Source organism: Toxorhynchites rutilus, chromosome 3, assembly GCF_029784135.1.
Source record: "Toxorhynchites rutilus septentrionalis strain SRP chromosome 3, ASM2978413v1, whole genome shotgun sequence".
Lineage (NCBI taxonomy): Eukaryota > Metazoa > Arthropoda > Insecta > Diptera > Culicidae > Toxorhynchites > Toxorhynchites rutilus.
The window spans coordinates 330,988,344-331,132,522 of record NC_073746.1 but is presented as its reverse complement, the minus strand read 5'-3'; the positions used below and the strand labels follow the sequence as shown (position 1 = coordinate 331,132,522).

At 39.3% G+C, this 144,179-nt stretch overlaps 3 protein-coding genes across 9 annotated transcripts in view; all 3 read right to left on the bottom strand.

Annotated features, from left to right (window-relative positions):
* The window catches only part of LOC129776392 (tyrosine-protein phosphatase 69D), an 18,894-nt gene extending 9,919 nt beyond the window's left edge, over positions 1-8,975 (bottom strand). Inside the window, exons 1-8 of one of the 2 annotated variants that reach the window (XM_055782016.1) lie at positions 8,571-8,975; positions 7,888-7,996; positions 5,974-7,835; positions 5,674-5,907; positions 5,354-5,612; positions 4,709-5,306; positions 4,330-4,650; positions 4,120-4,272 (exon numbers count right to left, since the gene is read on the bottom strand). In XM_055782016.1, the coding sequence (XP_055637991.1) occupies positions 4,120-4,272; positions 4,330-4,650; positions 4,709-5,306; positions 5,354-5,612; positions 5,674-5,907; positions 5,974-7,835; positions 7,888-7,996; positions 8,571-8,664 (3,630 nt within the window). In that variant the 5' untranslated portion in view covers positions 8,665-8,975. The remainder of the gene's footprint in view (positions 1-4,119; positions 4,273-4,329; positions 4,651-4,708; positions 5,307-5,353; positions 5,613-5,673; positions 5,908-5,973; positions 7,836-7,887; positions 7,997-8,570) is intronic. The other variant, XM_055782017.1, reaches the window with a different exon arrangement.
* An 18,396-nt stretch (positions 8,976-27,371) lies between these two features.
* Positions 27,372-30,978, bottom strand: LOC129779244 (uncharacterized). Of its 3 annotated transcripts, XM_055786612.1 has the most exons (3): positions 29,677-30,978; positions 28,414-28,703; positions 27,372-28,356 (listed from the first exon to the last, which is right to left on the bottom strand). In XM_055786612.1, exons 1-3 carry the CDS (start codon positions 30,022-30,024, stop codon positions 28,248-28,250), a joined length of 747 nt encoding a protein of 248 aa, XP_055642587.1. In that variant the 5' UTR covers positions 30,025-30,978; the 3' UTR covers positions 27,372-28,247. The 3 variants fall into 3 exon arrangements, 2 of the variants coding, with proteins under 2 accessions (XP_055642587.1, XP_055642586.1); XR_008743605.1 differs by having other exon boundaries at positions 27,372-28,703; positions 28,760-30,978; XM_055786611.1 differs by having other exon boundaries at positions 27,372-28,703.
* Positions 30,979-41,617: 10,639 nt separating this feature from the next.
* Positions 41,618-111,003, bottom strand: LOC129780455 (upstream stimulatory factor 2-like). Of its 4 annotated transcripts, none has more exons than XM_055788751.1 (6): positions 110,372-111,002; positions 109,827-109,864; positions 109,700-109,747; positions 100,737-100,856; positions 100,423-100,544; positions 41,618-56,922 (listed from the first exon to the last, which is right to left on the bottom strand). In XM_055788751.1, exons 1-6 carry the CDS (start codon positions 110,413-110,415, stop codon positions 56,539-56,541), a joined length of 756 nt encoding a protein of 251 aa, XP_055644726.1. In that variant the 5' UTR covers positions 110,416-111,002; the 3' UTR covers positions 41,618-56,538. The 4 variants fall into 4 exon arrangements, with proteins under 4 accessions (XP_055644726.1, XP_055644725.1, XP_055644727.1 ...); XM_055788750.1 differs by having other exon boundaries at positions 41,618-56,925; positions 110,372-111,001; XM_055788752.1 differs by lacking the exon at positions 110,372-111,002 and adding an exon at positions 110,033-110,140 and having other exon boundaries at positions 41,618-56,925.
* Between the last annotated feature and the right edge of the window lie 33,176 nt (positions 111,004-144,179).

Here is a 144,179-nt window from a genome sequence, read left to right as displayed (position 1 = left end):
GTCGGCTCAACCGTTGGAATGGTGTCCGTGCCGCTCTCGATGAACTTGACGTCGCGGCTCACATGGATTTTCCGTGTGGCTGTGTCGAGGAAACGATAGGCTTTGTGTTCGTTTGAATAGCCAACAAAAATCAATTTCTGTGCGGTGACATCCAGCTTCTTTCTCTTTGCATTCGGAATGTGGACCCACGCTGTGCAACCGAAGATTCTCAGGTGGTCGACCTTGGGTTTTACACCGTTCCAAAGCTCGTATGGTGTAAAGTCGACTGGTTTCGTAGGCAACACGTTTTGAAGATACACGGCCGTGTTGATCGCCTCCGCCCAGTATCGCTGATCCAGTTGTGCATCGAATAGCATGCACCGTACCATTTCGATAAGCGAGCGGTTCTTCCGCTCCGCAATCCCGTTCTGTTGCGGACTGTAGCCGGCGGTGTACTGGACTGAGATCCCTTCGCGCTTGTAGAAAGACCGCAACTGCATTCCGCTGTACTCACCGCCTTGATCCGAGCGTATGGCCTTGGGCGTCCGCCCGAAAAAAGTTTTGGCAAACGCAACGTACTCTTCAATTTTGACTGCGACCTCCGACTTCTCCCTCAATAGGTAGAGTACACAATAGCGACTGTGGTCATCAATCATGGTCATAAAATATCGATAACCACTGATCGATGGCACCTCCACCGGACCGCAAACGTCCGTATGCACCAGATCCATGGGCGCCTTTGATCTGGATTTGGATTCGCTCGGAAAAGGAGTGCGAGGAGTTTTGCCTTTCAAACAGCATGCACAGTTTTCGTCCACAGCGCATTCGTAAATCGTTAAACCATCCGCCAGATCAGCTTGCTGTAAACGTTCGATAGCCTTCGGGTCCCGATGACCGAATCTCCGATGCCAGACGTGCTTGCAATCTTTATTGTGGTGACCGCCCGCCACCATTACAGTATCTTCCGGTTGCTTGATTTGGTACAGGCCTTCCTTAAGGTGTGCCACGGCGACGACAACCTCTCTATGTAGAATACTACAACCAGCGACATCGAAAACGACCGTGGCTTGCTTCTGGACGAGTGCCGGTACGGACAACAGGTTCATAGATAGACTAGGAGTGTATAAGGCAAAACTTAATGTAACTTCCCGACGAAAACCTTGTTCATCTGCGCACTCGATGACACAGGAACGACCGCTTGCTTGCCGTCTGCCAGGTTAACAAATTTAACTTCACTTTCACGCAGCTCTCGGAATAACTTTCGATCAGCGACGGTATGTCGCGTTGCGCCGGAATCTACAATCCATGGTTTGGTTCTACTGCTTTCTATTGCTCCTCCTGCAGCTAGGGCAAAGGACACGGATTCCTTCTTGTTGGAGGGTTTCTCAGCACTTTTGGACCCCTTCTCCGAGTCACGAACCAACTTCCGGCATTTGTTCTGCTTGTGTCCCGGCTTCTTGCAGTAGTGACAAACGATTTGTTTTTTCTTCTTACCGTCGTGAATGACTTTCAATGCCGAACTCGAACTGGAACCTTGCCGTTTCGCCGCTTCGTCGAACAGCTTCCGCTTGACCAACTCCAATGTTAGTTCGTCGTCGGAACGACTTTCGAGGGCTGTGGTTAAAGTGTCGAATGAGCTAGGGAGACTCCTTAGGATCATCGCAACCGTAAGGTTTTCTGCCAGTTTCTGGCCAGCATTGGCCAGACGGGAGAATAACTCCTCCATCTCGAACAAAAACTCCGCCATATCTTCGCCGTCGACGAAACGTTTGTCGCAAATACATTTTAGGAGCGACACCTTCGACGTTAAACTGGTTTTCTGGTGGTGGTTTTGAAGCGCCGTCCAGACGGCTTTGGCCGTCGTCGATCCGCGAATCAGACCGTGTTGGTTATCTTCGACTAGTAGTCCGATGGTGGCCCTTGCCTTGGCGTCACCTGCATCCCACGTTGCTTGTGTCACCGTTTCCGGTTTCACTCCCGGCTCCACGTAGTACCAAAGATCCTCCCGCACGAGCAGCAACTCGATCTTGAAGCGCCAGGTTGGATAGTTGGATTTCAACACAAATTCGTTAAACTCCGTATTATTTTCAACGTCACGGTTCATGGATGTTTTACCCAGCCATCAGATGGAAAGCTTGGGTCGTGAGCCTACTTATTTCTATAACAATGGGTCTTATCAACTTGACTTCATTTTATCCAATAGTGTTTCTCGAGTTCTAAGATTCAACTAAATAGAAATCCCGGTTTTATCGAACCATGATCTCATCTTTGCATCACTGGATTACAATACCGTAACTGAATGTAATAATGTTATTTATCGTGATTTCAATCGCATAGGTGTTGATGGTCTTAAGGCGGCATTCCATCTATTCAACATGCTGCATGCTACAAGTCAATGGTAAATATCAATGGATATGATACTTGCGCTATTTTTTTTATTTCGTTTCCACTTCAGCCAGTACACAGAAGTATGCGAACGCACACTGCTCCATCATATCTGTTCTGATGTTTTTGGTTTTATGATCAAACATTCTGTTGTTCCATTACTGTGGTGAGTTTTGATAATCATCAATAAATGACATGAATGCTCACATATTGTCGTGCTACACACGCCGCTATTGGATAAGGACAACTCTAAAAGAGTAAAAAGAGACTCTCCAACCAGTAAGATTCCAGGTTCTTAGAACCATTGACTTGTAGCATGTAGCATGTTGAATAGATGGAATTCCGCCTTTAGAACGACCTTAAGTGAGTTCGATTGGGATTATTTTTATACCGACCTGAACACAGCACTAAAACAGCTATGCTCAAAATATTCGACGACACAGGGTTGATTATGGACGAAAGTAAACCAGTGTTTCGAACCTACTGGATTTTTCCAAGGCGTTCGATACAATATCGCACAGTATTTTATGCAGCAAACTAGCAAACAAGTTTGGGTTTTCAGGCAATGCTGTCGAATTGATCAGCTAATACTTAAGTAATCGTTTTCAAACTGTGGAATAATTCCACATTTTAATTCCGCTGTACCACTTGTTGAAATATGGTAATTCATCCTTTGTCAGAGGCGTTGCGATTTGGAATTCACTACCGAATGATTTAACTTTAGAAAGATTAGATTCAGAATTCAGGAGAGGGTTGTCCGAACACATTCGTGAAAATTAAATTAAAAAAAAATCGAAAAAATTATAAAAATGTCCAAGGTATGTGACACTAATTCTACCATATATAATGCATTGTAACATTTGAAAAGGTATTGCTTTAAGTTGCAAAATAAACAATAATAATAAAAATAATAATAATAACGCAGTTTGGCCATCATATCGATATCGATGTTAGCGCCACGATAGGTTCTGACGTCGATAATGCCGAGAATGGCTGACCATCGATCAGAACGCGGTCGATTTGTGTTTCCGTTTGCTGAGGTGTTCTCAAGATGTAACGATGTTGGAGGCCGTGCTGGAAGAAAGTGCTACATATGGCCATGCTCTTGGAGGCATCGAAGCCGATAAATCTTAGGCCGTTTTCATTGGTGCCGGACCAACCTGAGCATTCAAATCATGACGATTCTGACGTCGTGTTTTGAACAGCGATCGTATTCTCGCTCTAGCTGCGCGTAGAATTTTTCTTTCATCTATGCTGTCAGATGGGAGCTGTGGACGTTAATGATACTGCTATTGAAGGGGCCTCGCATCCTCATTCTGCACATTCCTTTGTTTATGCACCAAGCCCCCTGTGTTACCGGAGTACCATCGTACATTGGACATTCTTCCGTGGAATGGTCTGTCGTTGCATAGCTAGACTTGAATACGGCCTGATAATATCCCACAAATCGACAGCCTAAATGATAAATGACGAAAGAGATCTGAAAAAATATTTGCACCATCCACCTTTCAAGCAGCTCGTATTCGTTCGTCGAAGTATCTTTTTCTGAATCTACATATTTCTACAACACGAGCACTTCCAAATCCCGGCTTGGTGTCAATTCCATCCAACCTTGCAGTCAGACTACTTTAACGGCGATAAGCAGAAAAATGCTCATTCTGTTTGCTCTTTGTGAAATAACCTGATTTTCTACATATATCTAGATACTCGACACCCAACCCTGAAAACACTTCAATAAGAACAGTCCGCACTTACCTGATATTGCGCTTCCAGCTTGCAAATCTCTGGATTTTCGGTCGATGGCTGCTTCAAGTTTTCCACTGTGGCCGCTAGCGATTTTTGATCGATTTCTGTGTCGCCAAAATAGGCCAGCTCGGTCAGGGCTCGGTATAAAAATATGTATTGTTTCTAAAATTATCATCAAATTAAAAACAACACACATTCAACAATCAAATCGAATTCTACCAAGGACTGTACGAGGAAATTTCTTTGATATCGCATATCACAAATAGAGTTGAAGATGGACACCTGGCCTTCCTCGTTCAACTGCTGCGTCAGAGTATCGAGCGCCACGAAGGTTCCGGTTCTGCCCACGCCCGCACTGCAGTGCACAAGAATGGGACCACGCTGCAGTGAGTATTCGGAATTGATGCGTTTGATGAATTTGGTAATCCCTTGGGGGTGTTCGGGTGCCATGAAGTCCTTCCATGTTAGGTAGTGATACTGGGAGATGTGTCGCGTTTCCTCCATCTCATCACCCGACGAATTGACGATTCGTTTGGTGACCTTCCGTGGAAAAAAAAGTTTAATTTTTGCCGAATGAAAAATGTTTGGGATGTCTTACCTTTATATTTCTAATGATGTAATCGGCATAATAACTATCGGACGAAAAAGTGATCAGCAGATCACCGTACTGTGTCGAGTCGTTGATGTTCTCTGGCCAGTATTTGGCGCACTTGGTCTTATTGTACTCCTCCAAATTCGTCAACATAACAATAATCTCCAAGTGTTGCTCCCAAATCATGCGCCAAAAGTCGTTGATTGTGTTATCCATCGGACCCTGTGCGCAAATGAACTTCTTGCGTTCCTTATAGCCGATAACAAAGTTCGCGTTGATGTAGTCCGATCCGCACAAACCATTCATGGTGGACAATTTGACACGAGTTTGATCGTATGATTTAATATCTGGATAGCGATTTTTGTGAATGTTTTCCTTCAGGTCTGAGTTCTTCGTCGTCCGATCTGCAAACTTGTCTGGCAGCAGTTCGAACTCGTGCTGGAAACCGTAATCTGAGTCTTTGTGCTTATCGAAATATGCCTTCGGCAGATCTTCCTTCGATATCGGTGCAACCACCGGCGGTTTGGCACAGTTCGATCCGAGCAGGTGTCTATGGTGAGCGTTTACGTTGCGACCATGGCAGAGAGCTCGTCTACAAACGAATCTAGACAATGATTGGCTACCCGGAAGATACGCGTAACGTTTTCTTACCTCAATGAATCCCCTAAACTGATGGCCTCACCTTCTTGTGCAATATTTTTGCTGAAGTGTTTGTGCAGTAGACAAAGAGTCAATAATACTAGTAAAACTATCAATATCAGTCCACATAAGATTTGTATAACTATGTTAAGTATGAATGAAAGGTCTCTTCCGCTCAGATCGCTTGCCAAAGGGGCACCGGCGTTCATCTCTTGGAAGTACTCGCTGAAGGTGGAAATATAACGTGGTCCTTGGTCGTTGTTAATTTTCACTAATAACAATTAAAAAAAAACAGTTGCAACTCGATGCAAAATAATAGAACACGATCTTACCTACGACCTCCACGAAACCTGTATAATTACTAGACGGATCCAGGATACCATCGTAAACCGTTTCGAATTGGCTTCCACTACTCTCATAGTAACTGTAAGTGGCTGTTTCGCGTTTCTCGTGACTAGAAACTTTCAGCTCATCCTCAACTGGCACAGCTTCGTTACCGGTCCTCGCCGGATTGGCGATGTTGGCAGTGCTGTTTTGTCCACCATCCTCTTCCTCTTTATTAATGGCTACAAAAGTAAAATGAGACATGATTAATATCTTTCATCAAACCTAAAATTAGTTTTGTATCATACCACTAGGTTTATCATGTTGGGCAAATCTCGTTTTATGCAAACACTGCGCACATGAAGCGGAATCGTGATACTCGTTGTTTTTACCGTCACCCAGAAAAACTTCCGAGCTGTAATTCAAACTGGAGAACACCTCCGCAAGATACGTTCCGCCACGGGTGTTGTTGATAGAGTGAACATCAGCGTAGCTCGTCACTGGCAGACTCTCCGGCTCCGGGAGGGATCCATTTTTGTGATTCAACCTTGTCAGATAGATTTTGTAGCAACAAATGGGTCCATTACGTTCCGATACTCGCGGCAAAAAGAGTTTAAAGATCCATTGATTATCCTCAGTGCGCAGTTTGCCCCACATCAGACGACCGATGTTGTCCGGAGCAGTCGCGGGCATCGTGCAGACTGCACTTGCGATAACTCCTGGACGTTTCGTTCGTGTTACAGCTGCAACTCGAACAGTGTAATTGGTATTCGGGGGAATACCATCGTATTCGGTTCGAGTGAACTGCGGTTGGACATTTTTGATCTTAGGTCCCCATGTCTCGTTCTTCAGTGTACCATGTTCGCTGCGATACTGGGACAATCCATCGAGGATTACCTGATATGAGACAATTTTCCCGTTTGCTTTTTTCGGTGGATCCCAATAGACGCGAACCGCGTTTCGGCGTGAAATATTGTAATGGGAACAGCTTATATTAAGATTTAGTGGTTCCGACGACATACCATCGCTAGTGGTACCATTCACTTCCTCCGACCAGTTGCCACAAACTTTGGCAAGTTCACTACAAGCTCTCACTCGAAAACTATACTCCGTAGCTGTGTCCAGATTGTCAAACATATACGGAAGGTTGCGACTGTTTTGCGGATAATACGTTTCCCATTTGGATGAGTTTTCCCCCGCCACTGAAACCGTGAGATCGTAGTATTGGATGTATTCCAGCAGATCACCGGGTGGGGGCGCCCATCCAATCGTAATGGTTGAGTGCGTATTTCCTTTCACCTCAACAATCGGGGTAAAGCTCGGATCGGTTTCCAGTGTCCGCACTTTAACGGCAGGTGATGCCGGACCGCTCCCCAAACTATTCTGTGCGGTCAATTTGATCTCATAATCCGTCGCAGGTTCGAAATTTTCCAATACGAATGATGTATTCTTGCCATCGATCCTGTAAGCGTAATAGGTAAATGTCGAGTCACCTTTCTTCATGAACTGCGGCATGTAGTGCTTTACTGGGTCGTTTCCATCATTCACGGTCCAATTCAGATAGATCTTGTTGGCGCCAACCGCCTTCACGTAGTCTATCGTTACTTGAGGTTTATCTAGCACAAGCAAAGCCATCGACTTCTTATCCGTTCCTGAATTTTCTTCTATCATTGCCGAAGGACCTACATTGCAAGAATACGTTCCGTTGTGTGTCTTGCTCACATCCGCAATTGTCAGCGTCACATTCACGTGGGTCTCATTCAGTGCCCGAACAGTGGTGTTCTTCAAAAAGTTGTTCTCGGTGGTATCATCTTCTTTGAACCATTGTATCGAATTCTTAAAATATTCCAGTGGGTACATTTCTATCACGCAGTACAGCTCTACTTTCCTCTCCTGCTTGGTTTTCGTTCTATCCGGACTGGAGTTGGAAATCTTTGGTAAAATCACTTCACGTACCGAATAACTCGCGAGTGCGGCTCGTTCTGTGCCAGTGCACGAATAATTACCGGCATCCGCTTTCGAGAAATTGTGTATTGTTAGTGTGGAAATTGCGGCGAATAAGTTCGCCACCGTTGTCTCCGAATTGTCACTCGGAAGGTTGCCTTCCGAGCCATCAGAGAGCTTCGTAACATCATCTATGCTATCGACGATCATGAAAGATATTTTGGCGCTACAAATAGACAATTATTGATTTTGTTTGGCAGGACAGAATGATGACTCACCTGCTGTCGGTAAGGTTTTTCCCATCCTTCTGCCACATCGGGTTCTCAGCTCCAGTAAACCTGCACGATAGAGTGTCATTTTTGCCGGTCAGTACGTATCGCGGTTCAGCTGAAACAAATCAATAAAAACTGAGTCATTATGGAGTAGAGCATGTCAAAGAGGTGAATCCAAATGATTGGGAGCATAATACGCAAGGATACAGCCGTTCGCACAATTCGCACACTGAATCACTTCCCGAGTTAATTGGGACAAGTGCTCATATTCAAATTGATAACAAGTGGGTTGCCTTTATTATCCTCAACTGAAGCAATTTTTAATTAAATTCAACCCGCCAGAGTCCGTCAAAAGATTATGAAGGGGAATTATTACCATCATTAAGACCTCGCATACATTGAAGCGCAATGCTCCGTGCCAAAGCCTGCCAGTCTGGAGTCATCGCTATCCTATGTACACACAACAAGCGCATTAATGCAAATGTATATACAAAAATGAAGTGGCCGCGATTGAGCGAGTATGCGATAGAAAGAGAAGAATCACGATGTTGATGTTGTGGGAGGAGTGCGGAAAACAATATAGAAAGGATGAAAAATGGGATTCCGATAGCGGGTCATAGCGAAAATTGTATCACGAATCCCACCGCACAATTAACTTCACTTCACACCGGATCCATTGGGGGACATACCTGCACTACCGGTAGATCCGATTTCCGATATTTTATTGCACAAAATGTATATACAAACAACCAGAAAGCACAAGTGGGCTTGGTTCTTCCACATTGCTCTCCCTCTTGTAGCAAGTGTGTAGGATCCTTTCGACCGACCGTCTTTTCGCAGAGAACCCCTTGCTCTTGCCAGTTCTTCTATGACGTTTTGCACCGATAGCGAAACGGAAAAATGCCGGTAACGCTAGTTCACACCATTCTCGCACATATCTCGCAACGAATCTACACAGTTTTACTCATGCTGAATCGAGTTTGATTTGATTATTTTGCGATAAAATAATGGAAAACAAAAACGAAGGAGGTTTATTGAAAAGAATAATGGACACTCTCTCGCACTCCTATAGTCTTTTTTCTTATTTCTACTGCCGTCCGTACTTCTAAGCGAGCCCTGTCGGAAAGTGTGTTTATGTTTGAGAACCTTCGATTTGACATTTTCCAATCTGTTCACAATTTGATTTGAGTGCACCGAGTGCACAGGGATAGTTGCGCATAGAGATGTCAGGTAATTTTTCAAATGTTACTGAATGGCAAGAAAAATGGTTTAATGGATCATGTCTTCATAATCGGGAGTCTTCGAGGCCAAATTGGTTGCATATGCGCTTACTAGCAGAACATTGTGAGTTTAAAAACGAGCACCCTAAATTGACCATTTTGTGCGTTATTATAGAACAACTACGTACACGTTATTCACAATATTGTTCCGCCAATAAACCCGAATCATAGCTGCAGCTCTCACCTGATGTTTGCCAAGCCCTGCTTCACCTGGCTCAACCACATCACTCAGTTTTCTTCTTGAATGGCGTTAACGTTCCCTGTGGAACTTTTGCCGTCTCAACGTATGTATTAACTAGCGTCATTTATTCATACTTAGTTGAGATTTCTTAAGCCAAATAACACGCCTTGAATGTATTCCGAGGGGCAAGCTCTAGAAAAATCCCCCGGCCAGAACGGGAATCGAACCCGAACACCCGGCATGATAATGTGAGACGCTAACCACTCGGTCACGGATGCACTATCACTTAGTGCTCTCCTCTGCTCCTCCCCACCGGTTTCGATGATATTATGATCTTTGCAGATCTGTTGTCCGGCAAACTTGCAGCATGCCCTGCCCATCGCACTCATCCAGCCTTGGTGGGTTCACCGTATAGTTGCTCTAGTTCGTGGTTCATTCTCCTTCTCCACATTCCGTTCTTCCGTGCACCGCCGTATATTGTTTTGAGCACTCGGCCTTCGAAAATGCCAATTGCTTGTGAGTTCTCTTCGAGCACCGTCCATGCTGTTTGCCCAAAGAGGACAGCCTGCCAAATCAAGGATTTGTACATGTTACACTTCGTACAGGGTCAAAATTTGATGGATCTTAGAGATTTGTGGAACCCATAGTAGGTACGATTTCTGTTGACTATGTTGACTGTTGACTATCCGCATGTTGAAGCCCGCTATCCGCGTAGCATCTTCCAGGGCCACATTGAAAAAGTCGATTTTATCATATGCGGGTCGACGAAGATGTGATGCGTACGGATTTAATACTCGCGGCACTTTCGGAAGATCTGCCACAAAGTAAAAATCTGGTCCGTTGGCGAGCAACCGAGCATAAATCTGATAACTTCCCACAAAACTACTAACTATTGGCGATAGACGGCAAAAGAGCAACTGAGATATTTTGTAGGCACCATTCAGGTGCTGCATTCTTCTTGTTCAGAAGCGCTTGGCACTTGTCTCCAAACCATTCGTTCCGTTGTCCACGTTGTTCGTACTCGATGGCGATCTCTGCTGTGCTGTTGATTGTTGCTCTCAGGGTGTTCCAGCATTCATCGAGAGGGGCATCAGCCAATTCGTCTATCCCCGGTAACACAGCTTCAAGTCGCTGCGAGTATGTTGCAGCAAGTTTCGGCTACTGCTAAGTGTTATTTTTCTTGCAATAATCCCTTACATAGAGAAACTATCGTTATTAAAGGCAAACATAATCGAAATGATAAAAATGAACGAACTACTTTCTTTTTATCAATTAATGCTAGCGTTCAAAATCTTAAGGACTGAACTGACATTTTGCAGGTACTGAAATTTCAGTATTATTGATTTCAAAACTCAATCATATTTCAATTTTTCCTCTTAGGTTTTCATGATTCTGAATTATATAATTTGAACTTTTTTCCTTCATCAAAACATTTAAACTGTTACATAAATTTTTAACGTAAAGTAACGTCGTAACGAAGATACGACGATGGTGGTGAGCTCATCTACTTTGGCATTGTGGTCATTGCGCTTACATATATTCAGTAAAGGTCACGTATGAAGACAGTTTCCTTTGTTTATTTTACAGTTTGTTGGAATGTCGAAAGGTCGTACTCTGAGCGGAGTGTGCTTTCAACCAACAGTATCTAGTTCTCCAAGTTTGGGTTGATTGTAGACTGACAAATCTTCCGACAACTTTTGTTTTTGTGATTTGTTTCAATTTCTCATGCAGTAGAACCCGCGGTATAGTCTGGTAAGGTCACCGCGAATAATGAAAATCGCGGATAACGCAATAATGGATCTGAAACGAAGTCCAAACACGAAAGAGGGATATTCCAGCATGAAAACATTGTTTCATCAGTACCTAAGACAATACATGACAACTGGCTTCTTACTCTTAGGCAAGGCGCAAATTGAGAAGCGTATAGCGCTCGTAAACGAACACGAGACCACCAACACGACTCATACGTGCCACAAACGTAGCGTGGTGGAGCGCATATTCAGTCGCAGTTTGGTGTAAATAACGTGCCACTCGCATACAATGTCTGATTCACACAGTTTTGTGCGATATATTTATTTACTAACACAATCACCCGACCGGTACGACCAGCACGAGAAACTGTGGTTCAGCCACAGCGTCACGCGAGTCGACACTCACGAGCGCTCCACAATCTCGCGTCATCTGGCCAATTTGCGCCGTTCTATCTGTTTTCATTAGCCATAAAAACAGGCGCTATATCGCGGCAAGTTACTCGCGCTATACGCGTCTCAACTTGCGCCTGGCCCTACTCTCCGACCAATGGCGAGCAACAGGGATGACGAACCACTCGAGATGTCAAGTTTACAAATTGACAAAAAGCTTCTGAAAACTATTTTTTCACGTCCCAAACATATCTTTTCGTATCATAAAATGAATAATTACATTTGGAGGAAAAAATTGTTGCGTAGTATAATATTATTGGAAACCCTTTAAAATTTCGAAATCGACCCCTCTATTGTCTAGTCTTGTCCTAGATCAGTACAGAAATCATCAAACTATACATCTATAAAGTACAGTTGTACACATATACACTAGTGGTCAGATAATGTGAAAGCCATGACCAAACCAAAAAAGCATGATCCTACAACTCACTGACAAATTTTGGGAAGGAATATAGATTTACTATGGAACACGCTTCCGCGAATAATCGTCTCTGCGGGAAAAATTCTCGCGTAACTTTTGAAAAGGTCCTATGTAACAAATGTAAACAAATCGAGTTAATGGATGCACGCTATTAGTCTTCAATCATTGAATGCATTACAAAAACAATCGTTCACGTATCTATTTTCTTCATCTTTTTATCGCCGATACAAAAAATATCCAATGTACAGATTCGGATTTTAAGCACCCGGCTGTTACTTCGGACGCCACTTTCCTCCGATGCCCGAAACGTCCGAAGTAACAAAGCAGTCAAAACAACACGAAGTCGTACTTCGGTCGTTTTGAGTTTTTGTTTCTTACAGTAGTTGTTATCGATTTCAGTTCAATTCAACGGGTGATAACAATAATAATCTGTCTTTAGAACTAAATGCTGATTTTTGGATTGTTGTTTAGTAGTTAGTTTCAAATTCTTATCGTGCAACGTAATATGTCCAATGTGCAAACGCGGGCAGTCAAAACGTCCAATGTAACATTTTTCGCTCCTTGGCTTCAACTTTAAACTCAAATCACGGAACAACAACTACGACTGGTTTTGGAGAGCTATTCTTGATCGCTAGTGACGAGAGGAGCGATAAAGATTGATAACTTTTAAGACAATTCGCGGAATAATGTTCGGGTCTTCAACTTCGTTTTTCTCGAGTTGACGAAAATGTTACATTGGACCTTTTCAAAAGTTACGCGAGAATTGATTTTGTGGACAATTGGTTAACTTTGAAACATTATAACCCTAAAACGAAAAAAACACCTCTCTCATTTTTGAATATGTTGTGTAAGAAAACTTTTTGAAGATTTTAAGAAAAAAAAAAATATAAAAAATATGGCGCTCTTGGTTTAGAGACCATGTATACTATAAAAAATATAATAACAAATAATACAATCACTAATTATAAAAACAAATCCCAATTTCATTGCAGGTGTAATATTTTTTCAAAGAAGACTAGTTCATTGGTTTTAATTTGATATGTGGATCATCTGAATCTAAGTGGTGCGGACTCAATCCACTTCATTCTCAAGCAAATCCATGCATGTTTTCAAGCGATTTCTTGCAATAAATTCTCAGACCACCGAGATGCCAGATTTACAAATATGTTTGTAAATTTACAGACATATCTGTAAAACATTCATCACATCTATTCATCACATCAAAAATATTTGACTCACCATATGACATTTTTCCATAGTTTTAATACAGAAAAGTTATTATATTTAGTATATATCAATACACATGACGTTAGACCAGCGATACTCAACCTGCGGCCCGGCAGTCCTTCTGGTTGGCCCATCTGGTGTGTATGAAGTTTGGAACTCATACACATAAGTACTTTTGCCTTGAAATCATTGCAGGCGAAAGAGAGGATACGGTTATTCACAATTAATGAAAAATTGCATTCTCTGCAGGTAAGGAAAAATCTTGAACGAAAATTGTCTCTGATAATTATTTTCTGTTCTAGATAAGACTGTTTTGCTGAAATGCAAGAAGATTTATTGAAAAATAGTTAAGTTAGGGTCAGGACTATGTCTTCTAAGTATTTAAACAACATCGAATAAAAATTTTCATTCTATTTTCAATAACTTACATTTGCTTTCGGGTCTGCTTATGACGAAATATGGGTTACTGTTCGATATTGTTACGACAGACATGGTTCATGGCCGTGTGGTGATCTAAAACTTGTATAGCCTTGCATGGCGGATGGAAAATATACACTGCATTTTTTTATAAATTTCATCAACGACAAGACCGCAAGCCTTGGTGGATGTCCAATGTATCAACGGTGAAATACTGTTTTTATAAAAATTAACAACGCGTATGTATGTGTATGTATGTGTAATGTATGTATGTGTAGATCGTTGAAACATTTAAACACACTTACAGCACATAAGTTATTAAGTGGTCCGAAAAATCATTTTTTCCACTTTTTCCCAAAAATGACAAATGAAAATTAATAACTTTTGAATCACTGAATCGATTTAGATGATCGACATATAAAATTGACCTAGCCTTTTATTAAAAAATATTTAACTTGCGAAAAAAATAATTATATTTTAGTAATTATTGATTGTAGTCGTTTTTTATTTTTTTATGACTTTGGACTAGAGGGCGCTATATTTTTTTATATTTTTTCTTGAAAGCTGAGGATTTTTTACACAACATATCTCGATATCAGGGTTGCTATTTTTTCGTTTTTTAGATATGATTTTTAAAAAAAATCATTTTTCCCCATTTGCCCAGAAATAACTTCCTGCAAAAAATCATAACATTTGAACTACTGAACCGATTTAGATGATCGATATATTAAATTGAAGCCAATAAGCAAAATTCACACTTGCGGGAAGATTGGATTCTAGTAGCATAGGTCTAGTTTAGTCACATATGAATATTGATCGAAGACTTAAAACATGTTAAATTTACAAAATTCTAACTTAAAAACTGTAATTATAGTATCTCTGATATCGAGATATGTTAGGTAAATAATGTTCAGCTTTCCATAAAAAATATAAAAAAATATAGCGCTCCTATCTTTAACCGAGAAAACTATGAAAAACTAACTCAATCAATAATTACAAAAACAAAATTAAATTTTTTCGCAAAAGTAATATTTTTTCAAAGAAAAATAACTCGTAAGCTTCAATTTGATATGTCGATGATATTAATCGGTCCAATAGTTCGAAAGTTATGACTTTTTGTAGGGGGAAAATGGGGAAAAATTGTTTTTCGAACCATCGATTAGTTTTGAAAAATCATATTTCAAAAACGAAAAAAATAGCATCTCTGATATCGAGATATTTTATGTAAAAAATTCTCAGCTTTCAATCCATATTAAAAATAGGATCCATATTATATGCAAGTTAAATATTTCTCAATTAAAGCTCATTGGCTTAAATTTGATATGTCGATCATCTAAGCGATCATCTTGAGTGGTTCGAAAGTTATAATTTTTGAAAAAAGTCATTTTGGGAAAAAGTGGAAAAAAATGATTTTTGGGATCACCCTAAAATGGAAATGGGCACCCTAATGACAAATTTAAAAAAATACGAGTTTAACGTTTTGCGATAAAGAACAAAATTACCACTTTTGACGAAGATCTGAGAACCACTATATTAGTTTGGCATGGAATGGCTGTATATATACAGAATACAATCTTACGTGCATCGTACAAAGTATTAATGAATATGTGAAAATTAACGTTAAAAGACATTTCTATAGATCTGCACACTTTTACAGACTTTTCCACATTTTTAACAGACATTCACATGTTTTTACAGACTTTTTTTAAAAATCATCTGGCAGCTCTTCCTTCCACTTTTTATCGAATATTTCCAAATCGCAGGAGTAAACATTTACGTGACTCTGACTTTGTTTGTTTTTATTACGTTCGGAAAAACGTTATGACAAAGAGAGGGGACATTAAAAATGCGTTGCTCAGTGAAAGGCTGAGATGCTAATTCAGAGATGCAATGGTTAATTAAACAATTGACGGAAAAATGTAGTTCGTTCATTTTATAATTTTACTTATTTTTACCCTTGACAACAATACCTCTTTTATAGTGTTGATTATCATAAGAAAAATAACACTCCTGATCGTTGGATCTCTTTTGACATTTCAATTGGATCTTTTTTGACAGCCGTTTTGATTCAGTCCGCACTACCTAGATCTGAATCGGTTCAGTAGTTCGAAAGTTATTCATTTTAAAAAAGTGATTTTTGGAAAAAAAAAAGCGGAAAAAATTTATTTTTTGGACCACCCTAAAATGGAAATGGTCACTCTAATTTAAAAAAAAGAAAATGTGGGTCTAATGTTTTGCGATAAAAAAACAAATTACCACTTTTGAAATCTGAGAACCACTATATCGGTTTGGCATGGAATGGATGTGTATATACTATCATTTTTCTGAGTGTACCGCTCCGTGAATGCGCTGCATCAAGGCGCGTAGAAGTATATCCTAAGGTGGGCCAACTTGCTAAAACCACTCTTCAGCCATCTTGGAAGTCTACTGTGTTTTGTTTGTAAACAAAACACAATACGCTAGTGCCGAAGTTCGGTCCTGATCAGTCTGTCTCTTTCACGCTTCAAGGAAATAATTCCCCTTCTGCTTTCTTCCGTACTGTTTTCATATACCGCTCCACTAACCAACTTAGTGACGAAACGGCCTCACCTAGTACCATAGACCCGTCTTGCGCTGCATTTGAAATTGAAGAACTCACAGCCGAGTTTCTCACACAGTCATTTTAAAATACCAATTTTATGATACTACTCACTCGTTTAAAAACTTTGTAAGCAGTATCCAACTTCGCTCTCCAAGATATGCAGATATCGATTGGAAGATATCTACTTCGACGTAGCGTGTTTACATTATTTGTTAAATTTGCAATCATTTTTCTGATTTAACTTGTTTTTCACATTGTGTTTGTTGATATGTCTAATTACATGTCAGAATCGCCTCTAATGCGAAACTGAGTGGTGTCTTGGTATGTCGAATTAGAGGCAACTCTCTGTGCTTTACTTTGTCTGAATTGGCGAACGCTGTAAATTCGAACGAATTATTAAGCGGACCTTACACGGTCAACTTTATTGACAATATGATGACATTTGAGAGCATAATGACAGCTGAACATGGCCGACGACGCAGAAATCCGGATTTTCTGATTTTCGAGCATCAATATCGTGACATTTCATATGGATGCATGATGTTGACGTTTTACCTCACGGACTTCCAGACTGAGTTGCCAGATATGCAAGCGCACATTTAATTTTTGTTAGTCTTTTTTGCGATTGCAATTAAAAATTATAAACTACTGAAATTGTAGGAATCATAAATGGAAGCTTTTGGTTTGGAAAACCGATACTTTGAATAGCAAAATACGGTACTTTTCACGATACAAATCAAAACTTCAAAGTAAACTGACAATGTGATGGTGAGAGAGTGGATGAAACTTAACAACGTTTTAGGAATTTTTTAACGTTGAACTCGGTCATTCTTTGCGCTAGTGAACGGCTTGTGTATTTCTTCACACTCCGCTACAAAATTTGGAAAATGAGAAGATCTGGGAAAATCACAGATGAAAAAACATCATGTGTAAATTCAAGCTACAGTAGAATCCCGATTATCCGCGGAATAGTCGGGCAAACTCATCGCGATTAAAGAAAATCGCGGATGACCCATTAAAGGACAAAAAAATGCAAACACGAAAAGCGATGTTTCAACATAAAAACTATGTTCTATCAATACAGAAATCAATCAACTATCCATCTATAAGGTCGTGTACACCAGTGGCTAAATAATGTAAAAACCATGACCACAACAAAAGAGCATGGGCCTACCACTCACTAACAAATTCCGGAAAGGCCTATTGATTTACTATTGTAACGGAAGGTATCGAACGGAAAATATCGGAATGGTTTTTAAAACACGCGTTTACTTTTTGGAACAATATATTTTTCAACGTTTACTCGTTGGTAGTCGGCTTACAATTGGTTCGGGTTTTCCTTTTCCTCTCTCTGCAGAATCTAATGGGCACCTTACACGATCAAACTGATTGACAATAAGTGTCTTCTATATCGTGACAGCTAGGCTTTCGACATCCGATCTAACCTCAATCAATATTTTGCCACCTTACACGGTCAATATCGCCCTCAACCCGAGACAACGAAAATATCCGCGATGGCTAGTGGTGACATTCGAGTTTGGGATCCAAACTATTCTCCATCAGATTAGAAGGCTAAAAGGCAATTTTCAATTGGTAAAATTTGAATGAAAATATCTACTTGGTATTATTTAATTAGTTGAAGCGCGTAGTCCTAACTCCAACTTAACCTATTTTCTATGAATTTTCAGATATTCCTACTAAAATTTATTATTATTATATAACGTCAGTTTCAGATACAATTTTTGTATGGGATTTTCTCACCACCTGCAGAAAAAAAGTGATTTGCATTCACATAGAATACTAATTTGATTTGGAAAAGTTAATTTTCATTCATAATTTACACTTTAAAACTCGTTTTTCCTTCTCAAAAACACATCATAATACTCGCTTCACAAATACAGACTGATCCTTTCAGTTTCAGGGATGCCAAATTATTTTAGATTGTGAAAATATATGCAAATTATATTATCTGCAAGCAAATGTTTTTATTCGATAAATAAGACTATGACAGTAGAACCCCGATTATCTGTATCTGTATCTGTACCCCGATTATCTGTATCTGTATCTATTTCTGTATTGATAAAACATAGTTTCTATGTTTAAAAATCATCCCGACTATTCACGGATAATCGGGATTCTACTGTAACTTGAATTAACACGTGATGTTTTTTCACCTGTGATTTTCCCAGATCTTCTCATTCTCCAAATTTTATAGCGGAGTGTGAAGAAACACACAACTTAGACTAAAGTGGCTGCCCCGCTCGCTAGCGCAAAGAATGACCGAGTTCAATGTTAAAAACATTCCTAAGACGTTGTTAATTTTCATTCACTCTCTCACCATCACATTGTCAGTTAATTTGAGGTTTTGATTTGTATCGCGAAAAGTACTGTATTTTGCTATTTTAGGTACAGTAATTTACATTTAATGCGACATTTTTCTAATTGGACAGACCTGTATGCGACACGTTTAGTTAGACATTTTTGTAAACATCGAGTTCAGGCCCAAATTATGGCCCCACATTGACATTCGCCGCCAGACGTCGACGCTGTACCACTCTCATCTTCAATGTCCAATTACAGGTCAAATCGCGTCCAGTGCGACACTGAGTGGTTCTCCGGCATGTCGCATTAAATGTAAATTACTATATCAGCTTTCCAAACCAAAAGCTTTCATTTATGATTCCTACAATTTCAGAAGTTTATAAATTTTAATTGCAATCGCAAAAAAGACTAACAAACATTAAATGTCCGCTTGCAAATCTGGCAACTCAGTCTGAAAGTCCGTGAGGTAAAACGTCAACATCATGCATCCATATGAAATGTCACGATATTGATGCTCGAAAATCAGAAAATCCGGATTTCTGCGTTGTCGGCCATGTTCAGCTGTCATTATGCTCTCAGATGTCATCATATTGTCAATAAATTTGACCGTGTAAGGTCCGCTTAACTCATACTGTTCTCTCACACACAGAATCAGTCACTCTACAAAATGGTCACTCATGCATACAAGCACTCACTCAATTTAGACCAGAACAGTGTGGCCAATTCATCAATCATTACAACTCGGCCGTCCTGACATCTGATCATCCCGATCATAAAATCTTACATTTTTAATGTATTTTAATCAAGCCCCGGGCAAGGGGATATGATCCGCGAGTCAAGATGTGCTACAAATTTAGCTGTCATTGCCAAACCTATCAAATTACTCGGCGAACTCAAGGCAAATCTATGGAACAAGGTGCGCCCATTCGCTAACTAAAAAAAGAATTGTTTTTTGAAAAAAAAATTTATGTGAAATGTAATGATCATGATGATCACAAGGGTCTGAATGATAATATAAAACGTAGAACCCTAGGTTGATCACTTGAAATGTAGTATTATATTATAATGTAAACGCACGTAAACGTAAACGTCATATTTAACTCGAAACAATCGTTAAATTCGTGAAAATTTAAAGAAGGTAGTTTTGAAATCTTATAAATAGTATGTAGATTTTTAAGTTATTCGATTACTTAAAACACGTAGTCCTGACGCTTACTTAGCCATTTGGTTGTATATTTCCAAATATTTTACAACACAATAATCACAAAAACTCACCATTATAATATAAAATCAGCATCAAACACAATTTCAGTTTCATATTATTTCACAATTTTCGAGGAAACGTATTACTCTATTACATAGAATACATATTGAATACAGAAAAGTAAATTTTCATTCATTATTTTTTGTTCTAGAAGTGTGTTAATTTCGTCCTTAATTTCGTTTTCCAAATGGCGCAAATCATTATGGTGCCTTCAACGCAAAGACAATAAATGAAACGCTTGCAGCGTAAAACGTAATGAATATAATGAATATAGCAATGAGTATTTCATAAAGTATCAGTATATTCCACAAATTGTGCTCAATCGTCTTAATTTACTTTTGTGTATTTTTTAAATGGCTGCAGAAAACCACTTCACGTTTTGACCCACCTGGTAGTATGTTAAGTGCCTTGTTTTACACCAGCTTGAGAGTTTGGCAGTTCTCGCGAGTGACAGTGGTCGCAAATTGCATTTGCGACCCGGACATGTTTGACGCTGTCAAATCCTATGTGCTAGTATACGGATGCCCTCAGGCTGATTTTAATCGTGTTAGTAAGTGAGGCCAATATCCCGTGGCCTACTCGGGGTTAGTAGGTCACAACATATGTAAAACACACACAACATATATAAAGCAAAGCAAGTGCAACATTCCGTTCAGTGTTTGTATTCGTGCAACTCAATCACCATAATTATTGTAAGAATCACGCCAATCGGCCCAACGTTTCAATCTTGAAGCTTCAATTATACCATCGTATGGAATTTAAGAAATTTGTGCGTTTTCTATATCCCTAATTACATACCGATCATTGGGGAGAACTTTGTAGACTCGATAAGGTCCCTTGTATTTAGGAACAAACTTTTTGTTTGTACCAACGGTTGTATCGACGTTCCGAATCACTACAAATTCACCTACCGAATATGTTACCGCTTGCTTATGTTTCTTCTGAAAGAGTGCTGAGCTTTTCTCCTGTGAATCACAAATATTTGTTGCTGCCGTATTTCTCAATGACTCTAAGTCTCTACCAACATCGTTATCTTGCTTTTCTTCAAGAAACTCCGTAAGCCTGTCAACCTCGCGGCCTCGCTGATTTATCCCAAAGTGGAGCATACAAGGTGTTTGACGAGTTGTTGAATGGACAGAGTTATCAAGGGCATACTCAGCTTTCACGAGCATCTTTGACCAATCGGAGTGCTGAATTGGTTCAGATACCTTAGCCAGCATGGACTTGATAACTCTATTCACCCTTTCGACTTGCCCATTCGCTTGTGCTGACGCAGTGCCTACTTTAACGTGCTCAATATTGTGGTCCAGCAGGAAAGAACTGAATTCTAAAGACGTGAAACACGTCCCTCTATCACTGACAATACGTCTGGGTCGACTGTAATGTTCAAAATACTTTTCAAGACATGCACAAACTTCTTTAGTGCTGGTAGAATTGACCGCGTACAGCTTAACATGCTTCGTGAACGCGTCCACTACAGCAAGTATGTACTTCCTCTTCGAAATGACGGATGGTAACGGTCCAAAATGGTCAATATGCAGGGTATCGAAAGGGATAGGTTCTTTCGGAATACTGTGGAGGGTTTTGTGGTTACTAGTTGGTGAAACGGAGTACATGATGCACCGAATACAGTTTTGAATAAACTTTTCTACCTTCTCTCTCATGTTTGGAAACCAATAATGCATCTTAATCTGTTCAATGCATTTGGTAATGCCCATATGACCAATCTTCTCATGAGCATGGCGTATGACATTGGTCTCCATTTCCTTAGGGACGTAAAGCAGAATTTTGTCATCACCACTAGAACGATATACTAAACCATCTTCTAAGGCGAAACCGTTCACTGAACCATTTTCCAACTTTTCCCTGAGAGTAGTCACGTCGCTATCACGATTTTGTGTTATTTGCAACTGGAATGTTATATCTTCTGGATCGATGACGGAAACGACCTGTTCTGAATCCTCAGTAGACCGAATAGAGACGGCTCAACGCATCAACGTGGCTCATCAATTTACCACTTCTGTGTTGAATGGTATAATGAAAATTTTCCAGCTCCATTACCCAGCGAGCGATTCTTCTGTTCATGTTTGCTCGATTTACAGTCATCGTAACAGAATTACAATCCGTTACGATTCGGAACGGTATCCCTTCTAAGTAAATCCGAAATTTGCGAAGAGAATAGATGATGGCCAACGTCTCTAATTCGAAGCTATGATAACGAGACTCGGCTGGACTCGTTCGCTGTGAAAAGTATGCAACAGGATGATATCTACCATCTCCCTGCTTCTGCAACAGTATCCCTCCAAACCCATCTGCACTAGCGTCACAATGCAATTCGGTCTCTTTATCAGGGCTGTACAAAGCCAACACAGGAGCAGCTATCAAACTGTTCCGCAATGTGTTGAAAGACTGAACGCATTCTTCGTCAAAATTAAAATTTGCCTCAGGTTTTGTCAAAATTCTCAGTGGTTTTGATATAGACGAAAAGAAAGGAACAAACCGACGGAAGTACGAAAACAATCCAAGAACCTTCGACAGCTGTTTAGCATCCGTCGGTATAGGCATTGACTTAATAGTTTCTAAATGTGATCCATTTGGACGAATGCCCTTTTTGTTAACAGTGAACCCCAACAAATCAATTTCAGAGTAGCCAAACAAACATTTCTTGAATTTTACCTCCAATCTAAACACAGCAAGTTGTCTCATAACACGCTTCAGCAAATCAAGATGTTCCTCAATCGTATGCGTCGCTAGTGTTACATCATCTAGATACACTACTAATGAACCTTCTTTAATGAACGGTTCCAGAACTCTGTTTATGAAACACGGCAGGGGCGTTCCGCAATCCAAAGGGCATCTTCTGGTACTCGTATTGACCACCCGGAGTAACAAACGAAGTGTACGCAATGGAATCAGCAGCCATGTTGACCTGATGAAACCCGTTTTTCAGATCCAACACAGTAAAATACTGTTTACCCTCAAGGCGCTCCAAACAATCATCAATCAAGGGGATTGGATAACTATCGCGTACAGTAATTTTATTTAAAGCTCGATAGTCGACACACAACCGTTTCTCTCCTGACTTTTTTGGTCGCAATACAATGGGAAACGAATAGGGAGAATTACTAAGTCGAATAATACCTTCTGCAAGCAAGTTTTCCACAATGTTATCCACGTCTTTTCTATCGGAATATGATAATCGCCGGGGAGCAAAACTTATCGGAACGTCTGAAGTCAGTTTTAATCTCATCTCATAGTCATGTTCTCGAGCCGGAATACTAGAGTGGTCTAAATAATCATGTTGAATAACTTGCCTGAATTTTTCACGGATGTCGGGACTCAACTCGTGGTTGATGTTGTATGGTTCAGGTTGTTCGTTACTCATGTTGATGGAAAAAATGTCAGGGACGGGATGATCGCATGAATCATAATCACACGAATAAATGTGGGGACGACAATTCGAACACAATCTCAAGCTGACTGAATCGGGTCGAAAACCGGAATCATTTTTATAAAGATTATATACGCAATGTAGTAGTTCACCGGAAATTTTTATTTTGTTTCTTTCATGGAGTTCAACTTTGGGTTTAGTAAGATCGTTAACAGAACAATGATCATATAAAGTAATTCCAAAATTCTTCAGAAAGTCTCGTTCCAACAGTAAAGGATGGCAAATGAAATGATCTGGGACAGTGTACACCTTTATCGTTTTGGTTCGACTGCGAAATGTTACTCTAATAGGAATGATGCCGTATGTACACAAGGGGAATCCTCCTACACCTATGTAACCAGAATTCCTCTTCTCTGTAGGGATTAAAGGACCTGGGACTACCGATCTTTGTATCAAATTAATCGGACTTCCCGTGTCAAAAAGAGATGTGAATGTCTTACTTAGTTGCACTTTAGAATTAATTCGGAATATTGCACTTACTTTGTTAACCTCTGGTACAGCTCCACCGTTCGTCTCAAACGTAACTTCATCAACCGCAACTGGTTCACGGCGAGCTTCATGTACCAAAGCAACTTGTCGAGGCGCTGGAGCCGGCTTGGGACACTCCTTCAGTTTGTGTTGGTTCGAACCACACCGGAAACAGGATCCAATCTCCCGTTTTGGCTCCGGACAAACAGCAGAAAAATGTCCAACACCAGAGCAGTTGAAACATCGCACGTCGGAAGTTAAAGTTTTCGCTGTTGGTTTGATGATAGATTTTCCTTTCCCTTGTGTAGACGGAGAAACGAAATACATGTCCCGCAACTGTGAGTACCGATGGGCCAATTGTTTCAACTGTGCAATTGTCGTCGCTGGATAGAGCACCGCAATGTTAGTGGATCGATTGCGGAACCCATCCACAATCATCTCCACTGTCTGCCTTTCGTCGATGTTTGCTCGTGATGCGATTTCCTGCATTTTCAAAATGTAGCCCATAACCGTGGTTTTTGCAGCGCTGAAAGTCGTCTTCTTCATGATGTCGATAATCTCCGAGATTGAATGCAAATGACTAAAATTCTCCAGAAAACCAGCCCTGAATTCCTGGTAGGTTCCTGATCGGTCCACTCTAAGAAAAAGTTCACCTTCGGATCCAGGTTCCATCAGCCGACGAACACACATAAGCCGGAAGTCATCGTCACCGTGAACGGTATCACACGCTTGCTCGAAATCACGGATCCATTTATTTGCGTCGTACAATTCGCCACCACGGAAAGGCGGAATGCAATACTTAATGTCACGAAAATCTGGTGGCTTGCCCGGAGCAAAATTCGCCACATTCATCCCCGCTTCAATCGCTGCGATTTCACGGCGCAGATCCGCCATTAGTCTTCGTTTTTGTAATATACGTATTTCAACATTCAACTGCCGTTCTTCCTCGTTCTCTTCACCATTACCATCATTTTGTTCTGGATGAGGTAGTACGGCAGCAGCCCCGCTATTTTCGTCAGCATTATTTCTTTCTCTCAACATCACTGTATCATAAAGGCACCGCAGGTGCCGAACCGTAGCTGAAAGCGGAAATTCAATATGGCGATCCTGCAACCACGCCATCAGCTCAGTTTTGGACATACGATCTGGAGACGCCATTTCTCTTCTGAAACCGGAACGCTTGTTTTCTTCCCGAAAACCGGGTCTTCGAAACGATAGCGAAGGCTATCCCACTTCTGAGGATGTAACGGAAGGTATCGAACGGAAAATATCGGAATGGTTTTTAAAACACGCGTTTACTTTTTGGAACAATATATTTTTCAACGTTTACTCGTTGGTAGTCGGCTTACAATTGGTTCGGGTTTTCCTTTTCCTCTCTCTGCAGAATCTAACTCATACTGTTCTCTCACACACAGAATCAGTCACTCTACAAAATGGTCACTCATGCATACAAGCACTCACTCAATTTAGACCAGAACAGTGTGGCCAATTCATCAATCATTACACTATGGAACTCGCAGTCACGAATAATCCGCAGGGCGAATCACCCGCTCGCGGATAATCGGGGTTCTACTGTCATAGTCTCATTTATGGAATAAAAACATTTGCTTGCAGATAAAATAACTTGCATATATTATATTTTCGCAAACTAAAATAATCTGGCATCTCTGAAACTGAAAGGAACAGTCTGTATTTGTGAAACGAGTATTATGATGTATTTTTGAGAAGAAAAACCTAATTCTAAAATTAACTTTTACGAATCAAATTAGTATTCTATGTGAATGCAAATCACTTTTTTTCTGCAAGTGGTGAGAAAATCCCATACAAAAATTATATCTGAAATTGACGTTATATTATAATAATACATTTTAGTAAGAATATCTAAAAATACAGGGGAAATAGGTTAAGTTAAGGTTAGGACTACGCGCTTCAACTAATTAAATAATACCAAGTAGATATTTTCATTCAAATTTTACCAATTGAAAATTGCCTTTTAGCCTTCTAATCTGATAGAGAATAGTTTGGATCCCAAACTCAAATGTCGCCATTAGCCATCGCGGATATTTTCGTTGTCTCGGGTTGAGGGCGATATTGACCGTGTAAGGTGGAAAAATATTGATTGAGGTTAGATCAGATGTTGAGAGCCTAGCTGTCACGATATTGAAGACACTTATTGTCAATCCGGTTGATCGTGTAAGGTGCCCATTAGAAATTCTATCTATAAAACTATCGTCCTCCAGTGACAACTTATTATTTGTAATTATTTTGCACTCGTCAGTATTATCTATGAGAAAAATCAAACGCAACATGACTCGCCGACAAGAATGATTCTGCGTATTGTTTCCTTTACAATGCAAGCATTTAATCACTTGCGATATACTACCTCGCGATATTTTTCAAAGCATCTATTTACAATGACGCGTGATATCGGGCGATAATCTGTCATGATCTGTCTGTCAAACCTGCATCCCTTTAATCATACTGTCGTTCAAGGCGCCTAGAAGTATATCCTAAGGTGAGCCAACTTGCTAAAATCACTCTTCAGCCATCTTGAGAGTCTACTGTGTTTTGTTGGTAAACAAAGCACAATACGCCAGTGCCCAAGCTCGCTCATGATCAGTCTGTCTCTTTCACGCTTCAAGCAAATAATTTCCCTTCTGCTTTCTTCCGTACTGTTTTCATATACCGCTCCCCTAACCAACTTAGTGACGAAACGGCCTCACCTAGTACCATAGACCCGTCTTGCTGGCATTATTTGTTATGGGCAAGGTCTACTAGATTGGTGGAACAAAATCATATCGCTAAAAGTGTGAATGGAAGTATAAAATTCCCGATAATAATAATTCCTGATAATTAATAATTGAAAAACTAACAAATTCAATCGAATATTAACAAAAATGTGTAAAAATAATTATGATTATGCAGCAATACGCTTGCAATTGACGAATCTACGCAAAGCTGTTTCAGTTCATGCGACACCTACATTAGAGCTCAGAACCACAAAAGTGATGATGTTTGTATTTGCGTTCGTAATTCTTCGGATCGATTGACGTTTACTCGCAACCGAGTAAAGTGCGCTACACATACAGCGTCACCGTCACCGTCCCGTCAAATATTCTCTTGGACTTAAGTGCGATTCACATACAACATACACGTCACGTTCACGTCCCGTCACGTCACGATACGTCAATGATTCTACCATGAAATTCTCATGAAAACATTCACATACACCATCAACGTAACGACCCGTCAGCATACGTTCAACGAAAACGACCGGCAGGGTTTGTAGAAAAGAATAATTGACGGAGACGGACGGCTCGTTTGGTTTTTGTCTGGGCTTTATGTCTCGGCTTTTGATTTGGTTATACAGTAATTTACATCTACATCGACATTGCGCTAATTGAACAGATCTGTGATGCAACACGTTTAATTAGACATTTTTACCTCTAGTTGGACATTTTTGTAAACATTGAGTTCGGGGCCCAAATTATGGCCCCACATTGAAAGTCGCCACCAGTCGCAAATGCCCAATTACTGGTCAAAACCGACTCCAATGCGACACTGAGTGGTGCCTCAGCATATCGCTTTATAAGTAACTTACTGTATTTTTTATGCCAACATATCTCTTAAGGCCCATTTATACGTTGCTAGTAGCTGACTTGACAGTGAGCAGCTACTGACCCGGTGGACTCGCTTGACAATCGGTTGACTCGCCTTGTCTGTTCACACAGTGTGAGTTGTTGGCATGTAACTAGATACAACAGCACGGGTTTACCAGGGATGCCAGGTGATTTTTCAAATGTACATCAAATAATGAGAAACAGGAATCAGATCAGAATTTGACAGATAATTGATCCGAAATCGACATCTCTATTGGCAGTTTTTATCTCAGGTTTTCAGTTGCATTTATTATCACACAATTTGATCCCGAAATACACGCTAACCGTAGTTTATACCGTATACAATGTTGTCCAGCAAAACACGGCTGACTGTAGTTCGTACCGTGACAAAAGCGGTTACAAAAATACTTTGTGCTGAATTACTTCGAGCTGAAGGTACTATTCGGAAAAAGCAGAAAGGCAAAAGGATTTGGGCCAGGAATTGGATGCAAAAAAAAGGAGCAACAAATACAATACTGAACGAACTCTACGATAATGATCCCCGAGAGTACAGAGCAGTGTTGAGAGTAACACCAGAACAAGTGGAAACACTATTGGATTTAATTGCTCCAAAAATACAACGCCAAGATACACTTATGAGGGGTGCTATACCTGCAAGAGTGAAATTAGAAATTACTTTGGTGTACCTCTCCTCTGGAATATCGTTCAGATTATTGTCGATATTTTTTAGAATCTCGAAGGCATCCATAGCTAAGATAATTCCGGAAGTATGTGACGCTATAAATTTCAGTCTAAAAGATTTTATTAAAGTAAGTAGCTTTTTTTATTATCTAAGTTCTATTGTATGGAAAGTGATCCTTAAAAATAGTACAATATTGCATGACTTGGTTATAGTATTTGCGACTGTTGATTTGATTGTGAAGATGTAGGACGTTAGGGTGATCTTGGTGGAAAACCTACAGTCGCCTGTGATGTTTCAGTATATTCGTGATCAGAATATGTGTATTGCATTCTACTGACGCAGAGGGCATTCTTACGGTATCTAGAAAGAATTGCATGTATTTCATCTGTCGCATCAATTCTATCAATTGGGGATAACTGTCTGAGCTGCATTATAACATGTCTTCCAATTGCCTCACATTCATCTTCTGGTTCTCCCATACTCGAGGCAGACACTGTTAAATTATTATTCAGTTCCTTCAGTTCATTCACGGCCGCTTGTATTGTAGACTGCTCAGTTGACAATTTCTTCTTCGATCTTCTGTTCGATGGCTTCTTTGGTAGGATTTCATCAGCGTTGTTTTCATCAGTAGCATCGAGGTACTCCTCATCGATTATTGTAATTTCTTCAGCAAAATCGCTCCCAGATGTTGATGCATGAAATGGTTCCTGAAATTGAAAATATTTTATTTTATGACACTATTCTAATTGAAATCATAACTAACAATTATATTTTAATTTTTCAGATGCCGAATAAGGAAGAATGGCAAGATATAGGAGTAGGATTCCATTCAAGGTGGAACTTCCCAGGTTGCTATGGAGCTATTGATGGGAAGCACATCACAATTCAAGCACCACCTAATTGTGGTAGTGAATATTACAACTATAAGGGAACGAATAGCATAGTGTTAATGGCAATCGTGGATCACGATTATTGTTTTAGATATGTTGATATAGGCTCATACGGTCGTAACGCAGATGGTGGGATATTTCAAAAATGCTCTTTATATTCTCATCTAGAAAACAATATTCTATTGCCTGAAAATGGCGTTTTAGTAGGTGATGATGCGTTTCCATTAAAGCCGTATTTATTGAAGCCCTATAAAAATACACCGACTAAAGAAGAAAAGATTTTTAACTACAGATTGAGCAGAGCAAGGAGAATAGTTGAAAATGGATTTGGCATTTTAGCATCTCGTTTTCGTATTTTGGGAAAACCAATCCAGGTTAGAGAGGATACCGCAATGAAGATAGTTTTATGTGCATGTACTTTACACAACTGGTTGCGTATGTCTGCATCGAAAACGTATACTCCACCAGGAACAATTGACTATGAAGACATAATAAATTTTGAAATTAATTTAGGGCAGTGGAGGTCAGAGATTGAGGGTTTACGAAGCATTCAACGCTCACGGATGAATAATAGATCAAAGGCTATTGCAGAGAAAATGAGAGATAAATATAAACATTACTTTAATAGCGAGGGAGCGGTTACTTGGCAAAATAATATGATTTATTAATTAGAGAATACAGTATAATATAGTGTAGTATAGTTGCAGTATAGTATAATATCGAATCATTTAGTAATGTATATATATATTTAGTGTTATAGTGCATTATATAATAGAAGAAAATAACTTACTAGATTACTTATTGTTTGTTTTTCCTTCAGATGAATAATATTCATGATGTAATCCATGGCATCGAACCATTGGACGGAAGGTTTATATATCTCATCAGTACCACATCCGCTTCGTTTGCTTTTCTCAATTTTTAATTTCTCCTGGTTGTATGTAGAACGTAAATTTTTTATTTTTTTTGTAACTTCTTTCGTATCCGATAACCCCACTTCTGAACGAATGTATTCAAGCGAGGCTTTACGCAAATCTCTGTTTTTATAATTGGGATCCATACAGTTCCACAAAATGGTTTGTTCTTTATATAATTCCACAAAGTGTTCATTTTGTTCCGAATTCCATCTTTGCGTCATTTTTTTGCTTTTAACTGCTGCTGCTAACACGAAAAAACATGCAAACAAACAGAATGCACACGGACTACTATCTCTTCGTATTTCGCCTTGACAGCAGCTTCTTGTGCCGATTTGTGAAGTGAAAATGATAGTTGATTTACAGGTGGAATAAATACGCGTCAAAAATTGAAATTATGAATGAAAATGAACTTTTTCAAATCGAATATGTATTCTGTTTAATAGAACAATACTTTTTCTGCAAGTAGTGAGTGAATCTTGAACGAAAATTGTGTCTGATGATAACTTTATACTATAATGATAAGTTTTGGTGGAAATATAAAAAAAATATATAGGAAAATAGTTTATTGAGGATCAGGGTCACGTGCTTTAAATGGTCAAATAATGTATGTATGAAATTTTCATTCAAATTTTAACGGTTTAAAACTGCCTTCAAGTATACTAATCTGATAGAGAAATTTGCCTCACAAACACGGATGCCGCCATTTAATATAGATATTCTATCTTTGATTAGGGATGCCAGGTATCTTTCTCAAATATCCTTGCACGGCATATGGAATTATCATCTGATGTCTTCACTCATGGATGGCTTATGTTTTTGTTTTCAAGAAAACTATCTCAAAAAGAAAGAGTATAAAACAAAATAACAACGATTTTATTTAGAAACTATGTGGGTTTTATTTGTTTTCCAAGAATTTTCGAGTTTGTTAATATTTTGAAATATCTTCAAAATGGAGACATTTCTTTACGTTTGGCATCCCCGATTCGAGCGCTAAATGCTGTTTTTGACGTTTTTAGGGATGCGAGTGCGAGTAAAATCAAAAAACTTTGAAGTAGCTCGCACGCCGGATTACTCATGACACTAACTGGCATGATGTGTTCACACGGTGTGAGTAGCTGCACTGCAGTAACTGACTAGACCGACTCGTATGCTTACTCGCACCGTCTGAACCCGGCTTTAGCTCCGTTTTCGGAGTGAAAATCATTCGCGACTAGTTGAAAGAATTATTCTATTTATTATTATTATTACGTAAGGGTCGGACTACGGGGTTTAAGCATTTAAATAATTGAATTCAATGATTCTCATTGAATTTTTCAAAATTTAGAACTAATTCTAGGCATGCTGATTTGAAAGAGGGCATTGCAATTTAAAATTGTTGTAGGTGGCGACCCAAGAATAAAATAAATAATGTGCGATTCACATAGCACGTTACGGAGAAGAACGTCTACGTTCCGTCAATGTCTCCACCAATTCACACATGCAGTCAATGCTTCCACCAGCACCGTCACGTCAAGAGCCAAACGAATGATTCAATTAATTTTATTCATGGTGTCGTCACCTACAACAATTTTGAATTGCAATGCACTCTTTCAAATCAGCATGCCTAAAATCAGTTTCGAATTTTGGAAAATTCAATGGGAATCATTGAATTCAATTATTTAAATACTTAAACCCCGTAGTCCGACCCTTATTCAACAATAATAATAAATAGAATAATTCTCTCAACTAGTCGCGAATGATTTTCACTCCGAAATTTGGAGCTAAGCGATATGTTGGCATAAAAAGTACAGTAAGTTACTTATAATGCCACTCAGTGCATATACGACACTCAGTGTCGTATTGGAGTCGATTTTGATCAGTAATCGGCCATTCGCGACTGTTAGCGACTTTCAATGTGGGGCTCCGAATTCAATATTTACAAAAATGTCCAATTAGAGGTAAAAATGTCTAATTAAACGTGTTGCATCACAGATCGGTTAAATTAGCTTAATGACGATTTAAATGTAAATTACTGTACAACCAAATCAAAACAAAAGCCGAGACACAAAGGCCAGACAAAAACCGTCCGTCTCCGTCAATTATTCTTTTCTACAAATCCTGCCGGTCGTTTTCGTTGAACGTATGCTGACGGGTCGTTACGTTGCTGGTGTATGTGAATGTTTTCATGGGAATTGCATGGTAGAATCATTGACGTATCGTGACGTGACGGGACGTGAACGTGACGTGTATGTTGTATGTGAATCGCACTTAAATCATTCGTTTGGCATTTGACGTGACGGTGCTGGTGGAAGCATTGACTGCATGTGTGAATTGGTGGAGACGTTGACGGAACGTAGACGTTCTTCTCCGTAACGTGCTATGTGAATCGCACATTATTTTGCCGACGTCAAAGTTGCCGGTGATTGTGTATGTGAATGCTACCATACGATTCCCATGAGAGAATATTTGACATTTCATTCCTTCACGTTGACTTCACGGTGACGGGACGGTGTATGTGTAGCGCACTTAACTCACAACGTCTAAATTCGGCTTTAAGCTAAGTCCGAGGTGACACCGGATCGGAGTACGCACGAAAACTTGATTGTGCGATAACTGACGAAAAGAAATGTTCAATAGAAGCTGACGATTTCGAACGAAGCAAGTGGGAAGCAATGTAACCACACCAATACAACTCAATGTGGTTGTTTACATGTTGATTGCATGCGTTCGTGTAGTCACATATTCGTAAGAAGCTGCAGGCATTGTCACCGTGGCCTCACTCTCCCGTGCGTTGCGAACATGATGTAAATGTCAGAAGCAGTATAGAAGTGAACGATTTGATGCTACCACTGTTTCATCATTATAATCCTTCCTGTTTAAACGATGGGCAACCAGATGAGCAACAACGATAAATCGTTAAACGTAGTAAATGACATAAAGGTTAAGTAAATTAGTTTAAATTAGTCAATTACGAGATGCGGATTATACCTACTTACATGTTACGTTATGATTTATTTGTTGTTAGTAGATCTTTTTATGTAACATCTGCATCCAGGTTTAGTTTGATGAAAACAAATATTTGGTTCTAGGCAAGCCGTTGTGTCCTATCGGTTATGCGTACTTTGGCCTAATCGAATGACAATGCGTTAGCCATCGGTGTTCCTGACCATGACTGAAGGGGGATTATAGTATTTTAAAACCATAAATAAAAGCCAATTAAAACACATAAGTAGACGATCAATCAAGCGCAGTAGCACCAATTAGTCGTATCAGATTGGTGGCAAATGTGATAAGGCAGCTGCGAATGGTACTAGGCTAGAAATTTATTCTTCCATTAAACGTATTTGTCCCGTACTTGGTTTGCTGCAGGCGTAAAAGAGTTGGGTCACCTTTACTGTTCTGAGATAAGACACCCGGAGGCATTCTTGATCATGATGTGTCTTTTGTTGTAACGAATCACACGAAAGCTTTATTGTGCGTGATAACACGCATCGAATGGCGTTTGAACGATTTAGAACAGTGAAATACAACACGATGATAGTGTAGTAAAGCACTGGAGCAAAACATGAAAAAAAAAGAATGCCGAGGTCAATTTTGAGCTCTCAGTAAATATTGGCAATCCTCCAATTCAAACTCGAGCAGTTTTATGTTTGCTTGACTTGTATTATGATAAATTGGTTTTATTATCTTTGGTGTAAAAATGCATGCAATGCAAATGGTGAAATGGGGATTGTTATCACATTCAATATTCGAATTTTATTGCTCATATACTGGATCAAGGATCTGGCGATCGTTGTTATGTTAGATCAGCAAGATATCAACAAACAAAAAAGTGTTAGGATAATTAGTTATGATATATGTGGTTGTTGGCTGTGACTGTTCAATTTTACTGGAATTCGCATTAGCATTTCTAAGTCGATTGGACGGTGAAAACCCACTTTTATCCACAGGTATTCACCGCGGAGCACGTGGCGCGTTGTGTGTATGCTCGAATAGCATATGATGTATATGTAAGCAAGACATCAAGAAAGCTGCTAATATGATTTATAACTTACGAATGAACGCGCTGACAGAAATTGATAAGTTTTGTGAACAATAGATCTTCTTGATGGGGTTTCGATAGTGGACTCACTTAAGATGTACATGAGGAGATAAACTTACTTGCTAGGTGCACTGTTTAACCAATTGGTGGGAGTGATATCGAATCAAATACACGATTCATTTACCGGTTCAACCCCGCTTTTATCGATCAGTATCCAGCGATTACAAAACATTCATTTCGAACATGCTTGACACAGAAAAAGAAGACGGGATCCACACGAACGTCATGAAAATGTTACCCGTCGGAAGGGATTTGAACAAAATGATCTAATTAATCCAAAAAATAAATATGAAAAGACCGCGCCTAGACTTTGTCAGCGGCGGGTAATCTTCAACTATTTGTTATCGATATGCCCAACCGTGCCAAGTTTATCGGCCTTAGCTTGCCGATGTTTGGAGGACAAGACGGTATCTAAAGCCGAAGTGATGATATGACCAAGACATTGCGCTTGGCGCTTGCGTTTCAATTTATGGAATGGAAAGTTTATCGTTGCGTACATACAAGAAGGGTTCACTTTTCGTTCTCCTAAATCCTTCAGTTGGTCATACTGGTAATGTATGCGTTTTGCAAGTTGTAATTGTAACCTGTACCGAACACACCAGATCGCAGAAGAGTTATGATCCGCGCGTGTCGAATATTATTTTTAAAAGTGTCCATTGTTCTCCAAAGTTGATATGTCAGCCTAGGGTGTGGGACGTGTTGGGAATTGCTGAACGACGGCAGTTATGCCAAAAACAAAACTAAATGATGTTGTAATTTGGTTTCTTTATTGGCCGAATTGTTTACGGGTCGTTGGTTGGCTGGTGAGAGTGTTTATTGAATTTCACTTATAGCGAATTCGTTTTTGTTCAGTTTCAACCCCAGTGCCGCACTAACTGCTGTCAAAACGTTTTTTTATTCACTCAGTTTCGCACTCAGTGTCGCACTAGTTCGCCCCGAAAGCTGTTAGTTTCGCACTGAGATGTTTCACGGGTTGGCACTCGGGTTCACCAATACAACTATACTGAACTGTCAAGTTCCGAATATTGTTTTGGAAAATCTAAAAATAAAGACTATGAAAATGGAAAACCTGCTGCTTTTGCTTTTGTATTATTGGAATCGTAATCCAATTCGGATTCTGATTTTGAAGAGTAGAGTAGACGGCATTAAGCTACGTGTGCTTTCATTGGGAGGTGAAAATAATGATGGATATTCAGGTGGAATAAATTTCAAAATCAAAATTATGAATGAAAATTTACTTTAACGTATCGAATATTTATTTTATGTGATTAAATAAAAGTTTTTTTCCGATATCGCAGAATATTGAACGAAAACTGTGTCTAATGATGGTTTTATATTATAATAGTAATTATTTGTGGAACAAACAGGAAATGCATCGACAAATGGTTAAGTGAGTGTCAGAACTACATGTGTTAGGTAATCAAACAATATTGAGTAAAAATTTTCATTCAATCTTTTATATGCTTACACTGCACTTGGCCCTTCTGATCTGATGGAGAACAATTTACCTCCCAAGCACTAATATCACCACCAGACGTCGACACTGTACATTTGCCGTCGTAAATATAAACAAATCAGACTATATAACGCACACCAACAAACCACCGCATTCGTGAAACTGAAAACGTTTTTTTATTACAGAGTCAGTTTGGCACTGACTCAGTTTTAAAAACGAATTCGCTATTAAACGGGTTTCTCAGAGGACGTTCGGCGATTGACATTGTATTAACGCATATTGATGGTATCTGTTGTAGCAAATGGAGTACGCTGATAATGGAAATATTTATGAACACTGTCAAAATCTGGTCCGACGGACTTCGTTTGTTGATGACAGCTACAAATATCAATATAGAAATAAGGAGAATATCGAAAAGAAATATCAAACTTCAAAAATTCAAAAATAAAATGCGAATAGTATGTTGAAATTTTTGGTTAAACACGTTTTATTAATGCTTATAGTGTTGACAGACTATCGTGATGATCGTACCTTGGATTTGACACCTTCCATGAAATTCTGCACATTAGCCTTTGTGCGCTTCATGGATGCTGCAGACCAATTCTTTTTGAAGTCTGACTGATGTTCCGAGACACTGTACCGCCCTTCTCTAGTTTACCCTTGACCATTGCCCAGTAACATTCGATTGGTTGCACAGTTGGGGACAACTCGATGTGTTGATGTCTTTTTCGACGTACATGATGTTGCTTCCGCAAGCCTTTGGAGAGTAGATTTGGAGCAACGAGCCGTTCCCAGAACAAAGGAGGCCTTCTATAAAATGGAAGTAATCTCTTCTTCAGGCATTCGTCCGAATAACTTTGAGAATTTATTGTCTCTTTTGTGGGAAAAGTAGAAGGTCGCTAGCCTCATGTGCAAATGGCTTCCCAGACTAGCACCTTTTGGCCGAATTTTTCCATCGCAAACAGTCATATCCGTAGATGGTACATTCTCTCTAACTGATGTAGTATAAAACGGAGGCCCCGACAGCGTTCTGAAGTTCTCTTTGATATATGTCTCGTCGTTCACTGAAATGCAGTAGGTGGGATTATCCAGAATACATTCATGAAGCTTTAGAGCTCTCGTTTTGGCACAATGTTGCTGTCCCGGAGTTTGTTTGAGTCATGAGAACCTGGTTTATGTCCACGTTTTGTAAGATCCTCCAGGGAACACTCATTGCAAAACTTCTCAATTATTCGTTTCACACTCGCCGGGAAATCTCTGGGTTCTTTTCGCGATTTGGTTGTAAGAACCCTTCTTGGTCTACTATATGGGCAAAACTTTATTTTAAACTTCGAGTCATGACATCTTGAATCCTCTTTGCAAACGTAAGCAAGTGACTTGCTGTTTTGTTTTTACAAGTAAACAAAACATGCTGTAAAAACATGTACAAAAAAAGCGCACCCGTTTGTGAGTAATAACAAGTAGATGAATGAAAGACAGCGATCCATTACAAACGTCCAAAATAAGCTAATATATAAGGGATCGTGTTCCATCAGGACAATGTCACACCTCATGTTTTATCTGCATTATTCACCAGATATTGCATCTCTAGATTATCAGTTGTTCAGATCCTTGCAAATTAGTCTTCAGGACAAGAATGTTGCTTTTACACCTTCACCAGTTGTTCGACAAAAAATTAAAAATGTTCTGGGAGCAGGAATGTTCAAAGGATTGGAGTGCATAATTGAATGAATGTGGATTCTGACTATCAAAGTGATGTTTTCGACAAGAACATTTCGGTCGACCCTTTACATATCTTGAACACTTACTTTTCCGGTGGCAGCATAGAAGTCTAGATCTAGGACCTATTTGACTATTTGACATACGTTTCATCATACATTATCACACAGCCAAACATTGTCAACCATGTTAACAGATGCGCTCTTGATTTGGGCATGATGATAATCGGAAACCGCCTCGAACCGAAAAAGAATCTGTTTATTTTTTTTTTGCATTAAAGTTTATATGTGTGCAAAAGGGCAGTAGAACCTTTTGGGGGAGCAACTAGAAATCACATGAAGACATGAGTGGTCAACCCGAGACTACCCCGTTAGTGAAAGAATATAAGTAGCAGAACTACCCTACAATGGGAGGCATGAAGACTTTCAGTGAGTAAATGATAAGGTTTTTTTTAATTATGTTTCTATGTTCAGTGGGTGATATTAAAAAAAAGTACTGACGCACTCCAGTCTTGTAAATCCATTACATAAATACATATTACTTCGCAGTAACGCATTGAAACTCAAGATTGCGGGTCATATATTAATAATAAGCGTTACTCTAAAGATGCACAAGGCCCAAGTTATTAACACCGATATGTTTCACTTATTTTTTAAATATACCAAGGTAAAAATAGATAAATCTGTTATAATAATTACGGATCGGGACGACCGTACGATGAAACTGTAGAATAGAAGTGGATAATCGCGGATCCAGACGACCGCACAAACGAGTAAGGCAAGACACGGCCGTATGGCTACAAAAGAAAATGAAAAAAAAAATGCGAATCGGACGACCGCGCAGAACAAGTATGGCTCAAGACGACCGTATTGAAAAATGATATTGATAAGAGTGCGGATCGGGACGACCGTATGGAGAACTGAACTTGACTCGATATTTTGTTTTACCTATCATCAATTAGATCATACATCCCAAAAATGGTTCAAATGTTTTCTTTTAAGGAAAATATACTGAAACAAAATCGACATGCATTTGTTCTTCGTTTTTTTTATTCAATTCTTTTTTTTGGAGAAGCTCATGTTTGGCATACCCAGTTCTAGCAACACGGACATCGTCAGTGGACTGGCCATTCGGCACATTTTCCGCCATCTGATCAGCAGGTACTCACCGTTCGGCTTCGGACGATCTCCGATTATGCCGTGGACGCTCAGGTACACACAACCGGTACAATCTTCGGCTCTTGTTAAATCCTCACTGGTCTGCAAAACCTTCGGCCAATGTATCTGTAAAGAGTAAGTGCATGTATTGCGGCGACTAAGTAAAAGTCTGTCGACTTTTACTTAGTCGCCGCAATACATGTCGAAAGGAGGGATATGGAACAGGAATACTTTGAAGAAGCATCATTAAACGATGATATAGTGTTTTTGAGGAAGAGGTATAGAAGAAGCAGATGATGGTCCAGGGATTGCCCGGAAGGTTCGTGTCCTGATGTCTCAACGAGACACTGAGCAAGAATAGTTCTCGACACATGACACGTGAATTGGAAGATTTACTACAGATATCTAAACCACCACGGCGTTCGACGTCTCGTGGCTTCAATTCTTACGACACCCAATGTCCTATCTTTCGGATCATTTCCATTGCTTTTAAACGATCGGATATGGTTCGCTGAGCTACTCCAGGTGTATCTGCAAGTTCTTGTTGCTTTTGTGACAGATATTGATCGAGTAAAGCCTCCAATTCTGCATCTTCAAATTTTTTTTGGCGATCCGGAACGTTCTTCGTCTTCCAAGTCAAAATTATCACTTTAAAACTGTGCAAACCACGTCTGACACGTTCGCTCAGTTGGAGCATGGTCACCATAAACTTCCACCAAAATGCGATGAGTTTCAGCAACTTTTATTTTCATATTGAAGTAATGAAGTAACACTCCCCGGAAAAACACTCTCGTTGGTACGAAATTCGACATATTCGAAGTGGCAAAAAAACTATGTTGTTTACGCTTCAACTTTTTGACCTATACTGAAAAAGACGCACAATGACAGGAGCTTTCCAACGAATGTCTGGAAATTTGATTCACTGGAATCATAATCAAGTTGCGCCATCTGTTGTAAAACCGAAGAATCTTACCGGTATACCTAATATATAAATCTCGTGTCACGGTGTTTGTTACCAACCTCCTCCAAAGCGACACGACCGCTCTTGATGTTATATATTAACTAATTATCATTTAATTTGAGGGAGTTGATTCAGGATCGCTCTTCCTAAGACAATCCTGATTTATTGTTAATTTTTAATTTCGTTTTTACTGATTTTTGAAAAATTGGCAATGCTACCGACAATATTTCATGAAACGCAACTCCATCTGCAACTCGCTTTATAAACGCAACGAAAAAATGCCGTTTTTACAGGCATCTCGTTATAGGTGATAGAAAATGGACCATTTTCAAAAATATTCTGAAATAAAGGTTTTGCTGGCATTCACCCACAAAAGTAATGCCCTGTGTTTGGTGGGACAGGAAATGAATTCCAACAGGTGTTGCTCCGAGCTGGATGAATTCAAGACAGTGATTCAGGAAAACGTGCAGAATAAGTCAATATGATAGAGGTCGTTTTCCACCAGTACAATCCAGACCTCATGTCTTTTTGATAAACCGGCGAAAAAATTTGGCTTTTGTCTGCAATCTGTATTCACCAGATATTGCATCTTTAGATTATCACTTGTTAAGGTTCTTGCAAAATACTTTTGAGGGAAATAATTATGCAAAGGTGCAAAGCTTGATCAGTGTTTCGATCGTTGGATAGACAATGGGTAGACAATAAACCGTCCATTGATGGGGTAACTACTTTCTTGCATCAGAAATCATGTTTTCGTTCCTCTTTATATGAACGTGAAAATAGGATTGCGTACGCGGGTAACAATTTCGTTCCTAGGGGGGATGGAAATGTGGATTGAAGAAGCAGATTTGTATTCATTAGTCGCGTCAGTTAGAATAACCACTGACTGGACTAGTTCATCAGTCATCCTCGCTAGTCAATTCATTTTTTGTTGACGGCGACTGCCGAAGCAGTTCTACTCGAAGCGAAGCTACTGAGAGCACAATCGATCTTCTTTTTTCATCTTCGAAGATTTCGGGTCCTGCCCATATCCATAAGTTGGATATCTCTTCGAAGCTCATTGCTTAAGAAGCACGAAACGCATGCATTTTCGATTTTTAGGGTCAGCTGCCCTTGTCTTTCCACGACTTTATACCACAAACCGTGAATTTGGGATCATTTAACAGTTCTGCCAACTTGCAGGAGGATAGTCCGGGATTTTTATTACGAGACTGCAGAATCGATTCACGATGCGCTTGATCTGGTGATGCCATGATGTAAACACATTACCTATTTAATATGCTTATGGTACATAATCTCTAGCTAAGTTTGATGACAAAGTTTAAAAGAAAACATAATTCGTTGGGAAATGTATAATAAATTTGTGCTACAGTCAAATGTTGTCATTCAGACAATATATGATATGAAGAATGAGTGTTTTTACCGCCGCTCTTCGCGGGTCGATTTCGGATGCGGGAGTTCGAACAGAGAACAAAATATATGATTTTTTACTAAACATGTTTTATTTATTTATTAAATTTGTACCGGAAATACTCGAAACTGCGTTGCAGCTTCAAGATTCTTCGTAACTTACGTTTAATTACTGATTTGACTGGTACAACCTTCAGGTTCTTTTAACACTTTCGTCGCCCCGCCACCCAGTTACGGGTGACACTTTCCTCGTTCAAATTGAATAGGATTATTAAAGGAAATAGATAGAATAGGCACCTAAGTGTAACTCTAGGATATGTAGAAAAATAATAAAATTATAACCACATCAATATAATGTTTATACTATACTTTTTATTAATTTATAGTGGTTTGTACTGCAGCTTTTTGCGAAACCCATATAATATGACTTTGGCATGTGTTATTGTTGTCAGTTCATCTTTAAATTGAATAAAATATTGCTAAATCATGTAAAAGTTGTCTACAAACTAAGTTTGATCTTCATTTAATAATTTATCCACAAATTGGGCTCTGCAAGAAACGCTGAAAAGTCGCTTTGGGCGACGAACATGTTAATGCCTTGAGTCCCACCGCTGAACCTATTTTCTTTGCAAGAAACGCCAACGGAAAGCTACTGTTCAGCAACATAACGTCAACATTATCATCAATTCACACTTGAGACTACAACGTTGCGTCAAACCCCAACGAATATCAAAATACAACTCAAATTTTGATATTTGTCTATGACATCTGAAAATTCCTGAGCTCACCCGACACTCGACAAAAAAAAAGAGACATCGATTGCATCTGCTATAGCCAATAATAACATCTACAAACATGTTATACTTACCGGAACAACATTTGGCTGATGGCGTTATCGAAACCACCCCTCCCCCACCAAATCAGTTGTTGACGAACGTTCGTCACGCGCATTCGTCTGACTTCCGCTGGCGTGCAAACGAACAAACAAACAAAAAAAAAACGCAAACAAAAAATAAAACGCAATCCTCGGTTTGTTTTTAATCGTTATAATTTGTTTTGTATTTTTTCACAATATTATGATTCCATTCGCTTGCTCTCTCCGTGTAATCATCTTTGCAGCTACAATTAAACAACATTTGCTTTGCATGTTTGTTTTCTGAATAATTTGTTCAACTTGTTGTATTAAACTAATGCTTACCAGTTCCTTCGTTTCTAGCGTTTACTTGCGCACCGTTCATTTATCAATAAGATTTAATTATAGTTATCTTTACGATACAATTTTTGTGTTTTTTTTTGTGTATTGTGTATTCACTAAATTTCGATAGCTTGCGTTTTCCTATTCTTACAAATACCTTAACTTTGCTGAACGCGACGTTTTATTTCATCAACTTATGGAGTATGGGTACTTGTTTTTTTTTTGTTCTGTCGATCACACTTTTATTGTTTGATAAACACACTCATTATGCTGCGGGGGATAAGTAACTAAATCGAAGATCATAACGACTTGTATTTTTTATATATTTTGGATTCACAGGAAAAACACGGTACTTTGATTCGCCGTTTTGCTGAACAACATCGAGCCTAAGTTATTACCTCTTGCAATTGTCAATAATCGCACAATAATTTTGTTTTGTTCCAAATTGTTTTTTGTTTGTTTTGTTTGTATATATATAATATGGTTCGCTTTGTAAAATTCCAGCGTTAATATGTTCATGTCTTGATCATTTGATAAATATTCATACATTTCCACTTTCTTTTGTTCGTTTTAAGTATATTTTTATGTAATAGCAAAATTTTAGTAACCATTTGAGAATTTCAATGAAAACTTTAATTTAATTATTGTATCTGATTTCGTTTATTTTAGATTTTCAATAATATTATGCTTGTTAGAAGATGGTTCACAGTAGTATATGCTTTCGTTTTAAGTATATGCTTTACCTCGTTTGTTCTTGATTGGTATGATCCTCACTCAGCTTGTAACGTTTCCTAATTTATATTATTGCAATAGTAACTCGCGCTCCTTCCGCTTTCGTTTCACAACGTTTGTACATAGACCAATACTTTATATGTAATAATATACCAGTAAAATACTTACGATTAATAGTTAGTTATTCAATAAAATAATAACACTATTATTGCATTTATTCGCATATATATAGTTAGGTATTTTTTCTCTTTAGTCTTTGCTAAAATCTTTTATGTTTTCTTTCATATGCTTAGTCTATTTATCCTTTTTGTGTATATTCAATATATATATATTCAACAACAATATGTAGAAAAAACCTTGACAAGAATAATTCAAACAGAACAAAAATAAAAAGAGAAAACAACAACAATCTGAGCAGAAACAAATGTTTACAACGCTCTATTTTTGTTTCATTGACATTAAACTTCAATCGAAATCGTTGGGTGTAGAATTTGGAACATAAAGAATCAACGGAAAATACGTATAACATTTAAATTATGAAACGCTTGCGTTTCTCTCACTTTAAAGTATCCCGCTCTGTGGTTACAAGTCTCTCTTGTTGGCCGGGTTTGGCGAAGAAGGGTTAATCGTTTCTCCCCCAAAATAACGTTTCGGCTGTGTTTTTCAATTCTTAATAATATCTATAATATGCACCCGCAGGCATTTTCAACGATGAGTTCGCAGATATGTCATTTCGTAGTACTGTTTTATTATTTTCAATGTTCGTTTCGTGCCTATCGATTCCGCGCTTAAAGTGCGATTCACATACAACATCCACGTCACGTTCACGTTCCGTCCCGTCACGTTGCGTCAATTATTCTTCCAAGCAGTTCTTATGCAAACATTCACATACACCTGCAACGGCAACTTCGACTTGCCGTTGCTGGTGTATGTGAATGTTTCAATAGGAATTGCATGGAAGAATAATTGACGCAACGTGACGGGACGGAACGTGAACGTGACGTGGATGTTGTATGTGAATCGCACTTAAAGGAACAAGTGTGTGAAATAGTTTTGCTTCGTGTGGCCATCGGTGGAACAAAGTGTAGGCGATGGGCACCACTTTCGTAATCAGAACCCGGCGCATTTCCCGGAATTATCTGAAGCTCATCAGGCATCCAGCTGTCCATCAAATGCCCTTTCCGCGTTCGCAATCCCGACTTAATTCGAATTCGCATGACTCTGTCGGCATGTCGCTCATTTCTCATCGATAATGAAGCATAACTATCATGTGTCGTATTGTTTTGCGCCGCTATAGCGTCGTAGCGGGGGAGGTTCCACGAGGGCCGGCGTTCGCTGTTGTTTTTTTTTCAATAAATCAATCATCTCCCACTGCTGCCCACTGTGCTTGGTGCAGACAGGTGCTTTGATGGACAAAACGCGAGACCCATGTGCACACGTGTATCTCGTGCCGAGGTTGTTATTGCGATTGTTGAAACGATAGTAAATTGGCGGCTGATCAACAGCTTCTAAATATCATAGCTTCAACCGGGCGGTAAACAACTTAATACTCGGAGAGGGGGACTATGACGAATGCAAGACGAGGTACTTCCTGTGGCCCCTTTTCTTTGCGGAAATGTTCAAGCGGATCTTTGAAGCGCTCATACAAAATGGGAATTATCCAGTATTGCTTAACTTTCTTTATATTGTTGCGGAGATATGTGATTATTATTAATTCTATGGTTTGACAAATAAAAATCGTTACAGTTTTTTGTTCACATATTAGGTATTGATCTGTAATATTTTCAGTATCACATACGGATCAAGGGGGAGGGGGAGCGGGAATAATTACAAATGATAACGATATTTGATTGCAAAAATTTTGAATGATGAGTTGTGATGTCGATGGTTTTGACTCCGGCTCCGGTTGATCGGTTGCCAGCGATGGAGCAAAGCAATCCTCATCGAAATAGTACGATCAGACGGCAACAGTCCAGATTTTCTAAATCTATCGACAGCCACCGTTGTAGCAGCTTTGACGAACACAGTGCCCATCAGTTGAACCATCTCGTAAAGCCCAATAGTTCGTTCGGATTTGCTCCGTAAAGAAACCTCAGCGGCATTGGCGTAGTGGGTTTGTTTGGAAAATATACAAAAAATCGTTGAACAATATGTTGAAGATGTCAACTGTAATATATCCGAGCGGGTTGCAAGACAAACCCGGTTTTGCCAGGAGCGCTGTTTTTCATAGATGCATGCAGTCTGGTTCTGGGGAATATGCTGTCCTGCAGCGGACAAGCACATAACTACAGTTGTTGTTTTTCGTCGTTCAGCAGGATTGATACTCCCGCCTTGCTTTTTTCCTTTCCGAGGAAGCAATCTTCAGGTTCTTTGTTTGGCACCATAAAATATAAAAGCAATTATCTTTTAGAAGTTGAAGAATACACTTGAGGGGCTCAGAATGCAAGGGGTGTAAGTGACTTGATCGATTTCTCTTCATCAACTTTTTATTTAGTTAATAACTCAACTGCAAAAACGTTCCAGTTTAAGTTTGCTATATAATCCGATAGATGAGGTTCTGACCTATCTTCCACATTTTCAAATACAGCTGGGAATGTATTTGCAGCTAAGTTATGACCAAAAGAGAGAGTCGATGTAGAGAAATCGATCAAATCACTTACACCCCTTTCATTCTAAGCCCCTCACTTGTCGTTGACACAGCGATCTCACCTGTATTTTAAATTAATTTTTGTTTTCCAAAATGCAAACCAAACAAACCAAACAAAGTTGTTCACCTATGGCCTATTGAATCCAGTAGCACTCACTGCTGACGCAGCCTCAGGTTTGCGGAACAAAATATTCAGAAATGTTAGAAATTCTCCAAACCCCGAGCCAATTCAAATTGTCAATTCAAAAGCCTAACGATCAACATCGGTCATAGGGATCCCATAAAAATGGTTCCTTAAATCGAGTAGGCGACGGACTAACTCCTGCCGTTGGTTCAGAGTAAACATGATCCCAGTTTAAGTGAACAATCCAATGGAGATTTGGCCGATGAGCGTTAATTGAGTGTTAAAGAAGCTCTTGAAGAAGAACTGGAGGCACATCGAATCCACAGAAAGCTAATGGATTTGCTCGAAGAGCGAAACGTCAGCGGTTCATGATGACCATATAAGACGAAGAACCGTGTAGTAATAAAGTTCAGGGCTAGACTAGTAGCTCAGGACTACGCGCAGCATTTTGGTGTTGAATTTTATTCAATCATTGATATTTACCACGTTATATTAGAGAAATGTTTTGAAGAAGGCTTCTTCAACTACAAAGTAGCTTTTGTACAACACATGACGGACTACCGAAATGAGCATTTGCTGCAAGCCATTTGCTAAGCTAATGTTCGACTGTTTGACATTACATTTTGAGGTGGTCTAACGGAACAAATGGCTCGATGGATAATCATCGGTGCAAAGGACACGGGTTCGAATCTCGGCCAATTTGTTGATTTCAATTTTTTTCATAAGCTCATCAAGAGCTGAACCAGATTAATCGGGTAGTTGTAGGAGACTCTCACAAGCGTGTGATGATAATGATGATATTGAATTAGAGAGACTTTAAACATTTTAGTTCATTCGTCTCTAGCCTTGAGAAAGGCCCTTGGCATTACACCTCCACCCTCACTGCCTTGAGAAAGGTACTCGATACCTCGTTATCCAGCTCGTCCAGCAACGATGTTGTCCAGTCGGTGGCACAAGCGTGTGTCAAGCTACTTTTATTTATAGAAATTTGGTAAAAGAAAATAATGCAGTCAGACGAAGATAATGTTCTTTGATAGCGCAGTCTGAGCAAAGCTTAAAAAAAATCAAAATATGGTCGAATGAACGTTTCCACCAGACTTTGATGTTGAATAAAGGTTTTCTTTTTCATTGACTTTAAACTGCATTCATCGGGCCGTATTGGACATGATCATTATAGCTTAATGGAATCTTCTAATTTGCGTGAACAAAGGTAAAATAAAGGTTTTGATGACAAATTGTTCAGGTATCATAAATCGTAGAGCTAAACCAAATTATCATTAAAACGTCACACTGATGGGGAACTGTTAGTTGGGTGGACATTTTAGATACATGAAAGATGGACAGAAATGGCAACTCAATTATGTTCATATTCAGGCTGAATTACACTTCTCCAAAAAAAAAAAGTAGATCTCATGGATGTCGAGATTCTCACGTAGATGCAAGAGATCAGCAAGAGATTATTCTAAATAGTTTCAAGCAGAGATTGAAATGCTCGCCTATTTGAGAGAAAAAACATCCGTTTTCAGCCACAGCGAAAAATAGTTGAGAATATAGGAGACGAGAGAATGTTATACGTTCACTTCGATTCTCGCGAGAAACGCAATGCCGATTTTTATTTTTCGGCGAGTTATGATTGTCAAAAAATTGTTTCGTTTCCAGTGACATAATGTGATAATGTTTTTTCACTTCTTCAGTACAGCTGAAAACATTGCATGAATACATGTGGTAGCATTGACTTTCATGTTGAAGTGAACATAAGAATGTTAATATTTGTACAATTCAGACGCTGTCCAAACGCAGGTCGTTTAGACACTGTCTAAACAGGCTAACGTTAGTAAAATTAGTTTTGATTTTTCGCTTCATATTTTCAGTACTAAATGAGAGATGAAAAAGTATTCTCGTTGAACTTTAGAGATACAGACACCTCACATCTCTCTCTCTCTGAAAAAAACAATTTCGGTGAAAAGGAATAGACGAAAATTTCAACATTACACGATTCATCCAAGGCATCAATGTTTGGGATTGGCCTTTGTGCTGGGAGGCAGTTGAGAACAACCTTACAGGATTCTCTTATATCCTGGAGGTCCATTCCTGTCGAAACACTGGGACACTAAAGTATGACCCGAAAAAATGGTCATCAAAATTATCAGCGTCCTTACGCTTTTTGATTTCAGGTACCGAAGGTTCGAAAATGTCCACGCGTGTTCACGGTGTGGCAGTAGAGGTATAGACATTGTCCACGTGGACATATTGGATGACTATTGACGTAGGACTACGTCTAACCGGAAGATATAGGGGGTGAAATGGAAATCTAGGCACTGAACAAGTAGGAAAAAATGCAAGATTTGGAACGCTTATAACTCGAGCATTTCTCAATAGATCGCAAAGGTTTTTGCATCAATTGATAGGAAATATATCTACGCATCTATCATAACGAATAACATTTCATTTTTCTTGAGATAAATAATTGAATGATTGTGAAATATCAAGCATTGTCCAAATGCACTATGTGCCCATTTTTGATTGGTCCATTTTGTGCTCCTCAAATCGTACCGACCAAAACGGGCAACCAGAGCAGCAGCCAAATAGAATGAAGCACGATTGGAAAGGAAAAAGAAAAAAATGAACGAAACATTGGTCGCAGTCTCACACATGCGTAATTCTCGAGCCAGCCAGTCAGCTTAAAAATCCCCGCTCCGCTGCCGTAACGATCATTCTTTGTGTGGACACCGACTGGACAACATCGTTGCTGGACGAGCTGGACGGCGAGGGATCGAGTGCCTTTCTGAAGACAAGAGGGCGGAGGTGGTAGCGCTGGAGTAGAGTAGAGTAGAGTTTTCAAAGGGCCTTTCTCAAGGCTAGAGACGAATGAACTGAAAAAGTTTAAAGTCTCTATAATACAATACCTTCCTTCCTTCCGTAACGATCATTCTCATTCAAACGGTACACCACATCGGTTCGCATCACAACACATCAACAAACCAACTCAAGCAGCCATGTCTGGACATGGTAAAGGAGGAAAAGTGAAGGGAAAGGCAAAATCCCGCTCGAACCTGTTGATCTGGAGTTCCCCGCAAGGGTAGCTAGGCCGAGCACGTTAGTACCAGTGCACCAGTCCACCTAGCCGGCGTTATATAGTTTCGGCCGCCGAAGTGATCGAGTTGGCTGGTAAAGCTGCTCGCGACGATAAAAAAAACACATTCAGAGCAGAACACATCAAGACAACAACAGGCAGTTGCAGCGAGTGGCAAACGCAATCGCAAAACGGCATCAGGTAGCAGAAGAAAAAAGTTTGTTCTTTATACAAACTGCTTTGGTGGCAAATCCAGAACAAGGCGGCATCGAGGGCGTTCGAAATGGCTTTTTTCAAAACCACGAGTACTAAGTTTTCTAAATTGGAACCATTCCATAAAACAAGGCGCTTTTCAGGGCCATTAAACCTTCCAAAAAAGAGTTTAGGAAATACAGTTCAATGCTTTCTAAAACAATATCCAAAATAATAATAAAACACAAATTGATTTTTTCATAATTTGTTTGCCAGGATATGATGAGTATGTGAATTTGGCAGTTGTTCTGAGCATATTGATTTTCACCAATTCTTAAATTGCTTCTAGATTGAAAGTACAGTAATTTACACTTATCTCGACATTTAGCTAATTTGGCGGACCTGTAATGCGACATATTTAGTTGGACATTTTTGTAAACATAGAGTTCGGGGTCCAAATTATGACCCCACTTTGAAAATTGACACTGTACCACTGTCATCGCAAATGTTCAATTACTGGTTAAAATTACCTCCAATCCGATACTGAGTGGTGGTAATGCGACGTGCCATTGAATGTAATTTACTGTAAAATATGTCACAAGCTGGATGGGAAGAAATTTTCCAACTGTGAAAGCTGTGGCGAGTGGCAAACGCAATAGCTAAACAGGAAGGTTTAACCGAACAAGATGGGAATATCGAGTGATAACAAAAACACAACACCAAAGATTCTTTTCAGAACCATCAACATATTCATAAAGAGTAAACAGTAAACTAATCCATTTTTCAGGTAGATAGGTAGGTATTCACGTATGAGAAGAAAATAAAACAATATATTTAAAATATATATTTAACAAAAGCTGTCCCCTTAGTATAGTCCTACGTCACTCCGGTTATGTCCCCGACATTACCCACCCGTCTTTTTCAAAGAAAAAATTAAAATTTATATGAAAAATTAAATGATTGGACAAATGAAAGAGGACTGTCCAAAGAATATTTTTAGCAATATTAAAAATGTATGCCGCCGTTCCCTAAGGTGCGGTTTTCAATTTATCTGTCGCTCCTAATACAAAAGTCACGTCGTTTTTATCTCCCATGAACTCCCGAAAATGGATAGCTTTTGCAGAAATGGAAGACGCCCGACAATTTGTGCCTTTTTTGGAATATGCTTTTATTTCCAAAAAATTATGAAGAAAGACCATCGTTGAAATCTTTAATCACGATGATATTACAGGTTCATTGTTTGAACTGGTTTCTTTACAGATAACATATACTATCCAGATTAGTCCAGCAAACATTAAATCGTATAACTTTGCACATGCTAGATCACACATAACACGATTTTCTATGCCATTGATGGATTAAATCGTGTATCGGTATAACAGTTCTCCTAGTATCCCGATATCTTCTTCTTCTTCTTCAATGGCACTAACGTTCCTAGAGGAACTTCGCCGTCTCAACGTAGTATTACTTGCGTCATTTTTATTAGTACTTAGTTGAGATTTCTATGCCAAATAACACGCCTTGAATGCATTCTGAGTGGCAAGCTCTAGAATACGCGTGATCACAGTGCCAGTCGGAGGAAATTTCTTTGACGAAAAATTCCCCCGACCAGAACGGGAATCGAACCCGAACACCCGGCATGTTAGTTATGACGCTAACCTCTCGGCCAAGGGAGCACCAGAGCATCCCGATATGCAGTATTATATACGCACATTCTATTCATTTAATATTGCATTGTCGGGTCAAATGTCATATCAGTGTAAAAAGCATCGTATATCATTATATACGGCTTTATATGCGTATGAAATATGGCATATACGTATATCGCCTCCACTTTTGCGTGTATATGGCAGTTATATGCATCAAAATGTGTCTTGGATGCATGTATATCGATTCCAATTATGGCTATTTATAAGATTTAATGTTTGCTGGGGCGGATGTATCGTCGCTGCTTTGAAGAACTGTGTTCTGAACTTGGGCAACTCGAAATAGAATCTATTTTCCGATTACACTCAGTCACAGGCGATGGCATATTCATTGCATCAGAAATGTGAGGCCTACTTTGCAGACCTCGATAAAACGTATTTTTCAGATTGATTGAAGAAGTTGGAGCATCGCTGGGTCAAGTGTATCGAGCTAAGCGCTATGTTGAGAAATAAATTGCCATTTTTCCAAAATTTTTGGTTTTTTGTAGGCTAAGTACTTATCGGACTGCCCTCGTACATAAGGTAAGACAATTGTCCTCTCGCTAGCTGGAGCGAGACTGTGTATTTGTAATCGCGGCATATTTCTACTCAATGAGTTGAAAACGGAAAGATTTGTAGGGAATCGTAATGTATAGCATATCAAACAAATTCAAGAGAATTGTCGATTTGGTTGGTATGCAAATCATCAAAATCCGTTCGTAGCAAAAAATGGTTAATAACGTTGAAACTTTTTTATAAAAACGTGTCGTGTTTTCTGATAACTGTAATTTTTGACTGGATCATTCTTTTATACAAAATAATTGTAAATGCCACAAATGACTCAATGAAGCTTGGCAGTTCTACTTTGTTCTTACGATCTGGGGCCCCTTTAGAGGAACAAGAGAGAGAGTATTCATGATTTCATCATTTGCTCTTCAATCAGCACATCGAGCCTATGATGATGTTGTTGAAAAGTGTGTAAAAGTTTTCGAATGAATATACCGTATAGTAAAATGTTCCAAGTTCAGATATGAATTTCATTGGGGAAATCAAAGCAACCCAAATTGTAATTTGGAAGAAAGTGTGAAACGATAGAAATATCTTCCCAAAGAACAAAAAGAACAGAAAATAACCTTGTCTTCTAATAAAGCCAATTTTATTTTATATTTTCACAAAGCTTTCAATTGATTCAAGAGATACTATAGCTGAACAGGAACACGATTGAAAAAGGTGATTAAAAAACCGAGAGTGAAGATGAACCAGCCTTTTCTGTGATCGATAATATTTCGCAGTGAGCAAGATCTGTATGGATCGATGAACTAGATCACTAGAAATCTAAGCCTGCTGCCTACTCCATTTTTTCGGCAAATATTTTTTTTTTGAATAAAAAAATATATTCAATTATTCACTTCATCTTTTGTTAAATAATTGAAGGGGGATGGGTATAATCAATGTCGAAGCTTGTCTACGGAGGGGGAAAGGGTGCCAAAAGTCGTGCATTTTCTGTCCACGTGGTATATGGACAGTCCCTAAGGCGTGGTACACAAATTACGTAACGCTAAAAATGCGATTTTTGGAACCCTTCCCCCTCCCCTATGTAACAACACGAAATGCAAGACAAACACCTTCCCCCTTAAATTACGTAACTCTAATATGTTCACAAAATCAAAGTCGTTTGACAAATTTTCAGCTTTATTAAATAATGAGAATATTAACGTAAGAAAAATATCTGCCTAAGTCGGAATCAAATGTTAATACGGAAGTTTCTCATATGCAAGTAGTGACTTCGGAAGAACTTTCGACAAGTTCATAGAATTTCGAACAGAGACGGAAAATTAATGCTCACATCTGTTGGAATTGGTGTTTTCAAAACATCTAGTTTTTAGCTGAGAGGGACATGAGCTGGTATAAATTTATGTTGATTTACACAAACGTAACTACTACTTCGTTCAATGCAACAGTTCCTATCGTAACATTTCATTACTTGCAAAAGGTCTTGGGATGTCCGTACATGACGAGCACACCACTCGACTTAATGTCCTACTAATTCCGCTCCATTGATTTGGGAGTTTGCAGATTCAATATAGTCTGCTTTGACAGGATATCCATCGACATCAGCTAACAGTTCCCCTGCATAGTCAAAACGTTTTGTTTCCAGTTCCGGGTCCCTTGTTTTGAGTTTTTCATCCAAGTGAGATCTCTCACGATCATGAGGAAGTATTGAACCTGCTAATACCCGGGAAAGAGGGACAATCGACGTTCAACCCAGTTGAAAGCACTGCGTGTTGGAGCATCTGTAGCAACTAATATTGCATCAAGATTCAATTGATTCAAATGATAAATCGAAAATATCTATGACCGTTTTAAAAAGAGAGTTCTCGTCTGGTCCTCCAATGCTGGCTTGATTATTGTAAGGTACCGAACACACATTTCGAAAATCGAGCCCATGAGGAAATGCGTTCGAAGAACAGTGCCTTCTAGAACGAATAGCAACGTACATTGGACCACTGTAATGAACAACTTCAGCATGACCGAGGAGCTCTAGCTTTATTTTGCATCCTGCGATAACAGCCGGAATAAACGTTTGTTTGTCAGCCAAGACAAAATCATGATAATCTACCATTACCGCGAAATTCGAGATGCATTAATCGGTCCCTGCTTACTGCCCGTTACAACACGTACTTTATCATTTTGGCTCAGGAAATACACCTCTTTCGGTCTCAGAATTGAAGCTTGCTCCTCATGCATATATTGCCGCGTGAATTTATTTAGGAATAAAAATTTGTTACGTAACGATCACGGCTAGTGCACGGTCCCTCCTACCAGCAGCTTACAGTTTATTATTTCTGTGTTATTCGTACTTTTGGTGCGATGTACTACGTGAAGTAGATCTAGCGCAGAACTATTTGCAAATCAAAAGCTTATGGGTAACGTTGTGACCATACTCAGTGCTATGATATTTTTCCTTACTGCTGAAAGGAACAGTCGATGTCAATCATTAGACTGTTTTTTGCTTCGGTTACAGTTATAGTTCATCGTGAAGCGTCACATTCAAGAATTGCTTCCAGATACTTCAGTGATTAAAGTGATCATTAACTGTTTGCCTTTCTGTTGCATCTTGTGGAAGAGATTCATCAAAGTTGAAATTGATTTGAAATTTGCGGTAAATGATGAGGTAGGCATGCTTAAATGGGTTGGCTTTACTGTCGATTTGAAGTGACTAACTTTATTGACCTTGTTTTTTGATTTCTTGTTCGTTTTAGTATATTAATAAATATGTTTATATTCGATTTTCTAGTAAAAAACAAAGACTTGATAACAAGATATTGATAGAGGGGTGACACCCAAGACATCCGCCCAGGGTGTCATCCGGTCACGCTACGCCACTGGATGGAATCCAAAAAAAAAAGGAAAAAGAGAGTAGAAATTTATGAAGGAAACATTGTGACCCATTTAGGCTTTCGTGTGGTCAGTACGTAGGAAAAGTGCGCTTTTTAACGAACGCTTTGGACCGAAATCCGTGAGAATCACTACATATTTCGTAGCAAATAATTTTGATGAACGTAAACGTTAATATCAATGATATGCGTGAGGACAGTGCGCCGGTAGTGTCCCATAGCACAGTGGATGATAAATGATGTTACAATGTCGATGTGTAACAGTGTTTGAACGTGAGCTCTCAATAAACTCCAATCCAACGATTAGCCTTATAATCAATTGTTACAATTTACAAGCAATTAACGTCTATGACGCGGAAATATCCCACCACAATTCACCAACCAGTGAGTGGTACGACGCTTGGCTTATCATTCCTACTGGGACTCCAAGTTCTGTTGTTTCGACTGCGCCACGTTCGGTCATCCACGTCCACGTCCATCACAACCGAATTTCGAGGAAATGCTGGAAAAAACGTGACACCACTAGAATCCGCAGCGGCGACGAGCCGCGCCACCGACGCCAGCGAAATGATTAAGATGCACTTTGTGAAAATTTGCGATGCAGCGTGTAATTGTTTTACAGCTTCCACCGCGGGTGAGTCCCGGGGAACCAGTCAAGGTGTGATATGTTTGTACAGCTTGACATTTGCGCTAGTTCAGTGCGAATTGTCCGTCCCAAGTGAGCAAACGGGGAGAAGCAAGCGACGACACGATGAACGGTTGCGCAATTGCGGAATGATGATGAGTTCAACCGTATCGGCGCAGACAAAGTCTAATCCACACCAGGCGCCTCTCTGGGGCAACCTCGTCGAACGGAAACAAGCCCTCATTGTTTCGACGACGGTGAATTCTCGTCGATAGGAACCATTTTTTTTCTGTGTCGTAGAATTACGCTTGATAAGATAGTCGGTTTTTAATTTTCTAAAAATACCCTCCTGATTAGGAAGATTGTTCGTTTCGAAATATTTCCACTTAAGACTGTCGAACTCCGCTTTGTCGGATTGTGGTGGGATTTTCCAATTAGAAACCGACGTGCGTTGGTTAGCCGGACCTGGTTGAGCATACACCCTACACTGCAACTTCCGTGCTTCCGTCTGAAATAAGCGATAACAGGTGCTGCGTCAGTCGAGTCATGCGAATGAAACGTAAACTGCTAAACAGTGTACCCTTCCAATTATTCGGAATGAACTTCCATTTTCTAACGAAAAAGAAAAAAATACCAAAGATACGTCGTCATTCGATTATTGCCATTCTGAAGACGACCTGGACTGCCCGAGCTGAGGACAGAGTGAATGCTGATAAAATTTGTCTTGCACAACTAATTGAATTACGCTATTCGTGTGTGTACACAATTGAGATATACGACTATTTAACGTCCCATAATATGCAGGCGGGTGAGTGACATCTTTTATTTCCATGACTTATCAGTTGAAAGGCATGCGTCGTGATAACATAATTTTGGGACACAGTACGAGATAAATTGGAGACGACTGATCGTAAATTAGATTGTTGAAGTAGAATGGATCACTGACGGGTGAGGTCACAACACTTGTGACGTTTTTTTTTTTTTGACATTGGAAGATTTCCTATGAAACAGTGGAAAATGCCCTAAGTCGAGCAAATATTTTGTCATCGCAACAGCGCAGCTCATTCCATCGACGCTGTTGCTATCGTCGCTAGACTACATTCCATTGAGGATGAATCAATTAGCACCTGTTGTGATTGGGATGGAGAAACCGATCACGACCTGGAGCAGAACTCGTCAAAACGGCTCCATCGGATAGTCTAACAAATAATGGGACGATTACATTAGCACCTTTTCGCTATGTTGACAGCAAAACATGGCGAGCACCAGACGTGGCCAAATGTTGGCCACAGTGTTCTTCTTACCCGAGCAACCAAACCGCCGTTTGTCGTTAAGTGACATTGTACACATATTTCATATTCATTCTGAGCTCGCCCGCTTCGTTCAGATTAAACCTCCTAAACCATGCGCTTTGTGTTATCATCACGATAATTGAAGATGAATATACCGAGCGGATACACGGACGGGGACGAACCACCGGAGTTGGATTATTTTTTTCTACGGAGCCTTCAATTGAAAAAACGACAAGGCTGAACAAAAACTTCGTAAAGGCCATCGGCAGTGCCACACAAGGGCCTTGCAAATCTATTCCACGTTTCTCTGTCTTTTTTTGTTTTGTTTGTGCGGCTTAAGCTTGAGCTATTTTCATTCGAACTTTTTCTTCTTCTAGTAGGTACAACAAGTAGGTTCCGATGGAATAATCAACAATGCAATTAAAATATGTACACACGAACAGACCTATATTAAACTTAGGCAGGACTTTTATTGCGAAACAAAGCGAGGTGACAAGAACAGAAGATACGAATGAAAAGCCTAAGGAAAATGGAAAGGAATAAATAATGCTCTAATTCTACAAACAATATCGCGTAGTGTAGTGTTCTGTGGGTAGGTTTATGCTTACTTTCATCAATATACGGGGTTAACAATGTCTTTTTCACGTTGCTCGGCGTTTCGTTCCTCCGTTCTTGCATCTCTTATTTGTCTCGTTCATAGGTTGTCTTTTGTTTTTGCTTTTTTCATGTAGTGCAATGATTGTTTAACAAATAACTCTCTATATGTAAATTGATTGTTTAATAATTAAAGACGAATACTTACATTATTGATTCTGTATGTTTTCTTGCGCGTATGTGTATATATATAGATGTGTGTGTGTTTTCCGATCGCACAGCGTTCTTACACACTTCCGACTAATACTCTCTCGCTCGCTCTGGTACTCGCTCAACTTTTAATACCTAGCATTATTTAAACTATGATAACATGATAATGACTTTTTGATGATGGCTACGATTCTATTTTGACGTTGGTGGCGAGTGCAAACTGCAGCTCGGACTGCAACCGCTTGTTCTCCGCCAGCAGCTGGTTGATGCTTTCTTTGAGCTGCAGGTTCTCCAGCAGTATCTGATCCTTTTCGGCAAGGCACTCGGTAAGTTTGTCGCTGGTGTCCTTCAGCCGGGTGATATACTCGCAGGCCTTCGCTAGGATGCCGCCTTTCGAGAGGTTCTCGCCTTGGCCACCGTTCTGTTTGTTCTGCTGCGGATCCGTCGAGGGACTGTTCATATGCTCCGCGGGGATGATCTTGTTCAGCTCGTGGATCCAGTTGTTGATCTTGTCCCGCCGCCGTCGCTCGATCTCGTTGTGGTTCGCCCGCCGTCTGTCATCTCGTTGCTGCTTTTGTTTCGCAAGGGAGGAAAGAAACAGAAGAGAAAGTGTGCCGTCAGTAAAATTAGGGTAACACGGGGTGAGTTGGACCACCTCTTTATCTCGAAAAGTACGGCTCAACTTGGATTTTTTATAATGTCATCGCCTTCTATTGTTGAACCTTACGTACCTAAAGTAAAAAAACTTTGGTAAAATTTAACAGGTGGAGGAAAACGGTAGCATGAACACATCAAGCACTTTGATTGTCAGAAAATGTTAGTTTCGCGATCGTGGTTTAAGGTTTTTTCCGCTGATTAAACAAACTTTTCGTGTATTGTGCAGTAAAGTTCTGTTCACCTAAGGAGGGGGAATAATTTGATGCAGCGAAACAGTGGGCCTGATTCTCGAATACACTTCACGGTGGAAAAGAAAAGAACGGCACGCCATTGAACTACGTTTTACGAGTTAGTGAAGTGTCGAAGATAATAATGAGTTTAGAGGCAGAATGAGCACTTTAAAAAAAAATCAATGACAATTAACGTCTTCGTATCAAAATGGTATTCGATGTGAATGGAAAACTATGTTTTCTTCATGTGGTATAATAATCTCATACAAAAATTTTATCTGAAGATAATTTGATATTGGCCCTGATTCTCGAATACACTTCACGGTGGAAAAGAAAAGAACGGCACGCCATTGAACTACGTTTCACGAGTAAGTGAAGTGTCGAAGATAATGATGAGTTTTCAGGCAGAATGAGCACTTTTCAAATAAAAAATCATTAATGAAATTTAACTTCTTCGTATCAAACTGGTATTCAATGTGAGTGGGAAACTTTCTTCATGTGGTATAATAATCTCATACAAAAATTTCATCTGAAGATAATTTGATATTATAATGATAAGTTTAGTGGGCAACTAATCTCGTATCCAGATGTCGACACCGTACCGTTGCCATCGCGAATACGTTTCATTCCGTTTCCACCGTGAAGTGTATTCGTAGTGTATTCGAGAATCAGGCCCATTATAATGACAAGTTTTAGCGGGAAACTAATTTCATATACAGATGTCGACACCGTACCGTTTCCATCGCGGATACATTTCATTTAATTTCCACCGTGAAGTGTATTCGAGAATCAGGCCCAGTAAGTTTGATAACAATAAATGAAATTAATTGCATTTTAATTTTTGCATGCTGTGTGGGGTGACATGGACACGTATCTGTGTGGCGATTTGGTCCTACAGGTTTGAAGCTTTTCTTTGGTCTAATTGATTCCACATGCCGCTGAATTACAAAAAAAAAGAGGGGCAGACAACGTCGGAAGAAGTAGGAGCTTTAAAGAGCAATGCAGGCCATCAAGGACGGATTTTCTTTGACCAAGCATCGAAAGTGTTTGAAAATGCTCGAACAACAGTGAAAAAACCCATGCGGAATTCAAAATGTTCTCAATGCAATTTCTCTGGTCAGGAATCTGGCCAAGACACCTGGTATCGATCCCAGAACATTGTTACTGATTATTATATTATCTTGTATTACTTTACATAAACATAAGTATGTTCTTTTCGATGAAACACACACTGGACCAAATCACCCCGCATCAAATGTCCAAATCCTAAATGTCCAAAAATTATCTCTCTTATTTTATGATATATCAGCTAACCCGACAAACTTCGTCCCGCCCAAAATTTGTTTTTTGTTATCAATACCTTCAAACATTCACGTTTTCTAACTATGAGCATGTTCATGGGTCCAATCGCAGAACTGTTCATTGTTTGATTTTCTATTCGACCCCGTTGAATTTACCTTTTACTATAAAATTCCCAATATTTCTTACAAAACTCTTCATTATAATATCAGATTATTTTCAGACACAATTCTCGTTCAAGAGTTTTCGACCACTTGCAAATAATATGTTTCTCCGTTACATGGAATACACCCATACCTCGCTATACGGCCGCTCTTTATATGGCATTTCGCTATAACGGCCCTCTTCAATTCAGGCACGTTTTCGACTTACGGCCTAAAATGTTTCGTTATAACGGCAAAAAAAATTGAGGATTGGTTCAAAAATCACTTTTGTATAGAAGGGAAAAATAAATATTTGCGAGACAATGATTTAAGTAACATACAAATTATGTATGTATACATACACATATTCCATGTAACATGAAGTTGCTTCATTTTTGTTTATAGATTATTGGTGGTTTTTATGTATGTATGTTGTATGTATTGTATGTTTTATGTTTATGTCATGTATGTATTTTTGTATTTTTGATTTAAATGAATTTAATTTTTGATTAAAATGAAATAAAAATAAAAGGACAAAATGCATTCTGAATGATAAACCATGTTACATATTTAACAGATTTGGAACTGACCTGATTGAATTTGTATAAATTTGTATTTGTATCCTTATACGGCTTTTCGCTTTGCGGCCGAATTTCGTGGAACATATCTAGGCCGTAAAGCGAGGTATGGGTGTAAATGTTTTATATAGAAAATATGATAGAATAGAATAGGTCCTTAGAATAGATAGAAGATAGATAGAGGAAGATATAGGAGTGCGTTTCATCACATTAAAATCCATTTCCAGTTTCGAACAAAGATCAATTTCGCTAGCGCAAACATTAAATGGACTAACAGCACTTGTCACTATGTAATTGTAGAATATATGGGAATTTAATTTTCCGAATTTTCTATTTTTTTCTTCAGAGTTTTCCGAAAATTTTCAATTGTCATGTTTGGTTGGAATATTTTTGTTTGAAATATGTGTAATATTTTTATGGGACCCCCTCTCCATTACAGAGGAGGGAGGGGTGTCTTACCATTATAGAAACATTTCTCATACCCGGAAACCCTCAAATCCCAAATTATGCTTGATTAGTTCTCGAGTTATGCAGAAGTTTGTGTTTTGTTTATATGGCAGCACCCCTAAGAAAGGGGGGAGGAGTGTATTCACCATAGAAACGTTTCGTGCTCCGTAAAACCTTCACATGTCAAATTTGGCAAGTTTGTGTTTCATTTGTATGACAGCCCACCCTTAGTGAGCGGGAGGAGTGTCTAACCACCATAGTAACATTTAGTGCATCCTAAAACCTCCACATGCCGAATTTGGCTTCGTTTGCTAGAATAATTCTCGAGTAATTCAGAAATTTGTGTTTCATTTGTATGGCAGCCACCCCTTAGGGAAGGGGGTGGAGAGTCTAACCATCATAGAAACATTTATTGCACCGATAGTGACCGATAGAAAATGTTTGCCGAACCTCAAACGTAGGACCTACTTCAATAATTTCGTGGCCGAATCAGATTTGGAGCTGATCACCAAAATAAAGTGTTTGTTTCGCCAGACAGCAATAGTGAAGAAGAGAACATTCTAAATGTACGTAGACCAAGAAGAATTCTGATATCGTCTTCTTTGGATGACAATGACTGTCAACACACTAGAATTGCTGCTGATGGAACAATTTGGACAAAGAAAATGCTGGATCTACTCCAGGAAGGTTATTAATACAGAGCATTTTCAAAGCAGTGAGTGGACCCACAACTCATGAAACACGAAGCATAATAAAGGACTTTGTATGTAGTGTATGTAGTAATCAATCGTTGGAAGATGGATCGTACGAGGGTCACTATTTATATTTCGCGAATGGCAACACTGATGTCATGTGAGTCCATCTGACAGTTCCATCGTAAAGTTTGACATTTTTGACGATATATGTACTCAGAACATTTTGTCATACGGACGCTGAATCGTGAACATTTTCGTGCGATGATTTTTTACGACTTTCGACGTGGATTATCACAACAAGAGTGCGTCAATCAACTTAATTTGACTTTTGGCGATGAAGCTCCATCAAAAACCACTGTGTATCGCTGGTATAGTGAATTCAATCGTGGTCGTAGTTCGCTGTCCGACGAGTTTCGTGAAGGTCGTCCAAAATCGACTGTAGTGCCAGAAAACATCGATGCTGTGCATGAAATGATTAAGCAAGATCGTCATGTAACCTATTGTGAGATTGAGGCATCCCTAAGCATTAGTTCCACCAGCATATATGCGATTTTACATGAACACTTAGTTGTGCGAAAATTATGTTCACATTGGATCCCACATAATTTGACAATCGCTCAAAAAAAAGGCTCGTGTCGATTGGAATAAATGCTTTGAAAATTGGTTTAAGCACATGCAAAAGTGTATCGATCATCGTGGCGAGTACTTTGAAAAACAATAAAAATATATTCGCAGCTTAACTATTTGTTTTAGTTCCTATTCCCGAAATATAAATAGTGACCCTCGTATTAGAACTTGCACAACACTGAAGGCATTCCTAGTTTTTAGTGGAAAATGGGAACTATCTAAAGGCAATTTCTACGGATTTTGTAATTATATACGCACGTGGAACCCATTGAATTGAATTAGAAATTATTTATAGCTAATTGTATGGGGCTAGCGTTTTTTTTTTCAAAAACTGAGTAGAAACGAGTTGATGGATATTTTACAATTTATCCGCATCGATTAAAAAAGGAGAACGAAGTGGCGATTGTACGATTACAAACGATTAATAACTTCCTGAAAAGAGTTGTATATGCTTCACTAGTAGAATACAGTTATTTATGAAAAACGCAAATACAAAATGGCGGATTTCATATTTTCTCAAAACCCCATCAAATGAAAAGAATCAAGCCACAGTTATTTATGAAAAATGCAAATCCGATATGGCCGCCACCACAAGATAGCGCAATATTTTTTTTCAAAACCTCATGAATATGGGGATCAAAAAAAATTCTCGTCTAGTAGAACATAGCAGATAATGAAAAATCAAATTCCAAGATGGCCACAGTTCCCAGACAACGAATTACTTTTTAAATGCTTTCATTCAGCTTGACCTGTTTCTATGTATGTTTGAATGTTTGTAGGGTTGTCCCACATTAATAGAAAATTGACTCCGTTGTTGAACGATTGATCTGAAATTTGGAACATACATTTAATTCTACTGTCATTATACCTAGACCTAGATAAAACCGTTTAATAAATAAATGAATTAAATAACTTAATAATAATAATCATGCAAATCATAATTATGTTACGTTTACCGAGAGAAAAATTTTTTTATGACTCGATTATCCGGAGGATTCGATTCTCTCACTCCGGAAAAAAAATCAATACTCCGGATAATCGAGTCCGACTTGTACTAAAATATAAGTACACTAATTTTCTATAACATTTTTTTTCTTTCGAACACATTTTCTTCTTTCAAAACTAAAAAAAAGTCATCAAACACTTTTCCAGATTCAACATTTTTTTATTCGATATATATTACTAAATGACATTCTGGGAGGAAATGATTAAATTTGTCGAATACAGCTTTGAGTTGTCCGTGAAAATGAAAAATCATTTGGTCTTTCTGATTATTTTACCATCAATTGACCAGGAAATTTGCGTTGAATGTCGCGTTGCACCTCTTTCTATCATCAGCGAAGAGAATTAACAAGTGTGATCCCCCAACCCGGTAGGTGTCTAAATCTGAAAAAACACCCAACTGTTACCATCGGTGTGACGGATGTGGCATCTTAAGTAGCACAAGAAACACCTCGGCTCAATAAAAAGCGCGTTATCTAATCGATGTCGCATCAATCGCGACTCACGCCTGGGTCGCCGAGCGCGTTACCAGGCCAGCCTTCGATTCTTGAGTGCTCGTTCACCTTCACACATGTTAGCATGTGCGGGAAGCACCATTCGGTCAACTTCAACTTCAGAATTTATCCTTTTTCCCCGCCGGCATCGAAATGCACAATTCAGATCATTCTGATAAGAAGCGAGTGAACGCAACTAGAGAAAGATACGAAGGAGACAGTAGATGTGCAAAAGAAAGCGTGCATTCAAGTAGCGGCTGTCAACAACCTTCCAGTCAGGACTAACGAAACCAAACAACAACAAAAATAACTGGGGAAAGATACAATCGTTAAATAGCAGGTCAAGTGAGGTGACTTTTTATGATCGTCGGACAGCGAACATTCATCACGTTGTTCGTCGGGTTATGTTACACCCATAGAGACGACGAGGCCGGGGGTTTGCTAATACGACAATTGACAAACAGGTGGAAGCGTTTCAAATGGCGAAGCAATTTTCCAATCAAAGCGGGACAAAATCGATTAGTAATTATTGCATTCTTCCACTACCCACCCCTGGATTTAATCTATTCCATACACAGTTCCCAGAGAGCTTACGACGATTGCGTTGCGGCGACTGAGTCAGTGACTTCAGGACGAGTAAAATAATATGACGAGCGTGTCGCAAGCCAACAAGACTGACAGTCTGTCTCCCCATAGTCGTATGGCTGTGACGACGCCGCCGACGACGCCAATCACTTAATAGTGTGCGCGTCTTTAGCAAATAGCGTTTCTTCACACTTATTAGCAACACAAATTACTGCAAGGTTATCATAATTTTATTAAACCAATTACATCATTTATTGTTCACGCGCCTGCTGTCATTTGGCCATGCGCGGATCAGTCACGCTTGCTAGAATGAACCCCGAACCCCACCAATATTGGGTTGGGACAGACAGGGGATCTCGTGGCTCTCACGACCTAGTGCGATTTACGTTTCGTCATTCAAGTTACGGGTTCTGGTCGCGGATGTTTTCGCCGAAGAAAATTCCTCCGGTCAGTACACGTGTGCATTGGTACACGCGTATACTCGAATTTGTCACTCAGAAAACAATCGAGGCGTGATTTTTGGCATAGGAATCTCAACTAAGTGTACTAATTAGAATGACGCAATTAATGTTACGTTAAGACGGCGAAGCTTCTTTAGGAACATGAGTACAAACTAAGGAGAATGAGAAGACAAAAGTTCTGATGACGAAACATGAGCTCTTTTGTCCCTCGGTGTTTTTTGAGTCATGTTTGGCAAAGTTTGATTTTACCTGTTCATCGGTTTTGTGGTTGAAGAGATTCTGAGCGATATTTGAAAAGACTGTATTTTCGTGATAAATGAATACATGGAGATTCACACTATTTTGAATCTACAAATTTTTCGTTTTACAATATCCTATTTACAATCTACACACTTACAAACGAACAAAAAAAACTAATAGGACGAACCATATAATTCGCTAATACTCCTAGTATGGGCCAAAACTATCGGTAACGAAGTACTTCTCTAATTCTGACCAAAGTTCAATCGAGAAAGAAACCCGGTTAAACATATCAATATACAAATTTACAGGTGCGGCAATAATTGCGATCATGTACGTGCTTTATTCATGTGTTCAAAACTACCTAGGTCACAATTAAGTATTAGCATCTGCAGTGAATCAATTTGACATTTACATTTTAGCTGCTCAATGCTGCAAATTTGAATTTCGAATGCATAGCTGTTGTAACTCGACATACACAACACTATCTAAATACTTCTTCGCAGTAATCGGCATTCTGTTCGAAACATTTGCATTTAAAGGACATTCAATCTGCAGTAGTTAGCAGTAGAGTAGCTGTATAAAGGGTGTGTCACATCAAATTGCATCACGGAGAAAACGCTGTAGAAATTTAATTTTTAGGAATTATATCTTCAGGTTTCGCTTATAATCAGATAAGAGTGTATAGATCACGTTGGCCATGCTTCACTGTCAATTTTTCGTAAATTTGGAAAAATGTCGTCGAACGAAAAAGAACGTCGTGAATTAATCCTGTGCACTCATTTCGAGAATCCGGAGTTGTCACATCGGGACATCGGTAAGATGCTGGGAATCGTCCAATCCACGGTCAGCAGAGTACTAACATGATACTTCGAGAACCTAACCATCGACCGGAAGGTGAAGAACGGCAAAAATGGATGCTCCGTCAGTGAAAAAGATCACAAGCGCGTAGTTAAGCAGTTTAGACGTGATCCGAGAAGTTCGGTCCGGGATGTCGCCAATAAGCTGAATTTGTCAAGTTCATTCGTCCAGCGGACCAAGCAGCGGGAGGGCCTGCGTGCATACAAGGTTCAGAAGGCTCCTAACCGCGACGAAAGGCAAAACATGGTGGGGAAGGCGCGAGCCCGAAATGAAAAAACACCGAAATGCTGACGAAGCCGTATTGCCTGGTAATGGACGACGAAACCTACGTCAAAGCGGACTTTCGTCAGCTGCCGGGCCTGTTGTTCTTCTCCGCAGAGGACAAATTCAGTGTTCCGGAGGAGATTCGCAAGCAGAAACTATCCAAGTTTGCCAAAAAGTACATGGTGTGGCAAGCGATCTGCTCTTGCGGAAAGCGGAGCGCCCCCTTCGTGATGACCGGCACGGTAAACGGGCAGGTTTACCTTAAGGAGTGCCTACAGAAGCGCTTACTACCACTATTGAAGCAGCACAAGGGCCCGACCATCTTCTGGCCGGATCTCGCTTCGTGCCACTATTCAAAGGACGTGTTGGAGTGGTACGAAGCCAACGGGGTCACCTTCGTGCCAAAGGAAATGAACCCGCCCAACGCGCCGGAGCTTCGCCCAATAGAGAAATATTGGGCGATTATGAAGCAGGCCCTCCGGAAGAACCCAAAAGTTGCCAAATCGGAGGCGGACTTCAAGAGAAAATGGATTTCTGTTCAAAAAAACTACAACCTGACGTTGTACAGAACCTTATGGACGGGGTAAAGAGGAAGGTGCGAGCATACGGGCTTGGGCTCGAAGTATGAATAAAAAGAAAATGCCAAAAGTTGTTTAATAGTTTTTATTTTACTGTCTAAAATTTTCAAAAGGATCGGTCTACTGGGCGAATTTCTACAGCGTTTTTTCCGTGATGCAATTTGATGTGACACACCCTTTATTTTGCTGAAAGCGGTCTCAAATGGCATGTGCAGCAGATCAAATGTTGATGTTTTTCATCAACATGCGGTCATCATTTCGGGCCTTATTCCTCTATACACTTCGCGGTTGTCAACATCTGGAAACGAAATTAGTTTTCCACTAAAACTTATCATAATAATATAAAATTATCTTCAGATACAATTTTTGTAAGAGATTATTTTACCACATGAAAAAAACAAAGTTTTCCATTCACATTGAACACTAATTTGATACGAAGAAGTACATTTTCATTCATAATTTCTATTTGAAATGTGTTCATTCTGCCTGAAAACTCATTATTATTTGACGCTTCACTAATTCGTGAAACGAAGTTCAATGACGTGTCGTTCATTTCATTTTCACCGTGAAGTGTATACGGAAATTAGGCCCTTCATTGCTTGTTATCTCGAAGCTACGGCTTTTTATAAATAACTCAAACGTTTCGTTGAAACACTTCGCTTCGCAACTTTTTTTCTGCTGAGTGTGACTTGAGACATACGGAAATGGATAAAATTTTCGGATTTATATGAAAAAAGGTTTTTTTTATTCCCGACAAAAGATAAGCAAGTGAATAATAGAAATTGATTTTCAAAACGCTCCATATCATATTCTGAACTCACTTAGTACATTTCTGAAGTTTTATAAAAAAAAACATAGGGCCGAAATCCAAAAAGTAAATCTGGCTCCGTTAATGAACAAACACTGTATTTCATTTTAAATTGTAGTTTTCAGCAGAGTGAATCTGCTATTTTTGCTTGTTATTGACAAACGACTCTTTCGCTGCCCTTGTCCTAAGTCGCATTTTTACAATCGTAAACACACTCAAGATTCAGAATCCTTGTGCAAAATATTCGTTTTGAGGGCTATGTTTGACCAAACGGTCTATCCTCGGCTGCCCGGCTGCCGTAATCATCATGCTTGGTAATACTCCAGCAAACGCTATGAGTATATCTTTGGCTATTTCACCATTTTCTCATTTTAAATTGTTATTTAAATGGGTGTTTTAATTGTTATAAAAATTTAAGTGGGTAGTACTTTTCACCAGTCGTTTATCCACCAGGCACGGCGCGCTTTATGAACAGGTGGAATCATTTTTATGTATTATTTTGCGTATCATATGCATTAAAACAACTGACTAATTTTGGATGGCGATGAAAATAAAACTACCAAAGATAATTCAATGAAACAAATTTTCCTCAAATCCTAAGTTTATGAAGCCTAATATTGCATAATATTGCCTTCTATAATGCTTCGAAGCCAAACGGTTAGGAAACTACGCGACTTTGTTTTGTTCTTATTGTCAACTCCACCCCAGAACAAAGAAGTTGGACTTTGTGAGGCACATTGTGTCCGCCGGAAATAGCCGATACGGCATTTACAACATCACTATTTTTGTGGGATGTGTCCTCGGGAGAGACTGAGAGACTCTGAGAGACTTCACTACAGAACATGCTTTATGGTTTTATGGAACAATGCGTTTGGCTTCTGATATCGTTTGATGAAACAACAAGAATAATAAGTTCTAGCCTCTCCTGTATGTTCGAGATAATTTATCATTTTGCTGCATAAACAATCATTTGTACTATGACGAAACTGCACATAGAACACCGAACGAACCTTGCATGAAAGCATCATCAAACGTTAGATTGGGAAGAAGATCCAAACTACTTAATGCAACCTTTTTGGACCCGAGGTTCAAATCAGACCATTTAGGAGTTCTTGAAATGGGAACAGGGTGGTAGAAAATCTTATTCTAAGAGTAACAGCTTATCGCTGTCCAAAACATCGCAACTAAGCAAAAAGAGACGAAACCTTACACGAGAAGCTTATGACACCTTTTAAAATTGTTTCAACGAAAATAAAAATAGTAGTCAGCATCGCGTTCAGGAAAAAAAATTCCAATGCTAACGAAATCGTATGTCAACATTTCGAATCGATCACAATCACGTTACATTTGGTGACCATACTAAGGATTATCGCCAATTAACAAGAATTTATTAGAATTAATATTAATTCAATTTTGGAAAAAACTAATCAAACATTATTTTTGATTATGTAAAAATGATGTTAATGAGCTATTTTGTTATGGTTTATCTTGTGTTAATGTGTTTATTTTTTCCAATATCCGGTATCCGGTCGGATAACAAATATTGCCCGGATACCGAATAGTAACCGAATATCCGTTTAATCCCTCATATTTACACAAAAAAGGTAAATGAAATATCCTTCTTACATTTGTAAGAACTATAAGTGTCCTGTCGCGTCCCGCGTGTGGTTTGTGATTTACAACATCCTCTGGATCGCGGCGCCGTGGTGATATTGGATGACGAGACTATTTGACGCTGAACTACAACAACTGGAAGAGAACCGGGTACTCCACGTACCCCACCAAGGAGACAAGTGATGACGTCGAATATAACCCCCGAAGAAGGTCTTTCTGTGGCTGGCGACGAGCGAGAAGTGAATGCCCAAGCCACTGTTATTTCCTTCGGGCTTGTGGTGAACGAGGAGATATACAGTATGAAATGCCTGCCAGAAGTTGCTGCCTTCATCAAGAAGTATCACGCGAAGTAGGATTAAGCCAAGAAATTACTGGATGAGATGGGCCGGCTGAAGATAAACGTTATACGGAAGACCGCTGACCCTCACAACGTCCCCAAGCTGCGACCGATAAAAACTTTTTGGGTGATACTCAAACGGAGGATCTACTACAATAATTTCGTGGCTTAAACGGAGAACCAACTGATCCTCAAGCCACAAAAGAGCTGGAGAACATGCCGACATCTATTTTTTTCATCAACCGTGTCTAAGTTTTCGACCAACAGCCGTAAGGCCACCTGGCAGGATGTTGAAGCATAAAAGGCTCAATAAACGTAGGATTAAAGTAAAATTTGTACCATAGAATTATCTTCCGTTATTTTTTTCCATCACCATCCATGCAATTTTTTTTTTGTGCGATCATATGAAGTTTCTGGTCGCAGCCGCATACGATGTTGCCTTGGGAAACAACATTCGCCATCCGGCCTCCAATGCTGCGAAAAGTGATCGAAGATTAGAGTTTCCGATTAGACTTCTTCCGAGCCCGCCAAGGTAGCCATATGCCAACATTAAATTGGGAAAAAACTTAAAACAGGTTATATTCGATTTATTTCTATTGAAGGTTCTATGCCTCCAGAAAACACCCTGTACACATTACCTGAAATTGTTATCTTTGAAATTCAAGCCGATTTCTCAAGAGTTGAGCTAAAGAAAGTACATACTCATATTTAACGAAACACTCAATTCAGGTTGTTTACTCAATAAATTATTGCACCACAGAAAATGACACTTCTGTAATCAACATCAACCGTTTTTTTTCACGACATCTGACAGTTTCTCGAAGTTTGTTTGCATTCAATGTCATGCATAAGAAAAGAAAAAAAACCGGGAAAAAGTCAGGATCGCTTCATTTCTGCTGGAGAACAAGAAAACAATTGTATGATGAAGTTAGAAACAATTTATATAATCTTTTTCAAGTTTTTGAACACTAAAGACACAAAGAAATATGTAGAACCGAATAATGAAGAAGCGGGATCCATTAAGATTCCGTAGCGATTAAAAACAAAATACAATTTTTCTCAAATCGGTTGAGAAGAACACTTTATCTAATGAAAAATCAACGTTTCAAAATTGTAGCAGTTGTTGTTCCTGACATCAGTGTTGCCACACGTACAGGTTTATCCGGAAAGGTAAATTTTTTTTCGTTATTTTTAGATTTTCGTCAAAAAGTACAGATTGGTACAGATTTTTTCCGCGTGTGAAATTTCTTACATTAAAAGAAAGCAACAGTAAGGTACATGACGACTATAATGCTGCAGTATCGCTTGGTGCTGCTGATAATGAAGGATTTATGATGCAATAACTGATCACTTTCATAAGGACGAAATTCCAGGGTTTTACGATGAGAATATACAATATCTGGAGAATGAATTCCGTACCCTAAAGGTGAAAGTACTCCGTAAGGAAATCACAGTTTCAGAAAACGAGCATGTGCAGGATTGGTGGAAAAAAATTTGATGCTTAAAAAGCCTTGTTTGTATTGTTCTCACTACGCCTCACTCCTCGGCATTTTTTTTTCTGAATATAATCAAAGCGAAAATAAGCTTCGAAATTGGCTCAGCAACGATACGCTGAACACTATTTTAAGGCCAAAAGATTTTATCAAACATAGTGGCTTTGTATATGCATCATTAAACAGTCGAATGACTTAAGTACAGGGTTTTTCAAACTAAACGCTCACGCAAAAAAATCGAATAGCTCCTCATAATTTTTTTTCGCTCCGTCTATGGTAACCCCACTTCGGGACGATAATATTCGGCTACTCGTTCAGTCTGATCGGATGGTTTTTAGTGACAAGATGTACAACTACCAAGAAGGTGTATTTTTAGTGAAATCGTATTACTCGAGCAACCGAAGCCTTAATGGAACTTTGTCCTCTTATGGTAAGAATTTCAACTTTTCTCGTTGTCGATTACTTTCTCTGGGAGTACGTGAAGGATCATTACTATGTTAATAAGCCACAAAATTTGGAGGAACTTAAAGAAGAAATAACTCGGATTTTCAACAGCATCGAAGTCGTAATGTTAGAGTTTTGCATGAAGAATTTCAGTCACCGTTTAAAACGAGTTATAGAAAAAAGGGGTGGTCACATCGAAAATGTCCTAAAATAAGCTTTATTCTCGTTTTTTTTTCTAAATAAACATCGGTTCACTTTTGTAGAAGTTATTAAAAATTGTTGCGTGTAGTGTTTGTAATAAATAAATAAGTTTTTTAATTCTAATAAAATATATTTTTCTACAACGAATATTTCCGATGGTACAGATTCGGCATTTTTTCGCTCGAATACGCTTCACAAAAAATATTGTTTTGACGTTGGACTACGCATTTTATTTCTGTATCGGAGCATAAGTTCAAAGTTTCGAAAACGAGAGCGTTCCGTCTGAGGTGCAAGATTTTGAGCCTTGATACCTCTTTGCCGACCCAACAAAGTGGTGTGATAACCACTTCATTCGAAAGATAAAATGTCTACGAGAGATTTTTCCAAAAGTTGCTTCGAGAGCAAACTGTTGAAATCACAAAAAACCTATACATATGGGTATCTGCTTGGATTCCATCTCAGCCGTAATCGGTCAGCGGTTGGGTGCATGTCGTCCGCTGGCTCCGAAACCAAAGTTTGTCATTTGCTTTGTGTATAGCAAAGGTAGAATCAGCAAAAAGCAAAAAGATTCAGCAAATTGAATGACTATACAGGTAAACTTCGATATAACATACATTTCTCTTTCAAAATTGTACGTTATATCGAAGCAAAATAATGAACCCAGGAACACAGCTTATATTACTTTTTTATGTTGTTGTTTGGGTAAGGTAAATAAATAATGATGAAAAAGTTCAACTAAAAGATGAAGCCAACCTTTCTCATGATGTTTCCCTTCATACTACTCGATTCATTCAGAATCCGGAATCATAAAACCAGTTGTATCTAGAGATTGGTTAAAAGTACAGGCCACCTAATGACCTTTGTTGAACCTGTGAGATTGACGTGAAACTCTCAGTACCTATTTCGGAAAAATATTTTTACACATTGATCATGTGCACGTTATATCGAGGTAAAATGTACGTTATATCGAATGACGTTATATCGAGGGTACGCTATCACGAGGGTACGTTATATCGAAGTTTTCCTGTATGGGTGGTAGTATGGAAATCCAAACACTGTACATTAGGGTGGCAATGGATATATGGAAAAGAATATTTTTAATTTTTTTCATTAGGGCGCCCATTTACATTTTAGGGTGGTCCAAAAAATCAAAATTTTCCCCTTTTTCCAAAAATGACTTTTCTCACAAATTCATAACTTTTGAACTACTGAACCGATTACACTTGCTAAAATTCTGGATTTCGAATTTGTAATTATCGATTGTATTTGTTTTTTATAGCTTTCATGGTCCCGGGACCAAGGGCGCTATATTTTTTTTTGTATTTTTTCTTGAATGCTGAGGTTCTTTTTTCTGAATCTGAATATCAGAGAGGTGTCTGCTTTCGTTTTTGAGTAATGATTTTTCTAAATTAACATGTTTTCAGTTTTCGTTCAATATTCCCATGTGACTAGACTAAATCTATGCGACAAGAGTCGAATTTTTACGTAAGTGCGCTATTTTTTCAAAGAATACCAAACTGATATATCGACTATCTGAAGCAGGCAAGTAGTTTAAAATTTATGATTTTTTTGAAAAAGTCTTTTGTGGGAAAAGGGGAAAAATGATTTTTCGAACCGTCCTATAATTTTGAAAAATTATATAATAACTCGAGAACAAAAAATAACGCCCCTGTGATTTTTGGATATGTTATGTAAAAAATCCTCAGCCTTTAAGAAAAAATATTTAAAAAATATAGCGCCCTTGGTCCCGATACCATGAAATCTAAAAAAAATAAAATCAAAAATTACGAAAAAAAATCTAATTTCTTCGCATGGATTTTTGAAAAAAAGTCATTTTTGGGAAAATGGGGAAAATATTGATTTTTGAAACCTAATGAAAAAATAAAACAATATGGGTCTAATGTTTTGCAATAAAGAAATAAAGACCACTTTTCACGAAAATCTGAGAACCACTATATCGGTTTGGCATAGAATGGCTATATATTTTGTTTATTGGCCCAATGACCTGTGCAAAATTTCAGCTCAATCGGACATGATTTAGGGGTGCCTAGCACTCTAAGTTTTGATTTTTTGGCCACTTAGGCTAAGTCCCAAAAAGTCGATTTATGGTCAAAAATTTTTTTTCAATATAACACCAGATCTCGATAGTATGCATTTTAAGTCATTTGGCATCGAAAATATTTTTTCATGCCACAAACAATTTCAATACAATTAAGTCCAACGGTTCGATCCATTCTAAAGTGCTGTCCGAAGTAACAAAAAATAAACTGATTTTTGTTTGCTGGGAAATAGAGAGCTAGTGTGAATTAGTGATAGCTGTGTTCATCGGTTGAAAATTCATTGCTATAGTTGCCGCCAACAATTGATCGATTCCGAATTTTCTGTTGCCGTTCTGCGAAAGGTGCTACATGATATAATTTAACATTTGTGGATAATTTTTTTGTGTATGATGTTTTCGGAGTATTGGAAATGTAATTTTGGAAAACACTTGGATATTCGATAAATTATTTGAATTGACAGTCCTTGGTGTAGTCCTTCGTCTCTCCGGTTATGTACCGATATTTCTCTACGCGTAATGACCCTATGGTTATTATTGCAACATGTTTATCAGTTTATCCATCGATCTTTTCAATTTCAGGGAGAACAAAAGCATTTAAGAAATAAGCTATGACGAACCTAAACGCCTCAATTAAGCTGTCAACCACCAGCCCTTAGACGTCTAATTGGTATAGTTCCCTCACCGGCTGTCAAACGCTAGCAGGGCCTGCATCGAACGCAGGCGGTTTTCTCCTCCTACTTTGTCTTCTAAAAGGCATTCATACATAACATGGCACGCATATGCCCCCAACTTATTGGCGGCGCCCCTCGTCGCTTGCCCACTTCGATTACACGGTATAAACATTCAGAAATTGATCAGCTTCGTACTGAAACGCGTTCTACTATATTTTGTTAGCCGCGTGAACCTTGACATCGATTAAGGTAACGATTAAGCGTTGGTATGCATCGAGCTTTTGCAGGGAGAGAAGTAGTTGCGCTTCGAGCGAAAGACTAATTGCTGCGGTACGAGAAAGAAATGCACACTCGGACGCCTTAACGTGCGTCAGCACGGCTTAAGCCGCTTCGTGTGACTTTACCTGCGATTAAAACGGGTATTTTTGGCGACGATAGTAGCGTTTCTCTGACCGCCCGCTTCCTTCAGCTGATATATCCATCCACAAACACCCTGCATTGTTATTATGGATCAGTCAGTGTGCGTGGGTGCGTCGAGACCTACATTGCCAATGTGTCTGCTGCTTGTCTGCCTTGCAAATGAAGTCGCTTCAGCGTTCCAAACACGTAAACATTTCTCCTCGGCTGATTTTTTTTAGCCAGTTTTTCGCACATAAGAGGGTTCCGAAATCGGAACGAATTTAGCATGAATCTACGGAGCGAATGTCAAGTTAACATAAAAAAAACTTCGGCTAGTTTGCATTGAAGTAGTTGTTGTGAATTGGGTGATTAGGCACGCCGATTTATTATTGCACTAGTTTCCTCGCGAGATGCGTGGGCTGTGAATGGTAATAGAATTTATGTACGGTGTTTTGACGAACATAAACTTAAGTAATGTACCCTTCTATTTGTTGCTCATAATAGAAACAATTTCCGATCGTTTATGAGTTTCATTGATCTGACACATCTGAGTTCGCTGAGTTGCATCATCACAGCATGGAAGCATCATTTAGTAGTACCAAGGATATACTAAGGTTGGCCCTTTCCATTCCTCTTTTTTTGCATTCATTATGGTAGCATTGAAAAGCGCCAATAGAATGAAAACCAAAAAAAAAATTACGGTCGCTTTGCGTTGCCACCAAACGCCTGTCGGCAACAGCTAATCGGAACCGACCGTCTAACGCAATACCATGAATTCCGAGTCGAATTTGGTGCTGACCGTCAATGAGTTCCTCATTGCACAGGTTTTCGTTTGATTGATGCTTATCGATTCTAGAATATGATAGGTTGTGTATACGCATTCATCATTAAAACCCTGGGTCCGATACCGGTACCCATACCAAAACACGCGAATTGTCCTTGTAAAGTTGGGTTATAATTTTTGATTGTTATCAATTTGATAGATTTATATTCGGATGGAAAGAATAAGGATGATAGTACAGTATTGGACATAATAATTGCGATGATGCTGAACATGGTATGATAAGCAAAATTCAATTTTTAACGATAATGCTCATTTGCATTCATGATAATCTAAACTAATGTACAAGTAAGGCTAGCTCTGAGAGGTGTCAAGTTCGTACGATCGACATTGTCGAAGCCTCTTTGAGCGATTGGAGAATTAATTTATAACATTTGATTCAATTTAGTGAACTTATCCATTTTCCTCGTTTACATCTTTCCAATTAGTCTCCAGATGTCTCTAAAAGACAGCACACCAGTCAGTCAACTTTAGATCGAACTAACTGCTGACTCTCGTTGCAAAAGTGTCCCTCGATACGAATCTCAAACACCTGTTAGCATTTGTGTACAGAGCGTCAATTTATGAAAATTCTAACACAATTTTTGCTTATCGCGAACCAATCATGTTCATGAGTAGAACCGATAAATTGGCTCCGCTCGTTCTCCACTTATGACAGAGTAAATTTTTTTTCAGTTGCTCGGCTAGAAATGTAATGAAACGTTTTTCGCACACAGACACGCGGCCGCCTAATTGAAACCCTCATGCGAGTCTAAATTATAGGCTTTTCGTAGGTTCGATCGAAGTACACCTGCGCATGCCACCTGCGCGATCTACGTTCTGCGACATGTCCTCGATTCATCCCCTCGCGCCCGCTGCCCGCCGGGTCAGAGTCAGAGTGATATAACCTTTCGCACTTTTGTGCTCTCGATCGATCGTACCGGTGCTTCGCAGCGGTGACACGCTTTCGACAGTCGGAACTACATTTGGGGGTGGCTGGCTGGCTGGCTGGTCGGATCGGAAGGTGGATGCCGTGAGTTACAAGATCACTTCATCCGCTCCCCCCGGCAGCACGCAGCAATTGAGCCTTTTCGTCCCTGCAGTGCGTAACACATACACAACCGATCTCGTCGATATCTCGCCGACTCACGCCAACACAATTGCCGAGTACGTAATTAATTATGTTGAAATGCACTTATCCTGAGGTGCGAGTTCAGAATGAGACTGCAACTGCTGCAAGTGATCGATCGTATCGGCGGTGCAGCGTTTTTGGGGTTGGTCACCGGCTTAACTTTGAGCGCGTATGACATAGTCAGTGGTTTGTACATGAATCGAACCAAGGGAAACTGATGGCAACACGTACAACTGGGAACATTTAGGTGTATAGACGTTGATCAGACAGATCGCCTCTCCTCTCTTGCGGCCCAGCAGCGTACAGCAGCAAGCGAGAATTGATTGTAGAAGATTGTATTGCCACCGACGGGTCGGTCCGTCTGTCTGTCTGCCGGTGGCCATGTCAGTCCGTCTCGTACCACACTGAGACGATGGGATGGATGATGGGGCAGCAGAGAGTCGTGGTCAGATCGGGGTGTTGTGTGTTGGCTCTCCGTTTGCCACTCTTGCCACCCATTGGTCGTGTGTACCTCTGCGCACTAACCGGTTGCATTTGTTGTAATGGAAACTGGTTGTTTGAACTTGACGAATTTATTTCTTTTCAAGCTCAAAAGCGAATATGTTCAGGTTATTGCTGGGGTTAGATCTTTTTTTCTCTGTATCTCCGGTTTGCACATATATCGGAACCACTTAGATGCGTCGTGATTAGATGGAGGAGAGCAGGCGAGAAAAAAACGGTGGTAGTAAGACAAAATAGAAGCACTAATTAAGAGACAGCGTTAAGTTGAAGGTAGTCTCGTGAGGGGTGTTTTGCCTAGGTTGGCACTATTGGAACTATATATAAATAAATATATATATATATATATATATATATATATATATATATATATATATATTTATTTATATATAGTTCCAATATACAGGGTGGGCCATTTAAAGTGGAAGGATTTGTTTTTGCAATAGCAAAGTAAAGAAGTGGAATTTTCAAATTTTTTTTTTTTGAATTCATTTATTTTGGTCCAAGGAGATTTGTTCTAACTACTTTTTGATTATGATATCTCGTAAATGACCGCCTCTGGCCTTGACCGCAAAATGTGCCCTTTTTTCGGCATTTTCCATCACTTTGCCCAATGTTTCGGCCGATATGGCAGCAATTTCTTGTCGGATATTGTCTTTCAGCGCAGCCAGGGTCCTTGGTTTACCAGTGTATACCTTGGATTTTAAATATCCCCATAAAAAAAAAGTCAGGAGGCGTCAAATCAGGTGATCTCGGTGGCCAGTCATAATCGCCGTTTTTCGATATTAATCTTCCGGGGAACATTTCGCGCAATAATTTGGTCGTGGCAGCCGCTGTATGGCATGTAGCGCCGTCCTGTTGGAACCAGTAATTGTCCAATTCATTTTCACGAACAAATGGCAATAAAAAGATGCCTAACTCTTGCGAACGATGGCGACCTGATGTCGATGGAGTCTCTGCAACACTGGCTCGAACGGCATCAATATTCTCGTCGAAACGTCTTGGTCGTTGTCTGGACAGATGACTGGCATTACCAACACTACCAGACGATATAAATTTGGCATATAATCGACGTATAGTGTTGTCTCCAGGCGATGTTTTAACTTTATTTTTATTTTTCCACGCACGTTTAGTTAACACAATTGAGAAGTTATTTTGAATGTACAGCTGAACAATTTCAGCGCGTTGTTTAGGTGTGTATTGTTTCATTGTTAAAATTGTACTGAAATGACGCTTCCAACGCGGTATGACATTTGTTAATCTGACATCTCTGTCAAAAGTTATGGGGTTGCCAGATGCTTCCACTTTAAATGGCCCACCCTGTATATATATATATATATATATATATATATATATATATAAATGGATTTCTGTCTGACTGTCTGAATGAAACACAAATTTCTGCATTACTCGAGAATTTATCAACCAATTGAAACCAAAATATGTATGTGATGGTTTTAGGGTGCAATAAATGTTTTCACGGTGGTTAGATACTGCACTCCCTCTCTAAGGGGGAGCTGCCATACAAATGAAAGACAAATTTCCGCATGACTCGAAAACTAATCAAGAAAATACCAAATTTGGCATGCGAAGGTTCTAGGGGACACAAAACGTTTCTATTGCGAATAGCCACCCCTCCCGTCTCTCTGAGGGGGGAGGAGGGCTGCCATACAAATGAAGCATACATCTCCGCATAATTCAAGAACTAATCAAGCAAACGGAACTAAATTTGGCATGTGGAGGTTTTAGGATGCAATAAATATTTCTATGGCGGTTCGACATTCCTCCCCCTCTCTTTGGGTGGGCTGTCAGATTTTAAGGGGCACGAAACGTTTCTATGGTGAATAGACACTCCTCCCCCTTTTCTAAGGGGAGAAGAGGGGATGGGTCTATCTTTATTCTATCATATTTTCTGTATCAAACATTTATTCCATGTAACGGAGAAACATGTTATTAGCAAGTGATTGAAAAATCTTGAACGAGACTTGTGTCTGAAAATAATCTGATATTATAATGATCAATTATGGTACAAGTACTACGAATTTTTTAGTAAAACGTAAATTTAACGGGGTGGATGAGAAGATCAAACAATGAACAGTTCTGCGATTGAACTCATGAACTTGCGCTTAGTAAGAAAACGTGAATGTTTGAAAGTATTGATATACATCAGCAAGCCGTGGAATAAAGGTGACGTATAATTTTCATCAAAACGAATATTGCAGATTTTCTTCGTGATTTTTTTTTTCTTGTAGGTCATTTCAGTGTTTTGAAGACTATTTCTCGAAGAAGTTGTGAAGTTATTGGAGCCATTTGTTTAGCGAGTGGAATTCCCCGAAGAAGATATACGAATTTTGAATTTTCAAGTGTTTTTCGGTGTGTGTGAAGCTTCCCGCTGTATTGAACCTTGGTGCAGGATTTCTGAAGATTCCCTGCCTCTGGAAAATATAAAACAGCTAAGTTTTTGTTTTGTGTCACTTAATTAATTAATTAATTTTATTTTATTTTTTTTTTTATATATACAAAAATAATAGTTTTATTTTCTGTGAGTGTTAGGCATTTTATGCTCTCTCTGCTCTCATTTTTATTACACAATTCTATCTAAATGGAGGGGAACGAACCCTCCGATGTTGATATGAGCATCGTAGCTTCTCCTAGTAATTGTTTTTCTGAAGTTCGTCCTTCGAAGAAAAATAAAAAACAATCACAGTTAAATTCGACACAGCCAACAATTGATTCTGTTTCACTCAGTTCGGTTCAAAATCTAATTAATTCTCCTCAACATCCAATCATTGAGAATATTCCTCCCAAGAATCTTTCTCGAATACGACAATACCAGAACGTTTCGGGTTCATCGAAAAATCGTTGGGTGGTATTCTTCCGTCCCAAAGGGAAACCGTTAAGAGTGACCCAAATTTGTAAAGACTTGAAATCTAATTACTCAAGTGTCTTGGAGATTACAAAAGTTAATAAAGACAAACTTCGTGTTGTGCTCTCGGATTGTAAAGACGCTAACGCAGTTGTAAATAATTCTTTGTTCACTGCTGAATATCGAGTGTATATTCCGGCACACATTGTTGAAATCGATGGTGTGGTTTCGGAAAAATCTCTCCAACTAGCAGATTTCGAAAAAGCAGAGGGTATTTTTCATGATGTAAAACTTCCTCATGTGAAAATTTTAGAAGTTCGATCGCTGAATTCATTTATAATTGATGGCAACGAGAAGAAATATTTCCCATCTGGTTCTTTTAGAATCACCTTCGAGGGCACAGCTCTTCCAAATTATGTGCTTATTGATAAGCTTCGTCTTCCAGTTCGATTATTTACTCCCAAAATAATGTCATGCACTAATTGCAAACAGTTAGGTCACACTAAAACCTTCTGTTGCAATAAAATTAAATGTTCTAAGTGTGGAGTCGATCATGATGAAAGTATTTGCAACAAGGATGCTGATAAATGCATTCTTTGTGGAGGTGTTCCTCACACAGTTAAAGACTGTCCAAAATACAAATCCCGTTCAATTAAACTTAAACAGTCACTTAAAGATCGTTCTAAGCGATCCTTTGCTGATATACTCAAGGCAGCTCAGGTATCCGAGATTTCAGAAAATCGTTTCTCTGCTTTATCAGAGGATGATGAATCGGATACTACTTTCGATCCAATAATCGCGGGAAGAACCAGGAAGAGAAAAAATACTTCCTCCTCCAAGCCTGCTAAAAAAAGAGAATTATCCTCTAATCAACCAGAAGCTTCTTCTCATTTTTCTGCTCCTTCCAACAGTAACCCTCCTGGTTGGGGATCCTCTAACTATGACGTTCATTTCCCTGAATTGTCAAGTCATCCCAGATTTGCTTCTCGATCGGTTCCTGAACCCCAATCATTTTCAGGAGGTATTTGCTTTTCTTCAATTGTTAGATGGATCTTTGATATTTTCGGAATTTCAGATTCATTGAAATGTCTCATTTCTGCTTGGCTTCCTACTATCAGTCAGTTAGCTAAACAAATGGTTGCAAAGTGGCCCCTCCTCTCCTTCATTAATTTCGATGCCTAATTTATTGGATGAGTCAGAGAATTCTACTATTCTACAGTGGAATTGTAGAAGTCTTCTTCCAAAACTTGACCCTTTTCAAGCAAATGCTCCATTTTTTGAATTGCGATGTGTTTGCTCTATCTGAAACATGGCTTCGTTCGGACAATATATTAAACATCCATGATTTCAATATTATTCGTTTAGACCGTGATGATTCCTATGGAGGAGTTCTCATAGGTATTAGAAAATGTTATCCATTTTACAGGATTCCCCTGCCTTTAGTCACAGGAATTGAAATTCTTGCGTGTCAGGCACGCATCAAGGGTAGAGATTTGTGCATTGCTTCTATTTATATTCCACCAAGTACAATGCTTAATTATCGAAACCTTGTGAATATAATTGAGCTTCTTCCACAACCTCATCTTATTTTGGGAGATTTCAACTCACATGGCATTGGCTGGGGTGAATCTTTTGATGATCGAAGAGCTAATTCTATTTATGATCTTTGCGATGAATTCAACATGACAGTTTTAAATACAGGTGATATAACAAGAATTGCTCCTTCATCAGGCCGCGCAAGTCGCTTAGATTTATCCCTTTGTTCTTCCTCTTTATCATTAGATTGTCATTGGAAGGTTATCCAAGATCCACATGGAAGTGATCATTTGCCGATCACCGTTTCTATTTCAAATTATTCTAAATCGTCTGAAACTATAAATGTTCAGCATGATTTATCTAGAAACATTGATTGGAAGAGATATTCTTCAATTATTTCAGAATCAGTGGCATTAGTTAATGAGTTACCCCCGTTAGAAGAATATAATTTTCTAGCTGGTTTAATTCATGACAGTGCTATTGATGCCCAAACGAAACGTTTTCCTGGGAATTCGTTTCGCAGACGTTCTCCTAATCTGTGGTGGGATCAAGATTGTACAAATCTCTATAAAGAAAAATCGAATGCTTTCAAGAATTGGCGTAAATCAGGCTCCTGCGAACGTTACGACAATTACATTTATCTGGAGCGTAAATTCAAAAGCTTCATAAAAGCCAAAAAGAGAGGCTATTGGCGTAATTTTGTGAATGGGCTTTCCCGAGAGTCTTCCTTGAGCACTCTTTGGAGAGTTGCCAGACAAATGAGAAATTCAACTCATTCAAATGAACAAGTTGAATATTCTGAAAGGTGGATCTTTGACTTTGCCAAGAAGATATGTCCAGACTCAGCACCTGCTCCACCTCCCTTCTTGGAGACATCTGATGATATTGCGCCTCCGTTCAGTATGGCTGAATTTTCGTTTGCACTTCTGTCATGTAACAATTCGGCGCCGGGGTCAGATAGGATCAAATTCAACTTATTGAAAAATCTACCTGATAATGCGAAGAAACGTTTGTTAAAATTGTTCAATGTTTTTCTTGAGCAGAACGTTGTTCCGCATGAGTGGCGACAGATTAAAGTTATAGCTATTCTGAAACCTGGTAAACCTGCGTCTGATTATAATTCTTATAGACCAATTGCAATGCTCTCTTGCATTCGAAAATTATTAGAGAAAATGATTCTATGTCGCTTAGACAGCTGGATAGAATCCAACAACCTCCTCTCACCTTCGCAGTTCGGGTTTCGTAGAGGTAAAGGAACTAATGATTGTCTTGCTCTGCTTTCATCAGAGGTTGACATAGCCTTGTGTAGTAAGCAACAAATGGCATCAGTGTTCCTAGATATCAAGGGTGCGTTTGATTCAGTTTCCATTGAGGTTCTTTTTGAAAAACTTCATCTAAATGGGTTTTCTCCAAAATTAAATAGTTTTTTGTTTAACCTAATGCGTGAAAAACATATGAGTTTTTCCCATGGTTCTTCGTCAGTTTTACGGATTAGCTATATGGGCCTTCCTCAAGGCTCATGTCTTAGTCCAATCCGTTACAACTTTTATGTAAATGACATCGATGTTTGTTTATCAAGAAACTGTACTTTGAGACAATATGCAGATGATTGTGTAGTGTCGGTAACAGGCAAAGACAGTATTCATCTGTATAATCCCTTGCAGATTTCTCTTGATAATTTGGTTGAGTGGGCTTGTAAATTGGGTATTGAGTTTTCTTCTGAAAAGTCAGAAATGGTTGTGTTTTCAAGAAAACACCGTCCCGCACAATTGCAACTTAAACTTTTGGATAGAACAATTAGGCACTCGCCGTCATTCAAGTATTTAGGAGTTGTGTTTGATTCTAGAGGCACATGGGGTAAACACATAGGTTACTTGAAACAAAAATGTCAGAAACGAATAAATTTTCTCCGATCCATAACAGGGACTTGGTGGGGGGCGCATCCCGTCGATTTGATTAGGTTGTATAAAACAACCGTTCTATCTGTTATGGAGTATGGAAGTTTTTGCTTCAGGTCCGCTGCCCGTACTCATATTATGCAACTGGAAAGGATCCAATATCGCTGTTTGCGTATTGCTCTAGGATGTATGCAGTCAACACATACAATGAGCCTAGAAATTTTAGCTGGTATCCTTCCTCTTTCTGTGCGCTTTTTCGAGTTATCATTTCGTTTTTTGATACGTTGTGAAACACTCAATCCGATAGTGATAACAAACTTTGAAAAAATGCTAACCTTAGGCACTCAATCTAAGCGAATGTCGCTATATCTTGAATTTCTGACCCTGGAAAGCCCATCTGCTTTACTTGGTTTCCAGACCATTCCTTCAATTTTGTTCAATCCTTCTATTAATTTTGACTTGTCAATGAAAGTTTATGTGAGTGGTATTTCCAGTGATCTCCGCCGAATAGTCATGCCTGCAATTTTCTTGTCAAGATATAAACATATTGACTCAACCAAAATTTTTTTTACTGATGGATGTAGTCTTAATGGTTCCACAGGTTTTGGGGTATTTAATATTAACTTCTCCATATTCCGTAAGCTTAGTTTACCCTGTTCGGTGTTTGTTGCGGAATTGGCTGCAATATACACTGCATTACAACATATTCAGACCTTGTCCCCTGAACATTTTTACATTTTTTCTGATAGTCTCAGCTCTTTAGAGGCACTTCGTTCGGTAAGGTCTAGATATTTTTCGTATTTCTTGTCTGGAATCCAACATCTTTTAAGTGTTTTGATAAGTAGATCATTTAATATCACTTTTGTATGGATTCCCTCTCATTGTTCGATACCAGGAAATGAAAAAGCTGATCTTCTTGCTAAGAAGGGCGCTACGGAAGGACTGTTATTTCATAGGCCAATTACTTTTGATGAATATCTCCATTTTCCTCGTGAACGTGCACTTCAATGTTGGCAGACAAGTTGGAATGGTAGTGATAAAGGTCGGTGGCTGTATTCTATCATTCCTAAAGTTTCCCTCAAACCATGGTTCAAAGGATATAATTATTCTCGTGATTTCATTCGAGTAGTGTGCAGACTCATGTCTAATCATTATTCCTCGAATGCACATCTTTTTCGAATTAACATCAGTGATAGTAACCTATGTATTTGTGGAACAGGTTACCACGATATTGATCACATTGTATGGTATTGCTCTGAATTTCAAAATAAAAGGTTATCTTTAATAGAAAATTTTCGCAAAAAGGGAATGCCACTCAATGTTTCGATCCGTGACGTTCTGGCTACTCGTAATCTCGATGCAATTATGTTGATTTATTACTTCCTCAAATCCATACACTTTCAAGTATGAGTATGTGTGTATTTTTCTTTTATTTTTGATTATCGTTTACTTCTCCAACTTTTTTGTTTTTTGTTATGAATATTTTTATTATTTATCAATAATATATGGTTATTAACGTTTTCATTTTTCTTCAACTATTTTCCTCAGAACTCAAAAATACTCAGATGCACGCAATTGCTCGCAATCTTCAAGTAGGTGGTTTTCTCTATAAAAAATCCTCAAGAAGAAGTCTTAAATAATATTTCATAATGAATTGTTGTATAATTATTTATATTGTTCTATTTCTTGAAAAAATCATAGGGTTTTTATGCCTTTATGAGAAAGAACATTTGCATAGTTCTACTCACAGAGGCTTTTCCCTATACATAAACACGGCTCATTGATGCTTAACGTTGCTGAGCCAGTTGAAAATAAATTAAATTAAAAAAAAAAGAAAGTATTGATAACAAGAAACAAATTTTAGGAGGGACGAAGTTTGCCGGGTCAGCTAGTATGTTATATAATAAGCATACGAATATACATTTAGGAATTGATGTTTCCACTACAGGAATAATAGATATCCGTAGATCAATGTAACGATGAGATAGATAGATAAAAATAGATTTCTTTTTGAAAAATGTTGAAGGAAAAAGGAAAAAATTCGGAAAAGCTGAATTACAATATTTTTTAACAGCAATAAACAATTTGAAACGGGCGTCATTGCGAATTATAGATTGATTTTTGTTTTCTATTATAGAATGTTTAGACTTCGAAATTCATTCGACTCTAGCAGTGACAAATGACAATTAAAATATTGATGAATTTATTGTTCTGGGATTGAAGTCACGAACGTGAAAGTTCGAACGTATTCATTCCAGTCTTCGACAAAAAAGAGTCGTACTAAAATTCAAATATTAATCCCTAAGCACTTTGTAGTCATGTGAATTACGAAAACATCATTGAAACGTTGGCAACAAACATCGAAAAAACTAATTTATCCGTACAGAGTACGATGCGCAGTCTGTCGAAAAAAAAAAACAAATTGTATAGTTAATCGACTCGGTGCGTTGATTCGAAGCTTGACCAAATGTTCTGAACAGTCAAGATTGTCGAAGGAAGTCGAAAGTCAGCAGACTCTGAATAAATTGACGTCGTTTCTATAGTTTCGGTAAGTGAATAATTGTACAAGCGAACAATAGCAACAACGACATGGTCATTGGGGGTTCGTTATTTCCCCAACGACCAGCAGGGTTGCCATAATAATATCTGTATTTTTGGTCTCAAAAATCTTTCTATCTGTGTTTTTTCTCAGAAAATCTGTATTGAAATCTGTATCAACCCTTTGCGGTCGTTTGTCTACCTTCATCCACAACAACAAAGAAGTATACCTATATTATAATTTATGCAACAATGTACCAATTCACACTTTTCTAAACGAACGGTGCTAATATGAATAATAGATAACGGTACTCAGTATAAACAAAAGTTGTCATCCATGATTGAGGAAAGGATTAATGGAAAACTCCATGTATTGCGGCACTGTGTAGATGTAAAGAGCATTATTCTGTATGTTTGAACAAAAAGATAAAAAGCTAAAGACGTCAAACTAATTATTTTTGTAGTACCTGCAAAGGATATCACACGAAGAAGAATTATAGCAAATATTTTTTTAACATAGACATAAAACCATTGTTTAGTAAATACTTATCAGAAGTTTACAAAAAAAATAAAGGAATCTTGTTCATATTTCATAGTCTCACAAAGTTACTGATTTATCATGTAAAAAAATGCGACCAGTACGACCCAAATGTCGAAATTTAATACGACCGCAAAGGGTTAAACTTAAAGGTTCAATCTTGAATCATAATCTTAGCTTTAGTGTCATTGATTGGCATAGTTATTATGAATATGACGATGTTGATGGTATTTATGTAAAAATTCGTATTCACTGTGCTTTAGTAGGAAAAAGATAAACAGTGTTATTTATTTATTCTAAAGCTAGTTGATGACGCAGACTATTTTATCTTTTCGCCTTAGATAGAACACGAGACAGACAATACTACACGCTACATATGAATGCCAAAATGACTCTCATTCAGACTGAAAGCTGTATGAATGAAATTGGTGAGTAGAGAAAAAATATTATTGAGATCAGGCCAGAACTACTATTGTATCGTTATTTTGAAAAATCTGTAAATCTGGATTCTTGGTTTCAAAAAGTCTGAAAAATCTGTATAAATACAGATTATTCTGTAGATATGGTAACCCTGACGACCAGTGCATAAAGTCACGTGAGTCTCAATTCTAATGTCTAATTTCTCATTCGCTACTTACTCTATTCATGACTATATTTCTTGAAAGAAATCTGCACAATTAATTCACATTACTTATCATAGTTTGAAAATCAAGATAACAAAACTTCATCAAAACTCGCATTCACAGTCTTCAAAGGCCATGTTTTTTTTAAAAAATTCAGTTTACATCAAGGTTTCCAAAATCAATAAAAACAAAATTGTGTTTGTTTCCGGGTGTTTCCAGTATTTCCAATTGTACATTTAACAAATGATATTCCTGGATAAAACATCGTTTAAATTGTTCCTAGTGACATTTTTTTTTGCTTGTTTACAGTATGATCGAACAACTGGATGTGTTAATATTAAACAACTAACAATCTGGATGAAAATATAAAAACGGAAACTTTAATGGAGAAACATCCACTCTTTTAATTAAAATTTTTTATCGAGGTTAGCACGGCAAAAGGTGGAAGAATATTGATTCCATTGCGTTTGAAGGTGACGCTATCCTAGACCATCTGGCGAGCGCCTAGGAATACCTACGCGACCGGCGACCGGTAAAACGCGGACTACCGTTTGGCCATCTCTGGCATAAAACATTCAAAGACGGCCGAGAAGAGATGAACGATTTGCCACGCCAAGTACGACTATCCACCTCTTCAACTGCACAATGGACATTGTCAACATTGTTCAGGAAGTGCATTTAGGTGGAAATTAGCATCTAGAGCTCGGCAATTATTCTCTAGACAAAATTGTTACATATAATAGAGCGCTCATTTTCATGTTCTCAAAAATAGGGTGACCAAAATTTTCGATGAAATAAACTTTCTTATCTTTATAGATAAAAGTAAACATAGTTCGACAATGTTGTAGCTCCAGTTATTTTAGGCAACTTTGAAGAACAAAGTGTTTTTCTATTTCTTAAAATAACCGATATAGCATTTTTTTCTAAGCTGCGATAAGATCACCATGAAAAAATGAAAAAACTTTTAGAGCATACTAAGCCAAACATTTTGCTATGCAGAATTTGTCAGTATCTCAACTCTACTCAAAGTTATTGGTATTTCTTTCCGGAAAATAAACTCTCTTCATCTGTTTGTCGTGCTTTCTGGAGCAAATTCATAATGAAAATTGTAAAAATTGTTTATTGATGGCATTTGAAAGGACATATGTGACTCTACATAATGTGACTTTTTTTTTGTATTTGAGTGAATTAAATTTGAAATCATCAATAACTTTGAATAGGATTAAGATATTGACAAATTCTGCATAGCTTAATGTTTGTCTTGATAAGCTCTAAAAGTCGTCCTAAGACAATTTTGATATAGAGGTTTAAATATAAAGGTAACAGTAAAAATCTGGTTTTTTTCATGGTGACCCTAACGCAACATAGATAGAAAGTACTAAAAACAACTTTATGCAAGATCTTCATTCGCTAGACAAAATATGTCTTCGACAAAGTTATTCAATATGATGGAGCGCTGATTTCAATGTTTTCAAAAATAGAGTGACCAGCATTCTCGGTGAAATCAAAAATCTAACTTTCTTATCTTTGTACATAGAGATAAACATAGTTTGACAATGTTTGTGACAGGTCACCTGTTTGTTCAGGTTGTTTGAGGCTTTGTCTTCTCCATGGCATTACATGAATAAATTTGGTAGAACACCTTCATGCAGAGAGCTAGACAGAGAATATAAATAAATATATATTTGTGGTCGAATAAAAGCCATAAAAATAGTAAAATAATAAATAATCATTTAATTTTAAAAATATCTATCTAGAGATATATTAAAAAGACCCATACAACACAATACTAAACACTTATTCATCGCAATGGTTGGTACGACGGGACGGCAGTTATTTCAATCAACTTTGTTGAACAAAGTTCTTTTTCTATCTTTTAATAGAATCCATTTAGCGCTTTTCATTCTGAGTTGCATTAGGGTGACGGGTGCAGATGCAGATGACATAACTCTTATCTCCCAGGGCTCATGTTTAAGTTCCCTTTTGTACAACTTCTATGTAAGCGATATTGACAATTGCCTTACACAAAATTGCAACCTAAAACAACTTGCAGATGATGGAGTGGTGTCTGTCGTAGGATCAAACGAATAAGATCTGCAAGAACCCTTACAAGGTGGTTTTTTCTAGGAAGTATAGACCAGCAAAACCAAAGCTTCAACTTTTGGGTACACCGATCCCTCATGCTATGTCATTCAAGTATCTTGGCGTCTGGTTCGACTCCAAATGTACTTGGGGGGCCCATATTAGGTATCTGAGTAAAAAATACCAACAAAGAATAAACTTTCTCTGTACAATTACCGGCACCTGGTGGGGAGCCCATCCCGAAGATCTTATAATGTTGTATCGAACAACTATTCTCTCAGTGATGGAGTATGGCAGTTTCTGTTTTCAGTCAGCTGCCAAAACACACCTCATTAAACTCGAGCGAATTCAGTATCTTTGTCTCCGTATTGCGTTGGGATGTATGCCCTCAACGCATACCATGAGTCTCGAGGTTTTGGCAGGCGTACTCCCACTAAAAGATCGCTTCAATTTATTATCTCTTCGGTTCCTCATCCGATGTAAGGTCATGAACCCATTGGTGTTAAATCGAGTTAAATTTTCACTCTGGATTCATGAGTTCATATCATGAATTCATCTCCATACAGGTTGATCCTTCTTCGTATATTCCAAACCGTGTTTGTTTTCCTGACTACATCAATTCCTCTGTACATTTTGATCTGTTTATGAAGGAGAAAATCCATGGAATTCCAGATTATCATCGATCGGGGATCGTTCCTACGATCTTCAAAGCAAAGTATGGGCGTATCAATTGTGATAATGTGTACTTTACTGATGGGTCCTCTATGAATGAGTCCACAGGATTTGGAGTGTTCAACGAAATTTTAAGCACCTCCCACAGTCTTCAGAATCCTTAGAGACGAATGAACTCTCAGAGTTTAAAGTCTCTTTAATTCAATACCGTTACCGTTCAGAATCCTTGCTCAGTGTATATTGCTGAATTGGCAGCAATACATTGGGCGCTGGACAGCGTCGCCTCACGACCTGTTGAACACTATTACATTGTAACGGATAGTCTTAGCTCTGTCGAAGCTATCCGTTCAGTGAGGCCGGAAAAGCACTCGCCGTACTTCCTTGAGAGAATACGAGAAATTTTGAGTGCTTTATCCAGACGCTGTTATGCCATCACTTTTGTATGGGTCTCTTCACATTGCTCAATTTCGGGTAATGAGAGGGCTGACTCATTAGCAAAGATGGGTGCGATTGAAGGCGATATTTGTCAGCGTCAAATCGCCTTCAATGAATGTTATTCTTTAGTTCGTAAAAAATACCATCGCTAACTGGCAACGTAAGTGGAACGAAGATTTATTGGGTCGGTGGCATCACTCGATTATCCCTAAGGTAAGCCTCAAACCATGGTTCAAAAGTCTGGACTTGAGTCGGGACTTTATTCGCACCTTCTCCCGACTCATGTCCAATCACTGTTCGTTAGACGTGCTACTCTTTCGTTTTAATCTTGTCGATAGCAATTACCACGTTACCACGACATCGAACACGTTGTTTGGTCGTGCGAGGAGTATCTTGTTGTCAGATCGAATTTAGAAAACTTCGGGCTATAGAAAGGCAGCCCAATGTGCCGGTGAGAGATGTGTTGGCTAGCTTGGACCTTAATTACATGTCCCAAATATATGTCTTCCTTAAAGTTATCGATCTTCGTGTCTGATTGTCCTTATATCCTTATATTCTCCTTTTCCTTTTCCTTCGCGAGAAATCAAATTCCTTCTTACTAACAATAGAATAAGGTGAAATGTAAATGCATATTAGATATAAGATAGACTTAAGCATTGAGTGTGATGGATGTGAGTGTGAACGTTGTCAACATATCCTTATATCCCTTCCTTCTCCTGAAGAAAATATGTCACCTTGAGTAGACCGCGAGTAATCGGTTTTCTACATCACTAACATTTGAATTAAGGAAAAATGTTTATATATACTTCTTACAATACAGTGAGGAGTTTGGCTCCTTTAAACTTATGTAACTGAGTCTGTAAAAATAAACGATTAAGAAAAAAAGGGGTAACAGGTTTTTTTTTGTTTGATAACTTGTATATTACAAATCCTACATCGGACGACTTTTAGAGCTTTTGAAGCCAAATATTTTGCGATGCATAGTTTGACAATATCTTAATCCTACACTCAAGCTAGCGTTGACAGAGAACATATCATCTTCGGTAGAAAAGATGTTTTTTCGTGTCCTGAAACGTCAAATAAGCAAATAGAATCATCTGTCTCAAAAGCTTGAAAATGTTTGTATGTACATGGTCCACTCTATCATTTTCGTAGCCATGGCCGATTTTGCTTCAGCACTACGAAGGGATTTCTCTAGAGATAGGCAATAGGCAATAATCGAAGATGAACCAAAACACGTGTTAGAAAAGCAGTTGTCAAAAATTAACTGAACATTCAAAATAGCCGTACTTGTCAGCATGAATGTGAGACATGAGTTCCAACATAATGCCACAAAAAAAATCTAGAATCGAATATACGTAACCCGCGTAAATTCGAAAGTCGCGATACAGGATCTCGGCGTGTGGCTTGGTTTAGGTGAATTCACATGTCAACTCTAATAACAGACTTTTGGATTTAGCCTTCAAGAGTTCTCCGGATATAATCGAGGTATTTCAAAAGCCACTACCACTATTGCCCGTCGATTCACATCACCCTCCGTTCATTCTGCTGGTGGACGTACAGAGTTTGGTCAATTATCACCAAATTTACCCTGTTTCGGATGAATCTGACATAGACTTCCGATGATGCAATTTCGACTTGCTGAATGCCGCATTTCCGTCCATCGACTGGGAACAATTTCTGAACAGACAGTCTGTTGACGCAAATGTTCTCCTATTCTAAGACAAACTGACCGAAATTATTCGCTCAAATGTTCCGCGCCGTCGTCGTAACTTAGGCAACGTTAGTAAAAAACCTTGGTGGACAGCTGAGCTGCCAAACTTGCGAAACCGACTGAGGAAAGCACGTAAGCGATTCTTTGCTCTTAGATCAGATGTGAATAAAGAGTGGTTGCGTGGCATCGAGACATCGTACAATGAAGTACATTCCTCCACCTATTAACAATACATATCCAGAGTGGAATCAAATTTAAATCAAAATCCTTCGATGTTCTGGAGGTACGTTAAAGGACCCCGTATTTAGTCGCTTCAATCCATCGATATATGACTATATGTGCGTACGTGCGAACCTCATAACCCGTACGTACAAATAGCACATCTTCGCTACGCTATACGAGCAGATACACTCCAGTGCGCATTGGCCCTGTCGCGATGCAACAATCGACTAATTTTATGATGCTATGTTGAATGCTTGTTTGGTGCTTGGTTTGTGTTGTACGAACGATGTCTAGAGGTACGATTCTACTGGACAATACTAAATAACATGTAACATGATATTTGATACTGGCAAGTATTGCCATTGTTGTTGTTCCCATTCAATGCCAAAGATAGATTGACGTAAATATGAGATGTGGAATAATAGTGCTGGTGCAACATGTATATCATTCGTCTTCCTAAGTTCGAAGCCGCCGGACGCATATATTTCGTGATCGTGTATCGTTGAAGTGATACCGTTATTCTCGTGACTGGTCAAGTGATTGTGCGCAATAACGGGATTCCCTAGATTGTAGCTGGATTGCATTGAAGCGGACACAACAAGCAGGAGGAAGAAGGCCTGCAGCGCGGGCGCTGTGTGCTGTGTGCTGGTGAATTTATCGCCTCTCGTCATCGACACCATTATCGTGCTGTGGTGCGATACACCGGTTCAGCTGCACCGAAGGATTGATACGCGTTGGAGATTATCCGCATTGGTGTGGTGTGCATTATAAGTATCAATAATTTTATTAGGTTAAGTTTATTAGCTTTAGAAAGAAAAAACAAACAAAAAATTGAAAAATTAACTAAAAAGTGTACATCTGCCACTTTAAATGGCAGATGAAGAAGGAACCGTTGACATGGAGATTGAATCCACTGTCTACCCCTCCATATATACGGGAGCTGGAAAGTCGCTTAAACGCGTTCCCCCCTCGGATGTCTCTTTAGAGGGAGAGTTAAGTCACCTAAACAAGCCCCCCTCAAGAAAATTTGCAAACCTTTCCTCTTCACCCCCTCAATCTCCTGCTCCCGCTTCCGATCAACTCCCGAACTTGCCTCCCAGCCCTACTGTTCCTGATCCCGCTCAACAATCGACCTCGTCCCCCTCAGTTGTTTCCTCTCCTCGTGTCAAGGTCTATCCAGAAGATTCACCTGGATCTGGCCCATGGGTTGTTTTCTTCCGGCCCAAACCAAAAGGAAAATCTCTAAATGTCATTCAAATTTCTAAAGATCTGGCAAGATATTATTCCTCCGTGGTCGAAATTAGAAAGGCTAGACCGAACAAACTGCGTGTTGTCGTGGCTAATCGGAAGCACGCTAACGATATTGTTGTCGACAATCGTTTTGTAATAGAATATCGCGTATATGTGCCCTGCCATAACGTAGAAATTGCGGGGGTGATTACAGAAACGGGTCTGACGAGCGAAATAATAAAAGAGGGAGATGGCAGATTTAAACAGCTCCCTTTGAAGCAAATTAAAATATTGGACTGCCAGCAACTAGGAAAAGTTTCCCAGAATGGGGAAGAAAAAAAATTCACGCCGTCCAACTCGTTTCGAGTAACTTTTGCTGGTTCCGCCCTCCCTGACTACGTTATGGTGGATAAATTAAGGCTTCCAGTGCGACTCTTCGTGCCAAAGCCCATGACTTGCAACAAATGCAAGTCAGTTGGTCATACAGCAGATTATTGCGCCAACAAGGAGCGCTGTGCCACTTGCGGAGAGCAACATGAGGGGAAATCCTGCAGTGCGACTGAGCATAAATGTCCATATTGCGGGGGATCCCCACATGAGCTCTCAGCTTGTGAAACTTACAAGAGTCGCTGGGATAAACAGAAGCGCTCTTTGAAGGAACGCTCGAAGCGCACTTTTGCGGAAATTTTGAAGGGCGCTTCTCCACTGGCTCAAGAGCAACAACCAATCAACACACATAATGTTTTCGCTACGTTGCCAGTTGACGAAATAGAAGCGGACACAGCTAGCGGGGGCACAACGGTTATTTCCAAAGGGAATCCCCGGCGCAAAAATGTGACCACTCCCAAAGTTCAAGGACAAGTCCCTCCGGTGATACCCCCTGTTAGCATGCCTAAAAAATCGAGTGCAGCGGACAAGCAAAATCAGGTTGCTCCTGGTTTCCGTGGGAATAATTCACCTTCGAATGGCCCAGCACTCGAGGGGACATCAAAAACCCCAACTGTCCCTATTTTTTCGTCCAGCTCAACTTCCCAATCGGGATTTATAAAGTTGTCTGACCTTTTGGATCAAATCTTCAAGTGTTTTAATGTTTCCGACTCCATCAGAACCATTGTCATCTCAATGCTTCCAGTATTAAAGACAATTTTGCAACAATTGATGCAAACATGGCCCCTCCTTGCAATGATTATCTCTCTTGATGTCTAATTTAAATAGAGAGGTCGGAGATATCACTGTTTTACAGTGGAATTGTCGTAGTCTTACCCCTAAATTGGATACATTCAAATTTCTAATTCATAAAGTCAATTGTGATGTTTTTGCACTGTCCGAAACCTGGCTCTCTTCTCAAAATGATCTCTCTTTCCACGATTTTAATATAATACGCTTGGACCGCGATGACAGATACGGAGGGGTACTATTGGGGATCAATAAGTGTCACTCTTTTTTTAGAATTGACCTTCCACCTATTGGAGGGATCGAAGCTGTTGCCTGTCATGCAAACATCAGAGGCAAAGACCTTTGTATAGTCAGCTTGTATTGGCCTCCGAGATCTGCGGTTAGCCGCAAGCAACTTGTTGACATGTGCTCACTCCTTCCTGAGCCACGATTGATCTTGGGAGACTTCAACTCTCACGGAACTGCCTGGGGGGAACAGTACGACGACAATCGTTCATCGTTGATATATGACCTTTGTAACAGCTTCAATATGACCGTTTTGAACACTGGGGAAACAACACGTGTGCCTAAACCTCCTGCTAACCCAAGTGCTCTTGACCTCTCGCTTTGCTCGAATTCACTATCGTTAGATTGCAAGTGGAATGTAATCCAGGATCCCAACGGTAGTGATCACTTGCCAATCGAAATTTCCATCACCATTGGGTCGAATTCTTCTGAATCTATAAACATGGCATATGACCTCACAAGACACATTGACTGGAAAAAATATGCGGACGCGATTGCTCTAGCCATCAATTCCAAAGATGGTTTACCTCCATTGGAGGAGTATAACTTCCTTTCTCGTTTGATCTATGACAGCGCGGTTCGCGCTCAAACGAAACCCATCCCAGGTTCCACTATTCGTCGAAGGCCTCCCAATCCATGGTGGGATAGCCAATGTTCCAAGCTTTATCAGGATAAATCGAATGCATTTAAAGCTTTTCGGAAAAGTGGAACCATTGAGAATTTTCAAACGTATTTATCCCTTGAAAATCAATTTAAAAACTTGATCAAAGGGAAAAAACGTGCTTATTGGCGAAATTTCGTGGGAGGTCTGTCACGAGAAACGTCAATGAAAAAATTATGGAAAGTGGCTCGAAACATGAGAAATCGCTCTTCAACGAATGAAAGCGAGGAATATTCACATCGATGGATTTTAAATTTTGCACGGAAGGTTTGTCCCGATTCCGTTCCTGTACAAAAAATTGTTCGAGATATTTCACAAGATAGGTGCGATCTTGATTCCGAGTTTTCGATGGTAGAATTCTCTCTTGCTCTCCTTTCATGTAACAATTCTGCGCCGGGATCGGATAGAATTAAGTTCAACTTGCTGAAAAACCTCCCTGATGTGGCGAAACATCGCTTGTTGAATTTATTCAATCGGTTTATGGAGCATAATATTGTTCCAGATGATTGGAGACAAGTACGAGTTATAGCTATTAAAAAACCCGGAAAGCCCGCGTCCGACTTCAATTCGTACCGCCCAATAGCAATGCTGTCTTGTATACGGAAATTGTTGGAGAAAATGATCTTGTTTCGCCTTGATCGTTGGGTTGAAACGAATGGCTTACTCTCAGATACACAATATGGGTTCCGCAGGGGCAAGGGGACGAATGATTGTCTTGCGTTGCTTTCTTCAGAAATTCAAATGGCTTACGCCGGAAAAAAACAAATGGCTTCAGTATTCTTGGACATAAAGGGGGCCTTTGATTCTGTTTCAATAGAGGTTTTGTCAGACAAATTACACTTTCGGGGTCTGCCGCCTCTATTGAATAATATGTTATATAACTTGCTTTGTGAGAAACATTTGAACTTTTCTCACGGAGATTCGGCAGTAAGTCGGGTCTCTTACATGGGCCTCCCCCAGGGCTCATGTTTAAGCCCCCTTTTGTACAACTTCTATGTAAGCGACATCGACAATTGCCTTACACAAAATTGCAGCCTAAGACAACTTGCAGATGATGGAGTGGTGTCTGTCGTAGGATCAAACGAATCCGACCTGCAAGGACCCTTACAAGATACTTTGAACAATTTTTCAACCTGGGCCATTGGGCTAGGGATCGAATTCTCCACGGAGAAAACAGAGATGGTGGTTTTTTCTAGGAAGCATAGACCAGCAAAACCAAAGCTTCAACTTTTGGGTAAACCGATCACTCATGCTATGTCATTCAAGTATCTTGGGGTCTGGTTCGACTCCAAATGTACTTGGGGGGCCCATATTAGGTATCTGAGTAAAAAATGCCAACAAAGAATAAACTTTCTCCGTACAATTACCGGCACATGGTGGGGAGCCCATCCCGAAGATCTTATAATGTTGTATCGAACAACTATTCTCTCAGTGATGGAGTATGGCAGTTTCTGTTTTCAATCAGCTGCCAAAACACATCTCATTAAACTCGAGCGAATTCAGTATCTTTGTCTCCGTATTGCGTTGGGATGTATGCCCTCAACGCATACCATGAGTCTCGAGGTTTTGGCAGGCCTACTCCCACTAAAAGATCGCTTCAATTTATTATCTCTTCGGTTCCTCATCCGGTGTAAGGTCATGAACCCATTGGTGATCGGAAATTTTGAGCAGCTGATCGAGCTAAATTTTCATTCTGGATTCATGAGCTCATATCATGAATTCGTCTCCATGCAGGTTGATCCTTCTTCGTATATTCCCAACCGTGTTTGTTTTCCTGACTACATCAATTCCTCTGTACATTTTGATCTGTCCATGAAGCAGGATATCCATGGAATTCCAGATTATCATCGATCGGGGATCGTTCCTACGATTTTCGAAGCAAAGTATGGGCGTGTCAATTGTGATAATATGTACTTTACTGATGGGTCCTCTATGAATGAGTCCACAGGATTTGGAGTGTTCAACAATTTTTTTAGCACCTCACACAGTCTTCAGTATCCTTGCTCAGTGTATATTGCTGAATTGGCAGCAATTCATTGGGCGCTGGACAGCGTCGCCTCACGACCTGTTGAACACTATTACATTGTAACGGATAGTCTTAGCTCTGTCGAAGCTATCCGTTCAGTGAGGCCGGAAAAGCACTCGCCGTACTTCCTTGAGAGAATACGAGAAATTTTGAGTGCTTTATCCAGACGCTGTTATGTCATTACCTTTGTCTGGGTCCCTTCACATTGCTCAATTCCGGGTAATGAGAGGGCTGACTCATTAGCAAAGGTAGGTGCAATTGAAGGCGAAATTTATCAGCGTCAAATCGCCTTCAATGAATTTTATTCTTTAGTTCGTAAAAATACCATCGTTAACTGGCAACGCAAATGGAACGAAGATGAATTGGGCCGGTGGCTCCACTCAATTATCCCTAAGGTTAGCCTCAAACCATGGTTCAAAAGTCTGGACTTGAGTCGGGACTTTATTCGCACCTTCTCCCGACTCATGTCCAATCACTGTTCGTTAAACGCGCTACTCTTTCGTTTTGATCTTGCCGACAGCAATATCTGTGCCTGCGGCCAAGGTTACCACGACGTCGAACACGTTGTTTGGTCGTGCGAGGAGTATCTTGTTGCCAGATCGAATTTAGAAAACTCTCTTCGGGCTAGCGGGAGGCAGCCCAATGTGCCGGTGAGAGATGTGTTGGCTGGTTTAGACCTTGATTACATGTCCCAAATATATGTCTTCCTAAAAGTTATCGATCTTCGTGTCTGATTATCCTTATATCCTTATATTCTCCTTTTCCTTTTTCTTCGCGAGAAATCAAATCCCTTCTTATTAACAATAGAATAAGGTGAACTGTAAAAACATTTTAGATATAAGATAGGCTTAAGAATTGAGTGTAATGAATGTGAGTGTGAATGTGAGAGTGAACATTGTCAACATATCCTTTTATCCCTTCCTTTTCCTGAAGAAAATATGTCACCCTTCTAAACTCGAGTAGACCGCGAGTAATCGGTTTTCTACACCATTAACATTAGAATTAAGGAAAAATGTTTATATATACTTGTAACAATACAGTCAGGAGTTTGGCTCCTTTAAACTTATGTAACTGAGCCTGTAAAAATAAACGATTTAATAAAAAAAAAAAAAAAACATGTATATAATCAACTGTTGCCGAGTGTATGTCAGCTTCGAAAAAGACCACAGGAATAGCGTTCGAGATAAATTTTCAATGCATTGACATGAAACAAATTGCAAGAATGAATCATCAATCAATTATCGTCAACTGATTTCACAAAAAAAACCCATTCCAGGGCGACGAAACCATTCTTCTAAAAAGTTATTTCTAAAATTTCGCAGCATCGGAAGTAATATCCGATGTTATAAACAAACGAAAGGAATAAAATAACAGTGTGGTCCTGCATCAGCAATGCGGTCGTGTCTTGCACACAACCTCATATATATTTTTTTCGTTCAGATGTTCTTCTAACATGCACAATACAGTGTTTGCTAAATTTTCACAATTATATTTTTGGTTTTAGCTCCGAATGTTGGTAATTGCTTTTTTATACACGCAATAGATGTTGATTTGTATTACTAAAAAAAAATTAATCATACAACAGTGGGCCTACAGATGATGAGAATCGTACGATTATTTTATTAGTTTGGGCGGAAGAAAAAGCAGCAATCGATACAACTTCATGTAGTTGATTTCTGACGATTACATACGATCCATACGGTCACACTTTCGTACAAACTCGTATCCAATGTAACAGCAGCCCAATTAGCACGAAAATAAAACGCTGCATTGTAAAACAACCAAATGTATGGAATCGAGCCATAAAGCTGTTTTTGCGATGGATTTAAAATTGCAGCCGAAGTAACAGAGATATCAGTTTGTTATCCGAAAACGAATTCTACAGAAGTCCAGAAGAATTGATCTGATTGTGTTTATAATAAAATAATTTTAAATCTTCGGAAAGCACAGAAATCACATTAACTTCAAAACTTGTTAAAGCTTTTTGGATGTGAGAATGTTGCTAGGAATAATACTCAACTTCCCAATGGTACAGGTCGGACTCGATTATATACAGATTCGATTATATGTGATTCGATTATATACAATCTTGGACTCAAACTCATTTAGAATTTTTTTTTTGCATTTCAAATATGAGGCAACAGAGTCCAAAACAAACAAAAAATTCTATAACTCTGTCATTGTTGAAGTTGATTTTTTTCATCAAATATGATCCTCTATCACCTCCCGAATGAATTCGGTTTTTTATATGAGAAAAGTATGTTATGACTTCAGGGGGATGAATCAAAAATTAAATTATTCTTTTATTTTCAAAAACACGAAAAATATATGCATAAAAAACGATTAAAAGAAAAAAAAAATTTAATCGATTATATACAGTGAAAATAAATCCGAGACTGTATATAATCGAGTCCGCCCTGTAATAGAAGCGTAGTAAGCTGTTTTGAGTTTTAAATATTTGACGTAAATAATCCAAAGCGAAAAAACTGTCAATAACGGTGTAATGATTCAGATTCGATCATATGTAAAAGCTTATTTTCAAAAAAATTCCTTTATCACACTCTAAGAGATTCACAAAAAACACCTAAAATCCTAAACAAGTTGATTCCATTTATTTACTTGTGACAATTTAAAAATTCTACACTGGTATGTTAGCTTCGAATTCATAGTACCAAGTACAATTTCAATTAGTTCGTCGGGAAAACGCATATTTTCCAAAACGTCATAAGTTTTACAACACTACTACAATATATGACCGCATTCCGCACGTCTGGAAGGACAACCCTCACACACCTAGTGTTGGTTCTCCAATTTAGACATTGATTAAGTTTACATTTTTTCTGTTCAGAGTCTGCGCCGCACTCCAAACTCCATACTCATGTGTTCAATTGACCCCCTACGAGAATCGAACATCTCTTTGCGTTTCTTTGTTTCTATCCGCAGTTAATTCAAGCACACGACCAGACCCTCCCCTTACAGCATGATGCGCGCGAGCGTATAGCTCCCATAACGATTTGTTTGATGACTACTAAACACTATTGCATGGGAACAAATCAACGGACCGGCCAGGAACCGGCCCGGCCGTGGATAGTGGATAGAATTATGAGCGACACGCAACCGAAAACGTGATGCCCCGCCGAGAGTAGAACACAGCCAAGGCCTCCATTCTGGGAAGAGAAGGCCTCCCCGCGTGTGTCTTTCATCTTGCTGTATGAGAGGGTAGGGAGGGTTGTTATCATCGAAGACAGCCACGGCCCGATGACTAACTGGTTATTGGCGCTGATAGAGTTGGGTGTTCTATTTTATAGTAAAAATTTCTGCCAGCCATTGATTCAGTGCGCGCGCAGCATGAATCTCCGGTTGTGGAGCCGCCACAGTGTTTCAACTTTCGATTGAGCTCCTTGAAACCGGACAAGTTCATTGTAATCTTGTTTCACCCAGATCGCTGTCGGGGTATTTTTAGGGCACTGGTAAAAGCTCCGATTGGAATATACATAAAATCGGTTGGGTTGTATTGTGTCTCTCGGCGAATTGGCAAATTTTGCGTTTTATTTATAATTTTTAAACAAATCAGAAGGCTATCACGATTCGGAGGACCGAAACCGTTTATGAGAATTGTTATTTTCACGAAATTCGACGAATCTTAATGGGCCGTAAAATGTGTCACTGGAACAGTGACATTCAGTTGCTATCAAGCATGAGAGGGGCACGTTTGGGTTACTCATAACCCTAACAAATGTATACAATGCGTTGTTACTTGGTATAAATCAGACCCGACAGCCAAGATTGAACACTTCTAACGAAGACGCTGACAAGTCGAAAGGTCATGCATATATGTGTATGTTTTTATATTTGATTGCATTCATAAACTATAAAACAAATCGGAAAGATCCGATGGAAGTAATAAAATAACAATATAAAAAAATTACCTTTCTATTCACGTTTGTGTCACTGGGGCAGTCGGTCGACCTTGGGCCTGATCTGCTGATGTTGACAGTGGGTCTGTTCTGCTTAACGTTGTCGTTATTCTTTTTGATCACAAAGAATGAGCCTGGGGTGCGTATTTGTGTGATTCCGAATTCGCAGAAGAAAAAAAAAACGTTGTTAATAAGATCTAAATCGCTCGATCGCTGTTGAACTGTGAAGAGTGGCAGAAAATCAACTGCTGATGCAATATGATTTTCGCCACCCTTTTGAGACCGATCGAAAAAAAAATAAAGATATTAAAAAGAAAACAAATTACATTGATTAGGATCGCTGCTTGAGTTGGTTAGCGTTGGGTAGGAGTTATCTGGTGATCCTGTGATAAAGTTGGGTGAGTCTAAACTATCTGCCACTTGAATTAATCTAAGTGCTAGCATTCCTGTGTGGGTTGAGGTTCGGTAGAAAGGAAGAAAGAAGAGAGAAAAAATAATCAAATTGAAATAAAACGACTTTTAGTGCTCGTGCGAGAACATTGGTTTTTGTTTTGCTGATGCTGCAGAAAGTGCACTATGGAAGAATCTGGCGCTTAATGTGAACAAAATCGGTCCGTATAGTTAGTATTCGAATCGGTAATAGAAATAAAAAACCTAAATTGATTAGAGTTGCACTCGTCGTTCCTATTAGGATAAATTATTTACTTTCTTTTCCTGAACTTGTGTCAATTTTATGCATGTTTGTTTTTTTGCAGCTCTCACCCTTTTAATGCGCTGACGGATATTTTTTTATTGTTACTCTGTTATTCTGCGAAAAAAATTGAGGGCGATAGGTTTTCCACCGTCAGCCTCGGCGCAAAGGTTATGTTTGTTTACTTTTTGGTAAGTACAAAAATGGTGAGGAACTATCGGAAGGATAATAATACTCGGAAATATAATGTAGTTCCCGCAACAGATTCAAGGGCGTGAAATCCCGAGGAATGCTCCACGCAGAAGCCGCAATTCAAGTCAATTGCAGCCAACAAACAAAATACAACAAGCTATGCGAATCGCACCAGAAACAGACTGGACATCAGAAAGTTTTTACTGAGGCGGAAGAATTATCGTTTTCGGACCAAGCTGCTTGTCCGAGTGGGGCTTCCCCGTTGGAACCGATGATCTGCCGGAAATAGTTCGAATTTATTTGACAAAGCAGGAAAGAAAAGTACCAACTTTTGGTAAACAACAAACCTCCACGGCACTGGGTGGCACGATTCCTTCGCGATCACCATCAACTGAGCAAAAGTTTTGCACAAAATATAAAGCTAAACCGCGCAGCAATAATACGTGAAACAATCGCAGAGTACATGGCCAACCTTGAGGAATCTCTGGAAGGTGTTCCAGCTTCCAATATTTTTAATTACGACGAGACGAATTTGTCAGATGATCCGGGTAAGAAGCTTGCTATCTGTAAGCGTGGCTTAAATTACTTTGAAAACGTGAGGAGCTTCAGTAAATCTGCGGCTTCCGTTATGTTTTGCGGAAGTGCAACTGGAAAACAGTTGCCACCATACGTGGTGTTCAAGGCGGAACATTTATGGGATTCTTCAATCGCTACGATCGAAGTGCTTCTGGCTGGTTCGACGAAGGAATTTTCGAGGACTGGTTCAATACACACACTTTTTCTTCCAGCTATAAGGCATTTAAACGGGTTAATTGCGCTAATCGAAGACAATATTTCATTTCATTTGAATCCAACAGTTATTGAAATTTGTCGTCAAAAATATTAAATTTATCTGATATAACCGCTTAACGTAGCATTTTTCGCTCCAATGAAGCATGATTGACGGAAAATTTTAGGACGGTGACGTGCCTCTAATGAGTGTTCTAAGAACGCAAATATCCCCAAAGATCGCTTCGAAAGCCTTATCAGTGAACTTTTGAAGGCACTAGCACCCACACTAGACGTATTCTAGCATCGGGCTTCTTATTATTATTAACCAACTGCCATCTGATAGCTTAAAGCCCGAGTTAATTGGATACTCATTTAAACAATATCTACAGGAACATCGAAACGACGTGATCGGCTGTCCCGTTGGGCCTCAACCTAAGAAAAGATTGAAGGTCTCCTGACTCCTGAAAAAAGTAATTCGAAACCTCCTCTAAGACACTCGGTAAAAGGGAACGAAAGCCCAAAATCACCTCGTTGTGAAATACCTTGATATAATCACAAATTTAATTCGTTAAAATGCACAGATATATAACCATCCATAACTCCTTGTTCCAAAGAATTTTAATTCATCATTATCCTATGTAATTGAGGTGATTTTTAATTTTCAAATGACTATGTCAAATGAAGCCCCCAACTTATGCAACCAAGCTATTTTTGATCGCTCTATGAAAAAAAGTTTTATTTCTCAATTAATTCAGCTCATATTTTGTACAAATGTCATCTATACATCCACGTTAAATATATGCCAAAAATGTTGAAATCCACCTACAATAATTGGGGTTAAATTTTTTTGAATGATTAAATTGAAAAAAAAAGTGTCAAAAGAAGCCCCGCACGACGGTAATCACCTAACACAACCCAACAATCATTAGGTGTTATTAACCTTTAACGAACGAGCACATTTTTCTAGAACGATGACCACTTGGTCGACGGATTTTTAAGAAATTAAGTGCTCTATCTCCAGAGCGAGGTGTATAATCAATATCGCTTTATTGGATTTTGTGAAAACTTTCAGTAATAATAGATAGTATATGAACAGGTATGTCCATACAAAAGGATAATGAAATGAAAATTTCAGAAAAATAATGGGAGTTTAAATAAAGGAATAGATGTGTGTATGTAATGTATTTATTTGTACACATTTATAACCTAACAGAATTCCTAAAATATAACGGAATTCCGCATGTATGGCGACATTCGATTTTTTCAGAATATTTGCAATGTCGCGAGTATGGCGGCATTCGTTCGCTAAGGGTTAAACTAGTCAGTCGAACAATATTCGAACTATAGCATTGAGTGCTTAAAAACGATATGGTGAGCTACAAGTTGTGTACAAGATTATCCAGGCGAAATTAAAGCTTTTTTCAACCATTGATATTTTTTTTGGATAATACACCAATGAAACGTTTTGGAAACGTTTCTTGAACTGAAACACATAAAAGGCTACAGAAATGAGCATTTGCTACAAGCGTTTTATGAGCTCATGTTCGACTGCCTGAAATGAAAGCGAAATGCATCAAAAATCTCGTGCGATTTTTTTTGTGCGGTATTTGAAAAATAAAGTCATCGGTAATTTTTTTTTCTATCTTTGATATGTATTTCATCGCTCTACATAGGGACTGTGTCAGCTAATTCCCATTATCATGTTTTGTTTTGTTTGTTATGAGGTTTCAGTAGGAGCTTATTGAAAGGAGCAAAGAGTTGATTTAATGATCTGCGCAATTGAGTAGGCCGCTTATTAAAGTGAAAAAAGTAAATCGAATGTTGATCACGAATGGAATCATTAGCATTTGGGTTATTTTCTTAAGTGAACTTTTTTTATGCGGTCCCTATCCATCGCACGAAAAAAATTCAAATGTAGTGTTGTGGACACTATTTTTTTAAAGCTGCTGCTGAGGTTTAGTACAATTTTTGAAGCGATTTTATGTGCGGTCCCTAGCCTCCGCACAAAAACAAGTTAAATATGATACAAATAGTGTGCAAGCATGATGTTCGCAACATTTGTACGTGTAAGCCAGAGAAGGTCTGAATACGTACGGGAAATTTGTGTCTCTACACTAGAAAACCCCCTTAAATGTGTTCCTACGTTTTTTCTAGATGTGTGATTTTTTCCCAGAATTGTGTTGCGCGGCACAAAAAATAATATAATTATAATTTATAATTTCGACACCCAGTACTGGTATAATTTATATTTAATGTATTGTACTTTTTTCAGAAAATTTCGAGCATTGCGCGGTACAAAACTATCTTGCGTACTTGTTTTTTTGTGTATGTGTTTTTTTTTCCTAATGTTTCGAGGATTGAGCATATTTACACCATCTGCATTTTTTTCATTTTCATGAAATTGATGATTTTATTATGTTCGTGGATTGAAATATGTAAGAATAAACGTATCGACATCTGATCTACAGGGTGGGATATTTAAAGTGGAAGGATTTGTTTTTGCAATAGCAAAGTAAAGAAGTGGAATTTTAAAATTTTTTTTTTGAAATTAATTTATTTTGGTCCAAGGAGATTTGTTCTAACTACTTTTTGATTATGATATCTCGTAAATGACCGCCTCTGGACTTGACCGCAAAATGTGCCCTTTTTTCGGCATTTTCCATCACTTTTCCCAATGTTTCGGCCGATATGGCAGCAATTTCTTGTCGGATATTGTCTTTCAGCGCAGCCAGGGTCCTTGGTTTACCAGTGTATACCTTGGATTTTAAATATCCCCATAAAAAAAGTCAGGAGGCGTCAAATCAGGTGATCTCGGTGGCCAGTCATAATCGCCGTTTTTCGATATTAATCTTCCGGGGAACATTTCGCGCAATAATTTGGTCGTGGCAGCCGCTGTATGGCATGTAGCGCCGTCCTGTTGGAACCAGTAATTGTCCAATTCATTTTCACGAACAAATGGCAATAAAAAGATGCCTAACTCTTGCGAACGATGGCGACCTGATGTCGATGGAGTCTCTGCAACACTGGCTCGAACGGCATCAATATTCTCGTCGAAACGTCTTGGTCGTTGTCTGGACAGATGACTGGCATTACCAACACTACCAAACGATATAAAATTGGCATATAATGCCAAATGTTTTAACTTTATTTTTATTTTTCCACGCACGTTTAGTTAACACAATTGAGAAGTTATTTTGAATGTACAGCTGAACAATTTCAGCGCGTTGTTTAGGTGTATATTGTTCCATGGTTAAAATTGTACTGAAATGACGCTTCCAACGCGGTATGACATTTGTTAATCTGACATCTCTGTCAAAAGTTATGGGGTTGCCAGATGCTTCCACTTTAAATGGCCCACCCTGTATTTGTAGAACTATGCGATTGATTTTTTTTGGCATTTTTCTTGTAAAATTTTTTATTTTTAATCTTCAAGTTACCATGCAGTTAAATGTGTCAAATATATTTTCAAATGTGTAAGGAAAGCAAAGGATCTATATATATATATATTAGGCTGTCAAAAAAGTCCTGCGGTATTTCCGCGAGGTGTCGTTGTAAACGCGTAGTTCTAGTTGTATTCATTGTATCGAGTCATACTATAGCTTGTTGGAAAGGTATTTTTGTGCGCTATAATATAGTCCTTGACAGTGTCTTGTTTGGTTAAGTCGTTCGTGAGTTATAGTTTCGCAAATATGGAGCAAAATAAAGAGAAAATCCGACATATTTTACAGTACTACTATGACAAAGGCAAAAATGCATCTCAAGCTCCCAATAAAATTTGTGCAGTTTATGGACCCGATACAGTTCCCATTTCCACTGCACAACGATGGTTTCAACGTTTTCGTTCTGGTGTAGAGGTCGTTGAAGATGCGCCACGCTCCAGAAGGCCTGTCGTCGAAAATTGCGACAAAATCGCTGAATTAGCCGAGAAAGACCGGCATAGTAGCAGCCGTAGCATCGGTCAAGAGCTGGGGATAAGTCATCAAACCGTTATTAACCATTTGAAGAAGCTTGGATTCACAAAGAAGCTCGATGTATGGGTGCCACACACGTTGACGCAAAAAAACATCTTTGACCGTATCGACGCATGTGAATCGCTGCTGAATCGCAACAAAATCGACCCGTTTCTGGAGAGGATGGTGACTGGCGATGAAAAGTGGGTCACTTACGACAACGTGAAGCGCAAACGGTCGTGGTCGAAGCCCACTGAAGCGACTCAGACGGTGGCCAAGCCCTCATTAACGGCCAGGAAGGTTCTGCTGTGTGTTTGGTGGGATTGTCAAGGAATAATCTATTATGGGCTGCTTCCCTATGGCCAAACGCTCAATTCGGACCTGTACTGCCAACAACTGGACCGCTTGAAGGTAGCACTCATGAAGAAGAGGCCATCTTTGATAAACAGAGGCCGCATTGTATTCCATTAGGACAACGCCAGGCCACACACTTCTTTGGTGACGCGCCAGAAGCTCCGGGAGCTCGGATGGGAGGTTCTTTTGCATCCGCCGTATAGTCCGGACCTTGCACCGAGTGACTACCACCTGTTTTTGTCCATGGCGAACAAGCTAGGTAGTCAGAAGTTAGCCACAAAAGAGGCCTGTGAAAATTGGCTATCCGAGTTTTTTGCCAATAAGGAAGCGAGCTTCTATAACAGGGGTATTATGAAGTTGGCATCTCGTTGGGAACAAGTCATCGAACAAAACGGCGCATATTTGACTTAAAACAGATGATTGTAACTAATTTTATGAGGGGGACCCCCTCCCCCTCTACGTAACGCAATTTCCTATCTCTAATATACAGTAAGTAACGCATCCTAGACGCACCTCCCCCCCCCCCTTTTCGTAATTTGTACACAACGCCTAACCAAAAATATTATCTAGAAATATATTATAAGGCAGAACAATGTTTGCCAGATCAGCTAGTTTTTTTCTAAATATATGTACAAAAGTTCCAGATGACGATTCATCGTCTCAGAAGAGAGTAATAAAAGATTTTTGTCGACTTTTTGCTGTACATAGGAAATTATTTTTTACAGGAGTATTCATTGCCTAGAGTACAAGTGAGTGAGTACAACATACATACGTACACAATTAAATATCATTTATACTAGTACTGGATCTCAAAATTATAAAAAAATTAAATTTCGAAAATAAAAAAAAAGTTGTGCCACGCAGAACTTTTAAAAATCTGAAATATTTCACACATATCTAGAAAAGACGTAGGAACACTTAAAAACACATATTACAGTAATGCTAAATTTTCAAATTAAAAAAAAAATAGATTCTAAATTTTTCTGGTGCTTGAATTTTTGATCCTGCCGTTTATCTCTATACAGCCATTCCATGTCAAACCGATATAGTGGTTCTCAGATTTTCGTGGAAAGAGGTAGTTTTGTTCTTTATCGCGGAACATTTGACTTGTATTTTCTAATTTTTTCATTAGGCTGACCATTTCCATTTCAGGGTTGGCCGAAAAATCAAGTTTTCCCTTTTTTTCAAAAACGACTTTTTTTTTAAATTCAAAACTTTTGAACTACTAGACCGATACAGATGATCGATATATCAAATTAAAGCCAATCACCTATACCTGCAGAAAATTCAAATCCTGCTCTCGTTATTATTGATTGTATTCGTTTTATATTGTTTTTATTATTTTTTTATATTTTTTCTGGAAAGCTGAGGATTTTTCACATAACATATGTAGTTTTGAGGTTATGATTTTTCAAAGTTAACCGATGGTTCGAAAAATCATTTTTTTCCTCTTTTTTCCAACACAAAAATTCATAACTTTTGATCTACTGGACCGATTCAGATGATCGACACATAAAATTAAACCCAAATAGATAGTCTTTTTTTGGAAAATGTAAAACTTGCGAAAAAAAATTTATTTTTCGTTTTTATGTTATGATTTTTCAAAGTTAACATGTTTGCAGTCTTTGTTCAACATTTTTATGCGACTAGAAAAAAGAAGGCTAGTTAATTGGCTTTAATTTGATATATCGATCATCTGAATCGGTCCAGTAGTTCAAAAGAAATAAATTTTTGAACAGTCGTTTTTGGAGAAAAATGATTTTTTGGACCATCGGTTAACTTTGAAAAATCATAACTCAAAAACGAAGAAAAACGTCTCTCTGGTTTCGACATATGTTATGTGAAAAATCCTCAACTTTCCAGAGAAAATATAAAAAAGTATAGCGCTCTTGGTCCCGAGATTATGAAAATAAAAAATGAATGCAATCAATAAAAACGAGAACAGAATCCAGATTCCCTGCAGGAGCAGTATTTTTTTCAAACCAGGTGATTGGCTTTAATTTGATATGTCGATCATCTGAATCGGTCTAATAGTTCAAAAGTTATGAATTTTTTTAAAAAGTCATTTTTGGAAAAAGAGAAAAAAATTGATTTTTTGGACAACCCTAAAATGGAAATGGTCACCCTACTGAAAAATTAAAAAATACGGGTCTAATGTTTTGCGATCAAGAACAAAACTACCACTTTTCACGAAAATATGAGAACCACTATATCGGTTTGGTATGGAATGGCTGTATATATAGATTTTCTGACTTTGTGACTATCGACCCCAGTATCGACACGATCCAAACGTGCTCTGCCGGATCGCAGGAACTGGTGCAGACCGGACGAAAAATTCAGTGTCAGTCCCCGGGAACCGACACGGGGTTCAACATGTCACACTTTGTCGGTCATAGGAGCTAATTCTTTTCTAGGCTATCATTACTCGATCACTCCGCATGGAAAACAAACACACTGAGTCCTAGCAATTATATTGGTATCGCACACGAGAATAACAAATTCACTTATGCTCATTCCATTCAAATCACTCTGGTGGCGCCATGGCAGGGTCTCGCACTTGGCAGTGTTGAAACTAATCACAATTCATGCGGGTTGTGTCGTATTGCCGGCTCGGACGCCGAAGCTCGCCGCCTTCAAACGGACAGATCAGGTAAACGACAAAGTCCTATACGGGGGGCTGGTTATGGTTGACGAAAGCTAAGCGTCTGTCGCTGCGTTGGGGGAAGGCGAAATCCCATTAAAAATCTAATCACTTTTGTAAGCATTTCGCAAAACCGAGAGTTGTGTGAAAGTCACCTTGCGCTGAATGAAATCAGCAGCCGCCGACTTTGACCGTATATCACTCGTCATTCTTCCACAGTGCACACTTCGAAGACGTCAGCAACAGGTACAACAGCATCAGCAGGCGAATTGCAACAGTAATCCCAGTACAAATAGTCTATTTTTGATTGAAAACAATGAGAAAACAGTTTTCGGTTAACATGCACTTTTACTTCACCGTGCAAACACACGCATCACAGTCCCACACACAGGCAGGCAACGTAATTGTTCTCTCGACGTATCGGAAGTTTTATTTTGCGTTTTTTTTCCTGCTCCACTAACGGGTTGAGTGTGCGCCTGGTTCGAAATACTTTATCTCTTGCCCCGTTTCATTCTACTGTGGTCATTAGTCATCGCATCCACAACGTCACACTATCACTGTATCAAGAACATTTTCTCGTGAACAACACAAAAAATATATATGATATCACTGCGTTCTTCCGATTATTTCGTTCGTACCGGATCACTGTTGCATACGCGCGGAAATAGATGTATGGGACAAAGGAATTACCATCATTTTTCACAAACTGCAGTTCATCGTCGATATGTGAGAAGTCACCTACGGGAGGGCGGGAAAAAATTCGTTTTAGTCGGAAGCTAAGCATTGGTCGAATTCCGCTGGAGCGAACCAAACTTACCTAATGTATTGTCCTCGGCCATGCTTATCAGGTCGTCACTGTATGCGAAGAAAAGCGGCAGAGATTAGTAAATCGGAGATTTGAGATTCTTTTTTTTGCGTTGTGCAAGAATGGAAAATGTTGAAAAGTTTTGTTCTGGTCTATTCCGATCACCACACGAGCTGACAATGTTTTTTTGCGAAATAAATATATGTATTTTTACATACGTCAGTCCGATTCGAGCACTGTCCTTTTTCTTTCCTTGTGTAACAGAAGAAAGGCTTTATGGCACAAGTGGGGGTGGTACAGTAATCGAAAGATACAGATGCACACCTTAGAATGTGTGAGGGGATGGAAAAAGCACTTAAAAACGTTTCACTCGAGTATTACAATCAATGGGAAAGATGATGCACACAGAACACACAACGCTACAAAATTTATGTGTGGTTGAATGGAAAAAGGGGGAGGCATCGAAGGCAAAGTGTGGGGAAAATAAATACTACATAGAAGAAAATTAAAGGGCTAGTCTCGTATAATCAATAATTTTATGCTGGCGGCTTAATTACCTTATTTCTAAGCAATCTACATCGTAGTCTAGCTTATTCATCATGAATGCGATGGATCAACTCCCGGATCCGACGAAAACTATTGTCTCACTAGAATTTGCTCAATTAAACTATATAAACACTAAACAACACTCGAACTACGTCTCTGTACAGCAAAATTTTTCTTTTTTTGCTTTTTTTTTCGTTTGCTTCCTCGGCGCTATCCTTGCGTTTCCTTTGGTGCGTTCTCTTCTCCTGTTTTTCTCCCCTGCGCGAGTGATACTCCGCTCCAATTCACTCCAAAAATGTTATATATTTCTCACTCTCTCTCCCTCAATCGGCCAACATACATTCATGCATTGGGCGATACGCGAACTCTGGCTCAAAACAAACAAGGTCGGGATGACAGTACAACAACCGTACCGCGAGAGTCTGCCATAAAACTGGTGTTGCCAGATGCAATGTTGTCAGCTAGCGGCGCGTTTCATTGAAAATCCATTCCCGGTTTTGTACCAGTACAAATTTCACTCAGAATGCAAACCAATCACTTGTTTCCCGTACAATGAAATAATAATACTAACATATAACATATAACAACAACGTAACGAAAATATTATACGTCTACTGAGGAGACCGAACCTCGTAATGATGCACGCAGCGCGACGGTTGTCTTACTACTGACGGCGATATCTGGTAGCGATAGAGCTCAGCTGTCGGCACAGCTATGCAAGTAAACGCGGAGTGTGATTGGTAGGGCTCTCCGGCGCGGGCCGGCATCATCGGTTCACTCAGGATGAACGAGCGGGTGGTTCATTTCTCGATCGTGATGCTCAGTGTTCACTCTCGCTCTCAAATATGATTTTAAATTATGTCCATGTGGAGCTATTATCAGCTTCCGATGTGTTTAAATTATAAACGACTATAGGCCGTTCGGATTTAAAAAAAAGTAAAATTCAAAAAGTCCAATGGTTTTTATTCCGATTTACTATCGCACTCATACTTGATTGATTATATAGAAATGGAAAGTGCTTACGCACCGAATTCGAGTGAGATTATGAGAATGAATAAATATAAGATAAAACTTCTATTAGAATGTGCGTCGTTCGAAGCCCAAGATAATGCTGACCTTGTTTAATTCTCGATAAATAACTAGAAGTCCTCCTTATATACAGGGCGAACTCGATTATATACAGCCCCGAATTTTTTTTCACTGTATGTATTAGAGGCGAATGAAAAGCAAAGTTTAAACCCTCTTGAAAACAAAGAACGGAACGGAACAGTATGTAATCAAATACTGTATATAATCGAGTCAAAAAAAATGTTTTTTATTCGTTTTTTATGCACATATTTTTCGTTTTTTGAATATAAAAGCAGAATTTATTTTTGATTCATACCCTTAAAATCAGAAAACACCTTTCTCACATGAAAAAAAATAAATATATCCAGAATCTCTCAGGCGGTGATAGATGATCATATTTGATGAAAAAATCCTTATAAACATACGTTCGAATTTCAACAATGACAGAGTTATGGAACTTTTTTTTTGTTTTGGAGTGTGTTGCCTGAAACTGGCTCTGCATTAAAAAGTACGTTACGGAAGACGATTCTGTTGTTTCTATTTTAAAGATGATAAAATTTAGTGCAGGATATAGTAGTAGAACATCTAAATTAGTGGATTTAAATAACATTTTGGAAGTGAAAACTTAAAAATAAGAATTTTCAAAGTGTAATTATTAATTTTATTCTAAAAATTTAGAATAAACTTGATTATTTCTATCCATTGAAATAAATCTCTCTAACCGCTCTACAATTTGTTCTTTTACACTCAACTTCTATCTTTCTTAGTTTCGATATTAACAATTCCTGGAGAAAACTCAAGCAAAATTTTCAAAAATCACGATTTTTACCCCGTTGTACATTTAATAGCCACTCAAATTTCACCTTAACGTTGAGAGGTTACATTTTGTCTTGAAATAAGTCATATTTGAAATGTAAAAAAAATATTTTTTTTCAAACTGTATATAATTGAGTCTAAAATTGTATATAATCGAATCATATACATATAATCGAGTCCGACCTGTATATATTTTCTATATTCAAATACTAATTTTCTATCATCAAATAATAAAACTGAGAGCCAAAGGTTATCTTTAATTTTTCTTCTCAATGATCCAATGTTCACTCACGAGCATATCGTGTTTTGGAATTATTATAAATTATATTATTATATAGAGTTATGGCACTTCTCAGCATTGAGCTGGAATATTCACCTACCCCCGGGCTTCTTAAATGCCAAAGGGGGATTAGGCTCTGTGGTATCTTTTTTTTTTTTTTTCTTTTTTTCTCTTTATAATAGTGTCTGCACAATCATCGTGTTCTAATTATGGTGATTCAGGAACCGTCGCACTATGTTACACGTTCCAAGAATCACCGCTTTCTGCATAACCGCAAGCTGCTCTGTTACTTGCAGCTCCTCCAATGACTGCGTGAGAGAGTGTGGAACTAAACCAGTAGCAGAGATCACTACTGGTATAATACGGATGCCTTTCAAATGCCACATTTGTTTTAGTTCTTCTGCCAAGTCGTGATACTTGGTTATCTTGGCAGCAAACGTAGATTGTAGATTGTGGTCTAACGGTACTGCAATGTCTATTATCAGCACTTCTTTCTTATTTTTATCGTAGACCACAATATCAGGGCGATTAGCTGGTATTCGGACATCCGTAATAATCTCGCGATCCCAGTACAACTTGTAGCAGCTATTTTCCAAAACCGGATCCGGAATATACTTGTAATAGGGTACCAACTGATTTACCAAGTTGCGTTTTGATGCTAGCTGTTGATGAACAATCTTGGCAACCGAGTTGTGACGATTGAGATAAGCTGATTCGGCTAGCGCTCCACAGCCGGCTATGACGTGTTCTATCGTCTCTCCTACTTTATTGCACTTTCTGCAACAGTCAACAACGTTTTCGTGCAAGATGTACTTCCGGTAGTTTTTGGTCGCTATTATCCGGTCCTGGATGGCTACCATAAACCCTTCTGTTTCAGAAAAGAGTTCACCTCGCACCAGCCACGTGTTCGATAATACTTTGTCGATATGCGCTTGCTCTAAACGATGGGGGTGTGTCCCATGAAGTTCCTTTTGCTTCCATGATGTTGTTTTTTCTTCTATGGTCTGCAAATTGCAGCTAAGTTCGTACTGCTCCTGCGCCAGATGCAGGGCACTGAATCCACGGTCCGCTTCACAGACAGCGCGATAGATATCGTGACGGGTCTGACTTTCCACGAAGTAACTCCGCAACTGCTGGATCTGGGAACTGCAAAGCGCTCTAATGTCAGTGACACCTCTTCCTCCTTCAACACGTGGCAAGGTGAATCTTTCTATGGACGACTTTGGATGGTGCATACGGTGCTTTGTGAACGTCACTCTCATTGCTCTTTCTATTGTTTCTAAATCGGTTTTCGTCCACTTCAGCACCCCGAAACTGTACGTGAGTAAAGGAACGGCAAACGTATTGACGGCTTTGATTTTTTTGCCGCCGCAGAGGTTTGTTTTCAAAACCTGGTTGATTCTGATCAAGAATTGTTCATGGAGTTCCTTCTTGATTTTTGTGTGACAAATCCCTTTCAATTGCAGAAATCCCAGGTACTTATAGGATTCGCCTTCCACCAAATCTTGAATCACTTCACTCTCGTTAATGCGGAATCCTTCAGTCTCCACCAATCGTCCACGGTGGAGCTGTACTGCCTTACACTTTTCGATTCCGAGTTCCATCCGCACATCGGAACTAAAGTCGCTAACACACTGTAGAAGACTATGTAGCGCTTCTGTTGATTCCGCAAACAGTTTCAAGTCGTCCATATAGAAGGTATGGTTTATTGTCGTTGTTCTGTTGATATGGTAGCCATGGCTGCTTCGGTTGAGTGCTCTGCTCAAGGGGTTCATCGCAAGGCAAAACCACAAAGGACTGAATGTGTCACCTTGGAATATTCCCCTGCGAATATTGAGAGTTCTGGATCTCAACATAGTTGTTCCGTCGGTGATACTAAGCGAGGTGCTCCAGTTTACCATTGCGTGTTCCATAAACCTGATGACGCCATCATGTATCTTGTACATTTTTAGTACCTTTATCAGGTACGTATGCGGTACTGAGTCGTATGCTTTTTTATAGTCAATGTACGCCATACTCAGGTTCCTTCTGTTTCGGCTTGCTTGTCCGACGATGACTGCATCGATAACGACTTGATCTTTGCAGCCCCGCGTGTTCTGTTTACAGCCTTTCTGTTCTTCTGTTAATATTTCGTTAACTTCGCAATGGTTTTGTATCTTTTTATTAATCACCGACGTAAGTAGCTTGTACAGGCTCGTTAGACATGTTATTGGCCTGTACTTCGCCGCATTCGCTGTGTCTTGATCCTTTGGCATCAGATGAGTAATTCCCCTGGTCACGAACTCCGGTGTTGTTTAGGGATTTTCTAATACCTTATTGAAGCACTCTGCCATTCGCCCATGAGTTGAAGAAAACTTTTTGTACCAGAAATTGTGCACGAAATCTGGTCCTGGCGCAGCCCAATTCCTGGAATATCGAATGGCTTCGTTGATATCATGGGCGGTTACCATAACGGCAGGCATTGCTTCAAGTCCGTTTCCATATTCCTCTTCTTCTGCCAGCCACATCCTGTTACTTCGGTGTTGAATAGGGTTCTCCCATAAGCCTGACCAAAACTGGGTAACTTCGTCAATCTCAGGAAGACCACCATCGTAATTATTGCGTTTCTTTTTGATGCGGCTGTAGAACTCCCTTTCGTTCATACTGAACATACGATTATCCGCATGCCTTTTCGTACATTCCGTATAACGTCTTAACCTTTTTGATAGAGCACTCAACCGTTGTACATGGGTGTCGAGGATCTCAATGATGCGGTTTTCATTAAGATCAGAGAGCTCTGCCGGCTTCACAATTTCAGCAACTCCACGAATCAGCTTTCGCGATCGACTTCCCCTCTTGTACTGCGTTAGTCGACCGATTTTTACTCGGAGCGTTTGGATACGACCTTCCAGGCGTCTCATCCAAGCAGGTTTCGGTTTTTTGGAGAGTACGCGGTTCTGTCTATCGTCTTGGTGAAAGGTGCGCATTCCTAACGTCCGTACAACAGCTACAGTTCCACAATAAACGATAAATTGCAGCTCCTCTAGATTCTCTACCACTTCCAGGTACACAGGTAGTACTTCCTGGTCGAGTACTTGGACGGCACTCGTTAGTCGGTGGGAATACTGCAACTTCGGAATCTTGTGTCGGGTTAAGGGGTCCGTTCCGTAAAACTGGGTCACTGCTGCATCCATGTGGAAAGCCAATTAGATTATTATTATAATCTAATAGTTATTATAATCTTATTATAATATATTATAATATAATATATTATTATAATATATTATAATCTAATAGTATTATTATAATCTAATAGTATCTAACCACCATAGAATTATTTATTGCACCCTAAAACCTCCATATGCCTAATTTGGTTGCATTTGTTTGATAAATTCTGGAGTAATGCCGAAATTTGTGTTTCATTTGTATGGCAGCTCCCCCTAAGAGAGGGAGGAGGAGTATATAACCACCATAGAATTATTTATTTCACCCTAAAACCTCCATATACCTAATTTGGTTTTATTTGCTTGATTAATTCCCGAGTAATACAGAAGTTTCCCGTGTGATAGGTGCAATATTGATGAAACACTTTTATTTTATTGATACAAACATCTCTGTGATCTGACCATATGTCGAAATTTGTGTCCTTATCGCCAATACACTTAACACATCTTTTTTGTGTGCATCTAACACTATACAGCAACATACCATTGTATATTTCGTTCCTTTAAGGTGAAGGTGGAAGGAAGCCATTGTAGTAGTATAGGTAAAACCACGTGTAAAAATGAGGTAATAGTGTTTGTGAGAGATGAGCAATTTGTTTCGTTTGTGTTGATTATTGTACGTAAATAGATCAATTCACTTATCAGAATATTTTCACTATACAGTGCGACGGCAGATGAAAATTTAATATCATGTGAGTAATCGATTAGAGTTTGGTTAATATTACTTGATGGGAAGTGTGCAAAAACGATCATTTTCTTCACACTGTTCCGCAAAATTATTGATTTTCGGGCGAGGGGTAAGGAAGGGAGATGAAAGAAATGAGCGCCATTGTAGCAGCCATTTGTGGCTAGCTTCCACCTTCACCTTAAAGGCCGTTTTCTCATTTTCGCATGACAATTGTCATGACAAATGGTTTGCTTGGTGCTGTGTATGCCCGGAGCCGTTCCGCTATATATATGCATACACATTTGAAACACACGCAATAATATTTGTCTTGCATGAAACGTGCCGTGCCGGTTACGCTACGTGCCTGATAATATAATATTACCTTAAGCCTTCCTTTGTATCGAGCAAAACCGTTGCATGTGACACCAGCATTAGAGAAGATTGTTTTCTGCCCACTAGCTTGTAATGGCTTCGTTGGCTTATTTGTCTTATGCCACTGGAACGAAATGGAATGATATGCACGGTGGATAGCTACGTTCGTTTTCGCAATGGTATTGATATCTATATAAATAGAAATAATTTGGTGTCCGTTCATCACGATTTAAATAGAGAACGGATTAACGAATTTGAATAATTATTAAAATTAATGGGAAAATATTGAATCTGATTGCATTCGAAAAGTGTTTCATTCAATTATTTATTGAAATTTAACTGGTGTTCTCTATTTTTGATCGCGCCAGAAAATAGACTTCGGGAGGAAACGTGAGTGTTTGAAATTATTTGGATTAAAATATCTATTGTGGGCGGGATGAGGTTCGCCGGGTCTACTAGTATTTAAATATATCCCGCTGTTACTCTAGTCACTCCTTTTAGATTTATTATTCTTCAAATATTTATCGAAATAAAAAATACTTTCATTACGATAGATGCGTAGAAATGTTTCCAATTAATTTATGCAAACATATTCGCGTACCGTCAAGAAATTGTCGAGTTATGATAGTTCGAAATCTTTCGTTATTTCGAACTATCATAACGTTATTCAGCGTTTAATTTTTCATTTTACCCTTATATATTGATGTTGGTCGAAGCTCTACGTCAAAGGTGTGCAAAATGCCCAGAAGTATTCTATTTCTTCAAAGAAAACCATATAATAAAGGAATTTATCTCTGAATCGTACACAAGATTGTTGAAAACAATCATCAGTCACCGATTAGTTTCTCTAGGGAAGTTATAGCGAGAATCTAAAAGTCAAATAGTCCTTATTCTTTCATCAACTAAAATCAAATGAGAATGGTAGAACTACTTTTCGACACACTCCTTGTAAGGTTGAAGACTTCAATTCAACCAAATGTGCGAGCGAGCGTTTTGCTATTCAAGAAAAAAGAACTGCGGATGTTATTTCTATGGGTTATCATCCTTTCTTGTATTTTTTTCAAAAATGATCCGTTGTACAACAGAAATAATCCCATACTCAATCCAAGCTCTGTTATTGACTGAATGAGAATACCATAGGTCTAATCGGTCTAATTGAGAGCTCAAAGAAAGAACAATTAGATCCCATATTTTTAGGAATATACCTTTAGAACCTGTTTTCACTTGTCGCATCTAGAATTATTCGGACCTTCAATTTAATGAAAACGATGATGTCGTCAAATGTTGATCAATGTCATCTGCTATACGTCAACTCTATTGTTACGCTAGCTAGCTAAGCGAGAGTTGAAATAATGTTGTATCAGATAGGTTATAATGTAATTATCATGATAATTTACTGCATGGCGCACACTCTCCCGTAAATACCCGCCGCCAAGTGGTGTCGGAAAACGCCTCCGAGCGACGAGCAGAGCTCAACCGAGATAACAGCCATTCTTTCCCTTACGCCGACATTCTGACGTGGACTCTCACATGCTTTCCTACGCCAAACGAACGTATCGCGTGCGGCTTGCGTGCATCGATTGTGTCGCATTGTGATACCACTTGAAGTCCCATCCAGTGGGGCTCTCTCTCCCTGTCTGTCTATCATGCACTTGCAACCGACGAGATAAATTTCGATGGCCTACAATCAACCAGCAAGCGCTAAGCAATGACGAACACTTTTTCTTCCAAACCCCATCGGTCCCTGCGGCAGTCGGTGGAGTTTCATTCACGAGTTTTTGTTGTTGTTACTCGACTGCCCATCGTATGACATTGACACTAACTACTTTTCCCGTGGGCTGCGCCTCTGGCTATTGGCTTTGCGTTCCACACCGCAAACGATCCAAACGGTCATGATCAATGTATGAGTTGTAACGCCAGAACTACAAACATCGAAAGAACAGTACCGCTGCACGTGCGTGAATAACGATTTTGAAAAGTAATTATCACTATAAATTGACAATGTCCGGTCTGCCAGTTATTGCGTTATTATTATGGCTCAGAAAAAAAAGTTTTCCATCAAATGTTATACGAATGACACATACCCTCCACTTGTTCGCTGTATTGTAATCGAAGCTAGACAACACACTCTTCCAATCTGTTTATGGGTAGTAATTTGCTGTATTGTTGTCGATTTGCTGAATCTGTGTGCTGTGAGTGAAATCACAACCGAAACATTTGGTTAATGTGGAAAATATTATATGTCGGCACCACATCTCTAATCACGTTCATAAACACGTATCAGTTCGGTTTTTGGAACAGGCAGCTGATAATCATAGGGTTTTATGATTGCCGAAAAAATACTAGAGCTACTTGGAATATGTGGCAAGTGACATGACCGATATTGGTCTCACATTCGCTTTGAGTGATATGATCTGATAAATATTAATGTTACATGGAGCATGAAGGTCATAACAAGTTTTTTCCACAAAATTATTGTATACTAAAAATAAAAACAATCTGTTTCGTATAACAAAATCGCAACCTTGCTCACGAATCGAACTTACCGATAAGTGCTATTGCTCTTTCAACATTTTTATCCATTTCAACATCCTCTTGCGCGGTTCGCGCTCAAACGAAACCCATCCCAGGTTCCACTATTCGTCGAAGGCCTCCCAATCTATGGTGGGATAGCATATGTTCCAAGCTTTATGTAGAAAAATCGAATGCATTTAAAGCTTTTCGGAAACGTGGAACCCCTGAAAATTTTCAAACGTATTTAGCCCTTGAAGATCATTTTAAAAACTTAATCAAAGGGAAAAAACGTGCTTATTGGAGAAATTTCGTGGGAGGTTTGTCACGAGAAACGTCAATGAAAAAATTATGGAAAGTGGCTCGAAACATGAGAAATCGCTCTTCAGCGAATGAAAGCGAAGAATATTCACATCGATGGATTTTTAATGTGCAAAAAATTGTTCGAGATATACCAAAAGATAGGTGCGATCTTGATTCCGGGTTTTCGATGGTAGAATTCTCTCTTGCTCTGCTTTCATGTAACAATTCTGCTCCGGGATCGGATAGAATTAGGTTCAACTTGCTGAAAAACCTCCCTGATGTGGCGAAACATCGCTTGTTGAATTTATTCAATCGGTTTCTGGAGTATAATATTGTTCCAGATGATTGGAGACAAGTACGAGTTATTGCTATTCAAAAACCCGGAAAACCCGCGTCCGACTTCAATTCGTACCGCCCAATAGCAATGCTGTCTTGTATACGGAAATTGTTGGAGAAAATGATCTTGTTTCGCCTTGATCGATGGGTTGAAACGAATGCCCTACTCTCAGATACACAATATGGGTTCCGCAGGGGCAAGGGGACGAATGATTGTCTTGCGTTGCTTTCTTCAGAAATTCAAATGGCTTACGCCGAAAAAAAACAAATGGCTTCAGTATTCTTGGACATAAAGGGGGCCTTTGATTCAGTTTCAATAGAGGTCCTGTCAGACAAATTACACTCTCGGGGTCTGCCGTCTCTATTGAATAATATGTTATATAACTTGCTTTGTGAGAAACATCTGAATTTTTCTCACGGGGATTCGACAGTAAGTCGGGTCTCCTACATGAGGCTCCCCCAGGGCTCATGTTTAAGCCCCCTTTTGTACAACTTCTATGTAAGCGACATCGACAATTGCCTTACACAAAATTGCAGCCTAAGACAACTTGCAGATGATGGAGTGGTGTCTGTCGTAGGGTCAAACGAATCCGACCTGCAAGGACCCTTACAAGATACTTTGAACAATTTTTCAACCTGGGCCATTGGGCTAGGGATCGAATTCTCCACGGAGAAAACAGAGATGGTGGTTTTTTCTAGGAAGCATAGACCAGCAAAACCAAAGCTTCAACTTTTGGGTAAACCGATCACTCATGCTATGTCATTCAAGTATCTTGGGGTCTGGTTCGACTCCAAATGTACTTGGGGGGCCCATATTAGGTATCTGAGTAAAAAATGCCAACAAAGAATAAACTTTCTCCGTACAATTACCGGCACCTGGTGGGGAGTCCACCCAGAAGATCTTATAATGTTGTATCGAACAACTATTCTCTCAGTGATGGAGTATGGCAGTTTCTGTTTTCAATCAGCTGCCAAAACACACCTCATTAAACTCGAGCGAATTCAGTATCTTTGTCTCCGTATCGCGTTGGGATGTATGCCCTCAACGCATACCATGAGTCTCGAGGTTTTGGCAGGCCTACTCCCACTAAAAGATCGCTTCAATTTATTATCCCTTCGGTTCTTCATCCGGTGTAAGGTCATGAACCCATTGGTGATCGCAAATTTTGAGCAGCTGATCGAGCTAAATTTTCACTCCGGATTCATGAGTTCATATCATGAATTCATCACCATGCAGGTTGATCCTTCTTCGTATATTCCCAACCGTGTTTGTTTTCCTGACTACATCAATTCCTCTGTGCATTTTGATCTGTCCATGAAGCAGGATATCCATGGAATTCCAGATTATCATCGATCGGGGATCGTTCCTACGATTTTCGAAGCAAAGTATGGGCGTGTCAATTGTGATAATATGTACTTTACTGATGGGTCCTCTATGAATGAGTCCACAGGATTTGGAGTGTTCAACATATTTTTTAGCACCTCACACAGTCTTCAGAATCCTTGCTCGGTATATATTGTTGAATTGGCAGCGATATACTGGGCGCTGGACAGCGTCGCCTCACGACCTGTTGAACACTATTACATTGTAACGGATAGTCTTAGCTCTGTCGAAGCTATCCGTTCAGTGAGGCCGGAAAAGCACTCGCCGTACTTCCTTGAGAGAATACGAGAAATTTTGAGTGCTTTATCCAGACGCTGTTATGTCATTACCTTTGTCTGGGTCCCTTCACATTGCTCAATTCCGGGTAATGAGAGGGCTGACTCATTAGCAAAGGTAGGTGCAATTGAAGGCGATATTTATCAGCGTCAAATCGCCTTCAATGAATTTTATTCTTTAGTTCGTAGAAATACCATCGCTAACTGGCATCGCAAATGGAACGAAGATGAATTGGGCCGGTGGCTCCACTCGATTATCCCTAAGGTTAGCCTCAATCCGTGGTTCAAAAGTCTGGACTTGAGTCGGGACTTTATTCGCACCTTCTCCCGACTCATGTCCAATCACTGTTCGTTAGACGCGCTGCTTTTTCGTTTTAATCTTGCCGACAGCAATCTCTGCGATTGTGGCCATGGTTACCACGACATCGAACACGTTGTTTGGTCGTGCGAGTTGTATCTTGTCGCCAGATCGAATTTAGAAAACTCCCTTCGGGCTGGAGGAAAGCAGTCCAATGTGCCGGTGAGAGATGTGTTGGCTCGGTTAGACCTTGATTACATGTCCCAAATATATGTTTTCCTTAAAGCTATCGATCTTCGAGTGTGAGTGTGTGTCCTTCGCGAGCTATCGGTTCCCTTCCTACTAACATTAGAATAAGTTAAATTGTAAATACATATTAGATGTAAGGATAGTTTTAAGAATTGAGTGTGAAGTGTCAATGTGAATGAGAATGTGAATGTGAATGTGAGTGCGAGTGTAAACACACATCTCCTTACATCCCATCCTTTTCCTAATGAAAATGTGTCACCCTTCTAAACTCGAGTCGACCGCGAGTAATCGGTTTCCTATTTCATTAACCATAGAATTAAGGAAACAACATGTTGATATATGCTATTTGAAATACAGTTAAGAGTTTGGCTTCATTAAACTTATGTAACTGAGCCTGTAAAAATAAACGGATTAATAAAAAAAAAATCCTCTTACATAGTCAGCTGACTATCCTCAGTTGACTATGACTATGCCGAGCCCTGATCTTGACCGTGTGTTTCTGCTGAATAACGAAGTGCTCTTCAAGTGAATGATGAAGGAGACCTCGGAATTTTCACACAGGATATTGCAATATGACTTTGCCATCATGATTCATCACAAGGCTGCACACCCCAACCCATGAAAAGCTTATAGCTGTTGGGCTGGTGCTTTCAAACCGTTTGGTGTTTAGCTAAGAGTCCATGTATGGAAATGGAAAAGGATTTTCAGACGGAATAACGCATTTCTATATATTCTGTCTATATAAACAAAAATGGAAGGCCAAATTTGTTGGTGTGCCCTAAACCCTAGGAAGGAATGGTCCGATTTGAGCTGTCTTTATTTTGTAATATTCTCTGTATCAAACATGTATTCCATGCAACGAGAAACATGTTATTTCCAAATGCTTGAAGAATCTTGAACGAGAATTTTACCTGAAAATAATTTTATATAATAAGGACGAATTTTTGTAGAAGCACTAGACAACTTATAGTGAAAGGAACTTGTAAAAGTTCAAAGGGTAATCAATCAATGAAGAGTTCAGTGATTGGACTCACCAGCGTTCACTTAGTAACAAAACGTGGATGTTTGGAAGCATTCAAATCAAAAAAATCTATTTGGGGCGGGACGAAGTTCGTCGGGTCAGCTAGTTATAAATAAAAATGGAAGTCTAAATGTGTTGCTAAGCGTAAAACCCAAAGAAAAAATGGTCCGATTTGAACCGTCTTTATTTTGTTGTATTTGTCTCTGCCCATAGATCAATATAGTGAAAAGAAAAATCGGATGATTTTCGGAAAACTCTGACTAAAGGTCGGAAAATTCGGAAAATTGAATTCCCATATGTTCGAAAATTACATATTCCGAGGAAGGAATGATCAGATTGAAGCCGTCTTTATTTTGTTGTATTCGTCTCTGCCTGCAGATCAATGTTATGATTAGAACAAATTTTGAAATTTTTGAAAAACCTTGAGGGGAATTAAGAATGAAAACTTACTTTTCAGTATCAAGAATAATGAGCGAAAACTATGCCAGAAAATTATATTTATTTTATATTGAATTGAAGTTTTGGTAAAAGTACTAAGAAACTTATAGTGAAAGGAAATTGTATGGAGATCAATCAATTAAGAGTTCTGTTATTGAACCCCCTAACGATCGCTTAGTAAAACAACGAGAATGTTCGAAAGAACTCAATCTAATCCATCAATTACTTGAAACACTCGTCTCGATATCATCTATGAAACAGTTTCAGGACGCTGGAAACTGCACTACATAAAATAAGTCTTGCATGAAATTCTCGAATTATCTATCGACCATATTCCCCTGTAATGGAAATTAACTTTCTAGAATCAGTATTTATTTTCCTGAAAATGGAAAACTGTAGTTGGCTCTCGATAACTAACGGGAGCTCTAACACTTTTATTATTTTTGTGCATTCCTTCAGTGACCTACTTGCTGGAAACTCATGCTTCTAATGATTCGACTAACGAGAATATGATACGAGAAAATCGCACATTAAGATTGATGGTCTGACAATAATTGACGATAATTATGAGTTTATGTCGACAATAGAACTCGACACAGTTGGTTCCAGGCTAGTACATATATTGAATCAGACTGAATTTACAGATATTTTATGTATCTACACACGAGGTCACGACTTTCGTTCTGTTTAGAAATTGTCGAATAATGCTTTCAAATCATTTAATTTATATGGACACAAATAAAACATTTGTTTAACTTTCGTTATTCAACCTCCGCTTCCGAGCCATAAACTGTCCCGACAGTTGATATTGCATGTGCGTACTGTCAAAAAGCCACAACATTTGAATGGACCACGATCAACCGGCATGAATACCTGATATCCATTCACTTCATCACGTATAGATGCACAACGAACGGATAGATTTCTGCGAGCAAACAGCTGCACATGGTCATTTGAGTGACTATTTTATTGTATTCAGCATTTCGCTGTAAATACTCGGCACGCCAACCATTTACCGCCATTACGTGAAACTACTGACCTTCCCTCCGTAGAATTCGACTTCCATTCGTACTCATATCCCCCCATCTATAGAATTGGCGACGATGACGTGGATCCAACGGATTTTTGTTTGTCCTCCGTTACAGCTGCAGAACCCTGCTGAATGATTTAATATTCAACAGTCATCTTCGCGTATCAAAAACAAAAAAAAATGGTGTGCGGATATGTCACGGCAAAAACATACAAATTTCATGCGGTGCCCTGTTCTTCAGTGGTTCTTCAAAATCGCACATGATGAGCGCGAAGGTAAGGGAGAGAGGGGTCATCGTAAACCTATTACTACACCTCAATCGTGATTAACATGTTGATCGCAGCTTAGTAGGTTTTATTTTTTGCAAAGAAGGTCCTCCGAAGAAACGCAGCAGCGGCCAATCGATGACAATGGCAGACTGTTTCCAAATTGGCCGAGGCGTCGCTTGCCAATTGTACATGATATGGTGTTATTATATTGCCGGAGTTTCTGTAGAGCTGTTCACAACGGAATGAGCGGGAAATATTCCAAAAATGTGACTGAAATAAAATAATAATCGTGCACCCCTACACCTAATCCATTGAGACAACGTTCCGATCGCAAGCCGATTTTGGTCGCATTATTTCGGGGCATATTTCGACTATCATTAGATTTTATAGATATCGAAGTTTACTTTATGATCGCGTGAGAATCACGGAATTCTCTGGAAACAATTTTTGTATTTTCTTTGTACCATCAAAAAGTGAAGAATCAATTTGCATTAGCCTGTCTCCAGTCTGCTTTCATCCGTCAATCTGTCATTACAAAACAATCACTCTTAAGTGCGATTCACATACAACATCCACGCCACGTTCACGTCCCGTCACGTCACAATACGTCAGTTATTCTACCATGCAATTCTTATGAAAACATTCACATACACCGGCATCGTAACGACCCGTCAGCACACGTTCAACGAAAACGACCGGCAGGATTTGTAGAAAAGAATAATTGACGGACAAGGACGATTCGTTGGGTTTTTGTCTTGGCTTTGTGTCTCGGCTTTTGTTTTGATTTTGGTTGTATTTTCCATACCAACATATCTCTTATTTCCAAATTTCGGAGTCAATATCATTCGCGACTAGCTGAGAAAAATAGTCTATATATTATTATTGCTGAACAAGGGTCGGGACTACGGGGTTTAAGCATTTAAATAATATAATTAAATGATTTTCATTGATTTTTTCTAAATTTAGAACTGATTCTTGGCATGCTGATTCGAAAGAGAGCATTGCAATTTAAGATTGTTGTAGGTGGCGAAACCATGAATAACATTAAATAAATCATTCGTTTGACATTTGACGTGACGATACTGGTGCAAGCATTGACTGCATGTGTGAATTGGTGGATACGTTGACGGAACGCAGACGTTCTTTTCCGTAACGTTCTATGTGAATCGCACATTATTCTGCGCTTCATGAGACGTGAGATAACAGAATGAAGCTCGCGTGTTCTGCACGAAAGTCATGCGCACATTTTTAGATTTCCCCGACCACGCGTTTGTGATCGTTCTCGTCAACCTGACGTTTTTTTTCCCGGATCTTCGCTTGCGATCAACAGTCAAACATTCTTCGAACTTTTTTATGACACCAGACATTGTGGAATTTGCGAAACACTACTTTTTTCCAATGTCACGATGCGACAGATCCTTATTCTCGAAGTACTCGTTCAAAACTTTTTCGCGCACGCTCTGTTCTTTCGTCGCCATTCTAAAAACTTTTGCGCACCTGACGAAATCAACTCACAGAGAGTAAACAACACACATTGAACTATGTCTACGGAAAATTTCAATTAATTTTACCCCGCGGATCAAAAGATAGAACAATTTGGATGTGTGCGGATTTTAAACGGTACACCCTTTAATGTGTGCACCCGTCACGCCATTTACTGTGCCGTATAGAATAGAGTCCAATAATTTGGCATTCAAGCGGGATTTCACCCGTAAAATGACCCGGAAGAAATCCCCCCGGAAAACAACTGCAACAGAATCAACCACACGCTAGAGTTCGGTCGGACCTTGCTAAAGGATCGTATCCTATGTTTCAAACTAAGCGGCCAATCAGTGGCGGCTTGGTGGCGATTTGATTTTCAGTGTACAATTAAATAGAATTATCGATATAGCTAATTCAGCCTTTTGAGTTTGTAGACCCCACTGATTATTACTGAAATGAACGACAATTTAGGCACTTGTTCTTCAATCTCGCTCCACAACTGGCTATAAATGTACATTCCCTCAAATGTTACTCAACTTCCGTGGAGTTGTAAACCGCTTGCCACGGCCTGCTTTGACTGCAACTGTAAAACATTGTACGAACTTTTTACGACTTTTCGTACACCAGAGCAGCTCATATTTAGCAGCAATCTACCAGAACGATTTATGATTTTGGTAACCCCAAATGAAGAAACCTCGAAAAATCTATCGAAAAATGGAATTCAAAAGTTATCGTCTACAAAACACTGCAAGTAAACATTGCCAGGACACCTATAAATTTCAGAGACTGGGAACACTTGAAACACAGTGAAGTAGGATTCGGCGATCTCGGATCGATTTTCAGAAGATCGATCTTTCCGTTGCGATTCCCGATTTTTCGGATCGATCTTTTGTCCTCGAGGAAATCGAGAAATCGATTTTTTTGCTTTCGATTTTTTCGATCTTAGAGGAACTTTTTGTAGATTTGTTTTTCATTATACATCGATTATACATTATACAATCTCACCAAAGACCACCTAAACATAATGTCAACATTTAGATCGCTTCGTCTACGATTTACAGACAGGTAGCAGCTACTGAGGGGATGTACTGTAACCAGTGACTAATAGGATCACTGAACTTGTGTTTAGAACTGGCGCCAAAATCAAGAATTGGCTTCGAGTAAATAACAGATGTATGGCTTTGATGAGATCGTTGTCAGCTGAGTTCTGGGCAGATACCAGTTGTTGAATTTCTAATAATGCTTTTTCAATTAATTTATTTAATACCAATTGACGGCACAAGACGAATGCCATGGAAAATGTTTCTTTCTGGACTTTAATTTTTTTGTGGAATTCATGCTGAGGAACAGAATGTTTTTGATGTTCGAGTAGTAATATGATTTTTTTTGTATTCCCTGTTTGAAGCAAAGACGACGCTCCTATAGAATAAGCAGATAAATTGAAATAAAAGCTTTTGATTTTACAAACATCGTGCCGTAGTCGATAAGTAACAGTTATACATTCAAGATACTAATTCACAGTAATTTCATTGTCGGTCACTTTATCAATGAACTTTCCGTCAGACCCGCGTCGGTCCCTGAGGACCGATGGTGGATTTTCTAAAAATCAATCTCTAGCTTTTTTATTGTCGTTCTCATTGCCGACATTCTACAAATGAAAATTCCACTGTCGCTGCGATGAAACCGGCGCGAACTAGACGAAAACGTGTTAATTGTTACGGCAGTCTCTCCAGCCAAAGGAAGTCACTGTCACAAATAAATTTCAATTATGTATCTGTTCCCCCTTTTGAATATCATGTTCCCAAATCGGAAAAACAGCTTGCATCATATAAAAAACGACATGCCAATAGATTTACCTATTATATGTAACTTACACTAGCAGTGTGTTTATTACTTTCTTCATACAATATACAGCACCTTTCGCGGACGGCAACAGAAAATACGAAATCAATAAAATTATTTGTTCCCATCCGGCCTGCAATGTGTTGTACTTTAACGCCACATTTCATTTATTGTGAAAGATGTGTACAAATATTTCTAATAAAATTATGCAAACATCTTTGCGATCTATTGAGAAATGACCGAGTTATAAGCGATCGAAATCTTTAATTATCTTATTGTGTGGCACACCCAGTTCTGGCAACACGGGCATCGTCAGTTTAGCGATCAAGTGGCACGTCTTCCGCCATCTTATCAGCAGGTAGTCACCGTTCGGCTTCGAGCGGTCTCCGATTATCCCGCGGACGCTCAGGGACGATCCTGCCAGGAGCGAGAATTGATCGGAAACCGCCTTGAACCGAAATATTCTCAGGAGCTCTGCGTGGGAATTAAGTGAAACCAAAGTTGCACGTTTCCGAAGTGCATTTGGTGTGATTCCCACGTTGTGTGAAATATTCCAAGCATAAAAATTTAAAAAAAAAACTGTTTTTTTTTTCATTAATCCCTTCCCTTTCCACTACAAAGAGATTTTTCTAGAGATAAGCAATAGGCAAAAAATCGAAGGTGAAACAAAACACTTGTAAGAAAAGCAGTTGTCAAAAATTAACTGAACATTCAAAATAGCCTTCTCAGCATAAGTGAGAGACATAAGTACCAACATAATGCCACAAAAAATCTAGAATCGAATATACGCAACCCGCGTAAATTCGAAAGTTGCGATACTTTTTAAACAGACCTCGTAGTGAGACTCGATGTTGTACGGGAAAAGGTTAAAGTTTGTATGTGTGCAAAAGGGCAGTAGAACCTTTTGGAGGAACAACTTGAAATAACAGGAAGACATGAATGGTCAGCCCGGGCCTACCCCGTTAGCGGAAGACTACAAGTAGCAGAACTATCCTACCATGGAAGGCATAAAGATTTTCAGCGAGTAAATGATACGTATGAAAAAGTGATGAATAATAAGAGTGCGGATCGGGACGACCGTGCTGTGCAGGGTTGCCAATAATATTATTCAAAAAACTGGAAGATTTCTCTCAAAAAAATTTTAGTATGAAGATCAAAATGTGGTATCCTTAAATATTACCTCTTATGGTAGATCAATAGGTTTGAACTTCAGAATGGTTTGGAGGACCTACAACATCTGAAATTTATATAAATTGAAACAAAGTGTAGCTCATTGGGTAGGCTGTTAAATAAGATAGAAATTGAGTGATAGCCTGTTTTTGAAGTAGTTTGATAAGTTTCCAGCATTCGGTTTGCTCTTCGTTTTAGCATTTTCCACAAAACACCTACGAATTGAACGAAATGGGAAGAACCAAATAACAACCTCGCCCGTCGCAGAAGTCCATGAGGTACATGAAACACGACTGAAAAACAGTATATTTTCACTACACGCACTGCGTGCTAACCGTATTGAATTCGGAAATATAAACAATACTGAGTTGACTATGTAAGAAAAGAGAGATCGATCCAAGGTCGAACGATAAATGTAAAAAAAAATTGCTCAAGGATTAGGTAGGTGGAGGGAGAGATAATATATATCATTGTAAATTTATTTTACATAAAATGGATAAAACTAGAGCACACATATAAAAAACTGGATAAAACTGGACGATATTCCAAAAAACTGGAAGATTTTAGGGTTCAACTGGATGACTGGATCGAGGAAAAAAAAACTGGAAGAATCCAGTTTAAACTAGAACATTGGCAACGCTGGTGCTGTGTAAAAATGGAAGTGAAATTATTTGCGGATCGGGACGACCACGCAGAACAAGTACGGGCTCGCGACGGCCTTATGGAGAACAGAACTTGACTCGCTATTTAATTAGTTCAACGTCATCAAATAGCTCATACATTCCAAAGATGGTTCAAATGTTTTTTGTGAAGTAAAATAAACTGAAACAAAATCTAAATATATTTATTTTTTTTCGGGTTTTTTCATTCAACTCTTTTTTTCGGAGAAGAGAGAAGATTTGTGACACACTCAGTTCTGGCAACACGGGCATCGTCAGTTTAGCGTAGGCTGGGTACTCGGCATATCTTCCGCCATATTATCAGCAGGCAGTCACCTTTCGGCTTCGGGCGCTCTCCGATTATCCCACGGATGCTCAGGGACACAAACTGATCATTACAGGAGAATGGCCGATTAGATTTGCGTCGTCTATGTATCGTTGAGTTTGCCTCTACCCTAATTCGCATGATAGAATACTTTGGAAGATATTTTAGATGAATAGAAAAATTCGAAAAGATCAACTAAGTGTATGTTGTGCAGTAAAAAATGGGTTCGAAAAAAATGATTTCGCATTGTTTGTGCAATGAAAAGTTCGTTTAATCGGTATTAATTTTTTAATTGGAATTATCTTTTATCACATTGATATCTATACAAATAAATCTATATGAATAGAAATGTATCGCCAGATGTGGCGAAACTCGAGAATAAATCGTCCGAATTATGCTGTCTTTATTTTGTTGTTTCGTCTCTGGTCGTAAATTAACGCAATCGCGAAAAAAAATAAAAACATAAAAAAAAACCATCATTTTTTTATTTTCTACAGTAATAAACAATTTGAAACTGTATTCAAGCTTGCTAATGTGATAGAGTTAATTACTTCACAGTAGATGTGGAAACTATAGATGCATTATCGTGAATTATTGATTTTTTTCTATTATAGAAAGTTTAGAATAGAACGCTCATCCGACACTAGCTGTGAAAAATGTCAATTAAAATAACAATCAATGGATAATTATGGAACTAAATTCAAGAACGTTCGCTTAGCGAAAAAACGTGAATAGTCGAATGTTTTCATGAAATCAAACAAAGAGACAAAGTTCGCCGGGTCAGCTTGTTTCCTATATGTTCAGTGTTCAGATTTTCATTTTATCTTCTATATCTTCCTGTTGGACGTAGTCCTACGTCAAAACAGAGGAGTGACCGTCACACGACGCGGTTAGCAGTTTCAGTGATCATCACAGCCGCTTGGACCGAACTCCGATCAGATCTCGATAGGTCCTCAAAGATAAATTCTCTTTCTGGAATCTTCGAATAACGGTTTGGCCTGCTTCAATACTATCTTCTTGTAGTTCCATGAAACGTCCATGTAACCGATAAAAAAATTATAGGAGGTTGTGTTCAAGACACGACCGCATTGTTGACGTAGAACAACGTTGTAGTTTTATTCAATTCGCTTGTATATAACTGCGGATATTATTTTAGCGTAGCTGCTTGGAAAAAGGCTGACTATTAGCCTCAGCAGAGATTTAGATTACCTAGCGTAAATATTTTCCTCCCGCTATCCATAGCATAAACAAATTAGGCGATTGTTACATCGTTACAGGGCCAATGTACACAGGAGCAGATACAGCGTAGCGAAGATGCTCTATTTTTACGTACGGGTTATGAAGCACGCACGTACGCACACAAATATCTACATATCGATGGCTTGAAGCAACTAAATATACACACACTTATCTCCGTTTTGCGGTCTTCTCAACAGAAGCCCTTTCTGTGAATATTGCCAGTCTAGATTAGCTCAGCTGTCATCTTTTATGGAGATAGTTTTCCTACCGTCATGCGAAACCAAATCACTGACAAAATAGAACATTTATTTTCTTGGTGAGCTGACGATAGCCTAGCTTGACGATTTCCCACACAGAGCTTTAATGCAATGGCGTCAGTTTGATGCAATGATTGCAATGCCAGAGACATCAGCGAGTGAGTAATTTGGTCGCGTCCACAGCTCAATCCGAAACGAAGACATGTAATGACGCAAAACAAGGAATAACAAGCGATATTCAATGATTTGCATACAGGGTCAAAAAGACCCTTGGATACTTTACTTCATCCATAATATTACTCCTCCACCCCCATTACCTTGAGATAGGCATTCGATCCATCGCCGTCCAGCTCGGCCAGCAACGATGTTGTTCAGTCGATTCCCTCACGAAGAATGAAAGTTTGCCTCAGCAAGATCCACTGTTTATACTCTAGGCAAATATTCCCCTTCGTTCTTCTTCTTTCCCTTTGTTCACGGAGACTTTACATCTTACGATTTCCCCTACGTTGTTCGTCAATAAGTTGCTCGTTATTGACAGCTCTGTTCGGGAAAACACACAAATGGACATAACAAATGTATGAGGAAATGGGAATGCTTCCATTTTTCTTCAATTTAAACCATATATACACTATGGGATTGAAATATATAGCATATCAAACAAATCTTAGGGAATTTCCGATTCGTTTGGTATGTAAATCGCCAAAATCTGTTCGCAGCAAAAATAGTTATTAACGTTAACTTTATTTCATAAAAACGTGACCTGTTTTCTGATTTGGCACCTTTAATGAAAGACGTAGTTCTACGTCAAAAACTACGAACAGACTAAGCTTCAAGTATGCTTCTATAATTCTTCCGAGGAAAAGTCACGGATTTCATAATCTGCAGATCATTCTAACTAAACGCACGAGAACTTGTGGCGACACAAACCACGGTCAGGTAAGACCAAAACCATTAGTTTAAAAAAATATGCCGCTCAAATGGCTAACGATGGACTGCCATTGGTGCCATCGATCACGACTCGTGTTATTGATTGTTTTTTGGCGTAATTATAAGAAACAATCAAAGTATTGAACCAAAACCTTCGAGATCGTCTATAAATATATTACTCGGGTATATTCTTTCTAGAAACACTCATATAGAATTCATCCAATGTCAATATTTGTGGCAAGTTTGGTTTATACCCATTTGGTATGTTTTATTTATTCTTGAACTATAAAAAAAACTTCTTAAGCATTGGCGCTACGATACAGGTTTTACATCTGTGCTAAGGGGAAGCAGGTGCCCCCAGTGCCATCATACGTTTGATTCTCTTCCATTATCCGGGGTTATCTATCAAACTGGAATCGACTGGTTAGAGTAAATTCCTAATTTTGCAAATTCCTTCATTTTGCATTGTGATGTTAAATGAGGGAAGAATATAAACGTGAAATATCCGAACAGTTGCCCTTCTGCTAGAGTTATATCGTTCTGTTGTTGGGTGTAAATACACTCTTTTTATTAGTATATTCTGACAAACTTGAGATAAAACAATCGTGTCATTCAATGAAGATGTAAATGTATGTCACACTGAAATGAAATTCATGTCAATCGGAATTTTATCAAACAAGTCGCACATTCGCCCGATCAATATTTACACAAGGTTTTGCTTGCCTAGGGCACTTATGGAGACACCAACCCGCAAAGCATATCACTTTGCAAAATCATTTCACTAACAGCAGCACTCATTAATCGATTTCGCCCAGATCATGGCTCACCGATCAGTTAGGACTGCTGCTGACAAAAGCGTCCAATGTCAGCGGAAATCAACTGTATCGGTGACAATCTGACCGTACCGACGCTGTTCTGCAACCGAACTGCAAAAAGCAGATTTCTTGGAAAACCAAACCATGAGCGATAATCGAAAATAAACAAACATTTCCAATTCACCTGGAAACAGCGACCTTAGGATTTAACATGTTCGCGCAAATTTTACGACCCCGTTAACCAAGCCAAACGCCGACTGAATTGGTAAGCGAAATATCTCGCCATCCTAAAATCACTCCGAGGGAAGATAATCGCCATGATTACGTCGAATGTGGCGGTGGCAATTAATGATAGGATTTAGTATTCAGAATGTGTGTATGCTCGGATCCCGTTCTTCTGTATATACGCAAGCAGGTGCGCTCGCGCAAACCAAAATTGGATTGTTTACACCTTGCTTCCAGTCCGTGTTGCCCCTGACAATTGGTAAAGCAGCGCTGGTTGTGAAGCAAAAACGAGTTTGTTCGGCCGGTCTTTGGAATTACCCTTGCCGGGGTACTGCGAAAGTCTCGGAAAGCGAGAGTGAGACCAAATAACCCCCGCTTCGAGGCGTTCCGATGACGCATGCGTTGCAATACCACTGGAAACCCTCTTTGGGTCCCTCTGAATGGCACTAGGGGAAATGACCTGCAGGAAAACTAACAAACCGATCAAATGATGATTGAAGGAGCTATTGAAAGGTTGTTGAGAGGTACATATTGTTGTGGTCAATATGATTGGCAGCTCCCAGCGATCAATAGAATCTACGTTTTTCTGTGAAGGGCTCCAGTGGATTTGCGTGAGGATAAGAATTTGTGTCACTGTGTCAACCCGGCTTCTCGAACATTGCTCGATCACGGCGAAGCAAAATAAAAAATGGCTAAGCAGCGGGAGGATAAATATTCGAAATCAGTCATAAACACAACACATTCACATACGTTCGAATCGTTTTTTTTTGTGTTACGCTGATACGGCATCTCGATCGTGATGTGTGTTTTTATTCTCCTCTCCATCGTCCGTGTTCAATGATGGACTGAGGCCCCCGAGTGTCTCCGGTGGCAATCGAACCTGCTAGTCTGGTGGTGTTCCCTTTCTATATTTGTCGAATAATAGGACCGGCGTGGAGCAAGTTCATGTCGAGCGTTGTGTGATCGTAGCACTTCAAGGTGTCTACCACAGCTTTGATTTTTTTATTCGTAATTTTTTGTGTTTATATTTTCATACTCTCGTTCTAGGGTAACCCGTATTTCTGACATAGCAATTTTTTTCATAGTTTTATCTTTTTGTTCCTAAAGAATATAAAGTACCATACCAATTACGTTCAGTCCACAGAGTCGTAATATTAATAAAATGTTGTCTTACTTCAAAGCTATCATGCGTCTCCATTCTATTAGTCTAGTTACATTCAGGTAATGAAGACACAAAACATTGATGAAACATGCTCTCCGACACGGACTAGGTCCTCAGAGTAAATAGTATTATCTATGACTGGTATGGACAACGGACCATCATCGCAATTAGTTCTATTAGATGATTGCATGAAACTTGGCCCGGAGATTTCTGGAGTATTTAGGACCATTACAACATTCGACCGAGTTTAATCATAACAATCAATTAGAAAATGAAGCTTGAATGATCATTGTTCCTGCGGATACAAGAACAACATTGAGAGACGTCAAACAAACAAACCTAGAAGATTTCGGATCGAGGGTTAAATAAAATCAAGAAAAAAACGAAAGATCAATCAAAATATCAAATATATGTCCCCAGACCACTGCATGATGTTCTCATAAACCTCGACGTTCGACTGTGTGACTGGGTGCTCTCAGGGCGCGCTCTAAATGAAAACAACCTTTCGTTGTCGCCGATTCCGATATTTCGATTGGGGGTACGGATGCTTAATGCTCGACTCTAGGTGACGGATTAGCCGGATTTCATTGATGACAAATTTTATATGCATCCGTCGGGGACGGCTTCTGATGAATGCTGCGTTTAAATGCGAAGGTTCCGGTGTGATCGTTTCTGGCGATTTCTTGTGTGTAGTAGGTATGAGGTCAAGCTGAGGATGCTGAATTTATTAGGAAATGAAGACCAAAACAATCTCGTCATCTTTGAATTCAAAACAACACATAAAAACAACAACTTAAAAAATAATAAAAAATTCAATCTAACGTTTCAAATTTCGCTGATCACAGTTTGTTTTGGTAAAGGGCTGTCGACAGTAGTTTTCCAAATTTCGAGGTTATTCAAGAACAAAAAAGAGAAAAAACTAAATAATATCGGCGCCATAAACAAAATTACCCGCTTTGGTTTACTTTCAGTGTAAATACTCGCACTGGAAAAGTTTGTCAATTGAAGTATCATCGAAGTCACTCGGGAGGTAATGTAAATACATAGTGCGCTTTTATGTAAACAGTAGCCCCCGAATAAAGCATGTTTCCAATCGAAGCATGCGCGCTTCACGCTTCTGCCATGATGGGGCTGATAAATTGCGTGCAATAAAAAAGATTAATGGTTTGGGGCTATGATTCGGCTGTCCGTTTGTGTCATTTCGGTTATTTGCTTGTGGAGTCAGTGCGGATGGGAACCTTGCGCAATGATGTTCAAATTGTTGAATGGATGCCTCAAAAGACAAGTATTAGTTCTTGAATAAGTATAGCTATCGGAAACTATCCATGAGACATTATTATTTCTGTACATAATTTGACTAAATTTAGTTATCCCATTTGGTTTTAGCTTCTGTTAATAGTTATTGAAGAATTTATCTACTTTTAATTCAATGTTCTACGCATTTTAATAGCGACAATATGGCAGCAAGGTTTGACCTTTTTCAAAGTCGGAGCTTGGTTTAGTTTTCTAAATATGCCTTTTTCAAGACGAAAGGACAAAATGAACTGTGAAATTGTAAGGAAATTGTTGTAATTCAAACCATGATCATCATTAACCAAGTCACAGTTTCACTCCAGCATTGCAAACAGCATTCTTTCTCAATGCTGATGTCAGACCTAGCTGAAAATGGAAGATAGATATCGCGCTCAGTGGTGCAATCTCGTTCGATGTAGGCCAGAACAAAAATTAATAATGAATCACCCATCTACAACTGCTTCTATAAAACTACGCAAATCCGTCGGTCAATTCAACGGCCACCTAATCTTTTGACTGAAGTGGTATTTAAAAATTTTTGATGCATTCTAGAATAATATCCACACTTTCGATCTTTCTCAGTTCATTCGCCTCTAGCCTCAGAAATTGCCAATTAGGAATAGGTTCAACTGGTTCTACTGGTTCTACTGTTCCATATGTGCTTGTGGAATTATTCTCAGAAACATAGACGAACAGGATCTGGAAAGTCATATGAACCCTAAACAGGACGGCTGACGAGTAGAAGCCGGCAATATTTCCAAATACAGTGGAACCCCGAAAATTGAGAGGCAAAGGCACTACGGAAAATGTAATGAAAGACTAAATCGAAACTGAGATCCTGTGGTGTCTGGAAAAATGTGATGGCAGTAAAGAACATGGTCGTGAGGTTTCACGGCTGCCAGATAATGGAGAAGGCCCAATGAGGTAGTGATAAAATTGGCTAAATGATGATGTTTGGCATCGTCTGGTATAATGAAACTGTGTTTGATGAAACATTGCACAATATAAGCAGCATTGGGGTTGGTTACGACAAGTCTTTGAAAAAGTCAGCAGATGGATCTGAATGTAATACAGGGAAACTTCGATATAACGTACCCTCTTTATAACGTACCCTCGATATAACGTACATTTTACCTCGATATAACGTACATTTTACCTCGATATAACGTACACATTTCCAAAGTGTAAAGGAAGAAAATTTTCAATATTTTTTTTCTGATAGAACAATGAATTATCTGTATTGTGATGCTAAAACAAGTTTTGTACCTTCAATCAATCCCGAAATACAGCTGGTTTTGTAATTCCGGATTCTAAACGAATCAAGCTTTAATCAACAGTACGAAGGGAAACATCATGAGAAAGGCTGGTTTCGTCTTCTGATTGAAGTTATTCATTAACTTTACTAAAACAGCAAAACAATAATGTATTATAGACTACGTTTGTGAGTACTTTATTATGCTTCGATATAACGTACAATTCGATACAACGTACAATTTTGAAAGTGAAATGTACGTTATATCGAAGTTTACCTGTATTTTTATTTTTTTTTTTTTTAATAAATCGTTTATTTTTACAGGCTCAGTTACTTAAGTTTAAAGGAGCCAAACTCCTATCTGTATAGTTACAAGTATACATAAACATTTTTTATTAACTCTAATGTTAATGAAGTAGAGAACCGATTACTCGCGGCTTGCTCGAGTTTAGAAGGGTGACATTTTGTTTCAGGAAAAGGATGGGATATAAGGATATGTTGACAATGTTCACACTCACATTCGCACTCACATTCATCATACTCAATTCTTAAGCCTATCTTATATCTAACATGTATTTACATTTCACCTTATTCTATTGTTAGTAAGAAGGGATTAGATTTCTCGCGAAGGAAAAGGAAAAGGAGAATATAAGGATATATGAACAATCACACACGAAGATCGATAGCTTTTAGGAAGACATATATTTGGGACATGTAATCAAGGTCTAACCGAGCCAACACATCTCTCACCGGCACATTGGGCTGCCTTCCTCTAGCCCGAAGAGAGTTTTCTAAATTCGATCTGGCAACAAGATACTCCTCGCACGACCAAACAACGTGTTCGATGTCGTGGTAACCTTGGCCACAAGCACAGATATTGCCATCGGCAAGATTAAAACGAAAGAGTAGCGCGTCTAACGAACAGTGATTGGACATGAGTCGAGAGAAGGTGCGAATAAAGTCCCGACTTAAGTCCAGACTTTTGAACCATGGTTTGAGGCTAACCTTAGGGATAATCGAGTGAAGCCACCGACCCAATTCATCTTCGTTCCACTTACGTTGCCAGTTAGCGATGGTATTTTTACGGACTAAAGAATAAAATTCATTGAAGGCGATTTGACGCTGATAAATATCGCCTTCAATTGCACCTACCTTTGCTAATGAGTCAGCCCTCTCATTACCCGGAATTGAGCAATGTGAAGGGACCCAGACAAAGGTAATGACATAACAGCGTCTGGTTAAAGCACTCAAATTTTCTCGTATTCTCTCAAGGAAGTACGGTGAGTGCTTTTCCGGCCTCACTGAACGGATAGCTTCGACAGAGCTAAGACTAACCGTTACAATGTAATAGTGTTCAACAGGTCGTGAGGCGACGCTGTCCAGCGCCCAATGTATTGCTGCCAATTCAGCAATATACACAGAGCAAGGATTCTGAAGACTGTGGGAGGTGCTAAAAATTTCGTTGAACACTCCAAATCCTGTGGACTCATTCATAGAGGACCCATCAGTAAAGTACATATTATTACAATTGACACGCCCATACTTTGCATTGAAGATCGTAGGAACGATCCCCGATCGATGATAATCTGGAATTCCATGGATTTTCTCCTTCATGAACAGATCAAAATGTACAGAGGAATTGATGTAGTCAGGAAAACAAACACGGTTGGGAGTATACGAAGAAGGATCAACCTGCATGGAGATGAATTCATGATATGAGCTCATGAATCCTGAATGAAAATTTAGCTCGATAAGCTGCTCAAAATTTCCGATCACCAATGGGTTCATAACCTTACACCGGATGAGGAACCGAAGAGATAATAAATTGAAGCGATCTTTTAGTGGGAGTACGCCTGCCAAAACCTCGAGACTCATGGTATGCGTTGAGGGCATACATCCCAACGCGATACGGAGACAAAGATACTGAATTCGCTCGAGTTTAATGAGGTGTGTTTTGGCAGCTGATTGAAAACAGAAACTGCCATACTCCATCACTGAGAGAATAGTTGTTCGATACAACATTATAAGATCTTCGGGATGGGCTCCCCACCAGGTGCCGGTAATTGTACGGAGAAAGTTTATTCTTTGTTGACATTTTTTACTCAGATACCTAATATGGGCCCCCAAGTACATTTAGAGTCGAACCAGACCCCAAGATACTTGAATGACATAGCATGAGTGATCGGTTTACCCAAAAGTTGAAGCTTTGGTTTTGCTGGTCTATGCTTCCTAGAAAAAACCACTATCTCTGTTTTCTCCGTGGAGAATTCGATCCCTAGCCCAACGGCCCAGGTTGAAAAATTGTTCAAAGTATCTTGTAAGGGTCCTTGCAGGTCGGATTCGTTTGATCCTACGACAGACACCACTCCGTCATCTGCAAGTTGTCTTAGGCTGCCATTTTGTGTAAGACAATTGTCGATGTCGCTTACATAGAAGTTGTACAAAAGGGGGCTTAAACATGAGCCCTGGGGGAGGCCCATGTAGGAGACCCGATTTACTGTCGAATCCCCGTGAGAAAAGTTCAACTGTTTCTCACAAAGCAAGTTATATAACATATTATTCAACAGAGGCGGCAGACCCCGAGAGTGTAATTTGTCTGACAAAACCTCTATTGAAACAGAATCAAAGGCCCCCTTTATGTCCAAGAATACTGAAGCCATTTGTTTTTTTTCGGCGTAAGCCATTTGAATTTCTGAAGAAAGCAACGCAAGACAATCATTCGTCCCCTTGCCCCTGCGGAGCCCATATTGTGTATCTGAGAGTAAGCCATTCGTTTCAACCCAACGATCAAGGCGAAACAAGATCATTTTCTCCAACAATTTCCGTATACAAGACAGCATTGCTATTGGGCGGTACGAATTGATGTCGGACGCGGGTTTTCCGGGTTTTTGAATAGCTATAACTCGTACTTGTCTCCAATCATCTGGAACAATATTATGCTCCAGAAACCGATTGAATAAATTCAACAAGCGATGTTTCGCCACATCAGGGAGGTTTTTCAGCAAGTTGAACTTAATTCTATCCGTTCCTGGAGCCGAATTGTTACAAGAAAGGAGAGCAAGAGAGAATTCTACCATCGAAAACTCGGAATCAAGATCGCACCTATCTAGTGGTATATCTCGAACAATTTTTTGCACAGGAACGGAATCGGGACAAACCTTCCGTGCAAAATTAAAAATCCATCGATGTGAATATTCTTCGCTTTCATTCGATGAAGAGCGATTTCTCATGTTTCGAGCCACTTTCCATAATTTTTTCATTGACGTTTCTCGTGACAAACCTCCCACGAAATTTCGCCAATAAGCACGTTTTTTCCCTTTGATCAAGTTTTTAAATTGATTTTCAAGGTCCAAATACGTTTGAAAATTCTCAATGGTTCCACGTTTCCGAAAGCTTTAAATGCGTTCGATTTATCCTGATAAAGCTTGGAACATTGGCTATCCCACCATGGATTGGGAGGCCTTTGACGAAAAGTGGAGCCTGGGATGGGTTTCGTTTGAGCGCGAAGCGCGCTGTCATATATCAAACGAGAAAGGAAGTTATACTCCTCCAATGGAGGCAAACCATCTCTGGAATTGATGGCTAGAGCAATTGCGTCTGCATATTTTTTCCAGTCAATGTGTCTTGTGAGGTCATATGCCATGTTTATAGATTCAGAAGAATTCGACCCAATGGTGATGGAAATTTCGATTGGCAAGTGATCACTACCGTTGGGATCCTGGATTACATTCCACTTGCAATCTAACGATAGTGAAGTCGAGCAAAGCGAGAGGTCAAGAGCACTTGGGTTAGCAGGAGGTTTAGGCACACGTGTTGTTTCCCCAGAGTTCAAAACGGTCATATTGAAGCTGTTACAAAGATCATATATCAACAATGAACGATTGTCGTCGTACTGTTCCCCCCAGGCAGTTCCGTGAGAGTTGAAGTCTCCCAAGATCAATCGTGGCTCAGGAAGGAGTGAGCACATGTCAACAAGTTGATTGCGGCTAACCGCAGCTCTCGGAGGCCAATACAAGCTGACAATACAGAGGTCTTTGCCTCTGATGTTTGCATGGCACTTATTGATACCCAATAGCACCCCTCCGTATCTGTCATCACGGTCCAAGCGTATGATATTAAAATCGTGGAAAGAGAGATCATCTCGCGAAGAAAGCCAAGTTTCGGACAGAGCAAAAACATCACAATTGAACTTATGAATTAAAAATTTGAATGTGTCCAATTTAGGGATAAGACTACGACAATTCCACTGTAAAACAGTGATATCTCCGACCTCTCTATTTAAATTAGACATCAAGAGAGATAATCATTGCAAGGAGGGGCCATGTTTGCATCAATTGTTGCAAAATTGTCTTTAATACTGGAAGCATTGAAATGACAATGGTTCTGATGGAGTCGGAAACATTGAAACACTTGAAGATTTGGTCCAAAAGGTCAGACAACTTTATAAATCCCGATTGGGAAGTTGAACTGGACGGAAAAACAGGGACAGTTGGGGTATTTGATGTCTCGAGTGCTGGGCCATTCGAAGGTGAATTATTCCCACGGAAACCAGGAGGAACCTGATTTTGCTTGTCTGCTGCACTCGATTTTTTAGGCATGCTAACAGGGGGTATTACCGGAGGGGCTGAACGGTGTGCCCCCGTTAGCTGTGTCCGCTTCTATTTCGTCAACGGGCAACGTGGCGAAGACATTTTGTGTGTTGATTAGTTGTTGTTGTTGGGCCATTGGAGAAGCGCCCTTTAAAATATCCGCAAAAGTGCGTTTCGAGCGTTCCTTCAAAGAGCGCTTCTGTTTCTCCCAACGACTCTTGTAAGTTTCACAAACTGAGAGCTCGTGTGGGGATCCCCCGCAATATGGACATTTATGCTCAGTCGCACTGCAGGATTTCCCCTCATGTTGCTCTCCGCAAGTGGCACAGCGCTCCTTGTTGGCACAATAATCTGAAGTGTGACCAACTGACTTGCATTTTTGGCAAGTCATGGGCTTTTTCACGAAGAGTCGCACAGGCAATCTCAATTTGCCCACCATGACGTAGTCAGGTAGAGCGGAACCAGCAAAAGTTACTCGAAACGAGTCTGACGGCGTGAATTTAGTTTTTCCCTCTTCTTGGGATACTTTTCCTAGTTGGCGGCTGTCCAAAATTTTAACACCCACCAACGGGAGTCTTTTAAATTTACCAACTCCTTCTTTTATCATTTCGCACGTCAGACCAGTTTCAGTTACCACCCCCGAGATTTCTACGTCATGGGAGGGCACGTAGACGCGATACTCTAGGGAGAATCTCTCGTCGATCACAATTGCATTCGCGTGTTTCCGATCACTCACGACAACACGCAGTTTGTTCGGTCTAACCTTAGAGATTTCGACCACGGAGGAATATAATCTTGCCAGATCTTTCGAAACCTGAATGACATTAATTGACTTTCCTTTTGGTTTAGGCCGGAAAAAAACAACCCATGGACCAGCTCCAAGTGCATCGTCTGGATAGACCTTGACACGAGGAGAGGAAACAACTGAGGGGGAGGGGGAGGTCGATTGTTGAACGGGAGCGGGATCAGTAGGGCTGGGAGGCAAGTTCGGTAGTAGAGCGGAAGCTGGAGCGGGAGATTGAGGGGGCGAAGAGGAAAAGTTTGCCAATTTTCTTGAGGGGGGCTTGTTAAGGTAGATTACCTCTTTCTCTGAAGAGACATCTTCTGAGGGGGGAACGCGTTTAAGCGACTTCCCAGCCCCCGTTGTAGCTAGTGTGGAGGAAACAGTAGTTTCAATCTCCATGTCAACATGACCTTCTGCCATTACGGCAGATATAAAATAATATAATTTTTATTTTTTTTTTGTATTTCTAAACCTAATATATATTATACCTAAATCGCACACCAATGCGAATGAAATGAAACGGTGTCCCAATCGAACCGCGTGGCAATCGCTCGGCACAGATGCAACGGTATATCGCACCACAACACGATGATGGAATCGATGACGATGCTAAAGCACACACAGCGATGATACGGCACACGCACCGCGTCCGCCGTGGAGGACTTCTTCCTCACGCTGGTAGTGATTGCTGCTCTCCTCACTCGCGCAATAAAGAGAACCCCGTTAGGGCGAAATAACTTCACCAGCCACGAACTGATAACGGTATAATCTCCACTCTACAATAGACGCGAACAAATTTGCGACCGATGTCTTCGGACTGCGCGAGCTGAATCAATATTTTTTTTGGAATAAATAAAAGAAAATAACTCGCTACATAACGTCAATGCTCTTGGAGCAATATCCAGCATTAAATCTTGTTAGCGAATAAACCGGGCTAACTGCGGTTGGAATGGTTCTGGCTAAGCACTGTGGAAGTTAAAAACACAAGATGATGTAGTCCAAATTTTCTATTATATTTCACTAATTACGCATCACTTGGTAAATCACTTTGTTGTTGGTACTTAGGAGAAAAAAAACTGGAACAATGAATCATGTTGTGCGTTGCTTTCATGTTGGTCGGAAGTTGGTGGGGTGATTGTCCTGTCGGATCCACTCGGCTCGCTCGGGTGCTGTTCGTTTGTCCTGTTGCTACTCCATTCGTCGCGGGGTGATGCGATGGAATGAACAATTGCTTCGGCGATTATCGGAAAATGTGTATTGCAGACAAATGGAGGAATT

What these genes read in the sequence shown, in the direction of transcription:
- LOC129779244 (XM_055786611.1), bottom strand. Translation starts at nt 30,024, where the DNA reads ATGACGCAAAGATGGAATTCGGAACAAAATGAACACTTTGTGGAATTA. An exon ending in AACAAACAATAAGTAATCTA is followed by an intron (nt 28,704 to 29,676) that starts GTAAGTTATTTT and finishes TTTCAATTTCAG; the next exon opens with GAACCATTTCATGCATCAAC.
- LOC129780455 (XM_055788750.1), bottom strand. Translation starts at nt 110,415, where the DNA reads ATGATGAATAAGCTAGACTACGATGTAGATTGCTTAGAAATAAG. An exon ending in GCAGTTTGTGAAAAATGATG is followed by an intron (nt 100,857 to 109,699) that starts GTAATTCCTTTG and finishes CAACCCACACAG; the next exon opens with GAATGCTAGCACTTAGATTA. An exon ending in ACACAAACGTGAATAGAAAG is followed by an intron (nt 56,926 to 100,422) that starts GTAATTTTTTTA and finishes GCGAAACAAAAG; the next exon opens with CAGCAACGAGATGACAGACG.